Source organism: Nomascus leucogenys, chromosome 20 (genome assembly GCF_006542625.1).
Source record: "Nomascus leucogenys isolate Asia chromosome 20, Asia_NLE_v1, whole genome shotgun sequence".
Lineage (NCBI taxonomy): Eukaryota > Metazoa > Chordata > Mammalia > Primates > Hylobatidae > Nomascus > Nomascus leucogenys.
This window is the reverse complement of record NC_044400.1, coordinates 75,895,595-76,039,773: the sequence shown is the minus strand read 5'-3', so window position 1 is coordinate 76,039,773 and position 144,179 is coordinate 75,895,595. Positions and strand designations below refer to the sequence as shown.

The 144,179-nt window shown below is 45.2% G+C and overlaps 1 protein-coding gene, 1 long non-coding RNA gene and 1 pseudogene across 2 annotated transcripts; 2 read left to right on the top strand and 1 right to left on the bottom strand.

Annotated features, from left to right (window-relative positions):
* Positions 1 to 5,520: 5,520 nt before the first annotated feature.
* On the top strand, positions 5,521 to 10,346 carry CYTL1 (cytokine like 1). Its single transcript, XM_003258478.3, has 4 exons — positions 5,521 to 5,694; positions 7,781 to 7,825; positions 7,996 to 8,124; positions 9,690 to 10,346. The coding sequence occupies exons 1-4, from the start codon at positions 5,542 to 5,544 to the stop codon at positions 9,771 to 9,773; spliced, it is 411 nt and encodes a 136-aa protein (XP_003258526.1). The 5' UTR covers positions 5,521 to 5,541; the 3' UTR covers positions 9,774 to 10,346.
* Positions 10,347 to 36,845: 26,499 nt separating this feature from the next.
* LOC105738286 lies at positions 36,846 to 94,880 on the bottom strand. The gene is made up of 3 exons (XR_001114069.1): positions 94,528 to 94,880; positions 82,394 to 82,519; positions 36,846 to 37,036 (listed from the first exon to the last, which is right to left on the bottom strand). It is a non-coding gene; the product is annotated as an uncharacterized LOC105738286 (long non-coding RNA).
* Positions 94,881 to 123,938: 29,058 nt separating this feature from the next.
* On the top strand, positions 123,939 to 125,000 carry LOC100605167 (annotated as a pseudogene).
* The last annotated feature ends 19,179 nt before the right edge of the window (positions 125,001 to 144,179 follow it).

Genomic DNA, 144,179 nt, shown 5'->3' with positions numbered 1-144,179 from the left:
GGGGCCTGAGCGTTTTATAGCAACTCCCTTCAGAGATTGCATACAAAGCTCTGGCTGTGTCCCAAGCCTGGGGTTGGGGGGCAGCTCCCCTGATCCCCTTGGGGGCCTGTTGTGTAAAGCCGTTTTAAGTGCCCATGGATGACACGTAGGTTTTTAATCAGAAGCCAGACTCTTCCCAACTTTCATGAATCATCGGTTGAGGGCTACTTCTGGGAGGCATTAAGTGTCCCCAATACTCTGGCTTGCTCTAACGTGGGCAGAGCAGGCACCTATGACCGGAGGAAGGCCTGAGGCAGAGGGTGGTGCTGGCAGGAGAAGCCTAGCCCACCTGCCCTTAAATGTCAGGGCTGAGGAGGCTTGGACAGGGCACAGACAGGGTCTGCTTCCAGCACAAAGCTCAGGACTTTCTTCAGTGGTCACAAGGGAGACCCTACTTCTAAGGACAGGGCCTGGCTTTGGGATGGAGCTAATGGTATATGTGTCAGTTAGAGTTCAACCCAAGAAGCACGACCAGTGGCAGAGAGACATTAAGAGATTTAGTACAAGGAATTGGCCTGCATGATTGTGGACATTGGCCAAGTACAAAATTGTAGTAAGGTAGGCTTTCAGGAAGTGCAAACTGGAAGTCACCAGAACAGGCAAAGCTACTCCACAGGCAGAACTCTTTCTTCCTCAGGGAAGCCTTGGCTCTGCTCTTAAGACCTTCCAACTGATTAAACCAGGCCCACCCAGAGTATCTAAAATCATCTCCCTTACATAGAGCTTATTGCATAAGGACTCTAATCACATCTACAAATACCATCACAGTAACATCTGGATTAGTGTTAGAATAACTGAGGATGGTAGCCTAGTCAAGATGACACATGAAAACACTATCACAATATAGAACAGAGAAAGAGATAATTTCTTAGTGACTTCACTGAGTTCCTGGATCAAACCATTCCTGAGCTCCACACTCCCGCTGTATTTTCAAATTGCACTTTCCAGAAAACCCAGACTTTGGTGTCTCATGCTGAATTTTTTGTAACACGCAGCCTACAGTCCTAACTGATGTAGGAAAGGCTCAAAACAAGGAGGTGATAGCCTCATTCTGACCAGATCTCCCAGGAAGGGTTGTGTTCCAGTCTGGGTCCCACATAGTGTAAGACTCCTTGACACACAGCAGGGTTTGTGTCTGGGAACCAGGGAGACTTTGAAACAAGGAGGGGCAAGATTGAATTTCTGTTTTAGAAATGGCCACTGGGAGGAGATAGGGCTTTAGGCAGAGAGGCGTTAATTGTGATGTAGTTGAAGGGTCTTGAGGCCACTTCTCATTAAAAGGGTTCAAGAAGTGGGGATGGTAGCTCCAAAAGAGAGTTGACTCTGTTTTGAGGGGCAGGGAAGAGTGGAGGTAGAGACACTGAAGAATGAGAATGGTCTTAACATCGCCACACCTCTGTTCTGTGTAAGAAGGTACAGGATTTGAAGGCCTGCACCAGGGTGTCATCACATCTCATCTCCACCCTGGGAAGAATTTGGAGCTGCCCAGAGACTGGAGGGAAGTCGTAAGAGGCAAAGAGCTCCCTGTCCAGGGAGGTATGCAAGCAGACTCTGGACAAGCACTTGACAGGGAGACTGTGAAGGAAAGATAAGCAGCAGGCAGGTAGATCTGGATAATTTCTAGGTTCCCACATTAATTTCTGTTATTCTACCAAACCCCAGAGAGACAGTGTGCTTGTTTCCTGTGGCTGCTGTAACAAATCACCACAAACCGAGGGGCTCCAAGCATCACGAATGTATGATCTTACAATTCTGGGCTCAGAAGGGGTCTAACTGGGCCCTTTTTGGAGGCCCTAGGCAGGAATTTTTCTTTGCATTCTCTGCTTCTAGAGGCCTCCTGAATTCCTTGGCTTGTGACCTCTTCTTCCGTCTTCAAAGCCAGCAGCACAATATCTTACAATCTCCCTCACTCTCTGTCTTTCACAGAGACACACACACACGCAAACACACACACATATACACACACACACCTTCATAACCACCCCATTTCCCCACTGCATTCCTCACCTCTCAGCTCTCACCTGATAGGGAGCAGCTGCCAGTGATGGGTTAGGGGCTCCAGAAACACCAGGATTTCTGCCGTCACACCACTTACCCAGAGTGTCAGCTGCCCTCATCAATCTCCTCCAAGACGACAGCAACTCTGTCTCTGTCATTCACTGTCTTTTCACCCATCTCAGTGCCTGGCACACAATAGACTCTCGATAAATAGATAGACATGCATCTGGCAAATGAAGAATCCATCCAAAGGCAATGGCCGATATCTACCTGAGAGGTGTTCACCTGCTCGTTAACTCTGACTCTTCAGCTCTCCTGGCATGATGGAGTCCATGCCCGATCTAAGACATTAAGAAAACCAGAAGAGACCTTTTGGCGGAGACAAGGGCTTACCTGATTTGTGGGAAAATTCCTGCCTGGGTTTTTAACATTCAGAGCAGCCAACTGCTGAAGAAGCCTCAGAAGGGGGCAGAGAAAGAGCTGGTGGGAGGATGCAGGTGATTCATGGTGAAGGAGACATTTGAGAACAGAACACACGTGCGAGGCTCCACCATCCTGTATCCAGCGCAGCGTCTCATAGGGAGCCCATGGTGAGCAGCCACGTCAGGTTGTCCTGCGTAGGTTTCTTAGTGGGCTTGTGCCTTAATCTCTGAGTAACACGAGTAGTCACCAAGTCCATTCAGCCACACCTTACTGGTCATCTGCTCTGCCTGGCTGCGTGCTGGGTGCTGAGAAACAGATGAGAAAGACCATCTTCCTCTCCTGGAGAAAGGCATGGTCATTAAAGGAAACAAGTCAATGTATCATGCTTAGGATGCGGAGGAATCCTGGACAGGGCCAGAAAGCAGATAGAATTCCTGGATGCACACTGGCATGTGTTGGGCTTAGCATGCAAACTTGTGCGTGTCGGGCTCGGCACAGGCTGTTGCTCCTTGTCTCCATCTGCCCTGGGAATCAGCACGAGACACCCTCTCCTCTGGGGTGCTTCCTGTTCACCCCACTCCCGGCTTGGCAGAGAGGTGGCGATTCTCTTGCACCTGGCCCAGTGCACAGCAGCCTCATTCCTTGTCTCCCCACTGATTGTGACTCCTCAGGGGCCCAGCATCCACCATGTCTCAGTTGGTACCAGTGACAGCTTATGGCTACAGCCACTCACTCATTCATTCTCATGCTCAACAGGAAGGCCTATAAGCCTCCTTGCAGCTCTGAGCTCAGCTGATTTACCCAAGAAGGCCCATGAATAACTGCACACGGTATTGCAGGTGGAACAAGGTCAAATCTCCCAGCAGTACATTTATCTCACAAACAACTCCTGTTTTCCAGCACAGCAATGTCTCCTTGATCTAATGGTGCAGGGCTTGTTTGGTCCATGGGCTTGTTTTTCTTCCCTGCTCTGAATTTAAGCCCATTCCATGAGCACATCCAGAAGCCCTGGAGCTTTTTAAAGCAGACCTAGAGTCCCCAGCTGGGGCCAACTAGTATGCCAGGGAGGCCCATGCCCCAGGCACTACCATGGAGGGAGTGTGGAAACTCCTTCACCCAGAAGAAAACACATCTGTGCCTCCACTTGCCACCTCCAAGCACACACAGTTCTGCCTGAAGGCCGCGGTCCCTGTGTCATCTTGCTAAAGGTGTTTAGAGAACACATTCTCACCTACAAAACAGGAAGGCACAGCTTACAGTTCCTGCCCAGGGCTTTTACCACCAGAAATAATAAATAAAACATTGGGGCTGGAAGGAACCTCAGACATCGCCCAGGGTGATGCTATCCTGTTTACAGACAGGGAATGGAGGCCAGGTCGAGAAGGGATTTCTCCTGGCAAATACAGTGGGGACAAGCTGGAGCCGGGCTTCATCCCTGTGGTTGATCCTCAGTCCAGCCCTGTGTCCAGGATGCCATGCTCTGGTTCACCCATCCCTGTGGGCTGCGTCTTTGGTTGTTTTGTTCTGGGAATGTGCAGCTTGCCCAGGATGCTCCCCTTTCCTCCCTTGTTGGAGGAAGCTTTGGAGACAGAAAGGTACAGACATAGGTCCAGGGCTCCACTGCTCTTCCCAGCTCCATATCCCCTGAGGCCCTCAGTTTCCTCACCTGGGAAATGGGAATAACCCCATTCACTTCATTGGCTAGCTGTGAGGCTCATAGCATTCCCGATGGCAGCTGGCCTGGTGGCTGCTGGTATGTAAGTCACGTTCAGTGTTAAGGAAGAATCTTCTTCTCCCTTTTGACAGTTCCTTCTTGTTTGCTGCCTAATCTTGGGCAGCCCAAGGACCCCAACTCATCTCTGCCTGCAACAGTCCTGCTCCTCACCCATCCTGCACTGTAGGGCGGAAGAATAGCAGGAAGACAGGGCGTGAAGTCTCATCCCAACCCATGTGCCTCCAGCTTTGTGACCTCCAGCAAGTTGCTGGAACTCTTGAGCCTCAGTTTTCCCACCTGGAAAATGGGACTCTTTTCTGTGGCACCTACCTCACAGAGACACTTGCTGGATTTAACGGAGACAGTGCTATTAGCTCCGATCACTTGGAAACACACAATAGGCCTGGCATGAGGTTGCTCAGTCATGCTGTATCCCGTTGATTTCGCACTATGGCCTTTTGAGTGAGCCACTCTCACCATCCTCATCTCACAGATAAGGAGATGGAGGAAACACTGAAGAAACTTGCCCAAGGTCAAAGCCAGAAGGCAGTGACCCTGCTTTGCACCCAGGGCTTCTAAGTGGAGAGCCCAGACCTTTACCTGCCACTGTCTTGGGAAGTCAGCCCTGAGGGAGACGCACTTCTTGAAAACTAACCCTTCCTGAGGGTCTGCTCTCCATTGGGGCCTGTGCTGGGAGCTTGAGGTAGAAGAGGGTGGGGGTACTCACACTCCCCACACATGCGGCCACTCAGTGAACCCATCCTCCTGACCGAGAGACACACATGGCTTCTGAGAGGCTGGGGGGCCCTGGCCCAAGGCTCACCTACTTGGTTCGCGATTGATGGACGACGACACCAGTGGCCTGACCTCAGCCCTGCATCCCTGCTCCACTGCGGGCTGCCTAGAGGGAGGGATGCTCAGTCATCCCCTGCTAGTCCCTTTCCCTCCCGGCACTATGTCCATTTTGACAAACGGTACCGTCCAAACCCAGGCCTGGCTGCCCACTCCTCTCCTTCCATCTCTGTCCTCCTCTTATCCCCCACCCCTCTCCATCTGCTGTTCCTGCCATTTCAGGAAAAGTCCCTGTGGAAAAAGAAATTTCTTGCTGAAAGTGTGGGGGAGGCAAAGCCATCCTCTGTCACCCCCTCCTCCAGGCAGCCCCTCGTCTTAACCTGGGGCTTTCGTGTCTGAGAGGATTCCTGTCCCGGTCCTGCCCCGTGGGCGTGCTGGCTTCCTTTCTGCCACCCTGGATGGACGGCAGCCTGCGCTGGCCCCACAGGAAGTGGAGGCGTGGAGCCGCCCGGGACCACCCCCAGCCTGCATAAAGGGGCGGGCAGCGAGGCGAGGCTGCACCAGCGCCTGGCACCATGAGGACCCCTGGGCCTCTGCCCGTGCTGCTGCTGCTCCTGGCGGGAGCCCCCGCCGTGCGGCCCGCTCCCCCGACCTGCTACTCCCGCATGCGGGGCCTGAGCCAGGAGATCACCCGCGACTTCCAGCTCCTGCAGGTCTCGGAGCCCTCGGTGAGTCCCCCGCCCGCCCAGGACAGGGGTGCATGGCAGACCCAGTTCTTAAACCCTTGCCGTTAGACGAAAAAAAAAAAAAAAGAGAGAGAGAGAAAAGGATATTTTTCTTTTCTAGTAAATGTAAATCTCAAGAGTATTTGTGTTTTATTCATCTCCTATTAAATATGATACCAATGGTTTGCTTTCTTCAAAACTCAAGAAAAAGTAAAGGCATCACAATTTTTGTAACTTACTAGCAAATATCAAAGGATCTGTTGTAAATGTAAAAAAAAAAAAAAAGAAAAGAAAAAAAGGAGTGGGAGGAGGGAGAGAAAAACAGCTCCCTATCAGAGGTAAGGAGGACGGAGGAATGAAGCTTGTGTATTCCTTTTGTTAGCCTGGTGAGGAGTGTGCCCTAAGAGCTGGCTCACAGAACTGGCCTCCACCCCTCATCTGCTGAGGGACCCGGGCATATTCCTCAGCCTCTGCCTGTCAGTTTTCTTGTCTGTAAAATGGGATGACAGTAGCACCCCTCCCTTTAGAGTGGCTTTGACGATCAAAGGCAGGCGTGAACACAGGCACGGCTCACAGAAGCAAGCCTACAGGAACAAGTACTCAACAGATGCCAGCTGATGTGAGCACCATCTTCAGAGGCAGACCTGGGGACTCAGAGAGGGGAAGTCCCCGAAGGGCTTTTGGGGACTAGAACCCAGGCCTCTGCCTGCTTCTCCGTTGAAACAAAATGCATTAAACTTCATTAAAAGCTTTTGTAAAGTTTAAAAGTGTCTTTTAATCACTCGCAAATGCTTCAAACAAAGCATAATGTTTCTCAGATGTTAGGGTCAACAATAGCCTAGCTAACACCTTCTTGGTATTTTCTTTTTAAAAGTTAAATAACATGTATTTTTTTCCTAATTATAAAAGTGGTGTACTTTGTAGAACAGTTGGAAAATGTACAAAGAAGAAAATAAATCTTGCTTATGATTCTACCACCTAGAGGTAGCTGCTGCTGTAGCGCTGTGGAGGATCATATTTCAGCTTTCTGTCTACATATGGGTATTCAAATACGTGTGTGTTGTGTGTGTGTGTGTGTGTAAACAAAATTTGGGTCAAACAGCACAAGCAGTTTTGCAACTTACTTTTTACTGACACTATCAAATAAGTTAATTTTTGTTTTAACATTTTATTGTACAGTTTCACCACAATTTACCCACAAGTTTCTTGTTATCGAATATAGACAGGAATCATCTTTTAAAGGAATCTGATTTTAAAAGTTTTAAAAAATTCAAAGGCTCTGAACTGCAAAGCAGGAAGAAAGTGGAAAGATTATGCATTCGAACTCTCTAATTTCACAACTGAGGACTGAAGGAAGGCACTTGCCCACGGTCACACGGGGATTACTGAGAGGGCAGAGCACAAGGGCTTTTGCACAAAAACGGAAGCCCAATATAGAAATATAAAAGTATGCATATATATGCACTTCAATATTACTATATTATACACTATATACAACTATATATTAGCTATAGAATGCCTATAGAACAGTATGTATAATTACATATATCTTACTTATGTAAGTATATATAGTGTTTATAATTACATGCAGTTATACAACTGTTATATAGCTAATATACTTATATAAGTTATTATATAAGTATATTATTATATAAGTTACTATATAACTAATTTATACAACTGTTATATAACTAAATAGTTATAGAACTGTTTTATAGATGTATGTATATACTGTGTATATATACTTGTATTACTGTATTATATATTACTATTTCTATATCACAGTTATAGGACTGCTTTTAGGTATATACGTGTATGTATATTCCTGAATGGGTATGCATATAAAACAGCTCCCTAGTTCATAGCAAATGATATAAAGGTTGTATTCTAAAAGTCTAATTCTGGAAGCGCAGTCGCCCATTTCTGAAGGAGTGTGACGTATGGCGCAAGAAAGTACTGTGCATGTCTTAGCATCAGGGAGGGCCCCAGGGATCTGGGCTGGTCTGGCTGTTGAGAGGGTCACCAGGGAGACTTTTGTGACCAGGTGTGCCCCTGTGGGCATCCCGGAACCCCTTATCCCTTTCCACAGGAGCCGTGTGTGAGATACCTGCCCAGGCTGTACCTGGACATACACGTAAGAGGGCTCTCCCTGGGGGAGGGAGGTCTGGGGCTGAGGGACTCAGGTCTGAACCTTTGCTGCTGGCTGTGTGGCACAGAGTCAGGGAGAGATCTTATGCAGCTCAGCCCCTGTCCCTCTCGCTACTGACTTCTCCCACAAGCCCCCTCCCCATTGCCCACTCCCAGAATTACTGTGTGCTGGACAAGCTGCAGGACTTTGTGGCCTCGCCCCAGTGTTGGAAAGTGGCCCAAGTGGATTCCTTGAAGGACAAAGCACGGAAGCTGTACACCATCATGAACTCGTTCTGCAGGAGAGTAAGTGGATGCCATTGAAAATCCATTTTCTACTTGCTATCAGCCAAGACTTTCTGAGCTTTTCAAAGAGGAGGGTTGGGAGGAGATGGCAACAAGGAAGAGGAGCAGAGATATTTCGCAGATGCTTTCAGTTCACAAAGCCCTTCCTCAACCATGGTTGCCTTGTTCAGTGATGGGGTTCAGGACAAGGCCCTTTGTCTCCATGAGCTGCACACTGATGCAGGGGCTACACCCCAAGACCACACCTCAGCCACATGGATAGACTCTGCCAGAAGCCAAGTGAGGCAGGTTAGAGGAGACTCTGCAGGAGGAGGTTCAGGTGTGCTCTGATAAGAGGATTCTGGTAGGAGAGGGGAAAAGGACAGAAAATCAGCAATAGTTAAAATGTGGAAATTAGAGGCATGTGATTGCAGGGCACAGACTTCAGCATCAGGGAGCCCTGAGCTTGGGTCTGCATCTCCCTGCTTCCCAAGTGGGAGTGCCTGTCTTAGTCTGTTTCTGCTGCTATAACATAACACCACAGACTGGGTAAGTTATTTTTAAAAAAAAGAAGTTTGTTTAGCTTATGGAGGAGACTTGGGGGGAGTCTAAGAGCATAGTACTGGCATCTGGTGAGGGCCTTCTTGCTGCATCATACCACGGCAGAGGTCATCACACAGCAAGAGGGTAAGAGCCAGAGAGAGTTCACTTTTTTAACAAAGTCACCCCTGCAATAAGCAACCCTCTCCCAAGGTAGTGACATTAATCCATTCATAAGAGCAGAGCCCTCATTAATCCATTCATTAAGTCAAAGCCTACAATAAATCATGTACAAAGGCAGAGGGATTAAGTTTCCAACACATAAACTTTTGGGACCACATTCAAATCACAGCAGTGTCCCTTCACTTCTCTGAGGCACAGTTTCTTCAGTCCTGAACTGAGGACATAGTAGTACCCATCTCATGAGGTGGATAATAATAATTACACCTTTACCTTGTGTGGGCACTGCAGTAACTCCTTTGAGCCTAAGAAGCCTATAGGGTGACTAAATATGGAAGTCCTAGCACCATGCCTAGCCCAGAGTTAGCTCCTCTGGTAACTGTAGTAATTAGTTATTAAGTTATAATTTCTTGATCCTGTATGAAAGATGTGTTATGAATTTCCCCCCACACCCAGTTTCCTCCTCCTCCCTGCTCCCTTTGGTTTGTGGGGGAAGATAGGAAGCTGATACAATTATGATAACGGTGTGATGAGCGGTGGTATTGACTGAAGTGAGGTCATTCCAATGCCTGACCCAGGGTGCTGCTCAGCAACTAAGGTTCATTCATTTATTCCCTCCCTCACCCATTCATCTATCCATCTAGTCAACCAATGTATGTGTGAATTCCATAGGTGATAATAATTTAAAAAAAAAAAACATGAAATTCTATTGGAATGTGAAGCAAGAAGTGACTAGCCCTTTTTGGGAGAGTAAGGGATGGGAAGTTTTCACACAAAGGGGAACAACTGAATGGCCTTTGAGGATAACCAAAAGCCCTACAGTTGCACTTTCAGTAACTTTCCTGCTCATTGCACATCTTTTTCAGGATTTGGTATTCCTGTTGGATGACTGCAATGCCTTGGAATACCCAATCCCAGTGACTACGGTCCTGCCAGATCATCAGCGCTAAGGCAATTCAGACCAGAGAAAGAACCCAAGAGAACTGAAGTTATGTCAGCTACCCAGACTTAATGGGCCAGAGCCATGACCCTCACAGATCTTGTGTTAGTTGTATCTGAAACTGTTATGTATCTCTCTACCTTCTGGAAAACAGGGCTGGTATTCCTACCCAGGAACCTCCTTTGAGCATAGAGTTAGCAACCATGCTTCTCATTCCCTTGACTCATGTCTTGCCAGGATGGTTAGATACACAGCATGTTGATTTGGCCACTAAAAAGAAGAAAAGGACTAACAAGCTTTCTTTTATGAGCAACTATCTTGAGAACATGCACAATAGTATGTTTTTATTACTGGTTTAATGGAGTAATGGTACTTTTATTCTTTCTTGATAGAAACCTGCCTACATTTAACCAAGCTTCTATTATGCCTTTTTCTAACACAAACATTCTTCACTTTCTTTCATTTAAAAAGAAATTAATGCTCTTAAGATATATTTGCAAGTATTTTACGTAGTGCTGACAGGACCCACTATTTCACTGAAAGGTGATGAAAATCAAATAAATAATCTCTTCACAATGAGAAACACGTGTCCTGTTGTAGCTGTCCAAGGTGGATGTCAGGGTTGTGTTTTTTTTTCACACTTCTCTTGAAAACTCCTGCTCTAAGCATGATGCAACTTTCTCCTTCTTTCAGACAAGCTCAAGTGTCTCTGGTTCTGCTTCATCCACCTGCATGAATGTCTGCTCTTTAAGTGTTGGGGATGCTCTGATTTCTGTTGAGGACAGATGTTTCCTTTGGGGATATACATTGGGAGCAGATTGCATCATACCCACAGGCAGTGTTTTGCTGCACTTATCACAAATATCACCTATTGACTCCACACAGCAAACCCGGAGATGGGCACGGAAGGAGGCTGAGGCTCATGTAGGTCAAGTAACTTGCCTGAGGCCGCTGGCTGCCAAGTAGGGAAGCCTGGATTGAACCCAAGCCTGTGTAACTCCAAAGCCCATGCCTTTCCCAGCGTGGCCACCCCGGCTCTGTGCAGGTGAAACATGCTTGTTAAATTAATTTATGAACCCAACAATAAAATCTCAATTAAGAAATGGGATTGTTAACATTGAATCTATAAATTACCTTGGGCAGTATGGCCATTTTCATGATATTGATTCTTCCAACCCATGAGCATGGAATGTTCTTCCATTTGTTTGTATCCTCTTTTATTTCATTGAGCAGTGGTTTGTAGTTCTCCTTTAAGAGGTCCTTCACATACCTTGTAAGTTGGATTTCTAGGTATTTTATTCTCTTTGAAGCAATTGTGAATGGGAGTTCACTCATGATTTGGCTCTCTGTTTGTCTGTGATTGGTGTACAGGAATGCTTGTGATTTTTGTACATTGATTTTGTATCCTGAGACTTTGCTGAAGTTGCTAATCAGCTTAAGGAGATTTTGGGCTGAGACAATGGGGTTTTCTAGATATACAATCATGTCATCTGCAAACAGGGACAATTTGACTTCCACTTTTCCTAATTGAATACCCTTTATTTCCTTTTCTTGCCTGATTGCCCTGGCCAGAACTTCCAGCACTATGTTGAATAGGAGTGGTGAGAGAGGGCATCCCTGTCTTGTGCCAGTTTTCAAAGAGAATGCTTCCAGTTTTTGCCCATTCAGTATGATATTGGCTGTGGGTTTGTCATAGATAGCTCTTATTATTTCGAGATACATCCCATTTATAGATTCAATGCCATCCCCATCAAGCTACCAATGACTTTCTTCACAGAATTGGAAAAAACTACTTTAAAGTTCATATGGAACCAAAAAAGAGCCCGCATCACCAAGTCAATCCTAAGCCGAAAGAACAAAGCTGGAGGCATCACGCTACCTGACTTCAAACTATACTACAAGGCTACAGTAACCAAAACAGCATGGTACTGGTACCACAACAGAGACATAGATCAATGGAACAGAACAGAGCCCTCAGAAATAATGCCACATATCTACAACTATCTCATCTTTGACAAACCTGACAAAAACAAGCAATGGGGAAAGGATTCCCTATTTAATAAATGGTGCTGGGAAAACTGGCTAGCCATACGTAGAAAGCTGAAACTGGATCCCTTCCTTACACCTTATACAAAAATTAATTCAAGATGGATTAAAGACTTACATGTTAGACCTAAAACCATAAAAACCCTAGAAGAAAGCCTACGCAATACCATTCAGGACATAGGCGTGGGCAAGGACTTCATGTCTAAAACACCAAAAGCAATGGCAACAAAAGCCAAAATTGACAAATGGGATCTAATTAAACTAAAGAGCTTCTGCACAGCAAAAGAAACTACCATCAGAGTGAACAGGCAACCTACAGAATGGGAGAAAATTTTTGCAACCTACTCATCTGACAAAGGGCTAATATCCAGAATCTACAATGAACTCAAACAAATTTACAAGAAAAAAACAAACAACCCCATCAAAAACTGGGCGAAGGACATGAACAGACACTTCTCAAAAGAAGACATTTATGCAGCCAAAAAACACATGAAAAAATGCTCATCATCACTGGCCATCAGAGAAATGCAAATCAAAACCACAATGAGATACCATCTCACACCAGTTAGAATGGCCATCATTAAAAAGTCAGGAAACAACAGGTGTTGGAGAGGATGTGGAGAAATAGGAACACTTTTACACTGTTGGTGGGACGGTAAACTAGTTCAACCATTGTGGAAGTCAGTGTGGCGATTCCTCAGGGATCTAGAACTAGAAATACCATTTGACCCAGCCATCCCATTACTGGGTATATACCCAAAGAACTATAAATCATGCTGCTATAAAGACACATGCACACGTATGTTTGTTGCAGCACTATTCACAATAGCAAAGACTTGGAACCAACCCAAATGTCCAACAACGATAGACTGGATTAAGAAAATGTGGCACATATACACCATGGAATACTATGCAGCCATAAAAAATGATGAGTTCATGTCCTTTGTAGGGACATGGATGAAACTGGAAAACATCATTCTCAGTAAACTATCACAAGGACAAAAAGCCAAACACCACATGTTCTCACTCATAGGTGGGAATTGAACAATGAGAACTCATGGACACAGGAAGGGGAACATCACACTCCGGGTACTGTTGTGGGTTGGGGGGAGGGGGGAGGGACAGCATTAGGAGATATACCTAATGCTAAATGATGAGTTAATGGGTGCAGCACACCAACACAGCACATGGATACATATGTAACAAACCTGCACATTGTGCACATGTACCCTAAAACCTAAAGTACAAAAAAAAAAAAAAAAAAAAAGAAATGGGATGGTTGAAAAAATATCTCAAATGTTGATTTTGCTAAATCCCACATGTTATATTGGAGTCTTTTGGCTTCTTTTCCTCTTTTCTCGACATATAGACCAGGATTTTCTGCCTTAATCCTAGGTGCCTCTAACTTCTCAGATGATTTATGGGAAAGATTTATAAGTTTGTATTTTCTATTTAGAAGCAGAAGTCCACAGAATTATTAGTTTCTGGGGCTGCCGTAACACGGGACCACAAACTATATGGCTTGAAAGAAGAGAAATGTATTGTCTCATAGTTATGGAGGCTAGAAGTTCTGAAATCAAGGCATCATCGGGGACACACTCCATCTGATGATTTTAGGACAGGATTCTTCCTCATCTCTTCCTGGCTTCTGGTCACTGGTGGCAATCTTCACCATGTCTCAGCTTTTAGATGCATCCCTTCAGTTTCTGCCCCCATCAACATCTGGTGTTCTCCCTGTGTCTGTGTCTCTGTGCTCAAAATTGTTTCTTCTTATAAAAAGACTAATTATTAAATTAGGAGCCACTCTAATCCAACATAATCCTATCCTAATCTGATAACATCTACAAGGACCCTATTTCCAAATGAGGTCACGTTAACAGGTATAGAGGGCTAAGACTCAACATATCTTTTTGGGAGACACAATTCTACCCACAACAATCACTCTTTCAATAAATAACTTTTTGCAAAGGAAAATAATGCAACAGACTGACTCTTTTTTTAATCACCACCACCACCACCACCATCTACCATTTCCTGGCTGATACCGAATATGGTGGCATGGAACCCAGCACACAGCATTCCTTAGCCCACTGATTCTTCACAAAGATGCTGCAGGATGGGGGCTATAAGCCCTGATTTACAGTGGAGGAAACACAATGGGGTTCAAAGGTTACATGATTTCTCCAGACAGCTAATATGTGGTGGTGAAGGGATTCCAGGCAAACAGGCAAGTGCCACAGTCATTTCATAGCCCTGCTAACCCTTTGCTAGTTCCAGGCACTAAAAGCAAACCAGTGAAGACAAGAACTAATTTAAGCATTTCAGACATTTCTTTGTGGTTTTTAAAATTTTTTTTAAAAACTTTCAAGTTCAGGGATACCTGTGCATGTTTGTTATGTAGGCAAACTCTTATCATGGGGATTCATTGTGCAGATTGTTTTGCCACCCGGGTATTAAGCCTAGTGTCTATCATTTATTTTTCTGGATCCTCTCCCTCCTCCCACCCTCCACCCTCCGGTAGGCCCCTGTGTCTGTTGCTCCCCCTAAGTGTTTATATGTTCTTATTATTTAGCTCCCACTTACAAATGAGAACACACAATATTTGATTTTCTCTTCCTGAATTAGCTTGCTAAGGATAACGGCCTCCAGCTCCATCTGCATTCCTTCAAAGGACATTTATTTGTTTGTTCACTTCTTCAATATTTACCAAGTGCTTACTATGAACTCAACAAACACTGAGATGAAAAGTAAAGAATTTCCCTTTTTAGGTTACCAAGGGAGACAAATGCAAAATCTGAAAGAGAGCAGAGGAAGGCGCAAATAAGGGACAGAAAGATTTCTTAGAGGATCTGCAATTTGGGCAACGACTCGCAATGTGACGGGGAGCTTGTTGAGCTGAAAAGGGGTAGAGGCAGAAGCTATAGCATCGCCACAGGCATGGAGGCTTCCAGGGGAGGTGAAAGGCATGGTTTGGATGCCATTGTGTGGTTAGGGAGGTCGAGAAGTGGAGCTGAAAATGTAGAGGGATCCAAATGTAAATGGCTTTGCTTGCGGTAAAGCCTGCCAGGCATCATATCCCTACCTCATCACTAGTTGCATGACCAGGGTCACGTAAAGAAGAATCCCTTTCTAGGCAGAAAGATTGGACATGGTTGGAGGCTGTCACTTCCTGAAGGGACCTCCTTGATTTGGGTTACAACAGTAAGAAAACAAGGACACTGCTCCTCCCTCTGTGTCCCAGCCCATTGCCACCACCCTGGACTCCTTCTTCAGCTTTCTCCACAGCCAGCTGGTTATCCCTGTTTCCTCTCTATCTCTTGACTTCTCCATTGGCCTTTTTCTGACTCAACCTTAGTTCAGAAGCTTCTCAGAACAAACACCGAGTTGTGTCTGTGCTCAGGACTCAATCGTTTGGTGGGTCTTACCCCACCATTAGTTCTTGTCCCAAGCGAGGGTCTGCCAATCACTGGTCCTTCTCCCCTGAGCCTTCCCCATCAGAAGCGGGACTTGCTTCTCATAGGCTTGTTAGTCATTAGGGCCTATGTTCTACTTCCTCAGCTGATTTGCCTCACCTCGTGAAACAAAGCACACCCACGGAAGTGGTGAGTGCAGAGGTTTCGTCCAGCTCTGCCGCTTCTTAGCTATGTGTGGGTGTGCAATTTACTTAGCGCCTTTGTGCCTTGGTTTTCTCCTCTGAGAAATAAGGATGACAATAATACAAATGTCATAGGCTTATTTGGGAGATAACATTAATTGACACATTTCAAGCACTTATAGGATCTGATGGAAATAAGGGTTCTAATCAGCTCTAATTACCATCAAAAGCCAACACAGTAGTTGCTGAAGAGTCCAAGGTTACTTTTGGATGAGAGTACCTACAGTACAAAAGTCCATGCACTCTCTTTTCCAAGGTAAGAGCACAGTTGAACATAAACCCTTGTTCCAGCCTCCCACCTGGACAACGGCAACAGCTCCCTCCTGTATGTCCTCATGTTTTCCTTCCTCCCTCCAAATCCACCCTCCACCCACAAGCCAGAGCAATCTTCCTGTGGTGCAAATCTGCTTCCAATATTCCTCTGCTTCATGCCCACCAGCTGCTCCCCTAAAGACTCACCTCATCTGGCCTTGGCCTTCCCTGATCTCACCCACTGCTATTTCCCCCTTACACCCACACGCATGCCCACTCCCCCCTACACCCACGCATGCCAGGCTGCCTTCCCACCTCCCACATCCTTGGAAACCCCTATGGTCTTTCAACTGCTCAAGTGTAACTTGTACCCTGAAACTTTTGCAGAATCCCTGATAAAAGGAACAACTCTCTTTTCTGGACTACCTTTCTCTCTTGTACTTATTTCATCCTTGTACGCTCACATTTATACATTTATTTAACTATTTAGTTAAAATTTTATAATAAAAATGAATGGTATTCCCATAAAATATCAAAAACTAATTGGAAAATTCAATTTTAAAACTAATCTTATTTATAATAGCAGAAAAAAATATAAGGTACCTAGCAATAAATATAAGAAAATATGTATACAAACTTTATGGAGAAAATTATGAAACTTTGTTAAAGGACATTAAAAATGTCCTCTATAACTAAAGTGATAGTCATGTTTATGAATCTCAAATTAACATAAATTCTGTGTATCCAGTGGACATCCCAACAGGATGGATCTTGATGTACTCTAAAATTTGTAGAAAAATGTAAAAGATCAATAAGTTTTGAAAAGACGAATGGGAGGGAGAGGAACTTCCCTATAAGGTATCACGATTCCTTATAAAGTTATAGAAATTAATCAAATGGGGTATTGATGCAAAGATAATAAATAACCAGTGAAACAGAAGAGAGATCCCAGAAACAGACCGATAGAAATTCAGTAAATTGCTGAGAATACAAGACCAGTCAGAGGGAATATAATAGACAATACAATAAACAGCGTTACGACAATAGGCTATCCGCTTAAAAAATAATTATCATATCTCTTCCTCACACAACAAACAAAAATAAATTTGAGAATGATGACAGAGTTAACAAGTAAAACAATATTATCATATAACACACAAGACAATACCTTTGTGTATTTGTGTATTCCTTATGAAAACATCCTTAAACAAGACATAAACAGTGCACCCACGAAAGAAAAACACTGACAAGACAGTATAAAAAGACAGTATAAAAACATTTGAAGGACACAATAAGCAAAGCTAAGAAAGAAAAAACAGAAATTAGAAAGATCACGTGTTAATTCACAACTATATCCAGATTGCCTACAAATCAATAAGTAAGAGAGAGAAAAATGGGCAGGATACAGACTGCCCTATCTAGAAGAAGAAATTGTATGGCTGTTTAAATACATGAAAAGATGTTGAACCTTTCTAGGAACCAGAGAGAGACATATTAAAACCATGTGATAAAATTTTACACTCATCAAATAGGGAGAAAAAAAATACAGTCTGATAATACCAACTGTTAGTGCAGATAAGAACAACAGAAACTCTCATAAGCTGCTTCTGAAGTAGTAAATTGATACAAATTGTTTTTTAAATTTTATTTATTTTTTTAGATTGGTAAAAATTGTATATATTTATGGTATACTACATGTTTTGGAATATGTGTACACTGTGGAATGACTAAATCAGACTAATTAACGTATCCATTATCTAATACAGTTATTTTTTGTGGTAAAAAACATGCAAAATCCACTCTTTTCACAGTTTTCAAGTATACAATACAATAGATCTCTTGTCTAAATGAAATTTTGTATCTTTGGATCAATGTCTGTGCAGCCTCCCACACCAACCTTTGGTACCACCATTCTACTCTATTTCTCTGAGATCAACATTTCAGCACCCATGTTTGAGTGAGATCACATGGCATTTGTCTTTCTGTGTCTGGCTTATTTCTCTTGGCATCATGTCCCTGAGATTCATCCCTCCTGTCGCAAATGACAGGATATTCCCCCTTTTTGGCTGAATAATATTCCATTGTGTACATACATTACATTTTAAATTTTTTTTTTTTTTTGCAGTTGCAAGATTTAATAGAGTGAAAACAGAGCTCCCATACAAAGGGAGAAGACCCAAAGAGGGTAGCAGTTGCCGGCTCGAATGCCTGGGTTTATATCCCGAGCCTTGTCCCTCCCGCTGTGCTCTCAGGAGATAGGTGATTGGCTATTTCTTTACCTCCTGTTTTTGCCTAATTAGCATTTTAGTGAGCTCTCTTTACTACCAGATTAGTCGGGTGTGAGCTAAGTTGCAAGCCCCTTGTTTAAAGGTGGATGCGGTCACCTTCTCAGCTAGGCTTAGGGATTCTTAGTCTGCCTAGGAAATCCAGCTAGTCCTGTCTCTCAGTCCTCCTCTCAACAGGAAAACCCAAGTGCTGGTGAGGTTGGCTGTCGACCAATATATTACATTTTTTTATCCATTCCTCTGTCGATGGAGAACTTAGGCTGATTCTGTAATTCAGCTGATGTGAATAGTGCCACAGTGAACATCGTAGTGCAGATATCTCTTTGACATACTGATTTTATTTCTTTGAAATCAAATCAAAAACTAATAATCAGAAGTGGGATTGTTGAATTACGTGGTAGTTCCATTTTTTATTTCTCTATCTTGTGATATGGCATGTATCTGTGTTCCTGCCAAAATCTCATGTGGAATTGTAATCCCCACTGTTGGAAGTGGGGCCGGGTGGGATGTGACTGGATCATCGGGGTGGTTTCTCATGAATGGTTTAGCACCCTCCCCCTTGGTATTGTCCTCATGATAGATAGTGAGGGAGTTCTCATCGACCAGGTTGTTTAAAAGTATGTAGCAGCTCCTTCCCTTTCTCTCTTGCTCCTACTCCGGCCACGTGATGTGTGTCTTTCTTCTTCGCCTTTTACTGTGAATTTAAATTTCCTTAAGTCTCCCCAGAAGCCGAGCAGATGCCAGCGTCATGCTTCCTGTACAGCCTGTGGAACCATAAGCCAACTAAACCTCTTTTCTTTATAAATTATCCAGTCTCAGGTATTTCTTTATATGCAATGCAGAAATAGACAAATACAACTTATCTTTCATCTTTTTGATAAAAGCCATTCTTAAGAGTGTGAGGTGATATTTCATTGTGGTTTTAATTTGCATTCTCTGATGATTAGCCATGCTGAGCACTTTATAAACCTGTTGGTCCTTTGTGTATCTTCTTTCAAGAAATATCAATTCATTGCCCATTTTTTAATCAGGTTATCTGTTTTCTTGCTGTTGAGTTGTTTGGGTATCTTATATATTTTGGATACTAACCTTTATCAGCTATATGGTTTGCAAGTATTTTCTCCCATTCTGCAGGTTATCTCTTCACTCCTGATGGTTTCCTGTGGTGTGCAGAAGCTTTTGAAATTGATGCCATCCCATTTATCTATTTTTGCTTTCACTGCCCGTGCTTTTTGGGTAATATTCAAGATATTGCTCAGACCAACATCATGGAGCTTTTCCCTATGTTCTCTTCCAGTTGTTTCACAGTTTCAGGTCCTGATATAATTTTTTCTGATGAACAGTTTCATGATAGTTGGAAAAGCTACTTCATTTCTGCGGATATGTCTTAGACAAACTCTCACAAGCAGAAGGGAACAAGGATATTCATCCTAGTATTGGCGATAATGGGAATAGAAAAGAAACCTCCTAGAAGTCTATCCCCAAAAATGAATAAATTTTGATATATTCACCTGTGAAATATCACACAGCAGTTAAAATGAATCAGATGCCCAAGATTCAATTTGCATTAATCTTAGAAATCTTTGCCTAATAAGAAAACCAGTTGCAAAAGTGTATGTCCATTGGGTGAGTGGACTGGAAGCATATCACACACGTGAGACTAGTTGCTTCTGCAGAGTAGGGAGGAGGGGAGGGTGCTGGGAGGGAAATGTGGAGGATTTCAACCGCGTCAGGAACTTTGATCTTTTTAAATTAGCGTCTAAGACAAAATGTTCACATGTACTGGATCTGAGTGGTGGGTGCATGTGCTTCTTTATGGTTCTCTGACTTTTTTCAATGTTTCAATTATTCCAGAATTTAAAATGTTAAAATAACAATTATATCCATTGGAATCACTGAAATAAACTTTCAATTAATGGCATAATCATTCAATTATTTCCTTTTTGTTTTTTCTCCTTTTTTTTTTTTTAACATAAAGTACCACATCTTCCTACAAAGAGCATAGCTGAACTTTGACGTCATTTAAAACAAAACCAGAGACAGCCTTTGGGGTAGAGTGATACTCAAAGAGGTTCAGTAATTCGCTGAGGGCAGCCCAGCCATAAAAGCGGTAGAATTCTGTCTCCAGACCCTGAGCTCCAGCTCTTTCCACATGTGGAGGGATTCCCCGATGAGATCCTTTGGGGGGCTTTTCAGGACTGACATGTACCTTTAGGAGTTTGAGGGGCAGGCCTGGAGCTTAGACAATTGCTCACGAGGCTCAGAGAGGTAGAGAGACAAGCCTGGAGACACACAGCTGCTCAGCTGTAGAACATCCAAAGCGCGAGTCCCCTCCCCTGACCCACAACCCCCATCCCTCCTCGAGGTGTGTTGGGATAGTCAATGGCCTCCCAGGCTCACCCCTCCCCTGCTGGCCGTCCACTCACCCACTGGGCCAAAGCAGGGGTCTTGGGCAGATCCACCAGAAAGTACCAGAAGAAGCTGTGGGAGTGAGAGACCTTCTCCTCGCCTCCTGAGGGAAGAACATTCCCTGCCATCCTCGCAGCGCCTCTTCAACTACAGCAGACACGAGTCCCAGCCTGGTATCCTACCTGCTCCCTAAGGAGAGGAGAAAAAAATAAAGGTGAAGGGTCCCAGGCCTCGAAATGATTCTCTAGGCATCCCTGCTGGTTTGTCTGTCCCTGCTGACCCCTGGCTCTTTATCCTTTGCTGTTGGGTGTGGATTTTCCCTCTGTGTTCCCTTTGTGTTCACGTCTTCAGCCACTTGTGAGAATTCCCTTCCCCAGCCATGGACTCAATGGGCTGTTCCCACCAGACAAGTCCGCCACCCTCCCCCTCCCTCCATCCTTCCTCTTTCCTCCCCTCTCCATGCACAAGTCTGTAATTCTGGACCAACCCTCTGAGTTCCACGCCTGTGTATCCATGGGGTCTCCAAGGCTCTGCCTCTTACACTTTCCAAACCCTCAGCACCTGACCCCCCATGCTTCCCTCCCAAACGATCTCTCCTCTGCTCAGCTGCACATGGAAAGGTCTGCAATCATTCCTCAAGTTCACACCCTCAAGCAGCGTATTTTACTTTTTTAAGTGTTCTTTTGATCAAAAGTGGGAAAACAATGAAGGAACCGTTTACTGTAAAATTAGTCAAATACAGCAACTCCTCTTCTGAAGGCATAGTATGATGGCTAAGACACTTATCTAGCAAAGAAAATTAATTTGTATGCGCAGTTTTGACGCCAGAGAATTTATCTGAAGCCACAGCACCCCGGTGACGAATTGAAAACCTATTCTGAGGAGGATCAGCGCAGAGGGTTATGGGCCACCAGGGCGAGGATGCCCTCCACTCCTGTTGGCCTGCTGAGCTGAGACCCCGGCCAGCACGGCCTCAGCTCACTCCCCGGCCCTCCATGGCTCCCCACTGCCAGCCCCTGTGGTGTCGTCAGCCTCTTATCAGTGTTGCAGACCACCTGAAATCGCTGATAAGCCTCTCACATCTGGCCTGGCCTCTCTTGCACTGCAGCCTGGCTTAGGAGGGGGAGCCCAGATGTCATAAAGCCACACTTGTTGTCTGAGTGACCTCTGTAAAATGGATTTATAGCTTCTGCCTATCTCTGGCCACAGGTGGTTCTTCCTCGAAAGAGACTGGGCCCGAGGAATAAGTTTCCCCTTCAAAGCGGCTATGCATTAGAGGAAGGAGCCGCTGCCTCTCCCCAGTCCAGCAGACCTGTGGGCCACCTCTATCTTCACTGCACCTCTATTTTTTCTCTAATGCTCTGCAGTTTACAGAACATGGACAGACATGGTGGCTGATGTTACACCTTGTGTTCCAAACGCAAAATGAATGAAAGATGTGTTCAGAATACAGTGGATATCTCCCATCCTAAAGATTACAGTGAAATGGGATTTTTAGACAGTGTTGTGGCTCACCTGAAGGCACAGGTGTCTGGCAGAAGCAGGCTTTGGACCAGTTCCTCTAGTTTGAACACAAGGCTCTTCCCACCAAGCGCCTTGGCCTCTCAGCTATAGAATAACCCTACTCCCTCTGGCCTCCATGTTTTCTTTTCTTTTCTTTTTTTGAGACAGAGTCTCACTCTGTTGCCCAGGCTGGAGTGCAGTGGCACAATCTTGGCTCACTGCAACCTCTGCCTTCTGAGTTCAAGCAATTCTCGTGCCTTTACCTCCTGAATAGCTGGATTACAGGTGTGTGCCACCACACCCGGCTAATTTTTATGTTTTTAGAGAGATAGCGTTTTGCTATGTTGGCCAGGCTGGTCTCAAACTCCTGGCCTCAAGCGATCTGCCTGCCTCGGCCTCCCAAAGTGTTGGGATTACAGATGTGAGCCACTGCGCCTGGCCCTGTCTCCATGTTTCAAAGATTGTTTTACAAAGTTCTCTTGTGTCCTGTGTTTTGGGAGTGAGATGGTTAAATTCTACCACCCCTAGGTGGGTGGGTGGCTAGGGCGGCAGGCAGAGGGGAGCTGGGGATACTTCACGGGGTTCCACAGGAGGCGTCCAGCTGCATGGAGTGAGGATTGTTTTGACCCTGAAGTCTTCCAACCTACTGGCTGCTTCTTGGTCAAAAAACAAAAAAACAAAAACAAAAAATGGGACAAACCCATTGACTGTGCACTGGTATCACATAGGGGACAGTGGTATCAAAAAGTGGGCACATGTCAGGCCTCACAAAGTGGAGAGAAGGCCTGCGGTGGGCCTGGTGAAGGGACGCAGCCATTCTGTAGAGAGCAGTGTGGAAAGCAGTCTTCCTCGGTTGGATGAACCATGAGCACAGAACTCCCCACAGTTACCAACAAGGGGCCTGATGCAGAAAGACTTCCTGGAAGGGAGGACAGAAGAAGACACCTTGAATTGCCAGGCAAGTAAAAGAGGGGCAGGAAGGGCATAGGAGATGGACTGCGTGGCTGTGTAAGCCAGCCTGAGGGCTATCACATGGCTTAGTGCCAGGCACAGGACAGCATCCAGACTAAGAAGATGCACTCCTTGTTAAGGAGACTGGGAGGTTTGGAATGGGTGGAATTCACCCAAGCATGAAAAAGCGGCTGTGGTCAGACTGCTTCTTTAGATTCTTCCTCACTGGGCAGGGCATCTCTGAAAGAAAGGCAGCAGTCCCATTCAGGGGCTTATAGGACAGAACACCTGGGGGGATGGGCAGCTGCGGACACAGCTTCAGCAGACTTAATCTTTCCTGCCTGCTGGCTCTGAAGAGAGCAGCTGATCCTGCCAACAGGGATTCTCCCAGCGCAGCGCCCCAGCTCTGCTAAGGTCAGACTGCCTCCTGCCTCCTCAAGTGGGTCCCTGACCCCCGTGCCTCCTGACTGGGAGACACCTCCCAGCAGGGGTTGAGAGACACCTCATACAGGAGAGCTCCAGCTGGCATCAGGCTGGTGCCCCTCTGGGACGAAGCTTCCAGAGGAAGGAGCAGGCAGCAATCTTTGTGGTTTTGCAGCTGCCATTGGTGATATCCAGGTGAACAGGGTCTGGAGTGGACCTCCAGCAAACTGCAGCAGACCTGCAGAAGAGGGGCCTGAACATTAGAAGAAAAACTAACAAAAGAAAGCACCAACGACAACATTAACAAAAAAGATTCACACATAAAAACCCCATCCAAAGGTCATCAGCCTCCAAGATCAAAGGTATGATGAGGAAAAACCAGTGCAAAAAAGCTGAAAATTCCAAAAGCCAGAATGCCACTTCTCCTCCAAATGATCGCAACTCCTCTCCAGCTAGGGTGCAAAACTGGACAGAGAGTGAGATTGATGAATTGACAGAAGTAGACTTCAGAAGGTGGGTAATAATGAACTCCTCTGAGCTAAAGGAGCATGTTCTAACCCAATGCAAAGGAGCTAAGAACCTTGATAAAAGGTTACAGAACTGCTAACTAGAATAACCAGATGACCTGATGGAGCTGAGAAAACACAGCATGAGAACTTCTTGAAGCATAAACAAGTATCAATAGCTGAATCAATCAAGTGGAAGAAAGGATATCAGAGATTGAAGACCACCTTGCTGAAATAAGGCGTGAAGACAAGATTAGAGAAAAAGAGAATGAACAGGAACAAGCAAACCCTCCAAGAAATATGGGACTATGTGAAAAGACCAAACCTACAATTGACTGGTGTACCTAACAGTGATGGGGAGAATGGAACCAAGTTGGAAGACACACTTCAGGATATTATCCGGGAGAACTCCCCCAACCTAGCAAAGCAGGCCAACATTAAAATTCAAGAAATACAGAGAACACTACTAACATAATCCATGAGAGGATCAACCCCAAGACACATAATCATCAGATTCTCCAAGGTTGAAACAAAGGCAAAAATGTTAAGGGCAGTCAGAGAGAAAGGTCAGGTCACCTACAAAGGGAAGCTCATCAGACTAACAGTGGATCTCTATGAAGAAACCCCACAAGCCAGAAGAGAGTGGGAGCCAATATTCAACATTCTTAAAGAGTTTTCAACCCAGAATTTCATATCCAGCCAAACTAAGCTTCATAAGCAAAGGAAAAATAAAATCCTTTCCAGACAAGCAAATGCTGATGGATTTTGTCACCACCAGCCCTGCCTTGCAAGAGATCCTGAAGGAAGTACTAAATATGGAAAGGAAAGACCAGTACCAGCCACTGCAAAAACACATCAAAATATAAAGACCAACGACACTGTGAAGAAACTGCATCAACTAATGTGCAAAATAACCAGCTAGCATCATGATGACAGGATCAAATTCACACATAGAAATATTAACCTTAAATGTAAATGGGCTAACTGCCCCAGTTAAAAGACACAGACTGGCAAATTGAATAAAGAGTCAAGACTCATGGGTGTGCTGTATTCGGGAGACCTATCACACATGCAAAGACACACATAGGCTCAAAATAAAGGAATGGGGGAATATTTACCAAGCAAATGGGAAGCAAAAAAAGCAGGAGTTGTAATCCTAGTCTCTGATAAAAGAGGCTTTAAACCAACAAAGATCAAACATGACAAAGCAGGGCATTACATAATGGTAAAGGGATCAATGCAACAAGAGAAGAGCTAACTATCCTAAATATATATGCACCAAATACAGGAGCACACAGATTCATAAAACAAGTTCTTTGAAACCTACAAAGAGACTTAGGCTCCTACACAATAATAGTGGGAGACTTTAACACCCCACTGTCAATATTAGACAGATCAATGAGACAGAAAATTAACAAGGATATTCAGGACTCGAACTCAGCTCTGGATCAAGTGGACCTAATAGACATCTCCAGAATTGTCCACCCTAAATCAACAGCATATACAGTCTCAGCACCATGTAGCACTTATTCTAAAATTGACCACATACTTGGAAGTAAAACACTCCTCAACAAATGCAAAAGAATGAAAATCATAACAAACAGTTTCTCAGACCACAGTGCAATGACATTAGAACTCAGGATTAACAAACTCACTCAAAACTGCACAACTACATGGAAATTGAACAACCTGCTCCTGAATTACAGTTGGGTAAATAATGGAATTAAGGCAGAAATAAATAAGTTCTTTGAAACCAATGGGAACAAAGAGACAATGTACCAGAATCTCTGGGACACAGCTAACACAGTGTTAAGAGGGAAATTTATAGAATTAATGCCCACGTCAGAAAACTGGAAAGATCTGAAATTGACACCCTAACATCACAATTAAAATAACTAGAGAAGCAAGAGCAAACAAATTCAAAAGCTAGCAGAAAGACAAGAAATGACTAAGATCAGAGCAGAACTGGGGGAGATAGTGACACAAAAAACCCTTCAAAAAATCAATGAATCCAGGAACTGGTTTTTTTAAATTAACAAAATAGACTGGTAGCTAGACTAATAAATAGAGAGAGAAGAATCATATAGACACAATAAAAATGATAAAGGGGATATCACCACTGATCCCACAGAAATACAAACTACCACCAGAGAATTCTATAAACACCTCTACACAAATAAACTAGAAAATATAGAAAAAAGGGATAAATTTCTGGACACATACACCCTCCCAAGACTAAACCAGGAAGAAGTAGAATCCCTGAACAGACCAATAACAAGTTCTGAAATTGAGGCAGTAATTAATAGCCTACCAACCAAAAACAGCCCAGAACCAGATGGATTCACAGCCAAATTCTACCACAGCTACAAAAAGGAGCTGGTACCATTCCTTCTGAAACTATTCCAAACAATCAAAAAAGAGGGACTCCTCCCTAACTCATTTTATGAGGCCAGCATCATCCTGATACCAAAACTGGGGAGAGACACAACAAAAAAAGAAAACTTCAGGCCAATATCCCTGATGAACATCGATGCAAAAATCCTCAATAAAATACTGGCAAACCAAATCCAGCAGCACATCAAAAAGCTTATCCACTACAATCAAGTCAGCTTCATCCCTGGGATGCAAGGCTGGTTCAACATATGCAAATCAATAAACGTAATCCATCAGATAAACAGAACCAATGACAAAAAGCACATGATTATCTCAACAGATGCAGAAAAGGTCTTCGATAAAATTCAATGTTCCTTCATTTTAAAAACTCTCAATAAACTAGGCATTGATGGAGCATATCTCAAAATAATAAGAGCTATTTATGACAAACGCATAGCCAATATCATACTGAATAGGCCAAAGCTGGAAGCATTCCCTTTGAAAACTGGCATAAGGATGCCTTCTCTCACCACTCCTATTCAACATAGTATTGGAAGTTCTGGCCAGGGCAATCAGGCAAGAGAAAGAAATAAAGGGTATTCAAATAGGAAGAGAGGAAGTCAAATCGTCTGTTTGCAGATGGCGTGATTCTGTGTTTAGAAAACCCCATTGTCGCCGCCCCAAAACTGCTTAAGCTGATAAGCAACTTCAGCAAAGTCTCAGGATACAAAATCAATGTGCAAAAATCACAAGCATTCCTATACACCAATAATAGACAAACAGGGAGCCAAATCATGAGTGAACTCCCATTCACAATTGCTACAAATAGAATAAAATATCTAGGAATACAACTTACAAGGGATGTGAAGGACCTCTTCAAGGAAAACTACAAACCACTGCTCAAGGAAATGAGAGGACACAAACAAATGGAAAAAAAATTCCATGCTTGTGGATAGGAAGAATCAATATCATGAAAATGGCCATACTGCCCAAAGTAACTTATAGATTCAATGCTATTCCCATCAAGCTATCGACTTTCTTCACAGAATTAGAAAAAACTACTTTAAATTTCATATGGAACCCAAAAAGAGCCCATATAGCCAAGACAATCCTAAGCAAAAAGAACAAAGCTGGAAGCATCACACTACCTGACTTCAAACTATACTACAAGGCTACAGTAACCAAAACAGCATGGTATTGGTACCAAAACAGTCATACAGACCAATGAAACAGAATAAGATACCTCAGAAATAACACCTCACATCTACAAGCATCTGATCTTCAACAAACCTGACTAAAACAAGCATTGGGGAAAGGATTCCCTATTTAATAAATGGTGCTGGGAAAACTGGCTAGCCATATGCAGAAAACTGAAACTGGACCCCTTCCTTACACCCTATATAAAAATTAACTTGAGATGGGTTAAGGACTTAAATGTAAAACTAAAAATCATAAAAACCTTGAAGAAAACCTAGGCAATACCATTCAGGACATAGACATGGGCAAAGACTTCATGACTAAAATACCAAAAGCAATTGCAACAAAAGCCAAAATTGACAAATGGGATCTAATTAAACTAAAGAGCTTCTGGACAGCAACAGAAACTAGCATCAGAGTGAAGAGGCAACCTGCAGAATGGGAGAAAAAGTTTGCAATCTGCCCATCTGACAAAGGTCTAATAGCCAGAGTCTACAAGAAACTTAAACAAATTCACGAGAAAAAAAAAATCAAAATGTGGGCAAAGGATATGAGCAGGCACTTCTCAAAAGAAGATATTTATGTGACCAAGAAAAAATATGAAGAAAAGCTCATCATCACTGAGAAATGCAAATCAAAACCACAATGAGATACCATCTCAAGCCAGTCAGAATGGCGATTATTAAAAAGTCAGGAAACAATAGCTGCTGTTGAGGCTGTGGAGAAATAGGAACACTTTTACACTGCTTGTGGGAGTGTAAACTAGTTCAACCATTGTGGAAGACAGTGTGGTGATTCCTCAAGGATCTAGAACCAGAAATACCATTTGGCCCAGCAATCCCATTACTTGATATATACCCAAAGGATTATAAATCATTCTACTATAAAGACACATACACACGTATGTTTATTGCAGTACTATTTTCAATAGCGAAGACTTGGGTCCTCGAACGAGTTGCAAGGCCCTCAGTGGTGACCTGGGACCAGACGAGGCTGACTGCGGACGTTGGCCCAAACTTCATGCAGAGGGAAAAGCACCGCTGCCCTCTAGCGGCCTTTGGCCAGAATGACCTTGGGCCAAGGTCCTAAAGGGCTCATCAAAAATAGAGTGGATGCCCATTAATAATAGAATGGATAAAGAAAATGTGGCACATATACACTATGGAATACTACACAGACATAAAAAAGAATGAGATCATGTCCTTTGCAGGGACGTTGATGAAGCTGGAAGCCATTACCCTCAGCAAACTAACACAGGAACAGAAAACCGAACACCACATGTTCTCACTCATAAGTGGGAGTTGAACAATGAGAACACATGGACACAGGGAGGGGAACATCACACACCGGGGCCTGGGGCCTGTCAGGGGTTGGGGAGCAAGGGGAGGGAGAGCATTAGGACAAATAGCTAATGCATGCAGGGCTTAAAACCTAGGTGACAGGTTGATAGGTGCAGCAACCACCATGGCACATGTATACCTATGTAAAAAACCTGCACATCTTGCACATGTCTCTCGGACCTTAAAGTAAAATAAAATAAAATAAACAAACAAACAAAAAATTCCAGAAGACTGGGTTTAAACTGAACCAGAAGTCTGGGTTTAAATCCTGATGCTGACTCCTCGAAGCATCTCTTGGCTTCAGTTTCCACATCTGTAAAATGGGGTTAATAATAATACCTACTGAATAGAGTTGTGTGAAGAGCCATGTAAGTTATTTCATGGAGAACATTTGGAGAAGAGGCTGGCACACACCAATGGCTCACCACCGATGGTAGCAACTGTCCTCAGGAGGGTGCCCCCAGGAAGCAGGGAGACAAGGCTGGCGGCAGACAGATCAAGGAGCCTGAGCAGGGCCTGGACAGGCATCGCCTCTCAGGAAAAGGGTCAGGGAAAATGTGGTATAGCTCAGGGCAAGAGTGAAAGCTTGGCCTGGATACATTGAGCATGGACAGCAAAAGCCAGAGCCCCCGAAGCCAGCCAGGCTGTGGAGGGGGAGCCTTGCCAAAAGTTATTAATTATAAACAGATTTACACTTGCAAATGAGGTTCTCTGTGAACTATTTAGGCGGGGATTTTTTACACAAAGCATCAGTGTGACCTCTCTATGTGCATTTCTAAAGTGATTAACGATTCTCCAAGGTCAAGTTGCAGTGGTATGTAGATTCTTAAAAATCGATCTATGCTCGTTAATGCCACCAATAACTGAAGCTGAGAAACTTAACATTGTTTGCCTTTCACAATTATTGCCCTCCAGTCTGGGCATAAAATGCAGGCCAGGACCTGCCAGCAGGCTACTTTAGCCGGATTCCTCTCCGACTGTTCGGGGCCCCTGCACCCACCTCTCCACCACCCAGAGGGACCTTCTCAGGACACTGATCTAACCTGGTGCACCCAGCACACCCAACCCCACAGCCTTCCAGGGTCAGCTGTGCTGACGGAAGTCCCTGGGGTCACAGGAAAGGTCGCCTGGGAGAAGGGCTGGTGTGGGTCTAGCAGCGAGTCCCGGGGGTAACCTTGGCAAATCCCTTCCTCCTTCTCTGCCTGCTTTCCCAGGTGTAAGTAGGGGGTCCAGGAGGGGATCATGCTGTGGTTCTCCACGGACCTGTCCAGCCTCCCTCCTGGGTCCTCGAACGAGTTCCTTTCCTCTGGCTTGGGCAAGGGGTTGGGGTTGGTGGTGCTCATCGATCATGTTCCTGCTCCTTAAGTTGCAAGGCCCTCAGTGGTGACCTGGGACCAGACGAGGCTGACTACGAACGTTGTCCCAAACTTCATGCAGAGGGAAAAGCACCGCTGCCCTCTAGCGGCCTTTGGCCAGAATGACCTCGGGCCGAAGTCCTAAAGGGCTCCCTGTGGGGCTCAGTGAAATCCACATTTAACAGCGCTGAGTTCCCACTGCGTGTCAGGACCCACTGTGCCCAGTGAGGGGCACATGCCTGCCCATGGGAAACTCACTCCTGGAGAGGGACAGGTGCATGGGTTGGGTGGGCGCCACACATAGCGTCTTTTAGCAATGTGACCTTAACCTTTCTGCATCCCTACTTCATTCATCGTTATAACTGGGCTAAAAATAAAATGACTTCCCTGCAGCAGCTGATCACCATGACTATGTCCCAGATCCAGCCCCTGCTCGCTGTTCCCACTGCCCCCAGCCTGGACCAAGCCTCCAGCCTCTGTCCCTGTTCTCCCGGCTCCCGCCTTGCCCCGCACCGTTCCGTCTGCACATGGCAGCCAGGGGATGCACGGAATCCCACTGCAATCCGACCACACCATCCTCTGTCCACCACCCTCCAGTGCTTTCCAGCCCACCTGGAGGAAAACCCGAGTCCCAGCTATGGCCTCTGGGATCCTACAGGATTTGGGCCGTCACCTCTCAGATCTCAGGACCTACCTCTCCTCAGCCTACCACAGTGCAGCCACACAGCGCCCAGATGCCCGTCCTGGAACATACCAGCCTTCCCTGGGAGCGCCCTGCCCCCAGGTAGCAGCTCACCTGACGTCCTCAACTTCAGGTTTTCCCTATGTATCCTCCCCGAACTTTCAATTTCAAATTGCAGCTCTCACCTGACAACTCCATCTCCACTTCATTCTTCTCTGCCACACCTGTTGCTATTACAGTCTACAGTTTACTTATTCATTTCACCTAATGGCTGCCTCCCCCAACCAGAATGTCAGCTCCATGGAGACAAGGACTTCTGTCTGTTTCATCCCTGACTGTGCCCTAGCATCTATTATAGTACATAACTCATTGCAGGTGCTCGATAAATATTTGTTAATTAAACAAACAAACACGTGAGTGAACAAATTTGGATTAGTATCAGCGAGTGAATCTTGGAGGGGGGGGGTTGGCAAATGTTATCTCCTAGTATTGTTTCTCTGAGCTAACATCGAATATAAAATGACCAAGAGCAGGTGTCCTCACTGCTGTGGGGCACAGAAATCCCTTTCTCATAGTTTCCTAAACTCAGCAAGGCTCTTGGGGGGTGGGGGCAGGCAGGGGGACATAGAAACTGGGATTCGGAATAAATAGGAGTTTTCCCGGGTGAAGCGATGTCCAAGCCAGGAAGCAGCAAGTGTAGAAGTCACAGAAAGGTGCACAGAAAGGGAGCAGGGTCACCAAGGGTGTGGGGGTCCAGGGACCCAGGAGAGAAAAGGAGGAGGAAGGCAGGTGGCCACTTGGCACACGACTTCGCATTAAAAGCAAGCTCTGCATTAAAAAGCTTGGGTAGGCCGGGCGCGGTGGCTCACACCTGTAATCCCAGCACTTTGGGAGGCCGAGGCAGGCGGATCACGAGGTCAGGAGATGGAGACCATCCTGGCTAACACGATGAAACCCTGTCTCTACTAAAAATACAAAAAATTAGCTGGGCGTGGTGGCATGTGCCTGTAGTCCCAGCTACTCGGGAGGCTGAGGCAGGACAATCGCTTGAACTCAGGAGGCAGAGGTTGCAGTGAGCTGAAATCACACCACTGCACTCCAGCCTAGCAAGAAAGTGAGACTCCGTCTCAAAAAAAAAAAAAAAAAAAAAAAAAAAAAAAAAAAACAACTTGGGGCTTAATGTATAGACCATGTGGCAGTAGGTTGGGGTTGGGCAGGGAGATAAGTGATTTTAGGTCTGTGGGTCGTAAGCAGATGGAGCTTGTTATGATTATGCCTCATAGGGTTTGAAGCCAGGGAGGTGAGTGAGCATTCTTGTGTTCCAGAAAGGTTGCTCTGGCTGCTGTGTGGAGGCTGGAGGATCCAGGGAGCCCCCCAGGAGGCTGCTGCACTAGTCCAGCTGAGAGCCCATGGGCTGTGGGAGGCAGCAGCAGGGGAGCTGAAGAGGAGGTGGCAGGTGGGGGATGGGAAGCCCATGGGCCAGAACAATCAGTAGAAGGGCAGGGGAGTGACAGGCATGATTCCTGGATCTTATATGGCCATGACCTGGATGAGTGGAATGGAATCTACCTCCTGTGTCCCTAAATCACTTTTTTCTTCTGGCATTTCCCCATGGTTTTTTGGATTGTTAGCCACAAATACGATTCAAGACCATAGAAAACCTGTGTTATTCCCACTTAAAAATAATTAACAGGGCCTTGCTAATATTGTTGTAAATGCTCTGGATGGTACTGGATCACATCAATAGGAGTAGAGCGGCCAGAATATGGGAGGTGATGCCCCCTGGATACAGCTCAGGGCACCTGTCCCAGCATGCAGTCCAACCCAGAGTGAACACTGACGTGTGTGCCAAGAGAAGGGACCCCCAAACACACACCCGAATAGCCACTAGGAGCATCAGATGAAGAATCTCGGGGTGCTCACCCTAAAACTAGGAAGACTCGGAGCAGATAAAATACCCAAGAGCTGGCCAGGCACGGTGGCACACGCCTGTAATCCCAGCACTTTGGGAGGCCAAGGCGGGAGGATCACGAGGTTAGGAGATCGAGACCATCCTGGCTAACACGGTGAAACCCTGTCTCTACTAAATATACAAAAGATTAGCCGGGTGTGATGGCGGGCACCTGTAGTCCCAGCTACTCAGGAGGCTGAGGCAGGAGAATTGCGTGAACGCGGGAGGCGAAGCTTGCAGTCAGCCGAGATCGCGCCACTGCACTCCAGCCTGGACGACAGAGTGAGACTCCATCTCAAAAAATAAATAAATACCCAAGAGCTCTGTGGTTGTGTGCCTTGCTTCCATCTGGGGCTGGAGGTGATTATTAGCTTTGTTCCAGTTGGTGCCAAAAAGTAGAATTAAGAGCACACATGGAGGCCAGGCACAGTGGCACACACTCATAACCCTAGCACTTTGGGAGGCTGAGGCAGGAGGATCTCTTGCATCCAGGAGTTCAAGACCAGCTTGGGCAGCATGGCAAAACTCTGTCTCTACTAAAAATACAAAAATTAGTCAGGTGTGGTTACACATGCCTGTAATCCCAGCTGAGGTGGGAGGATCGCTTGAGTCTGCAGGACGAGGATGCAGTGAGCGGTGTTGGCGCCGCTGCACTCCAGGCTGGGCGACAGAGCGAGGCTGGAGTCTGTCTCAAAAAAAAAAAAAAAAAAAAAAAGCACACACAGAAGCCAGAGCTGTCCAGGAGTGTCCAGGAATGAAACTGGCTGGCCTGGGCATAGGAGTAAGCCCCTCATCCCAGGAGCCACCAAGGAGAGACAATGTTACCTCTTGGGAAGAAAGAAGTAGAGGGCATATCTGCATTTGAGGTTGGACAAGGTGACCTTTAGGCATCCTCCCAAAACCGCAGATTCACAAATCTGTGTATGAAATGTCCCGAGAAGGGAGCCGTGAAGGGAGCCGTGAAGGGAGCCGTAAGAAGGCCCTGAGAAGCAGCCGCCCGCCCCTGCCCGGATTCCCACTCCCATCAGGAGAGACGTAAACTGAGAGAGCCAGCAGGCTTGAGGAGCCCGTGTCCACTGCCCCATTCCACAGACGGGAGCACAGAGAGTGGAGGCGGATGGGACTCACACAGCCTCACGTATCTCACTCCCGCTCACTCCTGCCCAGCGGGCCGAATCCAAGACCCCGAACGCCTCCGCTCACTCTGTTTCCTTATATTTCACTTGTGATTTTTTAAAAGGTCAGTTTATTTCCTATGATATGCAAGAAGGCAACCGGTTATGTGAGAGGGTGAGTGTGGGTGGCTGTTTCCAGTTAAACAAGAGGAAGTTTTTCTAACTGTGTCAAAACTGTGGAGGAGAGACTGGCTGGGCTTCATCGGGATCAGCCCGCAGCGCCCAGGCTTAGTCACTGTGGCTTCCTCACTCCTCAACACTTAACCAGTAGCTTTGGTCCCCCAACCCCAACCCTGACAAATCTTTAGGCTCCGCCTGGGGCTTGGTGGCAGGCGTCTGAGGTTTCCAGCCCCTGACAGAGGTCAGTCTGTAGGCCCATCACAGCCAGAGAGTGTGGAGGCTGTGCTCGGGCCCTGCTGACTCATGTGGCTGACAGCCAGCGGTCCAAGGCTCCATGGGCACTGCTTTGCATCACAGGGTGTCAAGCCAGTGGCAGGGACCCACCCAGGCCGGTCAGTCTCCACTCCCAAATCCAACCCAACCCCGCCCTGCTGCAGGGCTCTCAGCCTTGGGCACTGGGGGCGTTTGGGGCCACCTAGTCCTGTGCCGGTGGCAGGGCTGTGCACTGTGGGGTGTTTAGCCACAGCCCCGGCCTCTACACACAGGATGTCAGCAGCATCACCAGATGATGGCCCAGTCATGACAGCCCAAAACGCCCCAGACATGGCCAAATCAGGGCCGAAATCAGCCCTGTGTTGAGAAGCTCTGAGCTACAGCCAACAGCATCTTCCCTCTTTGTCTTGTTTCCGAGATATTCTTGTGAGGTTCTGAAGGAAAAAAGAAAAAAAAAAAAATGTCTAAGTTTTTATGTCGGGATGTGGACATGAATGGGAGGCCACAAGCCCTGGCTTGACCCCATGGAGGTCAAGGGTGTTTTACACAGGGCCATCACACATGGACATCACCTTGCTGGCACCTAGAGGCATTGACTGTGCCATCCCTAACCCAATCCAGCCCTCTCCTATCATGGAGGAAGAAAGTGCAGCCCAGAGAGGTTAAGCGACCAGCCGGAAGTCACACAGCAGGCTTGGTCATCTAACCCCCTATCCAGTGCTCTTTCACCACCCTACGCCAAGCCTGGATCCAGCCAGCACCCATCAGGAGGCTAAAACTTTGCAGAGGCAAAACATCCCCTTCCAACAGGAACTCAAGACAAGGGCAGAACCTCATTTTCATGTTACAATGCTGTGAAAATGTGCAGAGCAAAATGTGGTAAAAACATGGGTTGGGGCCAAAGCGCTGGAATGAGAACATACTGCTCGCCATGTGAGCCAGCTAATAAAAGGAAGAGCTCAGAATTGTTTGTTGCGATTATAAGGGTCATTTTTCCCCCTATATAAAAGAGTAATTTTCATTTACAGGGACCCCGGGCAATTTTCCATCTAATTTGATGTTTTATAATGTCTGCAGAGCCACACAACCTCAGTAGCCTTTGGGGGCCGTAGACGTTTTATTTTCAGATGTTCAAGGTTATTGGTTCATCAAGAGCAAAGGGAAAATGCGACCGGGTTTTCAAGAGTCCTGGTAAGAAAGGGGGCAGGAGATGGTCTGGGAGGGTGGAAATGAATTTGCTGCAAAGCCCCCAACCCTCGGTTGAGTGCCGCCCCCACTCCTGTAGCACCCAGAACACCAGGCTGGTAAGGCTGGGGCAGAGTCATTGCCCCAGGTGAGGAAGCTGAAGACCCCGCCCCGCCTCCAGTCCAGAGCACTGCGCCACCCGGCTGACCTGACTGCATACACATGGCCCACCCGGTTCTCCTGTTAGGAGTTTTATGTACATTTCTCGTTTAATCATCACAGTGGCCCATGGAGGGTGGGGACTGTTATTATCTCTGGTTTACAGATGGGGAAACTGGGCTTAGAGACGTTAGCTACTGGCTTGAGGCCGCCCGAACAGGAGGTAAGAGTTCTAAATCTAACTACTCTTTCTACACCGTGGCATAATCCTTTCACCACCACCGTCATACTAGATCCTTCCTGCTCACCCAGGCCCCACCTCTTGTGGCTTCACAAGATGGGTGCAGGGTAGGGGGTGTGGGATACAGAGGGTGAAGGGGATGCAGTCTTTACCCTTAGTACTTACAGGATCGTTGGAGACTTGAGACAGCCATCCAAAACAAATCCCAATGGACAGTGCATCATGCAGGGCCTCAGTTTCCTTTTCTGTAAAATGGGCGTGACACCATTGATTTGACTGCAAGGTTAGGAGGCTTCGATGAGCTAACACCATTGGAAAAACACTTGGTCTTGACCACAAGGATTGCTCCTGTCCTGCTGAGATAGCAAAACAAAGAAGGGATTATGGGAGTAAGGACTAGAGATGGAAGGTGAGAAAAGACGGAGTGAGGAGGAATAAGGAATGGAAGCAGAGAAGCACAAGGACAGCTGAGAGAAGGGCACAAGGTAGGGTGCCCATGGCTGGGCTTTTACTGAGCACTCAGTGTGTACCAGGCCTCGGGCTGGGTGCTTTATGTGCATAAAGCCATTCAATTTCCAACAGGGAGAGTGGAGGCGATTATTTCTACTTTACAGATGAACCCTCTACTGCGTGACATGGGCGTGGACCACATCCGAAGGTTGTTGTGACAGGGCTCTCAACCCGACCTGGGGACCTGGAGGGATCACTGTGGGGCAAAAGGGCAAACAATCAAATTCCCAGCTCCTGGAACAGGCCCATTCCTTCCTAAGATCTCTTTTCTTCCGGGACCATCTCTGTGCCCAGTAACACAGACTTGGTAGAAAGCAGAGAGGGACCATAGTAAATGCAAATGTTTTTGTTTTACACAATACCTGTTCTTAGAGAAATAGAGGATACCACAGATGAGCTGAGAGAAAAGGAAAACCTCCTGAATCCCAACCCTTAGACACTGATGCGTACATTTCCAATATTTACACCAAATGGGATCTTAATGCGTCTTGTATTCTGCAAGTTCTTTTTGAACTTTATTATAATGGACAGCTTTCCACATCAGTTAATATTCTCGTACAGTGCTGAAACGACAAGCACTGTTCAGCCATTGCAGAAAGTTGTCTAACAATTTCCCAATTCAGGAGGCCTCCCTCACCCACTTTTGCTTCCCTTGTGTCAGTTATCCACGATCAACTGAGCTCTGGAAATAGATGAGTACAGTACAATAAGATATTTTGAAAGAGAGAGAGACCATATTCACATAACTTTTATTATAATAGATTGCTATAATTGTTATAACAGTAAATTGTTATAATAACAGTAGATTGTTATGATTTTCCTATTTTATTATTAATGTTGTCAATCTCTTATCGTGCCTGCCTAATTTATAAATTAAACTTTATCATAGGTATGAGCATATAGGAAAAGACAGCGCATTTAGGGTTTGATTCTATCTGAGGTTTCAGGCATCCACTGCAGGTCTTGGAACATATCCCCTGCAGATAAGGGGATAAGTTGATATTTGTGATAATTTAGAAAGTGGCTTTGGATACCCTCATAACTAAGGTTCACATCGTCATTTGCAGGAAAAAGCCAACATCGCACAGCCCTCAGTACCAGGTAGGAAAGACAGAAGGGGTTTGCGGGAAGAGAAGGGAAGAGCGGCGAGAAGAGGGGCTGGTGGAATTTGCTTCCAGGTGGTAGAAGATGCGGAAATTCGCTGCTTGTTAAAACAAGAGAGGACATGGAGGGCTCTGATCTCAAGGGCACGGGCAGAGATTTCTGCCAGCCCGGGGGATGTCGGCTGCAAGTTCCCTCTATCATGCGGGGCCAGAGAGGCCCCTGGATGCTTCTGCTTCCCCCAGTCCAGCGTCAACTCCACTGAGCCTTGCCAGCTTCTCTGTGTATGCCTGACCCCAGCTGGGCCGCAGGGCCTTGAGGACAAGGACCACATTGGAATCATTTCTCTATTGCCCAAGTGCCTTGCGTAGGGCTGGGCACAGAGTCACTGACAGTGAATGAGCACGTGAGACAATGAATGAGTGAGTGATTCTTGTAGAATTTGGAGAGGGCTCAGTCAGGTGCACAAGCAGAAGTAATGGGAGGCTATTTTCCCACCCTGTCGTTAGAGAGTCAGAGGAATTGATGAGACATTGACTTGATTCCTTCTCAGCTGCTGGTTTATTCTGCATGTCCAACAAATTACTGAACCTCTCTGCCATCCAGTTTCCTTATGGGTAAACTGGGGACGATAGGAGGTGGTGCTGGGGCCGATGAAGATAAGAAGGGTGGCATTTTACTGTATGTGATTATACCCAAAATGGAAAAGGGAGGGTGAAAGCTCTGAGCCAGGCACCTGGCATCAACAGGATATTGATTGTTAGAAAATCCATGCATTCTTAAGGGGACCCAGGATTTGTTTTAATCAAATATGGCAAGACTCAAAGAAGTGACTATCATGAATGAAAAAGTTTTATCTCACGGATCCCTAGAAATGAGAGGCACAGCACTCCGTGCAAGTCACCAGGGTCAGTCAGGAGGCAGAGGGGGCAGAAACACGTGGGCAAGAGCCTTTGCTGTGGTTTCCATGGGAAGGAATGGGCAAGGCAGCATAGCTACCCTGGGTTGTCTAGGGGCATAGAGGGGAACCGTGGCCCTGACTGACAGCTCAACAGAGGAGGTGGTTGGGGTGTGGGATCTGGACTGGTTGGTTTACATCTGAAAGTCACACTCCTAGGAGTGGTTTCCAATCTATAGAAATTGGCTAGCCCTGGGAAGGGGCAGTCTCTGTAAGGTCTTCAAGGTCCCAGATGTGAAAGCATCAGAATACAGAAAATAAAAGACGTGGTTTATATACTATGAGGCCCAATGCAATAACAGGGCTCTGAGATCAGCTGAATTCAAATCCCTGTTTCATTGCTTTTGCGTTGGTGGCTTTTCATTTTTTAATTTTCATTTTTTGAAATAAGGTCTCACTCTGTCACCCAGGATGGGGTGCAGTGGTGTGATCACAACTCACTGCAGCCTCAATTTCCCAAGCTCAAGCAATCCTTCCACCTCAGCCTCTCATGTAGCTGGTGCGTGCCATCATGCTTGGCTAATTTTTTCAATTTTTGTAGAGATGGGAGTCTCACTTTGTTGCCCAGGCTGATCTTGAACTCCTGGGCTCAAGCAATCCTCCCATCTCAGTCTCCCAAAGTGCTGGGATTACAGGCATGAACCACCATGCCCAGCCTTGTTATGTGGCTTTTAGCAAGTCACTTAGCCATTCTGAGTCCCTGTGCCATCAGCTGTAAAATAAGGACTACAGCAGCTACCTCTAGTGGTGTGTCAAGGGTGGTCAGCCAGGCCTCTGCCTGGGACATGGCTCATAAGGGCAGGAAAACATCACTGGCATAAATCAGAAATCCAGCTCCAGTTAGCGCAGGTCTCCACTCACGATAGCTTACAGAGTTGGCCAAATGGGATCTTGAACCCCAGTCCTGCCAGTGTGGACACTGCCTGGAGTGGAAATTAAACCACGCCATTCTCTGGATGACCCGCCTCAGCCATAGATTTCTGCGCCAGGCTCCGCAAGCTGTATCCACTTGGCTCCAGCCATCAAGAGGGAATGTGAAGTTGCAAATCACAGCCAGCTGAGATTCAGAAACAGAATGAGGTATTATGTAGGGCTGTTGACCCCAGATGAGGGCTTTATTTTATTATCTACATTTTAGACTCTTTAATATATGCCTCCCAAGATGCTGTCTGGCTTGGAAAATCAACTATAATAAATGCACATAATAAATCTCTTATTTTGAGCACAGAGAGGCATGCAAATTTTATGAATAAAAATAAGTTCCTCTCTGCATCCCACCAAATAAGCATTCCACAAGTATTTAAAGACAATCTGTTGAAAGGATGCCAGCTAGCCCACCTCCCAGAGCAACTAGCCTGTCTCAGTTGGGCCTCCCCTGCTCACAGGGTGAAATGAAAGGGTGTTCTGGAAGGTGTCGTCATCTGCTTCCTTCCCTGTCATCTCATGGGTCCCAGCCATTCCCAACCCTGGGCAAATCCATCCACTGACACTGTGCCTGGAGAAATCACACAAGGGCATAGGACCTCCTTCTCCCTTGTCCTGAACTAGACCCCTGAACTAGGCCGTCCCTGGGGTTCCTGGCCTCCTGTCTCACTCTCTCCTTCATCAGACACTCTGCAAATCTCCACCATAGGAGAAGGAGAGGAAAAGACCCTGTGTGTCCATCAAGGGGAAACTAGAGGGGGATGCAATGCCCTGGCCTGTAAGTGACAGATTTCACCACTTCACAGCAACATGATGGATCTTAAGACCTCACACAAGGCTGAGAAGGAAGAAAGAAGGAAGGAAGGAGAAGGAAGAAAGAACAGGAGGAAAGAAAGAAGAAAGGGAGAAATCGAGATATGGGACCCAATACATCCTACAAAAAATATATATATCCATACAAATAGCAGCACATATTTTATAATTGAAATACATGTCAAATGTATTTCATATGCATGTCAAAACTGTAGAATGGTTGACTATGGGAGGAACGGAGCTGGGGTATGGGGCTAAGAGGGAAGAAATCAGTGAAAATAAAGGCTTTCTCCCACTAGATGGGGATGAGGTCAGGAAATAAGGCTATGATCACCACAACCCTCTGCATATGAGGCTCATAAGAAAGAAAACAAGGAAAAACTAAACACACACGCACACACACACACAGAGGCAAATCCTACTCTAAAATGACCGTTTTTTTTTGTTATTCCAATGAGCCATGCTTGCTCCATGCCTGGCTTTGGACATGCAATTCCCTCTGCATGAAATGCTATTCCCCACCCTTTCAGCCACTCAACTTTGCCCATCCTTCAGCTGTCTCCATTTCCTGTCCTTCCCCCACCTGCCCCACCAGGTCCAGGTGGCTGTACCTGTTGTATTAGTCAGCTCAGGCTGCTCTAACAGAACACTACAGACCAGGTAGCTTAAAGAACAGGACTTTCTTTTCTCACAGTTCGGCAGGCTGGAAGTCCAGGATAAAGGTGCAACAGGGTTGGTTCCTGGTAAGGCCTCTCTACCTGGCTTATAGACGGCCACCTTCTTGCTGTGTCCTCACACAGTCTTTCCTGTGTGGATGCTCGAGGGGAGAGGGCTCTGGTGTCTCTTCCTCTCCTCTCGAGGACACCAACTGTACCAGACTGGGGCCCCACTCTGATAGTCTCATTTCACCTTAATCGCCTCCCTAAAGGCCGTATCTCCAATGACAATCACACTCTGAAGTATGGGGTTTAGGGCTTCCACATGTGAATGTGGGTGAGGGGACACAATTTAGCCCCCAACACCCCTCCTGCCCGTGTTTGCTTTCCTTCAACAGTTTCTCACGCACCTGCATGTATCCGAGGCTATCCTCTGAGCACACCCATGTCAGGACTCACTCACCTTCCATGGTCATCCTCGCCTGCTCAAACACACCTTTGCTCCCTCCTCCTGGCTGCAAAAACCACAGGCCTGCATGATATTTCAGTTGGCAAATTCAAAGGTCCCTCTCAGCCCACGCCCCTGGGACTTCCCCATGAGAGCCTGCCTTGCCTGGCTCTCGGGCTTTGCCCTCTCCTCTCCTCTCTCTGCCTTTCGCCCCAGCAGTGGCTTCTTGCTGCTACCACATGCCAGCCTGGCTCCCCCGGACCCACTCCCATTCCTCTCTGCATGGTTCCTGGGGGGTCTCTCCACACCATGACCCCCTCTTCCCTGGTTCACTGGCCATGTGGATGCCACAGGCCCCTCCAGCTCTGTACACCATGAATGAATTCATCTCTTTCCCCCACAAGCCTATTCTCTGTCTGGCCCCACCACTGGTGACACTAGAGACCTGGGCATCCTCTGTGACTCCTCCGTCAATCCCTCCATTGGACCAACCACCAAATGCTGTCCTCCCATCCTGCTGCTTGTCTCAGCTCCCTGCAGGATGGGGATTGCTTTGCTGTGCAGGGACACCGAGATGTGGGAAGCAGAGGCTGGACTCAAGAGTCCTGCGGGAGGCAGATTTCGAGACAAGCAAGTGAAGGCGGTTGGATAGATGGAGAGGAGGTTGTTCAACTGGTCTTCTCATGGCTCCATCCCCACCAAGAAACAGAGACTCTCAAACTGTGTAATTGAGATGACTTTAATACAAAGACTACTCACCAAGTTGTGAACGAGGTTTGGGTAACCAGCAAGAGACAGTGCAGAACCCAGGGGCTAAGGGCAGGGGGTGGTGTCACTGCTCCTAGGCCTGCTGGGGAATGAGCGGGTGGTCACTGGAACGGAGACAGAAGCACAAGATGGCAGCAACGGGCCAGAGCAGTGGGGCTGTAGCAGACAGAAGCAGCCAGTCCTAAGCAACCTCATGTGTTCATGTATGTATGTATGTAGGCATGTATGTATTATTATTATTAGACGGAGTTTTGCTCTTGTTGCCCAGGCTGGAGGGCAATGACGTGATCTCAGCTCACCGCAACCTCCACCTCCCGAGTTCAAGTGACTCTCCTGCCTCAGCCTCCCAAGTAGTTGGGATTATAGGCATGTGCCACCATGCCCAGCTAATTTTGTATTTTTAATAGAGATGGGGTTTCTCCATGTTGGTCAGGCTGGTCTCAAACTCCCGACCTCAGGTGATCCACCCACCTCGGCCTCCCAAAGTGTTGGGATTACCGGCCTGAGCCACTGCGCCTGGCCATATTATTATTATTTAGGTATGATAAGGCCAGCAGATTGCGAGAGGACTGACACTGAAAAGATCATTTGTCCCTTAGAGTTCCCAATAAGAAAGGGCCCACCATGCTATGAAGAGCCACAGGGGAAACACCTGGGTGGGTCTGGAGACAGGGAGGGGAGACACGGTAGGCAAGAGCCTCCATTGAGGTTTTGATGGGAAGGAACGAAAGAGGCAGGGCAGGCAGGCTTGGGATTGCTGGTTTGAATAATTTTAGCTGATCTGGGACACAGAGTTGCTGCCCTGTGTTGTCTGGTTTCCAGCCCTGAGATGATTAGGGCAGGTGGAGTGTGACAGCCCCATAGGGGAGGAGGTGGAGGGTGTGGGCTCTGGATCAGTTGGTTGTCGTTTGAAAAGCACACTCGAGTGAATTGTTGACCATTTCTAGATTGTCCAGCCCTGGGAGGGGCAGTCCCTCCAGGATTAGCAAGGCCTCAGAGGTCAAGGAATCTGAATACAGAACACAAAAGACATGGTGCATACACCACACAGAGAGGGAGTTAGGGGTACCAATACCCATTCCCACTCTTCTCCCGCCCTCAGATCTCCTGCTGATGTCGCCCCTTGGCCAAACCCAACAGGAATCTGGAGGGTGAGGAAGATGGCTGGGACAGTCAGGGAGGGGAGTGGCTCTGAAGAGGGACTGGACTCAGCAGCCGCTAAACTAAACTCCTGTGCAGACAAGATTCTTTATTCCTTTTGAAATCTTCCCAATACATGCTAGTTGAATGGAGATGCAATCAGCCTGGGGAGATACAACAGGGCTTGCAGAAGGAAACACATCCTGAGCTGGGTTTTGAGGGATGAATAGGCATTTTCCAGGGAATGCTAGACACATAAATGGAAGAGCATAAGCAAAGGGATGGAGATTAACACAATATGTTTGGCAAGCTGCAAGCTTTGCAACAGTTCTGGATTGTGAAATTTCTGGGGAGGAGGCTGGCACAGAGCAGATTCCCTGGGAGTGTCTCTGCCCTCGGTCATTTCATTCTCTTCTCTGGGCCTCTCTGCAAAGCAATGTGTTCATCGGTGTAAAGTGCTTCCAAGGGGGCTGGTACAGAGGGAAATGCTTGGTAAATGGTGGTGATTATCACAATGATTATTAGCATGCCTAATAATATCACCTCCCCTACTTTCCCAGCCTCTGGGGTGCCTCAAATAGGACAACATATTAGAAGTTCTTTGCAAAACAAAGGACCAACAGAACTGAAGGCAGAAACAAGGCCACAGGGCTCAGGGAACCATCTCCTGTAGGCAATAGTCTGGTTTCAGGGCAGGGGAGCCAGCCTAGAAGTCAGGCCCAATGGCTCCGGCACTCTGAGACAGGGACGATGGCTGGCCTGTTTGGGATTCCCTAGCCTCATCGATCAACTGATCCAGGGGATGAGGGAGAATTCCAGGGTCCATTTTCCATCTGTGATCAGCCTTGACTCCAAGCCCACACTCCACACCCAGTTTTCTGGAAGAGGGAGAAATAGCCCTCGGGGGCCGAAGAATATAATACCCTTGGATGCCCCAGCTGTGTGAGACCGTCTGAGAGGCCTTTATCACTGCACACAGCGGCTGCCAAAGTCAGACCTAACTCCTTCCCAGGAAATTCTTGGCTCTGCTTGTGAGCAGCCCGTCTGGTGGAATTAATTTCAGCCTATATGATGCTAACGCCATGCAAACAGAGACATATAAAACAGTCCTCCCAAGGCTTTGCATGGCAATAAAGACTGAACCGTGCTTAATTTATGCACATTGCAAGGCTACCCTCTGCAGGAAGCATAAAGCCATCCCTTGTGAGGGCTGGAACAGTAAGGGGCTCCTCTTGCCCCTGGGCCTCATGGAGGGAGCTCGTTCCCTCTTCCCAGGCTCCTTCCGTCTTTCTGCGTGGATTGTGGATTTCCAGACTTGGGCTCTGGCCTTTATCAGTGAGACAGCCATGGTGTAGGGGACCTACAAGGGCTGTAGAACTGGAGGTGGAACTATGTCCTTGGTTCCATGCAAACCACTGAGGAAGGGACACTCGGAAGGTGATCAGCATCCTGGAGTTACAGGTCTATCACCTGCTAATGCTAGAAAGAGATTTGAGATCATCCAATACAGACCCAGGCGAGTTCAGAGATTTAAAATGGAGCAACCAAAGTTACACAACACACTCATGGAAGGATCTGGACTTTGACATCAGAGTAGAGGTGGGGCAAGTTCAAAAGTTTGGAGTTGGAGAGTCCTGGGTTAGAACCCAGGCTCTGCCGGGTCCTTGCTTTCTGACTTCAAGCAAGTTATTTCTACTCTCTGTGATTTCCTTTCCTTGTTCATAAAGTAAGTGCACCATGGGAATTCTGGGAGAATTAAAGGAGATAGTGTTTGGTCAGCATAACCACATGCCCAGCATATGGTAAACAACCAGTAATAGTAACTATTGTTATTATGGCTTCTGAGTAAATGCATATTTTAGTGTGGGTTTCTTTCAAGCCGAGACAGGGATTTAGGTATAAACAGTGATATGTTTTCGATCTGTGTCCCCACCAAAATTTCATGTCAAATTCTAATCCCTAAAGTTGGAAGTGGGGCCCAGTGGGAGGTGATTGGATCATGCGGGTGGTCCTTCATGAATGGTTTAGCACCATCCCCTTGGTGCTATTCTTATGATAGTGAGTATCACAGTATCTGGTTGTTTAAAAGTGGGTAGCACCTCCCCCCTCTCTCTCTTGCTCCTGCTCCTGCCATGTGAGGTGCCTTGCTCCCCTTTTGCCTTCCAGCATGATTGTAAGCTTTCTGAGACCTCCCCAGAATCTGAGCAGATGCAGAGTCATGCTTCCTGTACAGCCCATGGAACTGTGAGCCAATTAAACATTTTTCCTTGTAAATGACTGTCTCAGGTATTTCTTTATAGCAGTGTGAGAATGGACTTAAACACGTGGCTTATTAAGGAAGATGATCCCAGGAAGCAGGAGTAAGGGAACAAGGCGAGTGAGACAGGAAAGCAGGAAAAGAAACCAGTGTGAGGGTTTGCTATTGTCTTAGTACATTCATGCTGCTATAACAAAATACTATAAACTGGGTGGCTTATAAACAACAGATATTTATCTCTTACAGTTCTGGACACTGGCAAGTCCAAGACCAAAGCACTGCAGATTTGGTGTCTCGAGAAGCCTGCTTTATAGTTTCCAGATGAGGCCTTCTTGTGGTTTCTAGATGAGGCCTTCTTATGGTTTCTAGATGGGGCCTTCTTGCTGCATCTTCACATTGTGGAATGGGCAGGGGAGATCTGTGGGCCTCATTTGTCCCAGTCATGAGGTCTCCACCCCCATGACCTAATCATCTCCCAGAGACCCTACCCTCCAATACTATAATATTGGTGATTAGCTTTCAACACATGAATTTGGAAAGATACAAACATTCAGATCATAACAGTTACCACGAATGCTGCTGTGGACAATGGGAGCTCAATTCTGCTGGTGGACTTTATAGAGAAATTTATAAAACTATCAAGGATATGAAAAATACCTAAATAAATGAAGTGATGGAGCATGGAAGAACCAGAGTGGTATTATATTGGTTTTTTTGTTTTTGTTTTTGTTTTTGAGATGGAGTCTTGCTCTTGTCACCCAGGCTGGAGTGCAATGTTGGGATCTTGGCTCACTGCAACCCCTGCCTCCTGAATTTAAGCAATTCTCCTGCTTCAGCCTCCCAGGTAGCTGGAATTACAAGCGGATGACACCATGCCCGGCTAATTTTTGTATTTTTACTAGAGACGGGGTTTCGCCATGTTGGCCAGGCTGGTCTTGAACTCCTGACCTCAAGTGATCCGCCCACCTCAGCCTCTCAAAGTGCTGGGATTACAGGCATGAGCCACTGTGCCCAGCTGGTGTTATATTGTTAAAAGCAAAACCGTGGACAAGTTAAATTTAAAAGAGTTTAATTGAACGAAGAATGATTTGCAAATCAGGCAAACTTCCGAACCACAGTAGGCTCAGAGACTCCGGTGCAGCCACGTGATGGAAGAACATTTATGGTCAGAAAAAGGAAATTGATCTACAGAAAATAGAATTGAGGCACAGAAACAGCTAGATTGGTTATAGCTCAGCATTTGCCTTATTTGAACAGTTTGAACAGTTGGCTGTCTTTAATTCGCCCAAACACAGTGATTGGCACAAGAGTAGGTTAGTCTGTTTATACATCCAATTCAGTTGCAGTTTATTATGTACAGATAAACCTTTAGACTGAACTGAAAATATATAAGGAGGCAGCTTTAGGCTAAACTTGTTATAACAATATTAGTTAAGGTCTGGCCAGGGAAAGAGAAACCATTCTGGGAACTCTAAGGATGAAGAGATATGATACAGAATTGGAGGTTTTCATAGTCTTTGGAAAGCTGAGGGAGCAAAACCCAGGAAGGGCACGGTCAGGAATTCTGAGGGTTCTGGGATCACAGGGCAGATGCTGGAGCCCAGTATGAGTGCTTCTCAAAAGGATGCTCAAAGTTGTGGTCAAAATTCCATGTCTGTGCTTTGCCATACACACAGAGTCCCAGAGAGAAGAAACAGGCCTTCACTTCCTCCTTCCAACCTCATGCCAGTGCCTCACATGATGGACTCTCACTGGGCCCATGAACAACAGAGTCTGGGAAACGTAGTTTTCAGGCTCCATGATCCAGAGGCACAGGGAAGAGCTCAGGATGGTGAGGCTGGTACTGAGAATGAAGACACAATATTTGGCACAGACATAGATATTGATCCCTTTCCACCCCCAGATTTATTGGCAAATGCAATGAGATGTCAACTGAATCCTCAAGAATTGTAAGTCATAAAAATGAATAAAAATATGAGGATAACCAAGATATTGTTGAATAAAAAGAAGAAGAAAGAGGCACCAGAGAAGGAGAAAGGGTGTGTTCAGGGTCCCAAGACCACCGCAGGTTTAATGATTCACCAGGAGACTCCCAGGACTTGACATGTGGTTACCCTCATGGCTATAACTTATGACAGTTAAGGATGCAAAGCAAAATTATCAAAGGGAAAAGGCACAGGGGCAAAATCCAGAGAAAACCGGGTGCAAACTTCTAAGGGTCCTCTCCCAGTGGAGTCGCATGGGACTCACTTGATTCTTCCAGCAATGTGCTATGACAGCACATCTATCAGGGAAGGCCACTTAGACTCATTGTCCAGGGATTTAATGAAGGCTGGATACATGGGCCCCCTCCGCCTGACATGCACCAAACTTCCAGGCTCCTGGAAGTAAAGCAGGTGGTCAACATGAACCTACTGATTGTACAAGTGCTTTAGACACAGTGAGCCACTCTTATCAGTTCTGGAAATGGTGGCAACCATCCCCAAATCCAAGTTCCCAACCATCATTTTGGGGCCAACTTTGTAAGCAGGACTTTCTAAAGAGAGCAGTATCACGCCTGCTATATGAGCTCTTTTCTCCACAAAGGGGAACAGGCCCTACCAGAGAGCAAAACTAATTATATATTGTATTAATGACAAAGTAATGTTGACCCAGGGGCAAGATACAGATGAGTAAAAATGAATAAAGAGCATGAGAGAGGTAGACTTCCCCACTCCCATATATAGGTACAAAGCTAGCGTTACAAATCACTGGAGAAAAAGTGTTATTCAAGAAATGGTTTGTAACAATCAGGAAGCCTTATGAAACTAAATACATTGGATCCCTTTCTCATTTCATTCATAAAAATATTTTTTCTCAACAAAAGATTAAATATAAAAAATAAAATACATTTTAGAATAAAATATAAATTTATTGAAGGTAAAGATATCTTAAAATGCAAAAAAGGAGGAGGAGAGTTCATGACATTGAATTTGGCAATGATTTCTTGGATATGAACTCAAAAGCACAATCTAAAAAAGAAAAAATAGATAAGCAGGATTTCATCAAAATTAAAAGCTTTTGTGTATCAAAGAGCACTATCAACAGAGTAAAAAGGTAGCTCATAAAATGGGAGAAAAAATTTGCAAATTACATATCTGATAAGGGATTTAAATCCAGAATAAAGAACTCCTAGAATTAAACAATAACAAAGAAGAAACAGCACGATTCAAAAATGGGCAAAGGACTTGATAGACATTTCTCCCAAGAAGATATACAAATGGCCAATAAACACATGAAAAGATGCTCAACATCAGTAATCATTAGGGAAATGCAAATCAAAACCAGGATACCACTGCACACCCATTAGGATGACTATTATTTAAAAAAAAATAAAAACAGAAAAATCAAGTGTTGGTGAGAAGGTGGAGAAATTGGAACCCTTGTATATTATTGATAAGAATGTAAAATGGCACAGCCACTATGGAAAATATAATAGAAATTACTCAAAAAAAATTAAAAATACGATCCAGCAATTCCACTTCTGGGTTTATACCCAAAAGAGGTGAAAGCAGGGACTCAAACACATATTTATATACCTATGCTCAGAGCAGCATTATTCCCAATAGTCAAAAGGTTGGAAGTAACTCAACTGTTATATTAGTCCATTCTCATACTGCTATAAAGAACTACCTGAGACTGGGTGATTTGTGAAGAAAAGAGGTTTAATTGACTCATAGTTCTGCAGGAAGAATGGCTGGGAGGCCTCAGGAAACTTAGAGTCATGGCGAAAGACAAAGGAGAAGAAAGCACCTTATTCATATGGCAGCAGGAGATAGAGAGAGATGGGGAAAGTGCTACAGACTTTCAAACCTCCTTTTTTGAGAAGAAACAATCAGATCTCATGAGAATTCACTCATTAGAATAGCAAGGGAGAAGTCGGCCCCCGTGAATCAATACCTCCCACCAGGCCCTCCTCCAACACATGGGGATTACAGTTCAACATGAGATTTTGGTGGGGACAGAGAGCTAAACCATATCATTCCACCCCTGGCCCCTCCCAATCTTCTGGGGTGGAATCTTCTCCCAATGTCCTTCTCAAATTTCAAAACCAATCCTTCCTTCCCAACAGTCCCCCAAAATCTTAACTCATTCTGGCATTAATTTAAAAATCCAAGTTAAAGTCTCATCTGAGACAAGGCAAGCCCTTTTGCCTATGAGCCCATAAAATCTAAAACAAGTCAGTTACTTCCAAGATACAATCAGGTATAGACATTGCATAAATACAGAGTACAGGCATTGGGTGAATATTTCCTCTCCAAATGGGAGAAATTGACCAAAACAAAGGGACTATAGGCCCCATGCAAGTCCAAAACCCAGCAGGGTAGTCATTAAATTATAAAGCTCCAAAATCTTCTTTGACTCCAAGTCTCACATCCAGGGCATGTTAATGCTAGGAGTGAGCTCCCAAGGCCTTGGGCAGCTCCACTCCTGTGGCTCTGCAAGGTACAGCCCCCATGGCTGTTTTCACAGGCTGGTGCTGAGAGCCTGCAGATTTTCCAGGAGCATGGTGCAAGCTGTCAGTGGATCTGCCATTCTGGGATCTGGAGGATGAGGGCCCTCTTCTCACAGCTCTGGAGGATGAGGGCCCTCTTCTCACAGTGGGCACTCTCTGTGGGGCTCCAACCCCACATTTCCCCCACCGTGCACTGTCATACCAGAGATTATCCATGAGGGCTCCACCCCTGCAGCAGACTTCTGCCTGGACATCTAGGCATTCCCATACATCTTCCAAAATCCAGGCAGAGGTTCCCAACCTCAACTCTTGCCTTCTGTGCACCCACAGGCCCAACACCACATGGAAGCTGCCAAGGCTTTGGGCTTAAACCTTTTGAAACAATAGCCTGAGCTGTACCTTGGCCCCTTATAGCCACAGCTGGAGCTGGAGCACTGGGTTGCAGAATGCCATGCCCTGAGGGTGCACAGAGATGCAAGGCCCTGACCCAGCCCACAAAACCATTTTTCCCTCTTAGGCCTTCAGGTCTGTGATGAGAGGGGCTGCCCTGAAGGTCTCTGAAATGCCCTGGAGACATTTCCCCCATCGTCTTGGTGATTAACATTCAGCTTCTCTTTACTTATGCAAATTTCTGCAGCCAGCAACTTGAATTTCTCCCTCAAAAATGGATTTTTCTTTTCTAGCATGTGGTCAGGCCTCAAGTTTTCCAAACTTTTACTCTATGCTTCCCTTTTAAACGTAAGTTCCAATTTTAGACTATCTGTGTGAACACATATGAGTGTATACTTTTAGAAAAAGCCAGGTCACCTCTTGCATGCTTTGCTGCTTAGAAATTTCTTCTGCCAGATATACTAAATCATCTATCTCAAGTTCAAAGTATCACAGATCTCTAGGACAGGGGGAAAATGCTGGCAGTCTCTTTGCTAAAGCATAGCAAGAGTGCCCTTTACTCCAGTTCCCAATAAGTTCCTCATCTCCATCTGAGACCACCTCAGCCTGGACTTCATTGTCCATATCACTATCAGCATTTTGGTCACAACCATTCAACAAATCTCTAGAAAGTTCCAAACCTTCCCACATCTTCCCATCTTCTTCTGGCCCCTCCATACTGTTCCAACCTCTGCCCACTACCCAGTTCCAAAGTCACTTCCACATTTTCAGGTATCTTTATAGCAATGCCCCACTTTCCTGGTACCAATTTTCTGTATTAGTCCATTCTCACAGCTATAAAGAACTACCTGAGACTGGGTAATTTATCAAGAAAAGAGGTTTAATTGGTTCACAGTTCCACAGGCTTAACAAGAAGTATGGCTAGGATGCCTCAGGAAACTTACAATCAAGGTGAAGGCAAGGGGAAAGCAAGCACCTTATTCACATGGCAGCAGGGGAAAGAGAGAGATGGGGGAAGTGCTACAAACTTTTAAACAACCAGATCTCATGAGAACTCACTCACTGGAAAAGTAAGGGGGATGTCTGCCCCCATGGATCAATCACCTCCTACCAGGCCCTCCTTCAACATGTGGGGATTACAGTTCGACATGAGATTTGGATGGGGACACCAAAACTATACCAACTGTCTATTAATGGATAAGGGATAAGCAAAATGTGGTACACATGCACACACACACACACACACACACACTGAAAGATTACTCAGCCTTAAAAAGAAGAAAAATTTTGATATATGCTACAACATAAATGAAATGTGAAGACTTTATGCTCAGTTAAATAAGCCAATTAAAAAGGATAAATATTTTATAGTTCCACTTTTAAATGAGGTACCTAAAATAGTCAGTTCATAGAGACAAAAAGTAGAATGGTGGGTACCAGGGGATAGGGGAAGGGGAATGGGGAGTTAGTATTTAATGGGAAAAGAGTTTCAACTGGGGAGGATGAAAAAGTTCTGGAGATGGATGGTGGTGATGGTTACACAGCAACATGAATATACTTAATGGCACAGAACTATAGACTTTAAAATGTTTAAAACTGTAAGTTTTATGTGATGTGTATTTTGTAACAATAAAAAACACAAATCACAAACATGTGAATAACTGTGACTACATGGAAATTTAATGCATGTAAGACAAAAAGCACCACAAAAATGTAAAAGACAGCTTGAGAGAACATATTAGCAACCTTTAGAATAGGAACAAATTAAAATGCCTTTAAACCCTTGAGAAAAAGACAAACAGCATAACAGAAAATAAATGGACAAAATACATGAGAGACAATTCACAGAACAGAAAGTCCAAATGGTGTATAAACATATAAAAAGATGCTCGTTCTTGCTAGGAATCATAAAACCACAAGATCAAGCAAAGACAACACCATACTACTGTCACCAGACAGGCAAACAATGTTAAGCCTGATAACAGTGGTGTGGATGAGATGTTTGCAGGTGGGAACTTCTGCACAATTCCAGAAAGGTATGCCTATGCAGTGACTTGAGAGCGACTGGCAATATTCAGTAAAATGAAAAATGCACACAGTTTGGAGAAGTTGAAATATTTAGTTGAAATATCACTGACAAAGGCTTTGTACCAAAAATATATAGCCGTACCCACAGAGCCATCTAACAGCTATATTATAGCCACCCTCAGATGCCTTGTGATGCCTAAAAGCACCAAAAAGAAAACCACAAAGTCCCTCTGTCTCTGGCTGGCTAGATGTTTCAGGTGGGAAGAGACAGAAACGTATTAGATATAGGTTAGGTTTTGTTTTAGTGATGGATGTCAAATTTCTTATTATGTTATTAAAAATAATTAAAAGATAGATGATAGTGTCTTAGTTTGTTTCTTCTGCTATAACAAAATACCTGAGACTGGGTAATTTATAAACAATAGAAACGTATTCTCACAGTTCTGGAGGCTGGGAAATCCAAGATCAAGGTGGTGGTAGATTCAGCATCTGCTCAGAGTCTATTCCCTGCTTCCAAGATGGTGCCTTGTTGCTGTGTCCACACAGGGTGGAAGGGTAAAAGGGATAGATGCCGTCCTCACATGGCAGAAGAGATGTAAGGAAATGAGCCCATGCTCTCAAGCCCTTTTATAAGGCCCCTTGTGATGTTGTAAAATATGTATTTGGTCTTGGTCTTCATCCCAGTGTCCTGGCATCCAACTCAGAAAATCCTTAGAATCTTCAAAGTGATGTGCCTCTTTATATACTAATGACTTGACTGATGGTGGCAGCCCCTAGGTAGCTTCAGGATGGGGGTTGGAAAGACCAAGGCAGGATTGGAAGATTGGATATTTCAGCCCCCCAACCCCAACCTCCAGAAAGGAGAGAGGGGCTAAAAGTTATCTTGATCACCAGTGGCTAATGATTTAATCAATCATGCCTGTATAATGAGGCTTCCATTAAAAAACCAAAAGGACTGAGTTTGGATAGCTTCAGGATAGTTGAACACATAGAGGTTCCTGGAGGGTGATGCACCTGGAGAGGGCATGGAAGCTCTGGGCCCCTTTCCCCGTATCTCAGCCTATGCATCTCTTCACCTGTATCCTTTGTAATATCCTTTATAACAAACCAGTAAATGTAAGTAGGTATCTCCCTGAGATCTTTGAGCCACTCTAGCAAATTAATCCAACCCAAAGACAGGGTCTTGGGAATCCCAGTGTACAGCCAGTGGGTCAGAAGCACAGATAAGACAATCTGGAGCTTGTGATTGGCATCTGAAGTGGGAGGGGGGGTGGGCAGCTTTGTGGGACTGAGCCCTCAACCTGTGGGATCTGACACTGTTTCCAGGTGGACAATATCAGAATTGAACTGAATTACAGGACACCTTGCTGGTGTCCACTACGGAACTGACTGCTTTTTTGATGTGTGGAAGGAAAATCCCCACATATCTGGTGACAGAAACGTGTTGTGAGAATTTATTAAGAGAAACTGAGTTTGTTTATTCCCATAGTCACAGAGCCTTAACTCCACCCATAAAACTTTCACCCACGTGACTTAACCACCTCTTAACTGTCTCACCTCTTACTACTATCACACTGAGATTAAGTTTCAACATATAAATTTTGGGGGATACATTTGGACCTAGATGGATAGATACATACATGGAAAGATAGAGAGATGAGAGAGAGAGAGAGAGAGAGATAAAACAAACAAACAAGTGAGCCATGCATAGACCACTAAGAGTTTGTTGAATCCAGAATGATAAATAGTTTAGTTCTGTGCACTAATAAAAGAAGAAACAACAGGAGAGGGAGAGATGGAGAAAGAAAAATGCATATTCTCTATGACTCAACAGGTACAGTCCTTGGTCTATATGCTAGAAGAAATTTTGCACAAGAAAACACAAATAAGGATGTTCTTTTCAGTGCTGTTTATAATGTCAAAGAATTGACAGCAACATATACACCAATCAAAATGGAAATGGAAAGATCAGTGATAGTATAGTTATATGACTGAATGCCATATAATAGTTAAAATACACTAGCCAGATCTGTTTGGATCAGCAAGGTTAGAGAGTGAGAAGAAGATCAAGTAGGAAAAAGATAAGCTGTGCAAAAATACGTCCAGTAAGAAACATCTGTAAAATTTGAAGCCCAGGAAACAGTCTTATATGCAGTATTTTTTATGAATATATGCATACATGTAAAAACATGAAAACCTGGATAGGAAAGTCACCCTCATATTCAGAAAATAGTTGTCTCTGAGATACTACAGAGAGACTGGGCCCAGAGGAGGGCAGAGATGGGACTCCAGCTGTGTCTGCAGTGCTTAATTTCTTTTGAAAATAAAAATTTGAGCAAATAGGAGAAAATATTAACATTAGGAAATCCTGGTTGTGGAGCACGGGTCTTTCTTATGTTGCCCTCAGTAATTGTTTTCGTGTTTGAACATTTTAAATCAAGCACAAAATAAAAGAAAGGCTTATCCTCAGTAGGATCCAGGATTTCTCTCTGGAACATTTCGCAGCCACCCTCAGTCCCAGCAGGAAGCCTAAACCCGCAGGGAAGGAAACCAGGAAGTGCCTCAAGGTCCAATCAGAGGGATTCATGAAAGTTCACCTTGACACTTGAGTCTGTTTGCTTCCCCTCTCTAAGCCTCGGTTTCCTCATCTGTAATATGAGGGCAATGGAGCATCTGCCTCACAAGACTGGTGAGAATTGAATGGGCTGAGAGCTCTGGTTCATTGTAATCCCAGCAAATGCTGCTGCCTTCTGACTATGAGCATTATTATACTAATTATCTCTTATCCCCAATATTTACCAAATATGAAGAAGAAAATCAAGTGCCCTAAGGACTTTCTTCATTCATGACCTTTCTCTCTTAAGCTGGAGGTCAAACCCAGGACGTCTTAAATATAAAAAGATGACCAATGGAGAACAAGCAGCAGTGAATATATCTCTGGCCACAGACTTAAAACTCGAGCTTCAGAGTGACTCGCCAAAAGTCTCCCAGCCTGAGATTTAGAGTCATTGGAATAATTCTTCAGGATGGGTCCCTGCCCTACCTCCAGTACAGATTCTGTTAGCCTGGCTGTGCTCGTTCAGATGTCAGGGACTTGCCGAATCTTCTCGCCATGTGGACTTGTCTTCTAAACAATCTCTCTTAGAAACCCCACCCTAGGTCAGCTGTCCAAATATGAGCCAAAGGCCGTGGGCTAAGATCTGTGTTCCTGACTCACGCAGACAAGGCGCCCAGGGCGGGGTCTGGCCTGAGTTCCCAAGAGTCACTAAAGCATGGGCCAAGGTTGACACTTGGAAGGCGACATTCTACAGTTTCCCATCAGGAGGTGCCTGTAATGACAGCTCAGGTTCACACTGAATCTTGGGCACATGGGTGCCTCTGTGCCATGTATACCTTTGTACATGTTTAAACAGGCCAGATTTTCTATGAAATGTGAAAGGAACGAAAAGGTGGCCGTGTATGTGCATTGCACATTCAGAGTTTCACTGTTTTCACAGTGACATTGTCAAACGTGTATCATGAATCCCTATCCTTCAGAGGCAGGAACTGAGAAGAACTCAGAGGGAAGGTCAGTTGGCCATGTTCCCACAGCTAGGGAGGAGCAGAGCTGGGCCTGGGACTCAGGAGTTCAGATTCTGAGCTGCTATTCTGCCCACTCCTCCCTCTGTGTCAGTCCAGATACTCGAAGAAGCAGATACCGAGGTGGGATGAAATGTGCAAAGGGGAAACACCTTCCTCTTTTGTTAGGAGAAACACCTGCAAGAAGACACAGGGAAGGCTGGGGAACTACATGGCCAGGTGCCCCCGTGAAGGAGAGAGGGAAGGGAGGTTGGTGGAAGTGCCCTAGAAGTGCAGCCTAGAGAGGGCTGAGCAAAGCCACTGTCGTGTCTTCAAACCAAAGTCACTGTCAGGGAACTTCAGTTTCTCCCAGACCCTCAGAGAGCAGCTGCTGGGGCCCTTGGTCCATAGCTCCCTGTCTTGGAGGTCTTCACAGCACACTCATGATTGCCACACTATCTGGCTCCCTTGGGATGTGGCTCAACATTTTGAAAAGCTATTCACCAATACATCTCAGGAAACTTAAAATGAGCACGGCCTTTCCCCTATATTCTCCCCGTTCTGATGAGTTATCCTAAGGGAACAGGATAACTCCAGGTCCAGAGATGTCTTTACACACAGCATTGCTGAGGGTAGTGTCAGTTAGCAAAATAAATAAATGTGCATGCATACAGATATACACAGAAATGATTTATCTGACAGATGAGATGGCACTTGTAGGGTCATCTGCAGAGGCACATGGGTTCCCAGCCAAGACAGTCAAAGGTTAAGGCTGATGATGTCACATGCATGCCCCAAGGGTATCAAAAGGTTTATTACTGACATCATGAATGTCTCTGGGGAGAGCTGGATAGGCCTCTCCAACAGGTCCAAAAATGGCTTGAGAGATTGGAAAAAGGAGACTAGCTTGGGGATTTTATCGTGGCTAGGGGGCTGGGCTGGGTGAAAGTTCCTGCACACTGTGGGCAAGGGCTTACCTCGTTGAATCTCCCACCAGTGCCAATGGAGACAGAACCCAGTTTTTTTTTTATCAGTTTGCTCAGATGAGGAAAGGGTGGGTGAGACTTAAAAGCCATCATCAGTCAAACATGAAAAAATAAAAAATAACAACAGAGGCAGACTTTTTATGCAGTGAGAGGCTGCCATGCATTCATCTACTTTTCTCAAGTGGGTATGTTAATATGTTAAAAACTACTTTCCTGTGTCTTCCATCTCTCTTTCACTTCTGAAGTCTCCAAGGTATGTGAGGTGGTGATTCGCCTTGCAGTTGGCCAGGTGAATGTCCTGCTGTAGGTAAAATCTCCCCATAGAGGGCCCTATAGCAGGCCTCAGCAGGCCTGGGTATGGTGGCAGAGTCAAGCTGAATTCTCCCCTCCAGCAATGAAGCTAATATCTGTCTGACTCCTAAATCTATTTCCAACTTGTTTCCAGACTTTAAACTCCTTAAATCACAACATAAGAATAACCTTTTGGGCCAGGCATGGTGGGTCATGCCTGTAATCCCAGCACTTTGGGAGGCTGAGGCGGGTGGATCATTTGAGGTCAGGAGTTCAAGACAAGCCTAGCCAACATGGCGAAACCCCGTCTTTACTAAAAATACAAAAATTAGCTGGGCGGTAGTGGCGTGCACCTATAATCCCAACTACTCAGGAGGCTGAGGCAGGAGAATCTCTTGAGCCTAGGAGTCAGAGGTTGCTATGAGTGGAGATTGTGCCACTGCACTCCAGTCTGGGCAACAGAGTGAGACACTGTCTCAAGAAAAGAAATAAAAAAGAAAAAAAAGAATAACCTTTTGTATATAATATGATATCACTATGTAAAACAAAAAATAGCTTGAAATACTGAGTACTAGAATTTTGTCAGTGGTTGACTTTCTATGACACTTTTCTGACTTTTCTATGTTTTCCAAATGTTTTGAGTGCATATTACCTTTAAAAATTGAAAGAGATTTTATTTTAACATTCTCCTTAACATTATTATTGATCTGTGAACTCCCTTACAGCAGGGTTTAGTCCTGTCATGGGAGAAAATCAGAAGCGAGACTAGAGAAGAAGGAAAAAGTGACGTTCCCCAACAGCTCTGTTAGGTATGAGCCCCCAAGTGAAAAATCACCACCAATGTGAAGCTTTGCAAAAAGTAATTCTTGTACCAAGAAAAGTCTGGGCAGAAGTTTGCTTTGCTTTTTACAAAGTTACAAACTCTAACACCTAATCTTTTTTTTCGGCAGATAGGGTCATGCTATATTGCCCAGACTGGAGTGCAGTGGCTATTCACAGGTGCACTCATAGTACACTACAGCCTTGAACTCCTGGGTTCAAGGGATCCTTCTGTCTCAGTCTATAGGCATGTGCTACAGTACCTGGCTCACCAACACCTAATTGTCTCTTAGGCTTTGGTATTCTGTTAATGTATTCATCAGAGAAGGCTAAGTAACAAATAGTCTTAAACATGGAGTAGCCCAACACAATAAAAGTGTATTTCTTGCTTATGTAACAGCCACAGTGGTGCCAGAATAGCACAAGTGAAAAATGAATGTGGGAATGCCCCTTATTTGATTAAGCCACTCAGGGACCCAAGCTGACCAAGGCTTTACCCCCTCCAACTAGTTGCTTGCAAAGTTGCCTTCATCGTCTCCATTCCAGCCAATAGGAGGGAGGAAGGCCTGTGAGAGGTTTTCATGAGCCAAGAAGGAAAATCACTTCTGCTCAGTTCCATTTGGCTAGAACTTAGTTACTTGGCTACTTTCACTGCCACGAGGTGGGGAAACATAGTGTCCACCAACGAGCAAAAGACACGGATTTTGGTGAGCCACTATCACTTTCTATCGGTGTTTTAAAAGGTGGTTCTATGCCCAGCAAATAACCACTTATAAGGGATCCAAAAATAATGCTGGATCCCACTAACCAAATCAAATAATTAAACATCTTCAAAACTTTGAATTACATTTATAAATTGCTTACACTCAATTTGATTTTAAATATCTCAATGATCTGACAACTCTTCCCAATACTGAAGTAATTCTTATACATCAGATAAACTTACATAAATAGTGAAGTATATATATATGAGATATAAGATATATAAGATAGGAGATCTATATCTTATATCATAGATATGACATCTACAGGATATGAGATGTACGTCTTACAGATATAAGATCTATATTTTATATTATATATATAAGCTTAGTAAGATTTCCACTTAAAATCACAAACATACATCAATTATTGAACTGTATATTTAATCGGAGTCAAAAGACTACCACTCTAAAATATCAAATTATCTTAATACCAAATTTATACTGATTCCTTAATGTGAAAAAACAATGTGATGTGTTTTGAGTCTCTTACATACATTGAAAGCATCCTGGACTTTGTCTTGTTATGTGTGATTCTTTCTCCCTGGTCACACTTTGCCCCAGCCCACTGGATAATGCCAGAATTTGAGGGTTGTTATTGGCTTAGGTGCAATGAAGTGTTTTTGCAGGAGGTCTTGAGGAGGGTTGGCAGTCCCCCCATCAGCAACAACCTCAGTGAACCTCACTAGAGTTGCAAGCAACAGGAGGCGAACCTCCTCAGACAGGGGAGGAGTGCTGCTTCTGCTGGCAAAGTAGGCTTGGCAAAGTCTAGAAGTTCAAAGATTTCATTGTCATTGGAATCTGCCCATGTGTCCATTTCCAATTCTCAAGGCCCTGCTGTTTCCCAATTAACATCATAACTTAAAGATGAAATAATAAAAATGAAAACATATGCTCACGAATGTTTATAGCAGCTTTATTCATGATAGCCAAAATTGGAAACAGTCCATTCACAGGAAAGCAGGTAAACAAGCTGTGGTATTTAAACAATGATATACTGCTCTAGAAAAAAATGAACTGCCAATACACCCACAAACACAGATAATCTCCAAAATATGATCTGAGTGAAAGAAGCCTTACAGAAGAGTACATATTAGATGATTCCATTTATATAAAGATCTAAAACAAGCTAATCTAATCTGTAGTTGAAGAAACAGAGGTTATCTTTACAGATGTGGGGGCAGGGATCAATTGGGAAGGGGTAGGAGGGAATATGTTGGGGGTAATGCCCAGATTTTCAACTCTTTGATTGGAATTTTGTCAGCTAAATGTCCACTTTCATAGTCTACAAGTTCTGCTTTCCAAATAATGGTTGGTCACAATTCCACTAAGTCTTCTGCTGCTCTGTAACTAGGACTCACTTTACTCCAGTTCCCAATAACACGCTTCTCACTTCCTTTTGAGTCTTCACCAGCAGCACCCATATTTCTACCAACAGCCTATTTATGATGATTTAGGTATTCTCTAAGACAATATAGGTTTTCCCTGCTGTGCCCTTTACTTGATCCTGAGTCTTTACCAGCAGAGTTCTTAAGATCCCTATTTCTACTGAGAGTAGGTTCAAGGAAATTTAGCCCTCATCTATAATGCTCCTGAAAATTCTTCCAAACTCCACCAATTGCCCAATTCCAAAGTGACTTCCACATTTTTAGGTGTTTCCTGTAGCATCACCCCATTTATGGTACCAAACATGTATTATTGTTTCCTATTGCTGATGTCTCATATCACAACAATATTAATGGCATAAATAACAAAATTGATTATCTTACAGTTTAGGAGGTCAGAAATGCAAGTAGGTCTCACTGGGCTAAAACGAAGGTGTTGGCAGAACTCCATTCCCTTCTAGAAGCTGTAGAGGAGATTTCTTGCCTTTTCCAGTTTCTAGAGACTGCCCACATCTCTTGGCTTGTGGTCCTATACCTCTATCTTCAGTCAGTAATGTTGGACCAAGTTCTTCCATATTGTCATATCTTTGATTATACTGCTTCTGCCTCCCTCTTCTGCTTTGAAGAATCCTTGTGATTATTCAAAGGCTCACCAAAATAAACTAGGATAAGCTTCTCTTTTTATGGTTAACTGATTAGAACTTTAGTTCCATCTGCAACCTTAATTCCCCTTTGCCATCTCTATTAGTCCGTTCTCACACTGCTGTAAAGAACTACCTGAGACTGGGTAATTTATGATGAAAAGAGGTTTAATTGACTCACAGTTCTGTAGGCCTAACAAGAAGCATGACTAAGAGTCCTCAGGAAAGTTACAATCATGGCAGCAGGCAAAGGGGAAGCAAGCACCTTCTTTACGTGGTGGCAGGAGAGAGAGAGAGCATGAAGGGGGAGGTGCCACGCACTTTTAAACCTTCAAATCTCCTAAGAACTCACTTGCTATCATGAGAACAGCAAGGAGGAAATCTGCTCCAATGATCCAATCACCTCCTACCAGGCCCCTTCTCCAATGTGACGTGAGATTTGAGTGGGGACACAAATCCAAACCACATCACTGCATGGAAATCTTTAGGCAGCCATTTTCCTGCCGACCACACCCAGCCTGGAGAGAATTCCCATGAAGTGACAGGGAAAGCAGTAGCCCAGATGGAGCCCAGGGATCACCTTGAGTGGAAGTGATTGAGCTGAGGGTCCAGGGAAGCTAAAGTAGGTAGAATCCACAAAGGAGATTACGAAAGAGGAATAAGGAAAAGTATGGAATAAAAGAAAAATACCTGAGACTAGGGAAAGAACCACTAGAAAGGATTAGAGGGAACAATCTCTGGAGCTTACTTAAGTACAAGAACAGTTCCTCTTCCCTCCAGCCAGAGTGGAAAACCTTACTACTTGTGGAACATCCAGTAGAAAAACCAGAAACCTATTACTTCAGTAGTGGAGAGAAATTTGTCCTAGACTAAATGATGGTCTGGTCTCACCTCACAAGCTTAAAAGAAATAACCAAAATAATTAAACTGTTTTCAAGTAACTTGCCTGTATCCCAAAAGAAAGCACAAAAATATAACAAAACACAAAAATATCTAGCACCCAACAAGGTAAAATTTACAATGCCTGTCATTGACCAAACAGTTACCAGCCATGCAAAGAAGTAGGAAAATATAACATATCATGAAGAGAAAGAGCAATCAATAGAAACAGACCCAGAAATGACATAGGTTGTAGAATTAGTAGACAAGGGCATCAAAACAATTATTCTCACTCTATGTTTTATGTATTCAAAAATGTAGATGAAAGATTGAGCATATTAAGAAGCAACGCAAAAGATATTTAAAATACCCAAATTGAACTTCTAGGGGTTAAAAATACTTCTAAGATAAAAAATACACTGGATGGGATTAAGGACAGATTTGATACTGCGGAAGAAATAATTTGTTAAATTTAAGATTTAACAGAAGCTATTTAAATTGACACAAGGAGAGCAAAAAGAACCCTCCTCCAGATTGAGAACTTCTTCAATCTGATAATGAGCATATATAACAAAATTATAGTTGATATTATAATTAATGGTGAATGATCCACTGTTTTCCTTCTAAGATCAAGAACAAGAAAAGGATTTCTGGTTTCACCTCTTCTCCTCAACATTGTACTGGAGGTTGTAACCACTGTAATAAGGCAAGAAAAAAGATAGATACCCAAGTGGGGAAAAAAGAAGTAAAATTATTTTGATTCACAAATGTCATGATCCTTTATGTAGCAAATCTGATGCAGTATACCAAAAAAAAAAAGCTACTGGGGTAAAGTGAGTTTATTTTGAGTTTGCAGGATGTAAGATCAATATAGAAAATTCAATTGTATCTCTAAATACTAGGAATTAACAATCAGAAATTGAAATAAAAGTCTGTTTACAATATTATGAAAAGCAACCCAATTATTTAAGTGGGCAAAATATTTGAACAGGCAGTTTACCCAAGATGATATTTGGATGGTATAAACACAAGAAAAGATGCTCAGCATGATTAGTTATTATGAAATGCAAATTATATCACAATGAAATACTATTACATGCCTATCACAGTGTCTATACTTTTAAAAATTGATTAATACCAAGTTTTGACAAGAATATGCAGCAACTGGAGCCCTCATACAGTACTGGTGAAGATGTAAAATGGCACAATTATGTTGGAAAACAGCAATTTTTTAAAAAGTTAGACATACATCTGCCCTATGATTCAGGCATTCCACTCCTAGGTATTTAACCATGATAAATTAAATATGCATCTGTGCAAAGATTTATGCACAAATGTTCACAGAGCTTTATTTTTAATAATTTAAAAAATAAGCTGGTTGTGGTGGCTCATGCCTATAATCCCAGCACTTTGTGAGGCTGAGGTGGGAGGATTGCTTGAGCCCAGGAGTTTGAAACCAGCTTCCTCAACATAGTAAAACCCTGTCTCTACAAAAATTAGCTGGGTGTGGTGGTGCTTGCCTGCAGTCCCAGCTACTCAGGAGGCCGAGATAGGAGGATGGCTTGAACCCAGGGGGCAGAGGTTGCAATGAGCTGTGATTGTGCTACTGCACCCCAGCCTGGTGACAGAGTGAGATGCTGTTTCAAAATAATAATAATAATAATAATACAATCCAAATGTCGATCAACAGGTAAGTGGAGAAACAAACAGTGGTATACCCATAAATGGAACATACTTAGCAATAAAAACAGATGGATTAATGATGAATGCATCAACAGAGATGAACATCGAAATAATGCTAAAAAAAAGAAGCCAGACATAAATGAATACGCACCAGATGAGTCCACTTACATAAAATTCTAGAAGATGCCAAGCAATCTGCAGTGAGGGAGAGATCAGTTGTTGTCTGAGGATGAGAGAGAATAAGGAGGAGATAGGAGGAGCAAAAGGAGGGATTTACAAGGGGGCATAGGAAACTTGGGGCAATGGATCTGTTCACTATCTCCATGGTGATGATGGCTTCACAAGTGTCTACATTTCTCAGGACTTAGCAAATTGTGTGCTTTATGTATAGTTTATTATATTCCGTTATGCTTAATAAAGCTACTCTTTTTTTTTTTTTTTTTTTTGAGACAGAGTCTTGCTCTGTCGCCCAGGCTGGAGTGCAGTGGCGCAATCTCGGCTCACTGCAAGCTCCGCCTCCCGAGTTCACGCCATTCTCCTGCCTCAGCCTCTCCGAGTAGCTGGGACTACAGGCGCCCGCCACCACGCCCAGCTAATTTTTTGTATTTTTTTTTAGTAGAGACAGGGTTTCACCGTGGTCTCGATCTCCTGACCTCATGATCCGCCCGCCTCGGCCTCCCAAAGTGCTGGGATTACAAGCGTGAGCCACCGCGCCCGGCCTTAATAAAGCTACTCTTAAAAAATCTTGTCTCCTGGAGCTTTCATGCTAGTGGCATGCAAAATAGAAAGTACAAGAGAGGCTGTCCAAATCCAAACTCACTGGCTCTTATCGCCACTTGACACATTCTATAATTACTCATTTGTGTCGTTTTTTTCTTTTCCTCCCACTAAAATGTAAGCTTTCAAAAGAAAGGGACTTAGTCCACTCTCACTGATGACATGTAACAAGATGAAGAAAAGTTCATGCTCTTGGAACCAAGTTCCTCTGAGAAACACAGTCAACCTTGCTGGAAAAATGGCCTGATCAGCTCTGAACACTTCAGAGACCTGGGGGAGCTGCATGTGGCAGGGTTGGGTGCAGGGGCTGGGTAGCCAGAGGGTGGGAAATGCCACCCAACTCAACTCCTCCACCCTTTCCAACCCTGCCAGTTTTCTGTCTGCGCTACAAGATTGCAGAATGCTTGGAACCTGTGGATTCCTCTTTTCTTGCTGACTTGGTGAAGGAATTGCTCTGTGTGCATCAGGGTGATGGGGGAGAATGAAAGAGAATGAGGACGTGGGAGTTGAGCCATGAGAAAGTAAAGCCAGGGTTAACAGACTCCCTGGGGAGATTTGGGGGTCCTTGGACCATGAATTGCAGTTGGAGGCATTCCTACCTAGGTCTCAGTGCTGGGGAGGCACCAATGGATACTCCTGAAACAGGTATGAAAGTGAATCTCTGCAAGGCTGAAAAGCTTGAAAATTCACAAGGTTACAACGTGAATGTGAATGAGCTGAGGATCTTGCTCTTCCTACCTCTCCGCTTTGTCTCCAAAGCAGGGGAAAAATCATTATATTCTCTTATTTGTGGTGAAGCATAAACATTGGAAAGAAAAAGAACAGAAAAATAGCAAGCTCCTCCCAAATCCCAATTAGCTGCAGAGAGAAACTGGCTTTTCTTGGGACTAGGAAGAACCCCTGGCCCAAGTGGCCTCCTAGAATCCTGGGGTGAATGGCTCCAGATTTGGGGGATGGTCCCCTGGGGGAGAACTGGCCAAATAATCAGGGCATTCACATGAAGGGCTTTGTTTGCTGTTTCAGTGCAAATTAGCAATTAGTAAGGGCTGGCTGGCGCTGGGCCACCTCCCATTGCAAGGCCAACTGGCAACATGCATCATTTTGTTCTTGGCTGGGGACCTGCAGGCTGGGTGTCAGGGAACAGGCAGTGTCTAGGTCTGGACAAGAAGCACCATGGGCCTCCACCTAGCTGACTGCTCCTCCTCCCAGACACAGTGCTGAGGGATCCGCTGCATGTCGCCCTCATCTGCAAGGAAATAGGAGCCCTGGTTCCACCACTGCACTCAACAGAAGGAAACAGAGTAGGACAGTGTGTGCTTTTCATAAGCTGAATCAGCTTGGGAGGAATAGAACTGGTATCCAAACTCTCCTGCTCCCTAATGCAAGGTGTTTCTGCTAAACCAGAGGTTCTCAAACTTGAATGAGCCTCAGCATGCCCTTCAGGGCTTGTGGAAACACAGATTGCTGGGCCCTACCCCAGAGTTTCCAATGAATTTGCAGTTCCAAAAAGTTCCCAGGTGATGTTGATGCCAGTGGTCCTAGGCCCACACTTTGAGAATCACTACCCTAAAACATTTCTTACAAGATAATGAGAGAATATTTCCTTCCTTATTCATACTCAAAATAATTGTGGGGTATAAGCAAGGACCAGCAGAAAAACTGGGGAGCTATGCAAATCATTTTGATTGCCATCAGAAAACAAAAGAAATGGGGATTCAGATGAATGATCTATTTCACCAAAAAAGAAAGTTAGACAAACATGAGAGTTTGGCAAATAATCTACTTGGCCTGCATAGAAAGCTGGAGAAACTGGGATCTAAGCAAAATTAATTATTTGCATGGATGCCCTGACTTCGTACGTTTAAGGCCTAAAAGGCTTTCTGACCCCCTGCATGCCCCTCCAACCGTCTAATGCCCAAGGAACAGTGCAGGTGAGCCACAAACACTTTGGTTTTATTGCAGATGGTTGTCCAGACCTAAAACTGCCAGATTTAGCAAATAAAAATAGAAGGTGCCCAGTTAAATTGGAATTTCATATAATTATTTGGTCTATGTATGTCCCAAATATTGCATGGAGCACACTTAGACTAAAAACTTGTATCCAGCAACCCTATGCAGCTGCTGCTGCTGCCTGTCCCAGCTCCAGTCCCACTTCTGCTGACCTGCATCTAACTCACATACCAGCCTAACCCATCTCTGCAGAGACTATTAAATTATTTCATCCATCAAAGTGCTTAGAACCATGTTTGGCACAAGGGTAGTGCTCAGTGAATGGTAGCTCTCCTGTCTCCTGTGTGGACAAATGTCCTCCCACTTAATTCTCACCATCACCTTGCAAGGTTACCATAATGCCATTTTACAGATGGGGAAACCAAGGCTCCCAGCCAGTAAGGGATGGAGGTGGGTTTAAACCATACTTAATCTCACTCCAAAGCCACTCTCCCTCTACTGCAGCCAATGCTACATCCGTGCACAGCTGACCAGTGTCATTAAGCATGTGTGACTGCCCCAAGAGGATCTGAGGTTCCTGAAAACTTGTCATTGTCCCCATGGCCCGGCACAGGAGTGTGGGGGTTTGGCTCATCCAGGTGCTCCCTAGATTCCCTTGAGTGGAGGTAATCTTGGCCTTGGTCGGTTGGATGCATGAGATCTTGGTTTTTCACGTGAAGGAAATAACTCAGGGAAACTGTAGATATCACGTTGAAAAGCCCCCAGACTTTGGCATCAGCCAGACCAGGCCTTCAATCCTGGCTTGGTCACCAACTGGGTATGTGACCTTGGGCAAGTGGCTAAACCTCTCTGAATATCAGTTTGCTAATCTAAAAAATGGGACCAGCCATGCCCATTATTTCTGCTTTCCTGGGCTGCTGGGAGACTGATGTAGAATAATGGGTGACGCATCACTTCGCAGATTGCAAGGGGCTGTGATGAAGATTTCAGGGCTTCTGGTGAGTCCTGAGGTCTCAGGGGATAGGTCAGAGCTAAATGTCCTGAGAAGGCTGGCTCTGAGGTGCTGAGCCTGAGAGCAACTGAGGTTTTCCAGGGCTCACGGTGGAACTATCAACCAAGGACTGCAAAATGCCTCTTCCTGAGACATTTCAGGATGATGCATTTTAGCCATTGTTTAAAAGGTGTTGCAAATCTATCTCCTTATTTGAATGAACTCATGTTATCTAAGACACTCATTATTATTAGGGTCACCAACTGTGCTGGTTTGCCCAGGGACACAGGACTTTTGGTTTTATAACCAGGGAAATTCCAGGAAGACTGAGACAAGTTGGCCTCCCTAGTTATTGCTGGTTTATCATTATTATCCAACTCGGTTTTATCATTATTATCCAGCTCCTTACATTTAGACGGATGGCTCTTTACATCTTCCTCTATTATCTCTCTGAGCCCATGACATCACCTCCAATTCCTAGCAATTGCCATTATTGACAAGTACTGCCTGGTTTCCATAATGGTTTTACAGCCAGTATTTATTTAACTACTCACACTGTTCCCACGAGAAAGACATTGCAATTCCTCAGAGCTCTGAGGCCGGGGAATTCATACATCTCTCTTCTCCCTCCTCCTGCAGGTATCCTCGAGGGATCTGCAATTTGTTTCTCTCTCTCAGCTCCTGGAGATGGTCAGATCCCCAAGCTTTTCCCAGAAAATGGAATGTTTAGTACCAGGAACGAATGACAGCCAGAGAAAGAGGAAAACTCTTGGGAAAAAACAGAAACATCTGAACCCCATCACCCGCTTCCACAATGACTGTTGGATATAGGCAAAATCGTGATTCCTTTCTGCAAACCAAGTGCCAAGAACAGCTTTCCAAGGTGGAATTCAAATTCCCCTGGTGCACCCAACTGGAGACAGAGGAGCAGGACCAGGGCATTCAGTCTGAGTGCAGAACCTACCACGACTTGGCTGAGTTATTGAAAGCATGAAGATGCCTAACTCAACATTCCAACCCATGGCAGGGCATGAATTAAACTCATTGCTTTGTTGCTTTGTTTTGCTCATTAATTCAATCCAGACATTGGGTTTTTGAGGAATTATAATGTTCTTAGCACTCCGAGAGGGAACATAGAGGTTGGAAAATGGGCTCTGAGGATTAGAAGTCTTTTACTTCGAGAAACTGACCCTATAGAGATAATCCTCCCAAAAGGGCTCTGGAGTAAGATAGAACTGGGTTAGAATCTGAGATCTGCCTCTTCCCAAGGTCCTGCATCAGGCAAGCCTCCTGGTTTTTCTGTCTTGGGAAATGGACTTCAGTAATACGTAACACAGAATTATGCAGTTGAGAAGGAAGCTTCAACATGTGCAAGGTGCCAAGTAAAACTCCAGGCACAGGGAGGTGTTTGTAGTAATAATAGGAAGAGTGGCCAGCCTTGCAAAATGTCTGCATTCCTGTATCAACAATGTTTGGAAGCAAAATACAAAATCAAACGTTTTAAGTGTGTTTGTGTGATTGACTCATGATTGATTTTTAAATTATTTTAATATTTCTTGTAGCCCCTTTGACCTGTGGAGACATTCAAGAGCCTCTGATCTCAATGATGACAAGAACGATAGCAATAACCTACCTACTGGAGTACTTAGTGCAGAACAGGCACTATTGTAAGCACCGGGCTTGCACTACCCACCTCAGCCAATCCTCCCAGGGAACACAAAGGAAATGTCTGAGGTAGGTACTAGCTTTGCCCCCATGTTTAAGAGGAGGGAATTAAGACCTAGAGAGATTGAATGCCTTGCCTCAAGTTACAACAGCAAAGGCAGGGTTTGAACCCAGACAGCCCATGTCTTAGCTCACATTCTGAACCTCCTGGTCCAGATGCTGGGCCCCAGGCCTGGAGGCACCACTGATGTCCCCCTCGTTGTCTGTTCATTATTTTATATGTGAAGGGACTTAACGGAGACATATTTGTTTCAATATAGTTGTAAAGCTTTCATTCCTGAGATAAGATGCACAGAAAGGGTCAATGTAAAGGTTGATGGTCTTTACAATAAAAATTTCATCAAGATGAAATAGTAAGCACACGTTTTGTTCATTGAATTTTTTTCTCTGTTTTTGAGATGGGGTTTCACTCTTGTCACCCAGGCTGGAGTGCAAATGGCATGATCTCAACTCACTGAGACCTCCACTTCCCAGGCTGAAGTGATTCTCCTGCCTCAGCCTCCCAAGTAGCTGGGATTACAGGCACATGCCACCATGCCCGGCTAATTTTTGTATTTTTAGTCGAGATGGGGTTTCACTATGTTGGCCAGGCTGGTCTCGAACTCCTGACCTCAGGTGATCCACCTGCCTTGGCCTCCCAAACTGCTGGGATTACAGGTGTGAGCCACCACGCCTGGCCCATTGAATGGTAACTCATTCACCATCCTGCTTCAGAATCTCCATTCTCCTCCTGACCAAATGGAGTTTTACTTGAGTGCCAGTAGTAGGGGCTGGGTAAATACAAGAACGGTTCTTCTGCCAAAAGGAAGATGCGAGAACGCATAAGAAAGATGCACAGAGTGGGGAGATCAACAAATGGGCCTTGGAATAAGCTGACTTGGGTTTAAATCTTGGCTCTGCCACCAGAAGGCCTGTGGCAACAAACAAGTCACTTCAACTCACTGTATGAATCAGCTAGGGCTGTGTAACAAAGTACCACAGCCTTGAAGCCTTCAACATCAGAAGCATATTCTCCCACAGCTCTGGAGGCCAGAAGTCCAAGATCAGGGTGTGGGCAGTGTTGGTTCTTCCCGAGGGCTGTGAGGGAAGGATCAGTTCCAGGCCCCTCTCCTTGGCTTCTAGATGGCTGTCATCTCCCTGTGTCTTCATGCGGTTTTCTCTCTGTATGTGCCTCTGTGTCCAATTTCCCCTTTTTGTGAGGACACCAATCATATTGGATTAGGGGCCACTCTAACACTCCGTTTTACTTAATTACATCTTTAAAGCCTCTGTCTCCAAATACTGTCACGTTCTGAGGTCCTGGAGGTTAGGACTTCAACATATGGATTTGGGGGGGACACTGTTCAGCCCCATAACACTGGCCAAGTCCCAGCCTTCTGATCTGTACAATGAAATTGTTGTATTCATTCCTCTTTCCCTTTTTTTAATTAAAAACTCCTTTTGGATCCTCCTCCCCAAGGCTTCCTATTTTTCATCAGTCAACCAACTTTTATTCATCTCGCGTTATGTCCCACGCCCCTGTGCTAAGCTGGGCAGAACCCAGATGGCCCTGAGGGTTCCTTCAGTCAAGAGCAGAACTCAGGCTACAAGTAGATGCTCAGGTGGAAGAAAGTTCCAAATGCCATGGGAGCGCAGGGAACCATTCTCTTGGGCAGTCAAAGAGGAACCCCCAAACTGATCTGAAATAATGAACAAAAGTTCACTCACTAGGGAGAGCTTGCGGCTATGGGAGGGATGAGTGCATTCAGAGTACAGGCGGCCAATGAAACATGGCTATATTTTGGCTTGCCGGAAAATCTAGACTCCCCTGTAGATCCTCCTGATGCCAGAAAAACTGGCAAGCCAGGACCCAGCAGGACATCCGGCCCCCATCCCATTAGATATGGTTTGGCTGTGTTCCCACCCAAATCTCATCTTGAATTGTAGCTCTCATAATTCCCATGTGTTGTCAGGGGGACCCAGTGGGAGATAATTGACTCATGGGGGTGGTTTCCCCCATACCGTTCTTGTGGTAGTGAATAAGTCGCAAGATCCGATGGTTTTATAAGAGGTTTCCCCTTTCACTTGGTTCTCTCATTCTCTCTTGCCTGCCACCATGTAAGACATGCCTTTTGCCTTCTGCCATGACTGTGAGGCCTCCCCAGCCACATGGAACTGTGAGTCCATTAAACCTGTTTTTCTTTATAAATTACCCAGTCTCGGGTATGTCTTTTTCAGCAGTGTGAAAATGGACTAATACACCATCTCTTTCAACTGTGCTCCAGCCTCCAGCCTGCCCTGCTATGGCACAGCCCCTGCCTCTGTTGCTCATGGGCCTCCTTAGCTCATCCTCCCAGCCCCCAGCCACTTCCATCCTACACTAGGCTCCAGGGAGGTGAGCTTACAGGCCAAGCCTGGCTGCCCTGGAACCCCTTCCCTACCATCCCAATAATGCTGTTTCCATGCAGTTGCACACATGTGTGACGGTGTGTGTGTGGGGGGGGGGGGCTTATGAGAGAGAGAGAGAGACAGAGAGAGAAAGATTTTATCCAGAGGAAATTAAGTCTCCCCATGATCTGCAGTGTCCAGACCTGGTCTGTTCAGTTCAGCTATCTAAGCTGCAAGTTTCTCTATGAGCAAAATGGGGGAAATAAGACCTAAAACCTAATTAATAGAGTTAATACATGCAAAGTGCTTAAAAGTTGACCTCAAATGTTCAAATAATGCTCACTGGCTATTTTTATTGTATGATTAGTGCACAGATTTGTTATTTCAATTAAATGAGATGCTATGTACAAGGGACAAAAACAATGCCAGGCAAACTGGAGCTGTTCAATGAGCGGCTGGTGTTAATTTTAGGGATAAATGCTCAGGTCCAAAAACTTTGGGTTGATGACCCCAGGTGGAGTTGAAGTAGCCAAAACTCCTTCTCATTGGCCTGCATCAGAAGGTACAGGGTCAGAGACAGCAAGAGCATTAACCAACATGTGCTGAGTGCCTCTGTTTGCATTGTTCTGGTTTTGAAATTACTTAATCTCCATAATATTAGAGGATGAACCATTTAATTACGCATTTCACTTACTCTTCACTACTCTTGTCCCCATCTGAAAGAGGAGGAGGCTGAGGCACAGAGAGACTAAGTGATGTGTCAAGATCACACAGCAGGTGAGTGGTGAAAGTCTGCACAGGGCACAGGGCACAGGGCAGAGCTCTTTCTTTCAGGAAGCAGAGCTGGTCTTTATGCAGAATCAGTTCTACCCAGCCATTCATTCCGAGAGGCAAAAAGGGGCAGCTGCTGGACCATTTGAAGGCCCCAACCCATGTGCTAGAAATGCCTCAGCTGCCCACAGCCTGCCAAAACAGACCTTCATGACACGGGCTGGTTCCCTCGCACACGGAGTCAACCAGCCTGAAACCACCATTGCGAATCTGTTTCCTGTTTTGACAGCTCATAATCCACCGTGCCACTGCTCTTTCACAAGTCTCCTCTGCCAGCCGGGCTGCTTCTGAAGCTCAGTCATGCTTTAAATAAAGAGCCGGCGGGGGAAATCTGTCCCGGGGAGCGCTGCACAAATGTACGGGCTGAGGGGCTGCCGTTCAAATGTGTTCAGTGTCCACAGACTCCCCTGGCCTCCAGGGTGCAGAGGCCTTCAGCCTCCACCAGTTTCTCAGCCCCACTCTGAAAGGCAGGGGGTGATGACAAGCATTGCTTGTGGCCTGGTCCCTCACGCGAAGAAGCTGGTAGTACCACACCCCCACCCCACAACCCCTGCCTCAGCCTGGCTGTGTGTGTGTGTGTGTGTGTGTGTGTGTGTGTGTGTGAGAGAGAGAGAGAGAGAGAGAGAGAACTTTCCTGCAAACTCAGGCTCTGCCACTAACTAGCTGTGTGACCCTAAAAAGTCACTCATTTTTGGAGCTTAGTTTTCTCATCTGGAAAATGAGGGGCTTGGACTGCAGTGATGTTTTCAAACCCAGAAGAATCCTAGAAATTTCTGGTTGTGCTTGACCGAATTGAAAATCCTGGGTTTGATAAAAAGACAATTCGGTTCCAGAAGACATCACCATTGTCAGAATCAACATTCATTGAGCCTGGTGGGGTTCAGGATGTTGCCCTGAGAGCTGGGGTACTGAGAGGTATTATATCATTTTGTTCCATGCCAAATTGCTATTGCCTTAATAGTAGCTTCAGTTAACTGATAAAGCAATCAAATAGCAAGTATTTAGTGCCATCGTGGGCCATGGAAAAAGCCAGAACCAACCTAAACTGTTCCCTGGGTTCAAATTCCACAATCTTGCTGCGCTCAGAGCCCCATCTGTAAATTGTGGATTCTGATGCTTCCCTCTGAGTTTGTGAGAACCAAGGAACTGACATTTGAAAATGCTGGACACATCTGTGGTCGTCAATAATATGCCAATTTCTCTTTCCCCCGATTATCAAAGTTTAGGGGCTTGACTGTGCTACAGAGAATAAAGATAAGAACTTTTGGCTTAAAGAACTGTTTTACTTGGCTGAAGAGAAAAGACAAACACTAAGCGTGGCTCTGCAAGCCTGCTAGGGACTTTCGAAGAAAACATGTACAATCTATCTATGGAGATGAGTAATTACTGCTCAAAGCAGGTAAAACTCTGGCTTCCCAGGATGCTTCACCTAGATATTTTTCTAGAGTTCCCCTTTGGAAACCAATTTTAAAATCAGAGAAATGTTTTTCAAATGTATCACTGCTGTTGCCAATTCATTCATTCATTCGTTCATTCATTCATTCATTCACTCAGCAAATACTCATTGGAATAAGTACTACATCTTAGTGTTTGAGATACCACCAGGAACTGCAATTGTAAATACGACAGTAAAGCCAGCCCTCGGTGTCCACGTGGGACCTGTGGGTACTGAGAGCTGATTAGAAGGTATTTGAGCATCCATGGATTTTTATATCCTCGGGGGTCCTGGACCCAATCCCCCATGGATACAGAGGGCCGACTGTATTCCTACTGTTATTTTATCATGGATGCTGTGGTTGTTGCTTTCATTACTTTTGGTAATGATATCCCTGTTCTAAAGCAGCCGATAGCCTGGATTTGATTAATTTTAGCATCAGAAGTTATTTGGAGCTAAGTATAGCAACTCAAGAAACCTATGACGTGGGGTAATAGTAAGAATGTCTTCACAGTGCTTTCTCATAATATGCTTTTCCATAAAATCATTTACTTTATCCTGGTAAGACCTCTATTAAAAATGAGCTATTTTTCCTACTATACAGAGAAAAAAAACAAGGCTCAGAGAGAGAAAAGACCTTGTCGAAGGTCACATAGCTAAAAAGTAGCTGAGCTGCCATTAAAATTTAGGTCCCTGACACAAGTCAGTAGGACTGTCACATAATAACCTGGCTAGTTATCTCACGATTATGGAAGATTTCATTAATAGCCCCAAATCCTCACCCCTCCCTGTATCACACACACTCTTTGCCATATGATTATTTCAGTTTTATCTCTTCAAAAAAAAAAAAAGACTATTTTCCCACTCTTTGACTTGGAGTTCAGCCACGTAGCTTGCTTTGGTCAGTGGAATGCTAACAGGTGTGACATGACCAGTGGCCGGGATGTGTTTGGATGGCTGGGTTTTTGTACCATTGCCATGAGAAGAGCACACCTGGGTTAGAGACTTGGTCTCTGGAGGAGGATGAGAGGTCTGTGGGGCCTGAGCTGGGCTGCCCCAGGGGAGCCTGGCTGAGCATGGGCCAAGATCAGTCACCCTCCAGCTGACCTCTGAGCTAACTAAATGCTGATCGTTGTGTACTGCTGAGATTCTGGGTTTGTTGGTTAGGTAGCATTATTGTGGGTAATATATATCTTCTCATCCTGTTTTTAGGGCTCAGTGGCAGCTACAGTATGGAGCTGTTCACCTCAGTGTGAGGTTGAGTAGCACAAGGACTTACCTAGTGGCTAAGACACAAGATAAATGTGACATGTGCTTTTAAGCATTTTTCCTACTGATAAGTCATTCAAAGCACTATTTCTATGTTAAAAACATACTTGATGTAGCATACAGCAAGATGGAAGGTATGCACGAATGAAGATAAAGTATTAGATTTTTATCACATTTTTCTTATTGGAGGAACCCACTGTAAACTTTTCTCCCAGAGCCCTTAGGACAGCCTCGCTCTTTAACAGGAGTGCTTTCATGGAAAAATGAAACACTGGTCTAGTGGAAACTTGGACCATGAAGTACTGAGAGAAAGTTCTAGTATTTTCCAACTGTATGATGCTAGGCAAGTCACTAGCCTCTGGGAGCCCCTGTTTTCTCATATAAGAGGGGGGCCCAGGCTCCAACCTAGGAGTGTGAGGAAAATCTCACTCTCATGCTATATAGTTATATAGCATGAGAGAATTTATGTTGCAAGTGTAAGGTATGGATGATGCTCATGACCTAATAAGTAAATAAAAATAACAAGTTTCCGTTGGCACAAACACGCCCTTCCACCTTTCTCCAGCAATAACTCTGCGTAGAAACCCCAAGCAGTAAGTTCTGTTTCCTAGAATTCAAGAGGGACTTCTGAAATCATGGTATGCTCGTGCCAAGATCCTAACGAATAGATTTAACACTGGTGCTACTATTATTTACCATCCAAGAGTGTTTACAGAGGCCAGTGGGGTTTGGGGCACTGTCCAGAACCTATAGGCAGACACGGTCTCTTCCTTGCAAATAAACGAAGCCTTGAAATATTATATTTTTTATTTGTGCCATGGGCTTTCTAAAAAATAGCATGCCCTGTGCAATGTTTTCCTTCCCTTGCTTAAATGCTCTCGTCCTAAGCCGAAGAAAACAGTAAATGGCAGAAACTGCAGGCAGTGGGATCCAAAGGGAATTTTCAGAGGTCTCTCAACCCTGTAGTGTCTCCAAGCTCTTGAGTTCAGAAGTTAGAAAACACAGCTGACCAAATGGGAAAGCAAGCCATGGATTGCTCTCAGCTCCCACCTGCCTCTCTGCCTCCTGCAGGCTGCTCACCCCCTCTCTTCGTTGTCCTTCTGAATTCTCCCTCAAATGGACCCCTCTTGCCAGTCCTGAAGCTCCACCCAGGTCCAGCCCCCATGGCCCTAGGCTTTGACTGTTTGCATCAGTCTCATTGCCAGTTCCTCTAATCCAACTTCCCCTGCAATGGAGTCCTCTTTCTGAACCCAAGACCTAATGGCATCTTACTTGTTTCCCATTGCCAGTGAGTAGAGTTCCAACGTCCTTAGCTTAGAAGATAAAAATGGCTCCAATCTGGCTCCAGCTTTCCTATTCAGCCTCATAGGTGCCCCTCCTTCCCTGGCACAAGACCCGTCGGCCATGCCAATTTGACCATAATTTCCCGTCATGCTATACTTTCTCCTGCCTCCAATTAGGCCTATCTTACCCCCTTCCCTGCCTAGAAGACTTCCATTTGACCTATTGATCCTAAGTCAAATACGATCATCTTGGGGAAAGTTTTCATTCATCAGCAAAAGTTTACCAAGACCTTGGGCCCTATGCTTGGTTTAATGTTTTGCTATCACAGTCTTGAAATTCTTTAGGGCGTTGTCTTTGAACTTGTGTTTTGTGAGTGAAATCTGATGGAACATTAGAATCTGCACATGAGCAGAGGAGATACTACAGCATGTGTCCAGTGTACCCACCATTCCCTGCCACCCCATTTCCATGAAGCACTCAGCTGGTCCGGAATTCTGATGGATCCATGATGCATGAGAGTTCAGCGCCACCCAGAGCAACTATACCGCAAGCATGAGGCCTCTCCGTCCCAGTAACAGGGGCTCTGACTGCCTCTGGAGCCCATGCTTTTTGCTACAACCCAAACTTGGGTCAAAATGCAGAAAAAGGGCCATGATGTTCAAAGAAACATGAATGACTGAGGGATCTTGTCCGATCCTTTTGTATTGATGTTGCTTCTCTGAATTAACCAGTCACCAACACTGGAGATGATGGCATTGAAAGAAAGACAGGGCAGGGCACAATTCCCTTTTTGTGCAGTCCTTCCTTACTCAGCAGGAAGGCGCAGATAGAGAGCATTGGTAGAATGTGCATGTGTCAGAGGTGCAACCAAAACTGATGAGTATATTTTGTGCCTCATTTCCAGTGTTCAGGTAAGAATGAAATACATGTGCCCAGAGGATCTATGAGATAGGATAGGAACATGTAATTCCTGAGATTCTATATAAGAGATTGATGTGCTCATATTTGCATGGAAGATTGGCATGACGTAATTTAAAGATAAGTGATAAAATTCATGCTAATGACTTTTAGTTTTATTTTAGCTTAGATTGCAGGGTTTTTTTGTTTGTTTTTGTTTTTATGAGATGGAGTCTCACTCTGTTGCCCAGGCTGGAGTGCAATGGCGTGATCTCAGCTCACTGCAACCACCACTTCCTGGGTTCAAGTGACTCTTCTGCCTCAGCTTTCTGAGTAGCTAGGATCACAGGCGCCCACCACCAAGCCCAGCTAATTTTTAGCAGAGATGGGATTTCACCATGTTGGTCAGGCTGGTCTCGAACTCCTGACCTCGGGTGGTCTGCCCACCTCAGCTTCCCAAAGTGCTGGGATTACAGGCATGAGCCACCGCACCCTGCCATGATTGCAGTTTAGTAGTAAATTTAAAGAATCACAGGGCAAGAAGAAAACCACAAAAGAAAAGATGCTTTATATTTCAGTAACTTTTTTTTCAATATTTTTTGGGATACTGGTGGTTTTGGGCTATGTGGATAAGTTCTCAAGTGGTGATTCTGATATTTTAGTGCACCTGTCACCTGAGCAGTTACACTGTACCTAATATGTAGATTTTTATCCCTCACCCTACTCCCTACTTCGTCAGAGTCCCCGATCACTCTTATGCCTTTGTGTCCTCTTAGCTTAGCTCCTACTTATTGGTGAGAATATATGATATTTGGCTTTCCATTCCTGAGTTACTTCACTTGGAAAGGCCTCGAGCTCTGTCCAAATTGCTGCAAAAGACATTATTTTGTTCAATTTTTTGGCTGAGTAGTATTCCATGGTGCATATATACTACATTTTCTTTATCCACTCGTTGGTCAATGAGCACTTAGGTTGGTTCCATATCTTTGCAATTGTGAATTGTGCTGCTATAAACATGCGTGTGCGAGTGTATTTTTCAATATAATGACTTCTTTTCCTTTGCATAGATACCCAGTAATGGGATTTCTGGATTGAATGGTAGTTCTACTTTTAGTTCTTTTGGGAATCTCCACACTGTTTTCCATGGTGGTTGAACTAATTTACGTTCCTACCAGCGGTGTAAAAGTGTTCCCTCTTCACCACATCTATGTCAACATCTTTTCTCCTTTTTGAAAAAGGGGCCCGCCATTTTCATTTTGCACTCTAGCAGCCTTGCCTGGGGAGACAGACATGATGAAGAGGCATGCTCTGCCCTCCAGGTCCTGAGTGTGGAAAGTGGTGAGATGGACAGTTACAGCCACAGACCGCCAGGCTCACAGCTCTGCGTTTATCCCTCCTTCCAGCACATGGCTTGCTGCATGGCCATTGTTCATTGTTCTTCTGCCCCCTAGACTGTAGGCCCCATGAGGCCCTGGCCCTGGCACTGAGTCCTTGAGGAGTGCCTGTGAATGAACAGACGGCCTCCGACTTGATACCTTCTCTTTGTTCACATAATCACTTGATTCCCATCCAGTGGGGTGCTTAGTTCTAGACATGCCTGTTTTGAATTAAATCCCTCTTGGCCATTCCTTTTAAGTCACACATACTGCGATTGCTTTTGATTAAGGCAGCAAGGACATGAGGAATAACAAGAGATGAGATGTGCTTGGCCTTCCCAGGGATCCGACAGGAGCCACTATGCTTGATGTCTCCAGTGGATTTCCGTTTCTGCACCCCATCCTAGAGATTCAAGAACTTGTCTGGTCCTCCAATCCTGGGAACCTTGGTAGCACAAGGGCCAATCCGCTCCAACACTGCCACTCCCAGGTAATCACATCTTGCTACAATTTCCTATTTACATGTCTGCCTGTGCAATTCATTTTGTTGAATGAATGAATGAATACATTAATCAGTAAATCAAACGATGAAAGAATCAATGAAAGAATAGCAAATCAGAATAATGACTCCTGAGTTTGCTCCCCCAGGAGTAGGTTCTAGAGGGCGTGCTTAGTCAGTACTGAGTGCATGAACCATGAGACCTCTGGCTTCTGTTGTGTCGAGCTAAGCTGTGAATGGCAGCCAGACCAATCACGTCAAGGTTCAGCTCTTCAGAGACTGCAGGGTAAATGGGGCAACAGCACAGGCTTTAGAGCCAGATGGACAAGGGGTAAAATCTCAACAGTCCTGCTACTTTCTGTGATTTTGGACAAATCTCTTGTTGCCTCTAAGACTGAGTTATCATTTCTGCAAAATGGAAAATATATGTATCTTATGGGATTTTTAAAAATCATTGTATATCATTTATATTTTCAAATTGGCAATGCCTGGCATCAATTATGATTCTTATTTCCATCTGTCCCTAGATACACATAGAGATCTCAAGGCAGCTGCTATGGGAGTAGCTTCCAAGGTCATAGAGCTTTCATCTGCGTTATTTGGCCCATGAGATGTTTTCCATGTTCTGAGCTAGCTTGAATGATTAACTGATGGGAAAGAAGTAGAACAACTAGCAGACACTCAATAAACATTTACTGAACTGAACAGCATCCATGGCCCTCTCCATGCCCTGCTTCCATTAAAGGCAAAGCTGTTCCCCACTTCTCAGGACCCTCCTTGTCCTCTCTTCTCCCTACTCCATGCCATCAGCCACCAGGTTCTGCAGGTTTTGTCGCTGTGTATTAGTTCACCATGAGTGCCTACTGTATGACTGGTGCTATGCTGGCCACTGTGGATGTCGTGGGGAGCAAATCAGGAGAGGTCCTTGTCCTTGTAGAACTTAGTTTGGTAGAAGAAAACAGACCCTATACAAATACACACCAAATATTCGTTTTGTTACATACTGCACACAGGGCTCCAGTGGAACAGGATCGGGAGGGAAAGAGTATGAACCTTCAGGAGAAGAAGAAAGTTTCTGTTGTTGTTGTTGTTGTTGGAGACAGAGCCTTGTTCTCTCGCCCAGGCTGGAGTGCAGTGACGCGATCTTGGCTCACTGCAACCTCCGCCTCCTGGGTTCAAGCAATTCTGCCTCAGCCTCCTGAGCAGCTGGGATTACAGGTGAACACCACCATGGCCAGCTAATTTTTGTATTTTTACTAGAGACGGGGTTTCATCATGTTGGCCAGGCTCATCTCAAACTCCTGAACTCATGATCCACCCCGCTCGGCCTCCCAAAGTGCTGGGATTACAGGTGTGAGCTACCACGCCTGGCTGAAGAAAGGCCCTTCGAGAATGAGAAGGAGCTGACCGGGAAAAAAAAAGATAAGAAGTGCTTCAGTGGCAGAGGAAACAGCACATGCAAAGCCCCCGGGGTCTGAAAGCACTCTGCAGGCCCAGCTGGAACACAGTGAGCGAGGTGGAGGTGGCATCACAGTTGCTCACATTTACCGGGCACATAGGAGGTGCCAGGCACTGTTCTATGGCTTCATAGGTCTTGACTCAGTTAATCCTTTCAAAAGCCCTGTGAGAAGTTTTGGTCACCATTTTACAGACAGAGAAGCTGAGGCCCAGGGAGGTGAGGTAGCTAGCCCATGACCATCCAGATTCTCAGCAGCTGAGCCCGGGTTCCATCTCGGGCAGTCTTGCTCCAGGGCCCGTGACTAACCCACCGAGCTGCCTTCCTTAAGAGGGGCCACGGAGGCAGGTAGCAGGCCCGAGAGGCCATGCTAAGGAGGGATGTTTTCCTTTCAAACATCTCTTGCCTTTGCTTCTTAGCATTGACTCCTAATTCTCCTACTTGCTAAGTGGGTGGTCTTAGGCCAGTTACTCCACCGCGCTTTATTTCATTTCACAATTCTTTTTATCATGTTCCTGCTATGTGCCAGGCATGTGCTAGGAGCAGGGGAGACATGCAGTGGTGAGCAAAAGCCGGTGTGCACCCTGCCATCAAGGTCATTGCAGTCCACTTGAGGGAGAGCGTGTCAATCAAACAGTCTAATGGAGATAAAGCCTGTGAGGGCAAGATGCACAGTCCCGGAGAAGCTATATGAAAGGGGCCCCTTCTAGGCTATGAGTCAGGGAAAGCTTCCCTAAGGAAGTTGCACTCAAGCTGAGATTGGAAGGGTAGGCAGGAAATATCCAGGTAAAGTAAGAGGGTTGGGACTGGGCATGGTGGTCCACGTCTGTAATCCCAGCGCTTTGGGAGTCTGAGGTGGGCGGATCACCTGAAGTCAGGAGTTTGAAACCAGCCTGGCCAACATGGTGAAACCCCGTCTCTACTAAAAATACAAAAAGAATAGCTGGGCCTGGTGGTGCACACCTGTAGTCCCAGCTACTTGGGAGGCTGAGACATGAAAGTTACCTGAACCCAGGAGGCAGAGGTTGCAGTGAGCCTAGATCACACCATTGCACTCCAGCCTGGGCAACAGAGCAAGAGTCCCTCAAAAAAAAAAAAAAAAAAAGGAAGAGGGTTGGGATAAAAATGGGGCTGCCCAAGGCTGGGCGTGGTGGCTCATGCCTGTAATCCCAGCACTTTGGGAGGCTGAGGCGGGCGGATCATGAGGTCAGGAGATCGAGACCATCCTGGCCAACATGGTGAAACCCGATCTCTATTAAAAATACAAAAATTAGCTGGGTGTGGTGGCGTGTGCCTGTAATCCCAGCTACTCGGGAGGGTGAGGCAGGAGAATTGCTTGAACCAGGGAGTCAGAGGTTGCAGTGAGCCGAGATTGCACCGCTATATGGCAGTCTGGTGACAGAGCGACTCTGTCTAAAAATAAATAAATAAATAAATAAATAAATAAATAAATAAAAATAAATAATAAAAAGGAAAAGAAATGGGGCTGCCCAGGCACCCAGTTACATTTGAATTTCAAATAGACAACAAATAATGTTTAGCATAACATTATTATATTGCATGGGATGTGTTTATAATAAAACCTTACTCATTGTTTATCTGATATTCACATTTAACTGCACCTCCGGTTTTTGTTTACTCATTGAGTTTTGCTTGTGTATCTGGCAACCTGAGGTAGGAAGGGTATTCAGGACAGAGGGACTAGCATATGCAAAGTGATGATCAAAGGATGAAGGACACTGTTAGAGAGAACCTGCAGGGAAACCAGTGTGACTGGGCACAGTAAGCCTCAGTTTCCTCATGTATAAAGTGGAAGTTGTAATAGTGCAAAACTCACAGGAGTAGATATGTAAAGTGTTTAGCATAGTGTTGGTGCATAGTTACTGCTCAATAAAGGTTAGATGCTATCATGCCTTCTCCTTCCCCTCCACTATCATCATCTCCTTCTCTTTTTCTACCAATTCCAACCAATTCTAGAGCCTTCTGGACCCTTGCAATTGCCATCATTTAAAAAAAGGGTGGTCAGGTTCTCACCAAAATTATGATTTAAAAAGCCCTAGAAGTTGAAGATTTTGTTTGGTGTCAGCTTAAGCTATTAATGGCCCTGCTAATAAATATATTATTATTAGTCCACTTGTGTTGCTGCAAAGGAATATGCAAAGCTGGGTAATTTATAAAGAAAAGAGGCTTATTTGGCTCACAGTTCTGCCGGCTGTACAAGAAGCATGGCACCAGCATCCGCTTCTGGTGAGGGCTGCAGGCTGCTTCCCTTCTTGTCAGAAGGCAAAAGGTAGCTGGTATGCGGAGATCGCATGGTGAAGGGGGAGCTGAGAGAGAGATGGAAAGAGGTATTAGGCTCTTTTCAACAACCAGCTCTTGCAGGAATTAAGAATGAAAACTCGCTTACTCCCACAAGAATGGCACCAAGCCATTCATGAGGGATCTACCCCCACAACCCAAACACCTCCCACAAGACCCCCACTTTCAACACTGGGGATCAAATTCCAACATGAGACTTGGCAGGGCCAAACAAGCCATATCCAAACGATAGCATATACTAACATACCGATTGGAAGACAATGACTCAGGAGTGAAATTAGCTGCTACAGAGAAGCAGTATGCTACTCGGATATGGAGTTAGTTACCATAGCAGAAGCCCAAGGTAGACATTGACTTCTCCCTTACATATGCAGGCTAGCCAGGCAGCCCCCAAGGTATCAGAACCCAGGCTTCTCCCAGGATGTCGTTCTGCCATCTCTATGATGTTGTTTTGTGGTCAGCCTCTGAGAATTCCAATATCTGACATCTTTGTAGGTCTATTTCTATTGTCTTTTATTTCTGCTGGTTATCCACCATGGAGTCTTTTTTCTTTGTTTGCTTTTTTATTCAGGATTATCCCAGTTAAATAAATGAAGAAATTCTCTCAAAGAGTTCACCAACACATTTGTATTCCAACTAGCAGGAAGAGAAAAAATGGTGCTGGAGAGGGTATAAGGCTTCCCATTAAGGGCATAACTCAGAGTTTGTATAAGTCACACTCATACCCTTTGGCCAAAACTTAGTCAAAGAGCCACAGTTGGCTGCAAAGAATGCTGATAAATGTAGTCTTTACTTCAGGGGTGGCTGTGTGCTCAGCCAAAACGTCAGGCTTTTATTACCATAGAAAGAGAGGAGAACGGATATCAGAACACACCAGCAGCGTGCCAACAGCCGAGGTGCAGTCACTCGAAATAGACTCGGCTGGCACATCTTTCTATCTGGGCTCTTTTCTAGCTACAAGGAATGAGGACACAGGGGCCCTGGAACCAGAGAGGTTGGAAAGACAGGGATTCTGGGGAGTAGCACAACATAGAAACAAATCTAGGGATAATTAGGACAAGGAGCTAAATGTGATGTTTAATGCCAGCCACAATGAAGAATAAGTTTTCCACTCTAGTTGCTCATAAATTCAAAACAGCTTCAAGGAAGGAGAAACAGCTTGAAAAACTGTTGTGAGTATATAAATATGGTGACAGAATATGTTATATATTATTTATACAGGTTATATAGAGAGAGAGCGAAAGAAAGAGAGAGACAAAGACAGAGAGACAGAGAGAATTGACACCTCAACTAAAATTGGTCTTTATTTTATATCTGTATTTGTGTCTGCTGATTATTGAGCAGTTGAACATTGGTGTTGCTCTTTATTTGTTTGTTTATTTATTTATTTGTTTATTTTTTGAGACAGAGTCTTGCTCTGTCACCCCAGGCTGGAGTGCAGTGGTGCGATCTCAACTCACTGCAACCTCTGCCTCCCAGGTTCAAGCGATTCTCCTGTCTCAGCCTCCCAAGTAGCTGGGATTACAGGCACGTGCCACCACGCTCGGCCAATTTTTTTATTTTTATTTTTAGTAGAGATAGGGTTTCACTATGTTGGCCAGGCTGGTCTCAAACTCCTGACCTCAGGTGATCTGCCCTCCTTGACCTCCCAAAGCACTGGGATTACAGGCGTGAGCCACCTTCCCCAGCCTGGTGTTGCTCTTTAAATGAAAGCAACCTTGTGTGCAATCTCCTCCCTCCTTCACTCCTCAAAGCTTTAGGACATCCCTGCTCTCCACCAGGCCTGGCTCAAAATCAGGGCCAGGATGCAGATGCTGCAAAGACCCCAGCTTCTCCCCCAGGAATATGTGTGCCCCTGGAAAGGCATAACCACTAGGCCTACATATTGGTTCACAGCAGCACCACAGGGCTAAAGGCATTCTGGAACCTTCTGCCATTGTGTATCAACAGTCAGGTGCTCCTGTCTTGATGGCCTGGTAAGAAAACATCCACTCTGGAGGAAGACAGTCCTGGGTTCAAATTCTTCCTCTGCAGCTTCCTATTCATGCAGCCTTACGGGAAAGAGCTTTGCCTTACATATGAGGCTGGCATGGTGTTGAGAGCAACAGTCTTGGGAACCAGGTGGACCTGGCCGTCATGTTGGCCCTGACTCCTCTAGGGTGACCAACTGTCCTAGTTTGCCCAGAACAGAAGGTTTCCAGAGATGCCGAAATTTCAGTGCTAAAACCATGACAGTCCCAAGCAAATTGGGACAGTTGATTGCCCTGCTACCAGACACATGCTCCAGGGCAAGTTACTCAATGCTCTGAGGCTCAATTTCCTTGCACATAAAAATGGGCCTAATAATGTCTGTCTTCCAGGAGAGCTATAGGGAATAGAAATAGTGCCTCGTGCAGAGTAATCATCAGAATTATTATTAATATGGTTAACTTCTCCCCCTCACTGCCCATGCACCTCTTTTATAATAGCCAATGTCCCAATTTACCAGAAGGGTCCACATAGCTCCATCAGGCCATTATAAAGCAACAAAAGTGAAGGGCTTTCTCCCTGATGCATTGTTTTTCTATGCAGGGGTCAAGGAAGCCTCCCAGCCTCCAGGGTTCCCCACATCTCTGGGCCTGAGTGAACCCTCAGTGTCCTTCCAGCATTGCTGAGGTCTTGAGTCAGTTATAAACCTTCCCTCCAACACCAAGACCACGTAGCTTTGTTCATTAAGGCTGTTGCTTGGCTCTGCAGCTCTGAGACAATGCCGAGTATGACTTTGTCCACCCTCACCTTGATTGCATTCACAAGTAATTCCTAAAATTAATTACAAAGAAAAAAACAACAAAAACAAAAAAAACAAAAAACAAAAATACATGTTGGTGTCTCTTCATTGCAAGAAAAAAAAATTCACTATTCATTCCAAGTAAAATTGCTTCATAACTCAATAATTTCATCCAGCCTCCCAGGCCCCCAGAAGGTGCTGAAATACTTAGCACGTGGCTAAGTGCAGTGCTCAGAGGTGAGAATTTGCAAGAATGTGGAAGCTTCATCCAACTTTCTCGGTTTTGTCACAAATGACTGCTTTCCTGCTTTCTAGGCCCAGTCCTCCAGACTTCAGAACAAGCAACAGGCACATTGACAGCAAACCCGAGACCTTTGTGAAGACAGGGAGGGTACTAAAGGAAAAATGCCAAAGCCTTTTGTTTTCTTTTTTTATTATTATTATACTTTAAGTTCTGGGATACATGTGCAGAACATGCAGGTTACATAGGTATACACTTGCCATAGTGGTTTGCTGCACCAATCATCCCATCATCTACATCAGGCATTTCTCCTAATGCCATCCCTCCCCTAGCCCCTCATACCCCAACAGGCCCCAGTGTCTGATGTTCCCCTCCCTGTGCCTGTGAGTTCTCATTGTTCAACTTCCACTTATGAGAACATGTGGTGTTGGTTTTCTGTTCCTGTGTTAGTTTGCTGAGAATCATGGTTTCCAGCTTCATCCATGTCCTTGCAAAGGATATGAACTCATCCTTTGTTGTGGCTGCATAGTATTCCATGGTGTATATGTGCCACATTTTCTTTATCCAGTTAATCATTGATGGGCATTTGGGTTGGTTCCTAGTCTTTGCTATTGTAAATAGTGCTTCAATAAACATATGTGCGCCTGTGTCTTTATAGTAGAATGATTTATAATCCTTTGAGTATATATCCAGTGATGAGGTTGCTGATTCAAATGATATTTCTGGTTCTAGATCCTTGAGAAATCACCACACTGTCTTCCATAATGGTTGAATTAATTTATACTCACTGTGGTTTTGATTTGCATTTCTCTAATGACCAGTGATGATGAGCTTTTTTTCATGTTTGTTGGCCACATAAATGCCTTCTTTTGAGAAGTGTCTGTTCATATCCTTTACCTACTTTTTGATGGGGTTGTTTTTTCTTTTAAATTTGCTTAAGTTCCTTGTAGATTCTGGATATTAGCCCTTTGTCAGATGGATAGATTGCAAAAATTTTCTCCCATTCTGTAGGTTGCCTGTTCACTCTGATGCTAGTTTCTTTTGCTGTGCAGAAGCTCTTTAGTTTAATTAGATACCATTTGTCAATTTTGGCTTTTGTTGCCATTGCTTTTGGTGTTTTAGTCATGAAGTCTTTGCCCATGCCTATGTTTTGAATGGTATTACCTAGGGTTTCTACCAGAGTTTTTATGGTTTTAGGTCTTACATTTAAATCTGTAATCTGTTTGTCTATTATTGGCATATAGGAATGCTGGTGATTTTTGCACATTGGTTTTGTATCCTGTGACTTTGCTGAAATTGCTTATTAGCTTAGGAAGTTTTTAGGCTGAGACAAGGGGGTTTTCTAAATATATAATCATGTCATCTGTAACCAGAGACAATTTGACTTCCTCTCTTCCTATTTGAATACCATTTATTTCTTTCTCTTGCCTAATTGCCCAGGCCAGAACTTCCAATACTATGTCGAATAGCAGTGTTGAGAGAGGGCATACTTGTCTTGTGCTGGTTTTCAGAGGGAATGCTTCCAGCTTTTGCCTATTCAGAATGATATTGGCTGTGGGTTTGTCAAAATAGCTCTTATTATTTTGAGATACATTCCATCAGTATCTAGTTTATTGAGAGTTTTTAACATGAAGGGATGTTGTATTTTATCAAAGGCCTTTTCTGCATCTATTGAGATAATCATGTGGTTTTTGTCATTGGTTCTGTTTATCTGATGGATTACATTTATTGATTTGTGTATGTTGAACCAGCCTTGTATCCCAGGGATGAAGCTGACTTGATTGTGGTGGATAAGCTTTTTGACATGCTGCTGGATTCAATTTGCCAGTATTCTATTGAGGATTTTTGCATCGATGTTCATCAGGGATATTGGCCTGAAGTTTTCTTTTTTTGTTGTGTCTCTGCCAGGTTTTGGTATCAGGATGATGCTGGCCTCATAAAATGAATTAGGGAGGAGTCCCTCTTCTTTGATTGTTTGGCATAGTTTCAGAAGAAATGGTACCAGCTCCTCTTTGTACGTGTGGGAGAATTTGGCTGTGAATCCACCTGGTCCTGGGCTTTTTTTGGTTGGTAGGCTATTAATTACTGCCTCAATTTCAGAACTTGTTATTGGTCTATTCAGGGATTCTACTTCTTCCTGGTTTAGTACTGGGAGGGTGTATGTGTCCAGGAATTTATCCATTTCTTCTAGATTTTCTAGTTTATTTGCATAAAGGTGTTTACAGTATTCTCTGATGGTAGTTTGTATTTCTGTGGGATCAGTGGTGATATCCCCTTTATCATTTTTTACTGTGTCTATTTGATTCTTCTCTCTTTTCTTCTTTATTAGTCTTGCCAGTGGTCTATTTTGTTAATTTTTTCAAAAAACCAGCTCCTGGATTCATTGATTTTTTGAAGGTTTTTTGTGTCTCTATCTCCTCCAGTTCTGCTCTGATCTTAGTTATTTCTTGTCTTCTAGTAGCTTTTACATTTGTTTGCCCTTGATTCTCTAGTTCTTTTAATTGTGATGCTAGGGTGTCAATTTTAGATCTTTCCCGCTTTCTTCTGTGGGCATTTAGAGCTATAAATTTCCCTCTAAACACTGGTTTAGCTGTGTCCCAGAGATTCTGGTATGTTGTGTCTTTGTTCTCATTGGTTTCTAAGAACTTCCTGATTTCTGTCTTAATTTTGTTATTTACCCAGTAGTCATTCAGGAGCAGGTTGTTCAGCTTCCATATAGTTGTGCAGTTTTGAGTGAGTTTCTTAATTCTGAGTTCTTATTCGATTGCACTGTGGTCTGAGAGACTGTTTGTTATTATTTCCATGCTTCTGCATTTGCTGAGGAGTGTTTTACTTCCAATTATGTGGTCAATTTTAGAATAAGTGCAATGTGGTGCTGAGAAGAATGTATATTCTGTTGATTTGGGGTGGAGAGTTGTGTAGATGTCTACTAGGTCTGCTTGGTCCAGAGCTGAGTTCAAGTCCTGAATATCATTGCTAATTTTCCATCTTATTGATTTATCTAATAATGAAAGTGGGGTGTTAAAGTCTCCCACCATTATTGTGTGGGAGTCTAAGTCTCTTTGTAGGTCTCTAAGAATTTGCTTTATGAATCTGGGTGCTCCTATATTGGGTGCATATATATTTAGGAAAGTTAGCTCTTCTTGTTGCATTGATCCCTTTACCATTATGTAATGCCCTTCTTTGTCTTTTTTGATCTTTGTTGGTATAAAGTCCATTTTATCAGAGACTAGAATTGCAAGCTCTGTTTTTTTTTTCTTTCCATTTGCTTGGTAAATACTCCTCCATCCCTTTATTTTGAGCCTATGTGTGTCTCTGCATGTGAGATGGGTCTCCTGAATACAGCACACTGATGGGTCTTGACTCTTTATCCAATTTGCCAGTTTGTGTCTTTTAATTGGGACATTTAGCCTGTTTACATTTAAAGTTGTCAAGACCAGCTCAGTTGTGGAGACCCTAACCCAGCAGCACTAGAGGAATTAAAGACACACACATAGAAATATAGTGTGTGGAGTGGGAAATCAGGGGACTGACAGCCTTCACAGCTGAGAGCCTTGAACAGAGATTTACCCACATATTTATTGACAGCAAGCCAGTGATAAGCATTGTTTCTATAGATCATAGATTAACTAAAACTATTCCTTATGGGAAATGAAGGGATAGGCCAAAATAAAGGGATGGGCTCTGGCTAGTTATCTGAGCACGAACACATCCTTAAGGCACAGATCGCTCATGCTATTGTTTGCGGCTTAGGAATGCCTTTAAGCAGTTTTCCACCCTGGGTGGGCCAGGTGTTCCTTGCTGTCATTCTGGTAAACCCACAACCTTCAGCGTGGGCATGATGGCCATCATGAACATGTCACAGTGCTGCAGAGATTTTGTTTATGGTCAGTTTTGGGGCCAGTTCATGGCCAGATTTGGGGGCCTATCCCCAGAAAAAGTTAGTATTGTTATGTGTGAATTTGATCCTGTCATTATGATGTTAGTTGGTTATTTTGCCCGTTAGTTGATGGAGTTTCTTCATAGTGTTGATGGTCTTTACAATTTGGTATGTTTTTGCAGTGGCTGGTACCTGTTTTTCCTTTCCATATTTAGGGCTTCCTTCAGGAGCTGTTGTAAGGCAGGCCTGATGGTGACAAAATTCTTTAGCATTTGCTTGTCTGTAAACGATTTTATTTCTGTTTCACTTATGAAGCTTAGTTTGGCTGGATATGAAATTCTGGGCTGAAAATTGTTTTCTTTAAGAATGTTGAATATTCACCGCCACCCTCTTCTGGCTTATAAGGTTTCTGCAGAGAGATCTGCTGTTAGTGTATGGGCTTCCTTTTGTGGATAACTCGACCTTTCTCTCTGGCTGCCCTTAACATTTTTTCCTTCATTTCAACCTTGGTGAATCTGATGATTATGTGTCTTGGGGTTGCTCTTCTCGAGGAGTATCTTGGAGAGCTCCAGCTGGCATCTGGCAGGTGCCCCTCTGGATGAAGCTTCCAGAGGAAGGAACAGGCAGCAATCTTTGCTGTTCTACAGCCTCCACTGGTGACACCCATGCAAACAGGGTCTAGAGTGGACCTCCAGCAAACTTCAGCAGACCCACAGCAGAGAGGCCAGACTGTTAGAGGGAAAACTAACAAACAGAAAGGAATAGCATCAACATCAACAGAAAGGATGTCCACATGAAAACCCCATTCGAAGGTCACCAACATCAAAGACCAAAGGTAGATAAACCCATGAAGATGAAGAAAAACCTGCGCAAAAAGGCTGAAAATTCCAAAAACCAGACACTTCTTCTTCTCCAAAGGATTACAACTCCTTGCAAGCAAGGGAACAAAACTGGATGGAGAATGAGTTTGATGAATCGACAGAAGTAGGCTTCAGAAGGTGGATAATAACAAACTCCTCTGAGCTAAAGGAGCATGTTTTAACCCAATACAAGGAAGCTAAGAACCTTGAAAAAAGGTTAGCAGAATTGCTAACTAGAATAAGCAGTTTAGAGAAGAACATAAATGACCTGATGGAGCTGAAAAACACAGCATGAGAACTTCATGAAGAATTCACAAGTATCAATAGCTGAATTGATTAAGTGGAAGAAAGAATATCAGATATTGACGATCAACTTAATGAAATTAAGTATGAAGACAAGATTAGAGAAAAAAGTATGAAAAGGAATGAACAAAGCCTCCAAGAAATATGGGACTATATGAAAATACCAAACCTACTTTTTATTGGTGTACCCGAAAGTGGCGGGGAGAATGGAACCAAGTTGGAAAACACTCTTCAGTATATTATCCAGGAGAACTACCCTAACCTAGCCTTTTATTCTCTTAAAGAAGGAGACACACGGATATTGACCCTGTGAGAAGGTGAGAAGCTTATCCTGGAGGTAAACCTGTGCTTTGGTTCCTCTCCTGAGGAAAATTTTAGAAAAGGCACTATAGATGGGGGCCATGACTGATTGACACCGACCAAGACCCCAGCCCTGGAGCTGGGCTGGAGTCAGCCTCCCTTGAAGCCCATGACTACGAGGAGAAAGGTTGATGCTGAAACAAACTCTGGATTCACTTGGAATGGAGGAAGTTGGGGCATAGCTAATAATAATAATAATAAGTGAGTTCTCTGGAGCTGGTCACATGCCAGGCACTGTTCTAAGCATCACCCTCATAGCAACCGAGTTGGCACAGCAGGCACCATCAGCACCTGGCCCATGCCCCTCTGCCTACCCTAGAGTTCCCAAACATAGCCTTGGCTGCCTGCATCTCTGTGGCTGAGGGTGTTCTCTGGTCATAGGGGCGTGCTTGGTCCACACACCTGGTAGATGGGGGGTTCTGAGGCACTAACACCCTAAGAGCAACCCATAGATAATGGATAAACACCCAGGTTCCTCACCCCACAGTGGGGCAGCTCTGAGGTGTGCTCCATGTACTCCTGCAGAGGCTCCTGGGGGATCAAGCCTGGTTGCCCTCGGTGAAGACCTGCCCATCTTCCCACTAGAATGAATTTACCCCCCTTCCTGTCTCACTTCTCGTTCCTGACCCCTGACTCCTGGGTCATCACCAAATAAATTACTTCAATCAAATCTGTGTATTGGGGTCTGCTTTGGGGGAATGCAATCTAATTATTGGGCAACACTATTATTGTCCCTCTTTGATGGATGGGGTAGCTAGGTTTGGGGACGTATTAGTTTGTTTTCACACTGCTATAAAGAACTGCCCGAGACTGGATAATTTATAAAGGAAAGAGGTTTAATTGACTCACAGTTCCAAATGGTTGGGGAGGCCACAGGAAACTTACAATCATGGCGGAAGGTGAAGGGGAAGCAGGCACCTTCTTCACAAGGCAGCAGTAGAGAGAAGAGCAAAGGGGGAACTTCCAAACACGTATAAAACCATCAGATCTTGTGAGAACTCACTCACTATCAGGAGAACAGCATGGGAGAAACTGCCCCCATGATCCAATCACCCCCCTCCCTCGACACGTGGGGATTACAATTTGAGATAAGATTTGGGTGGGGACACAGAGCCAAACCATATCAGATTTTAGGATCCACCCCAATTGTGGCAGTGATGGGTGGTGGTGGAGCTGGAAGCCATGTCTTACTCCCACTCCTGTGCTCCTCCCATTCTGCCACATGGGAAAGTCTGTCCCACTGCAACCATTCCTGTCCTCAGCAACATGACTTGATTGGAGGACTTGTCACAGCAGGGTACTGTCATCATCATTGCTAAGTAACCATGACAAGCAAGAATCACCCCAGCTCGTGACTCAATAATGCCTCACAGATCATAAAGCCCCTTCCCACCCACTGTTTCCTCTGAGCCTCACACCACCCTGTGAGATGGGCAGGGGAATTTCTTTACTGCCATTCTGCCTATGGGGACACAGAGATCTTGGAATGTTAAGTGACTTCTCTGAGGCTACATGGCTAGGAAGTGGCGAAACCAGGAAGGAACTGGAGCTAATGTCTGCATTTACATCATGATTGGCCCAAGACTCCAGCACACTCAACCCCCAAGATTTCTACGTGGTATTGGCGTGACAGCTCACAGCTGGATAAACCAATCCTGGAGGAAATTCTCCCATGAACAGGGAGCCTCACCCCCTCAACAATGATGAATGACTTTCATAAACATGAATAGTTTCTGAGAAGGTGTCCTCTTGCCTGGAGTCCTACTTCAGATGGCCAAGTCAGAAGGACATAACCCCGCTGCCGGGAAATCCAGGCCAGGTCAGATTCCATAGCATGCTTCAAAATGTGAGAGCCCCAGTCTGCTAGCGTGGTCTACTCGGAGATGGAGGGAGCCGCAGCCTCTGAGTAGGTCCTGACCCAGCATTCCATGGCAGTATCCTTTGGAACGAAACTTTCACCAGACCTGATGGGAACCTCTCCTCAAGGGCTGCTAAGTCAGGAAATGGGGTATGCAGGGTCTGGAAGGTGAAGCTGGCCACATCTCCCAAATGAGCAGGTCCAAGGCACTTATTCATACATCAGGAAAACCAGGGTCCAGAGATGGTGACTGACTCAAACAAGGTCCATCCCTTCATGAACTAGAGGAAGCCATGGCTCAGACCCACAAGTCCCAGCTCTCTGCCCACTTCCTTTTCCTCTTCACCATTTTACATTTGATACGAAATTTGTTATTTCTCATGTTTGAGCCTGCTTTTTCTCCACAGCCCTCATCCGCCCTATGAGCATGATAGAGAAAAATTATTCTCTGTTTCCTAGGAGAGAAATCCAAGGCTTGGAGCCACTTGGATGGTCACCCAGGGCCATCAGCATCTATTAGCCAGGAGGAGGCTGGGACATTCAGGAGACAATGGAGAGAAGGAAATAGAAGCAAGAGGGCTGGGGCTCCCAGCAGTCTAATTACAGGGTCCCAAGGCTCAGCAGTCTTTCAGGGAGAAAAATCTGTCGGACAAATCAGCTGCACAGTGTTAACCTTCCAGAGACTGAACTCTCTCCCCACTTCCAGGAATCTAATCTTTGATGTATCTTTGAATAACTTTTAAAAAATGAATCCTGAATAATCTTAGATGATTGTAAGGATCTGGGTATATCACCACCTCTCCCCACATCCCCTGCCCGCCTCACTTCCACACCTCCCTGCAGATGTACATGCTTTAGGGGACTCAAAGTGGAAAGCTGTCAAAGGATTTCATTAACTGAAATATGACGGTAACTTCTCAGGTCTTTCTGGGCGTGGTGTCTCACACCTGTAATCCCAGCACTTTGGGAGGCCAAGGTGGGTGGATCACCTGAGGTCAGGAGTTCGAGACCAGCCTGGGCAACGTGATGAAAGCCCATCTCTACTAAAAATACAAAATTAGCTGGGCGTGGTGGTGCATGCCTGTATTCCCAGCTGTCTGGGAGGCTGAGGTAGGAGAATCACCCGAACCCAGAACATGGAGGCTGCAGTGAGCTGAAATCCCACCATTGCACTCTAGCCTGGGCAACAGGAGCGAAACTCCATCTCAAAAAAAAAAAAAAAAAATTTCTCGGGTCTCTTCCCAATTCCATCTCTCTCTCCTATCACGTGACTCCTGAATGCACCCAAGGAGATCATGTTCAATGTTTTTGATAATTCGAGGTTTTCAGCCGGCAACTGAGCAGGTTGGCTTTGGGTCTTCTCAGAGTCCTGGGGTCCTCAAATAGAAAGCAAGGCCTGACAAGGTCTGGGACAAAGATTGGGGGTGTGGGAGAACATGGAAGCTTTGCTCTCCTAATTGCCAAGCCAGCGTTTTTCACACCTCCTGTTAGTCCTTCATTTAGTCTTTCAAAAAGTGTGGGAGGACGCCCCCACAAGCTTGCCCCAGTGGCTGTCTACTGTGCAGGAGCTCCTAAGTGGGAGGAAATTGGAGGTGAGCACAGAGCAATGGGGTGGGCCATTGTGGGGTGCAGATGTCCACCTCTCCATGGGGCACAGAGGAAGACACAGCTGAGTCCACCTGGGTGGGGAGGTGAGGTTACGAAGGCTACACAGAGGAGGTGATTTGAGCTGAAGACTGTCACTTACCTGTGTGGATGGAAGACCACAATCTCATCCTGCCATCTCCTGCCACAGGAAAAAGTGCCAGTTGAAGAAGATGGGGAAAGGTGTTCAAGGCTAGGGGGATGTGAGGGTGATCTGGCTGTGATATCTGTCACCCCATTGATTGCCAAAGTTGATTCGGCTGATCTGGCTTGCTAGGCAGGTGTCCCCTTCCTCCCTCACCACTCCATATGCATCCCTCCCAAAGCTGCACTCATGATCATCCCCGATAGAGGAGGACTGGTCTTCAGCCAAGGGTATATGAGTAGCTGTGCGCCCCTGCTAGGGCCTCCAAACAAGCTCTCAAGGTGTTGAAGGCTGAGGGAACCTAGTGAGCAAAGACATAGAGGCACATGCTTGTTGGGGCCTAGAATGTTCTAGAGTGCTAGAAATTGGAACATTCTAGGGCTCTAGAGCTTAGAATATTAAGAAAACCTTGGTGAGGGAGGAGACAGAGATGATGGGAAGAAGCAGGTGGTCCCTCAAGAGAACTTGGATGCCCACCAACTGTGGCTGGTGTGAATGTGTGAATGGGGTGGCAGATGGGGAAGGGTGGGGGAGAGGAAAGGGACACAGGAGAGACTGAGGCACCCAGGATGGCCAAGGTGTGTGGGGCAGCTGGTATGTACCAGCACTGTTCTGGGTATTCTCTATATACACTCTCACCCAGTCCTCCCAGGGTCCCCCAATGTCCCCTTTAATAGATGGGGACGCTGGGGCATGGAGCAGATCATGAATGCACCCAGGATGCCACGGCTCAGAGCTCACAACTGAGCTAAAGAGGGGCCAGATGCCCTGCAGGCTGTCACCTCAGGCCCACCCTGCCCTTCAGCCCAGCCCAGTTTTGACCCAGCCCAGAATGAACAGCTCCTTACTTGCTTCCCAGACTCCCATCAACATCTGACAACAACAGCAAGAGGAGGGCCCAGAGGATCTGCTGCATGCTGCGGGCGTCGCCAAGTTCTTAATGTTACCCAGCTGTGCAGAGAGATTGGCTGGGGGCCTGGCCTGGGCAACAAGTGGCGCCATGATTCACATGGGCTGAACAGTACCGAGTGAGTCACAGGCGTCCCGCAGCCAAGCCAACCACTGGACTGTGAGCTGCATGTGGGCACGGAGCGTGCTCTCTGGATGCCTGGCCTGCAGTGGGTTCTTGGTGCTACTGTTGCTGGGCTCCCTCAGCCTGTTCCATTGCATCTGCTTGCTTTGACCACTGGGCCTTTCTGCCCTCCAAGAGCTTCCCACTCTGAGTGTGCTTGGTGTGTCCTCTCTGGACAGCTCTGAGTGGCAAGTGGCAGGCACAACTGTGTCCAGGAACTCAAGGTTGCTTCCAAGGAAGTAAAGTCAGGCAAAGCCACCCAGGAAGTTGGATCCTCAAGATAATTTATTTACCCAGAACTCTGGGACACCAGGGCCTAGCTAATGAAGCCATCTTCTTTAGTAAGATGGGCTCCAAGGTAACCAGGCAAAGGGAACCTAGCCACCACCTCCCTACCCCCACATACCCGACAGCCTCTCCTTCACTGCGCTAGCCTGCTGGCCCCTGGGATGTTTTGCACATCACTTAAAGTGGGGCCCCAGTAGCCTTTCCCTGGGTTCCCATCTGCACAGAGAGACGGCGAGAGATGCACCAGGGGAGAAAAGAGGAAAATAATCCCAGTCCAGGCACTAAACCAAGATGGACCCTGCTCAGCCACAAAGAGCCGCTCTGCAGATCCGTGCTCCAGGGCATGGACCTATCAAGGCCCAGCCCTCAGTCCCTGGCTCTGCAGCCTGCTGGGCTCAGAGGCCTAGAGAAGCCTGAGGAGGGCCTGGGGCATTGAGAGCCCAAGAATAGCTGAGAATGGTGAAGCTGGCACTTGCACTGACTGTTAGAGGGTAATAGGAGTTTGCTTTTGTGGGGGTGGGGGCGGGGGTGTGGGGAGGGCATATGCAGAGGCTGGTGGGTAGGCAGCAGTGAGCATTCTGTTGTTCAGGTAAGGACAGAGGGCATCTAGACTCTGGGACAGGGTGGAAGCTCAGTGGCCTTAGGCACAGGGTGATACCACGTACAGTCTCAGCATCAAGGCATGAAGGTCTTCCTTAGCGTGGGCCACCAGGCAGGAAGAAGCCCAACTAGGCGGGCCAAGGAGTGGGAGGTGTGACATGGCTGCAGACCCAGATCCCAGGGAGTGCCTAGAGAGAGCCCTTTGTGCAATCCCAGCCCTCTTCCTCCTTGTCTGGTAGCAGCCCCTGTCTCTCTGCTCACAGAGGTGGGTGTGAGATCTCCTGGCTGCCTGGTGCCTCATCTCTTAGACCACAGTCCTTGGCCCAAGGGGGAGCTCATACCCCAGGTGAGCCAACCTCATCCTTTGAAAGGATTTTCCAGAGGGGAGCAGGAGACAGAAGACCCTTTCCTCTTGAGTCAGACATGGCTCCAGGGGCATGTCTCCCCAGTTAACTGTAGCAGAAGAAAACTAAGCCACAGTGTGCAAAGAGAAGCAGGTAACCTTGTGGAGAAAATGTCACTCTGTGTTTCTGGCTGAGCTGGCTCTTCTGCAACGTTTGCGCTCCTTTTCCATCTTTGAGGACTTGAGCCAATAGACGTTCCTCCTGGACTTAAGCTGGTTACATTTGTCGTCTGACATCTGCAACCGAAGACACACAACAACCCACCGAGATCCTGCCCTTGAAGGATGTGGCATTGTTGTCCTCCCCAGGCCACACCCAATGTCTGGTGCCATGTTTGTTGTTTGTCTTTCTGCCTCCTCTAACCCCTAGATTGTAAACTTAGGAGGCAAAGCCTTACCCATTGGGGGCCCAAGGGAAGTGTTTCTTGCATTATTAACTAATCTAGGCTTTGCGGCCCACGTTAACCCAGTCCAGCAGGGAGCATGGTGTCAGGGGTTACAGAAGGTAGCAGCCCCCAGAATCAATGGGGGTGGCAGCATCATAGTTTAGTCTGGAGTGGCCAGGGGGTGGGGCTGACAGCTCAGAGTGGCAGCAGCACCTGTGGGGACAGGCAAAGACAGGAGAGATGAGGGGCAGACACCCACCCCACAGGAGGCAAACGATGTATTGGCATTTATTTATTCATTTAACAAATACTTTGGAGCACCTACGATATGCCAGACACTATTCCATGCACAAAGGATACAGCATTGAACCTCACAGGTTCAGTCCCCACCCCTGTAAAGTTGACATCATGTAGAGGGGAAGTGATATGGTTTGGCTCTGCGTTCCCACCCAAATCTCACCTTGAATTGTAATAATCCCCACATGTCAAAGGCGGGACCAGGTGGAGATAACTGAACCATGGAAGCAAATTTGCCCATGCTGTTCTCATGACAGCGAGTGAGCTCTCACAAGATCTGATGGTTTTATAAGGGGCTTCCCCCTTTGCTCGGCACTCATTCTCTCTCCTGCTGTGCTGTAAAGAGGTACCTTCCACCATGATTATAAGTTTCCTGAGGCCTCCCGAGCCATGTGGAACTGTGAGTCAATTAAACCTCTTTTCTTTATAAACTACTCAGTTTTGGGCAGTTCTTTATAGCAGCATGAGAATGGACTAATACAGTATATTGGTACCAGGAATGGGATGCTGCTATAAAGATACCTGAAAATGTGGAAGCGACTTTGGAACTGGGTAACAGGCAGAGGTTGAAACAGTTTGGAGAACTCAGAAGACAGGAAGATGAGGGAAAGTTTGAAACCTCCTACAGACTCGTTGAATAGCTTTGACCAAAATGCTGGTAGTGATATGGACAATAAAGTCCAAGCTGAGGTGGTCTCAGATGGAGATGAGGAACTTATTGGGAACTTCTTAGGTGCAAAGGTGACTCTTGTTATGCTTTAGCCTAGGGACTTGGTGCCCTGCCTCCCTGCAGCTCCAGCCATGGCAAAAAGAGGCCAAGGTACAGCTCAGGCCATGGCTTCCGAGGGTGCAAGCCCCAAGCCTTGGCAGCCTCCATGTGATGTTGAGCCTGCAGGTGCGCAGAAGTCAAGAACTGAAGTTTGAAAACCTCCGCCTAGATTTCAGAGCATGTAGGGAAATGCCTCTATGTCCAGACAGAAGTCTGCTGCAGAAGTGGGGCTGTCATGGAGAACCTCTGCTAGGGTAGTGTGGAAGGGAAATGTGGGGTTGGAGCCCCCACACAGAGTCCCTACTAAGGCACTGCCTAGTGGAGCTGTGAGAAGAGGACCACCATCCTCCAGACCCCAGAATGGTAGATTCACTGACAGTTTGCACCATGTGCCTGGGAAAGCCACAGGCACTCAATGCCAGCTTGTGAAAACAGCCAGAAAGGAGGGCTGTACCCTGCAAAGCCACAGGGGCAGAACTGCCCAAGGCCATGGGAACCCACCTTTTGCATCAGCGTGACCTAGATGTAAGACATGGAATCAAAGGAGATAATTTTGGAAATTTAAGGTTTAATGATTGCCCTATTGGATTTCACACTCTCATGGGGCCTGTGGCCCCTTTGTTTTGGCCAATTTCTCCCATTTGGAATGGGTGTATTTACCCAATGCCTGTACCCCCATTGTACCTAGGAAGTAACTAACTTGCTTTTGGTTTTACAGGCTCTTAGGTGGAAGGGACTTGTCTTGTCTCAGATGAGACTTTGGACTTGCACTTTTGGGTTATTGCTGGAATGAGTTAAGACTTTGGGGGACTGTTGGAAGGACATGATTGTGTTTTGAAATGCGAGGACATGAGACCTGGGAGGGGCCGGGGTGGAATGATATGGTTTGTCTCTGTGTCCCCACTCAAATCTCACCTTGAATTAAATAATCCTCATGTGTCAAGGGCAGGACCAGGTGGAGATGACTGAATCATGGGAGTGGTTTTTCCCAGATCTCATGAGAACTCACTCACTATCATGAGAACAGGGAGACACAATGAAAACCAAGCAAGTTAACGTATCATGTTGCAAATGATGACAAAGGCTTTGAAGACAAACGGAGCTCTGCAGGAGGTGGGTTTTAGATAGTGGCTGAGGGAAGATCTGATTCTCCAGGGACTCCACAACCTGTGATATAGAATGAGCACTCTTCTTCTGCCCTCACTCTGTGGGAGTGGGCTTAAAAGATTTTAGCCCCCGTTCCTCCTTGGAAATGAGGAAGACATGAGTTTTTGGAGCTGAGAGGAGTGAGTCCAAGCCTTGGACAAGAAATGCAGGAAGGAGATCCCTGAACAAAGTTGCAGGGGCAGGTGCTGCCAGAACAGGACAGACCCTGCCACTCCAGGAAGCAGAGTCCAGATTGGAGCTGGGATCATTGCTGCCTCAGTTGAGAATGTAGGCCACAGATGGGCAGGGGTGGTGGCATTAGAGGGCACCAAAGTGTGAGTCCAGCTTCTCTAAGAGTCTGGGTGTGGACTCCTGTGCCTCGTCATTCAGTGACCTGACCTGGGACTACCATGCAGCCAATCTAGAGAAATCCAAAGCTAAATTGGTGACCCCTCCTCACAACCAGTCAGACCCAGTTCCAGGGAGACCACTGCAGTGAACTCCTGACAAGACAACCTACATAGGGGGTCAAATCCCAGCTCAGCCCCAGTGCTGCCACCTGCCCCCCGGCCCAGCAGCCCCCTTTGGAGCCCTCCTTCATCTGGCGGGGCCATCCCAGTGCTCACAGGACACTGGCTGTGAGGGTACTGTGAGGTATGAAACACCAGGACAAATGGGAGGGATCACTGCTAAACCTGGAGCCCAGCCACCTGCAGATCTGCCTGCCTGCTGGCGGCTTCTTCCTCCAGCTGCACGTCTGGGAGATGCTGACCCTGAAATGAAACCCAGTTCTCTGACATGAACTCAGAGAAGGGTGGGCTCTGCAGGGGTCTGTGCCCCCATGGCACAGGCTGAAGAGTCCCAGATCCAGTTGGGATTGGGGGGAATCACTGCAGTAGGCAAAGCCCCCACGAGACAGCAACATATGCCTTGAAGGAGCATTCAACTGGGACTGCAGGGGAGAGGACCTGAGTGCCAGTCCTGGTGCTGGTGACCCTGGCGGAGTCACTCCTCCTCCCTGGCTTCTGCTTTTTGACCTTCTCTCCAAGCACATGACAAACTCTGGGGCCCAGGCGGGAGTCATCGATGGACAAAGAAGGTAGGGTTTGAGAGGACAGGGAGTGGGGCTGGCAGACACAGCAGCCCTAAACAGGGCAGTGGTTCAGCTTCAGCCTCCCTCTGCCAAACGGAACACAGTTCCAGCGAGAACAAATCTTCCCTCTTTCTCAAAAGAAGCCAGAAATACAGAATTTTATGTGATGGTGCCAACTTCTAAGTGTTGGCAATGAAGCCTGTTTTTTGTAGAAAATGCCATATGGTTCAAAGCAGGTGTATCCTTGGGAGCTAATCCATAGGCTGCAGCACTCAGGGTCCCCTGCATCCTGCCTTCCAGGTGGGGTCAGCCAGTGAGGACACTGACAGGTGTTGGGGGCGGTGGGAGAGAAGAAGGAGAGAGGGAGGGGATTTGCTTTTCTGATGATCAAGTTGCAAACTTAAACAATTTCAGGGGCCAGACAAGTCCCAGAAGCGGCTGGCAGCAGGGGAGCCCCTGGTCCGTGCCATAGTTCTTACTGACTGCCAATACCACTACTTCCTCCCTCATCTCTTCAGACCCAATGGAGGTGATGACTTCCTGTGTTACCAGTACTGAGAGCCTCTACATCCCTTGCCAGCTTCCTTAACCCTGCCCACAGTTCTGTAAATGGTTCCTTCATTAAATTTTGCCTCTGTGGGCCCTTTTGGGTGGGATCCTGCTTCCTACAAAACCTTGGCTACATACAATGTTATTTTTTGTTGTTGAAAACTCTTGCAGGTGCCCAGAGGAAAGAAGGAATCATCTGGGTACAAATCCTGGCTTTTCTCCCATTGTTGGGTTGCATCATCTCCCTCTGCCTTGGATTCCTCATCTGCAACCTTAGAGAGCCAGCAGACAGGGTCAGCCATGATAATTCCACAAGCAACTAGCCAAGGGCGCTCAGCCAACTGGCTTGCCTGGAGCCTGAACTTAAACAACAGTAGGATTTGTAAAACAATGGCATTTTCTGGAAATGCATGGCCAGTGATCTTCAGACAGTGTGACTGCCCATTCCTGAACAAGGCCTTGGTACTCTGTGCCCCTCCTCCTGCTCAATCTACACCACCCATCCTGGAGACCCCTTCCATTTGATGGACAGGCTGGAGAGGCTGAGAGGCAGGAGTAGGGAGAGAACAGCATTGGTTTTCCTGATCCCCAGAGTCAAATCCCAGCATGGCCACCGTGTAGTGTAACAAGTCCCTTTCCCTCTCTGGGCTATTTCCACATCTACATAAGAGGAGTTTGCTCTGGAGCCTGCATGGTTCCCAGCAGCTTCCCCATGCTAGGGGTCCATGGTGGGTTCTACCTCTGCAGACAAACCAAAGTTCTGCACATTATCTATGACACTTTATCTTAATGAAGCATAAAAATTATGGAATTTCAAGCTAAGCTTTCCTCAATTGTGTGGTAGAAGAAATGTTTAAATCTCTCTTTTTTTGGCTGACTCTTTGCAAGGCAAGTGTTTCCAAATGTTTGGCCCAGTCCCTTTCCCTCCCCCTTCCCTAGGGCCTGTCCTCAGGAGGAAGGCTCCAAAGAAGAGCGGGGAGGGCCCGACCCAGGCCAATCAGGCGGTGGCACTGTTGACCGCAGATGACCCATTGGCTAGGTCTACCCAACACCTGGATGACTGACTGCTATTCTGGACTTCCTTTGGGCCAGATGTGTTTGGCAGCCACCCACAGTCAATCAGGGGGGTTGTGTTTGAGAAACTAGAGAGCAGCAAACAAAGGCAAGGGTGAGAAGGGTGAGACCTGGTTAGAAAATACTGAAATTCCTCCTGGTTGCCATCCAGTCAAAAGAACAGGCTGTTCCATGGGTTCCTGGGGACTACTGGGGAGTGAGGAAGTTGATATCTGAATGGACATGGTTTGGCTGCCATTTTGTAAAATTAGTAAAACCATTCAGTTCTTACTTTCCCTGGGTCTGTCACCTGGAAGAGAAGAATCCAACAGGGATGGTGCAGGGAAAGATCCCAGCTTTGGAATCAGGCTGTTCGGGGTTTTGAACCCAAGTTTGCTACTTACTACTTGGGTAATTTGGGCAAGTTACTCAGTCCTCTTGGACCCACTGAAAATGGAGACAGGCTTAACTCACAGGGTTGGAGAGAGTATTAATGCAGATTGGTGTGGATGGCTGTACAAATGGACAGGTGAACACCTCACTGGCAACAAAAAATAGAACTACAGGGACCACCATGCAGCAGGGTTAGAAGCTCAGCTGAGAAGAAAACAAAGTACTGATGGAGAAGTTAGAGTCTACCCATTCTCCTAACTAGTCTAAATTTTATCCCACTTAATCCCCCTTAAAAAAGAGGTTATGATTTTTCATTCTGGTATAAAAAATTCAGTGCTAAGAACAGCAGAAACAGAATTGTTAGGATATATAGAAAGATATAAGAGGGGGCTTATTACGGGAATTGGCTACGGAACTTATACTACCAGGAAGCTGACGGTGTAACTTCCTTGTAAGTTTTGGAGTCCAAAGGCCAGAGAACAAAGAGGTCCAATGTCCAAGGGCAGGAGAAGATGGATGTAGAAGAGAGTGCAAATTCATTCTTCCTCCACTTTTTTGTTCTACCTGGGCCTCAACTGAGCTACTTTAAGAAACTCCCCACTGTGGTTACTAGGCAGGCGTTGTTGAGGACGTTGCTCAATGCTTCACACAGTGTCATCCTCCCATGTGTCCTCCATGAAGACTTGTGGGAGAAGGTTCAGCTCTAGTTCATTTACCTATTTACTTATTTTGAGACAGGTCTCACTCTGTCACCCAGGCTAGAGAGCAGTGGCACAATCTTAGCTCACTGCAGCCTTGACTTCACTGACTCAAGTGATCCTCTCACCTTAGCCTCCCAAGTAGCTAGGACCACAGGTAAGCACCACCATGCCCAGCTATTTGTGTGTGTGTGTGTGTGTGTGTGTGTGTGTGTGTGTGTAGAGATGGGGCCTCACTATGTTGCCCAGGCTGGTCTCAAATTCCTGGGCTTATGCAATCCTCCTACCTACCTCAGTCTCCCAAAGTGTTGAGATTATAGGCATGAACTACTGTGCCCAGCCAGGTTCAGCTTTAGTACCAGAAACAATCTTGCTACTCTTAGCACCATATGGGCTTCTGAGCAACCCGTTTAGTGCTACCTTGCAGACACAATCAAGTGCCTGATCACATGGCTCTTAGCACTGGCTGCTAGAGAGGTCAGCACAAAATCTATGACCCACCTCTACCAAGTCTCCTGACCTCATTGTCAAAATTTCACACACCAGTTTCACCCTGGCTTGCCTTTGTTTTTCCTCACCCTCATTGCCTCTTTGACCTGTTTTTTTTCTCTCAGCTTTGTTTTTAACCAAATTGGATTTTGAACATGACAAGTCACTTTGGGTCATCTGAGGATGAAGTTGGCCACGGGTTGTTAGATGATAAATAGACAGGGCAACAAAGAAATCAATATGGAATATGCCATGGGAAGATGGTACCTAATGTGTGCTCAAACAAATGTAGATCTCTATCCACTTTAGTCTGTTCAGGCTGCTAAGCAAAGTACCTTAGAGCTGACCTATAAACAGCAGACTATAAACAGCAGAATCGTTTTTCACGATTCTGGGGCCTGGCAGGCCGAGATCCGGGTGTGGGCATGGTTGGGTGCTGACGAAGGCTCTCTTCTGGGTTGCACACACCAACTTCTCTGTGAATCCTCGTATGGTGAAAAGAGAGCTCGCTGGCTCTCTGGCCTCTTCTTATAAAGGCACCAATCCCAATCCTAAAGGCACCAGCCTCAAGACCTAATCACCTCCTAACTCCATTACTTTGTGGGGCTAGGGTTTCAACATATGAATTTGGGGGAGACACACACATTCAATGCTAACACTATCCTCTTCTTCTATGCAATATAAGCCACACCAACACTAGCATATGAGGTCTAGAACTAGCTTTTCTTCCACAGGCCAGGGATCTGGTTTCCCTTTAGGGGTGTTCTGCTCATGTCCACTGCATCACAGTGCCCTGGTTTCACCTGGCATCTTGCTGAGATGATGCAGCGTGGGTGTAGTGTTAGCTCTAACATTGTCCCAGTCCTGCCTCACTTTTCTCTGTTGACATTCTGCCCATCATAAAGCATCCATGAGGCCAGGCACAGTGGCTCACATTCACAATCCCAACACTTTGGGAGGTCAAGATGGGAGAACTGCTAGAGGCCAGGAGTTCAAGAGCAGCCTGGGCAACATAGTGAGACCTTGTCTCTACTAAAAAATATTAAAATGTCTCATCATGGTGGTGTGTGTTTGTAGTCCCAGCTACTCAGGAGGCTGAGGTAGGAGGATTGTTTGAGCCCAGGAGTTGGAGGCTGCAGTGAGCTATGATTACACCAGGACACTCCAGCCTGGGTAACAGAGTGAGACCCTGTCACTAAAAATAAATAAATAAAGCATCCACAAACCTCTATCTGGCGGATGTCTGCTCATTGTCTGGGTTTACTCTCAGTACAGAGTGAGTGTTCCCAGGAGGAGATAACAGCGTGCAGCCCACTAGAGGCAGAGCTTGACAGGGGCTATGAACCCCTCTTCTGTGGAATTCTGGGAGGAATTAGAATCAGCTCTGTAACTCTGGGAGGATCATCTAATCTCCCAGCCTGCCTCCTCATCTCCTGGTGGGGGGGAGCAGGATTCAGGGGGTAAGACATGCAAAGCATGAGGCCTGCCTTCAGTAAGTATGAGGGCAAGATGTGAATATTTCCAAGCTTTTAAAGTTAGCCACCTAAGTTTATTTTTTTCTCTGTAAAGGTGAAAGGGCCACGTGCCAGGGCCCTCAGTGAGCAAGACAGGCCCAGTTCTTGCCCTCATACAGCTTGCCCCTAAGTAAGGGAAGCAGACATGGCATAAATATATAGCCTGGAAAAATGATTACACTGAGGGCAAGGAAGAGAAAGTGGACTGTTGAGACAGTGACCATGGAGACGCTTGAGTTTCAGAGATGCAGGCTTCAAGAACAGACGTGTCTGGGAGGATAATCACAAAGAACCTTTGAGACGTGGTCAGATTATGAAAAGAGAGGTCCCTAGAGTGGAGGAATTCTGCAGCCAGGAAGGGTGGAAGGATTGCTGGCCTGGATATGAAAGTCTGTAGTCATCTATCATTCGGAGGGGGGAAAAAATACAGTCACAAGCTGAGTTTGCGAGTGGAAAATGTCCATGACATACTGTAGTGATTTGCAGCTGCGCATAATGAAGCAGCCGGGAGACAACTTCTTGGACACGCCACCTTGCTCTGCTCCAACCTGAGAACTTTGAGAAACCTGCCTACTGTGTGCAAAGTCCATCACCTCACCTGGTGCTGCCAAGCAGCTGTCAGCTGGTAACGGAACAAATGTTTTCACTGGTCAAAACATCCAGCCCGTTTCTCAAGCGGAGAGAGAAGCAAACCTTGATTTTAAACCCAGAAAGGGGTGGGCGGATAGAAAGGCAGCTAAGCAGACCACGTGGCCCTTTCACCTTTACAGAGAAAAAAATAAACTTAGGTGGCTAACTTTAAAAGCTTGGAAATATTCACATCGTAACCCTAAAACATTAGGTTACGGCTCAAGACCATCCCATCCCATACTAGCTTGTATTTTCCTCTGAGTGAAGAAAGAAGTAGGCGTTTGAGACCGAGTGATAGCACCTAAGTGAACATGTAGAAGTGGATGGACTTGGCTAACTTTGATGGAAGGTGCTAGGCCCCGGCTTCTCTCTCTGGCTTTGCCACCTACCAGCCCCTTGGCCTTGGGATAGTCACTTCACTCCTCTGGGAACAGTGAGATGCTGCACACACACGTTGCCGTGCAAATCATCCGAATCAAAAAGATTTGAGAGTGCTTTGCAAACAGTAAAGTGCTGAGGAATAAAAGCGACTTTTAGTTAACAGCCAGAAGCAAATTTAGAGTGAAAGCATGTCTTTTTTTTTTTTTTTTTTTTTTTTGATCCGGAGTCTTGCTCTGTCGCCCAGGCTGGAGTGCAGTGGCGCGATCTCGGCTCACTGCAAGCTCCGCCTCCCGGGTTCACACCATTTTCCTGCCTCAGCCTCCAGAGTAGCTGGGACTACAGGTGCCCGCCACCACGCCTGGCTAATTTTTTTGTATTTTCAGTAGAGACAGGGTTTCACTGTGTTAGCCAGGATGGTCTTGATCTCCTGACCTCGTGATCCGCCCGCCTCGGCCTCCCAAAGCGCTGGGATTACAGGCGTGAGCCACCGTGCCCGTCGGAGTGAAAGCATTTCTATTAGCCCAGCTCAATTACTCTTTCAGCTTTCCTCCTACTTTCCTGCTCATCATTGGATTTCATTTCACATCATTTTAGGGTTTCTGGGACTCAAATCAAAGGTGCTAATGAAGACACTGGCTTTAAAAGATGAGAAAACCAAATAATATTTGTCCAAAGATAAACAGTAAGAAACGTTGAGGCTGCTCATCCAGGCCCCACTCACCAAGGTGGGCACCCCACCCCGCCCAGACCACTAATGTCTCTCAGCTGTCCTCCTCTCTGAAGAATGGCCCTTGGCCTTTTGGAATATATTTGAGGTGCTACACCCTGTCCCCAAGCTGGCCAGGGTCTGCCTGAGCCAATTTCTGACTAACGTGTATACAAAGTTTTCTCCACCTTGCCTCAAAATGAGACACTCTAGGGCTCCCCATGGGATGCAGGGAAGGCCAGACTTCAGTTGAACCCATGACTTTGCCAAGCTGCTCCCCTACCCTGTCCTGCTTCTCTCACTCTCTTCCCAATTTCTTGGAAAGTATTCCCTCGATATCTCAATTGCACCAGATTCCTTGTCCCAGGCTCCGATCCTGGGGACCCCAACCCAGCACATGTGGTACCCGAGCAGCTCTAGGAAACAGACCCTAAGGGCAGGAATCTGGAGTTGGATCCCTCCCCAGCCCGATGGCCATGAGGAACCCATCACTGGTAACAGGGGCATCCCTGGCATGCTGTAACAGTGCAATTGCCAAGATTCTCACCTGTGTTCACTGGGGCAATATATAGGTGAAAGGGCAATTCACTCCCCTGTGCAATGTTTCTGAAGTTTGAGAGGTGCTATGGGCTGAATGTTTGTATCGGCCCAAATTCATACATTGAAGACTGAATCCCCAGTGGGATAATATTAGGAGGTGGGACCTTTGGAAGATACTTAGGTTTAGATGAGGTCATGAGGGTGGGGTGTCTTGATGGGATTAGTGCCCTTATAAAAAAGAAATATGAGGGAAATGATCCCTCTTTGCCTTGTAAGGATACAGTCAGAGGGCGTCTGTCCCTGGACCAGGAGGAGAGCCCTCACCAGGAACCAAATCAGCTGTCACCTTGATCTTGAACTTTCCAGCCTCTATAACTGTGAGAAATAGATTTCTGGCTTTTTTTTTTCCTTTCTCCTAACTTGTCCAATTTTTTTTTTTTTTTTTTTTTTTGAGACAGAGTCTCGCTCTGTCGCCCAGGCTGGAATGCAGTGGCACAATCTCGGCTCACTGCAAGCTCCGCCTCCCGGGTTCACACCATTCTCCTGCCTCAGCCTCCTGAGTAGCTGGGACTCTAGGTGCCCGCCACCACGCCCAGCTAATTTTTTGTATTTTTAGTAGAGACGGAGTTTCACCATGTTAGCCAGGATGGTCTTGATCTCCTGACCTCATGATCCGCCCGCCTCGGCCTCCCAAAGTGCTGGGATTACAGGAGTGAACCACCGCGCCTGGCCCTAACTAGTCTAAATTTTAACTAGGCTGGAGTGCCTTGGTGCAATCTTGGCTCACTGAAACCTCCACCTCCTGGGCTCAAGCGATTCTCCCGCCTCAGCCTCCCAAGTGCACCACCATGCCCAGCTAATTTTTGTATTTTTAGTAGAGGTGGGGTTTCACCATGTTGGCCAGGCTGGTCTTGAACTCCTGGCCTCAGGTGATCCACCCGCCTCAGCCTCCCCAAGTGCTGGGACTACAGGCATGAGCTACCGCACCCAGCCACATTTCTGTTGTTTAAGAAACCCAGTAGATGGCATTTTTGTTATAACAGCCCAAACTGACTAAAACAAGAGATACAGGAGAAACAGCAATGGTAAGATCTGTGGAACTGAGAGGCTGTTGCTAAACACCATAGATCAGAGGTTCCCAACCTTTTTGTCATCAGGGACCAGTTTCGTAGAAGACAATTTTTCCACGGACTGTGGCGGCAGGGGATGGTTTTGGGACGAAACTGTTCCACTTTAGATCATCCGTCATTAGTTAGATTCTTAAAAGGAACACGCAACCTAGATCCCTCGCACGCACACTTCACAGTAGGGTTCGTGCCCCTATGAGAATCTGATGCCGCTGTGGATCTGACAGGAGGGGGAGCTCAGGCAGTAATGTTCACTCACCCACCACTCACCTACTGTGTAGCCCAGTTCCTAACAGGCCAAGGATCGGTACCAGTCCACAGCCCAAGGACTGGGGACCCCTGCCACAGATGAATGGAAGGGAGAAAACCACAGGCTCAGATTGATAAATCACCAATTAAAAGATGAGTGTTAGAATCAGAAGATCTCTTTGGCAAGGTTTCAGTGACTTTTTTCTCTGCAGCTGGAGTTGGACTTAGCCGGAGACCAGGCACAGGACTTAATTGGAAGATAGGAGAACTTCAAGGAAGATTGAGTGCTCAGCCTAGGTGAGCCTTCTGTGCCATAGAGGTACAGAAGCACAGAGTAGAATCTTGAGGCCTGGATTAGAGATATTTGCATAGATGTAACTGAGAACTTTGAAATTCCCTCGAGCCCTCTGACTCTACAGAGTGGCCCATCCCCCTTGTTGGAAGTTAATGGGGGTCCATAGCTTGAAGACCGTACATGGGTCTAGTGAGGTGGATGCCCTACAAGACAGCACTTTTCCTCCTCAGAATCTTCCTCATTTCGTCTTCTAGCCATCAGACTAATAGGTAGGCTCAAATCTCAGCATGACCCAGGTGGGGAAGTGGTAAGTATTCTAAAGGATGACCAGGATAATAGGTCCCAATAAAGTTTCCAGACTGGCTAATATATACCAGCAGGAAGTTGAGCATCTTCTCAGGAGTAGACCCTGAAGGTGCTGGATTGAAAAGTTGGAATATAAAGCTGGGTACGGGAGATTGTATTGGCATGGAACACCCTCTCATTTTATAGCATTTAATATCTTGGCAAGGGACCCAGGAGAAGTTTCTAACATGCTGTTTTTAGGTGCTCAGGAAAAGTGATGGACCTAATTACATGAACTAGAGATGCCAGAACTGTGATACGATGTTCTAGAAGAAGGGATCAAAAGATTAACAAAAGTGGCCATGCCTTATGGATATGTATATCAAACCAGACAACCTGTTGGCTTAACTCTGTTCTCCAGGAAGGCTTTGAAGGATGCTCCATTTACCAAGACTGCATTAAATGCTCTAGGAAGAGCAGCAGAAGTAACATTAAGCTCCTAGTGACTGTCCTCTGTAATCTGGGCCAATGGTGAGAGATGCTATGATAAATTGGGCTACTTAGTAGCAGTGGGGATGATAAGATCCCAGAAAAGCAGAGTAGAGGGGCAGCACTTAATTGTCAGGATAATTACCCTAAATAGGCAACCAGAGGTCCCTAATCCACAAATACCTATAGACATAGTTAATAGAATATGGCATTCCTAAGGTAAGATAGCTAGAAAACCAAGAAAGGGTATCACAATGTATAATCAAAAGAGAACAAGAATGAATGAGCCTTGGTCTATGTGTCTGTCTTCATGCCAGTACCAGGCTGATTTGGTAAGTATAGCTTTGTAGTATATTTTGAAGTCAGGTAGTGTGATACTTCCAGCTTTGTTTTTTGTTTTGTTTTGTGTTGTTTTGTGTTTGTTTGTTTGTTGAGACAGTGTCTCACTCTGTCACCCAGGCTGGAGTGCAGTAGCATGATCTCAGCTCACTGCAACCTCCACCTCCTGGGTTCAAGTGATTCTCCTGCCTCAGCCTCCTGAGTAGCTGGGATTACAGGTGTGCACCACCACATTTGGCTAATTTCAGCTTTGTTCTTTTACTTCAGGATTGCTCTGACTATTCTGGGTCTTTTGTGTTTCCATATAAATGTTAAGATTATTTTTTCTATTTCTGTGAAAAATGTCATTGGTATTTTGATAGTGATTGCCTTGAATCTGTAAATTCCTTTGAGTAGCATTGTCATTTTAACAATATTAATTCTTCCAATCCACGGGAATAGACTATCTTTCCATATTTTTGGTGTCCTCTTCAATTTCTTTTATCAGGGTTTTGTGGTTTCTGTTGCATAGATCTTTCACTACTTTGGTTAAGTTGACTCCTAGGTATTTTATAACTTTTGTAGCTATGGTAAATGATATTGCTTGCTTGATTTCTTTTTCAGATTTTTGCTGTTGGCATATATAAATGCTAGTTATTTTTGTGTGTTGATTTTGTATTCTGCAATTTTACCGAGTTTGTTTAATAGTTGTAACCTTTTTTGATGGAGTCTTCAGGTTTTTCTAAATTAAGATTATATCATCTGTGAACAAGGCTAATTTGATTTCTTCCTTCCAGTTCCACATGCCCTTTATTTCTTTCCTTTGCCTAATTGCTCTGTCCAGACTTCTAGTATTATATTGAATAAAAGTGGTGAAAATGGGTATCCTGGTCTTGTTTCAGATCTTAGAAGAAGGGCTTTCAATTTTTCCCTATTCAGTAATATGTTAGCTGTGGGTTTGTCATACATGCCGTTATTATTTTGAGGTATATTCCTTCTATGCCAAGTTTGTTGAGGGTTTTTACCATAAAGCGATGTTGAATTTTATCAAATGATTTTTCATCATCTATTGAAATGATCATTTGTTTTTTGTTCTGGATTCTGTTAATGTGATGTATCATGTTTATTGATTTGCATATGTTGAACACTGTTTGCATTCCTGGGATGAATCCCACTTCATGATAAAAATATTTTAATGTGTTATTGAATTCAGTTTGCTAGGATTTTGTTGAGGATTTTTTCATCTGTATTCATCAGAGATACTGGCCTGTAGTTTTCTTGTTTTGTTATGTTCTTATCTGGTTTCGGTATCAGGGTTATACTGGCCTGGTAGAAAGAGTTTGGAGGTATTCCCTCCTCTTCAATTTTTTCGGAAGAGTTTGAATAGAACTGACATTAGTTCTTTTTTAAATATTTGGTAGAATTTGGCAGTGAAACTGTCAGGCCCTGGGGTTTTCTTTGATGAGAAAGTTTTTGACTTCGGCTTTTATCCCGTTACAGTTATCAGTTTGTTGTGGCTTTCTATTTCTTCATGGTTCAGACTTGGTAAGTTGTATGCACCCAGGAAGTTATCCATTTCTTCTAGATTTTCCAGCTGGTTACCACATAGTTGTCTGTAATTGTCTCTAACGATTCTTTGTATTTCTGTAGTCTCAGTTGTTATGCCTCCCTTTTTGTTTCTGATTTTATTTAGTTGGGTCTTCTTTTTATTTTCTCTTAGTATAACTAAAGGTTTATTGATTTTGTTTATTTTTTCAAAAAAACAACTTTTTGTTTATTGATCTTGTGTATTTTTTTTAGTTTCAGTTGCATTTATATCTGCTCTGATCTTTATTCTTTCTTTCCTTCTACCAATTTTGGGTTTGGTTTATTCCTGCATTTCTAGTTCCTTCAGATGTACTATTAGGTTGTTTACTTAAAAACTTTCTACTTTTCTGATATAGGGATTTATTGCCATAAACTTCCTCTTAGTATTTCTTTTACTCTATCCAATAGATTTTGGGATGTTGTATTTCCATTTTCATTTGTTTCAAGAAGTTTTTTAATCTCCTTCTTAATTTCTTTATTGACATCTTGTAGTTCAGGAGCATGTAGCTTAATTTCCATGTGTTGGTGTACTTTCTGAGGTTCCTCTTGTTTAGTTTTATTCCACTGTGGTCAGAGAAAATACTTGATATAATTTCTACTTTTTATAAATTTGTTGACTTCTTTTATGGCCTCACGTATGTACTATTCTGAAGAATGTTCCATGTGCTGATAGAAATAATGTGTATTCTGAAGCAGCTGGGTGAAATGTTCTGCAAATGTCAGTTATATCTATTTGTGGAACAGAATAGAGAAGCCAGATATAAATCCATGTACTTACAGCCAACACATTTTCGACAAAGGTGCCAAGAACATACAATGGGGAAAGGGCAGTTTCTTCAATAAATAGTGCTGAGAAAACTGGATAACCATATGCAGAAGAATAATCAAGTCAAAATGAGTTAAAGGCTTAAATCTAAGACCTGAAACTATGAAACTACTAGAAGAAAACATTGGAAAAATGGTCCAGTACATTGGTCTGGGCAAAGATATTTCTGTGTAAGACCTCAAAAGCACAGGTACCCAAAACAAAAATAGACAAATAGGATTACATCAAGTGAAAAAGCTTCTGCACGGTGAAGGAAACAATCAACAAAGTGAAGGGACAACCTACTGGATGAGAGAAAATATTTGCAAGTCATCTATATGACAAGGGATTAATAACCAGAATATATAAAAAGCACAAGCAATGCAATAGCAAAGAATAATAATGATAATAATAATAAGAACAATAATCTGATTTTAAATGTGCAAAAGATCTGAACAGACATTGCTCCAAAGAAGACATACAAATGGCCAACAGGTATATTAAGAAATACTAAATATCCTTAATCATCAGAGAAATGCAAGTCAAAACCACAATGAGATATCACTCTCCTTAAAATGGCTTTTATCATTTGTCATCAAAGACAGACGCTGGTGAGGATGCAGAGAAGGGGAAACCCTCATATACTACTGTGGCAATGTAAATTAGTACAGCCACTGTGGGAAACTGTATGGAGGCTCTTCAAAAAACTAAAAATAGAACTATCATATGACCCAGCAATTATACTACTGGGTATATATTCAAAAGAAAGAAAATCAATATATTGAAGAGATATCTGCACTCCCATGTTTATTGCAGCCCTATTCACAGTAGCTGAAATATGGAGTCAGCCTAAGTGTTCACAAACAGATGAACAGATAAAGAAAGTGTGGCACATATATACAATGGAATATTATTCAGTCATAAGACAGAATGAAATCTTGTCACTTCCAGCAATGTGAATGAAACTGGAGTTCATTATGTTAAGTGAAATAAGCCAAGCACAGAAAGACAGATATTACAAGTTCTCATTCATATGTGGGAGCTAAAAAAAGTGGATCTTATGAAGATAGAGAGTAGATTGGTGGTTACCAGAGGCTAGGAATGGTAGTGGGGAAAGGAGGATGAAGAGAGGCTGCTCAATGGGTACAAATATACAGTTTGACAGAGGAAATATGACATAGTGTTTGATGGATCAATAGAGTGACCACAATAACAATAATCTATTGCATATTTCAAAACAGCTAGAAGAGAATAATTCAAATGTTTCTAGCATAAAGAAAAGACAAATATTTAAGGTGATGGATATTCCAATTACATTGATTTGATCTTTGTAAATTATACAAATGTATTAAATTATCATATGCACCATGAAATATGCAAATCTACTATGTAGCAACAAAAATAAATAAATAAATAAATGAGCAGAATTCTGATTCCAGCCATCCCCATGGAAAGTCATAATCCTTTGCCCATTTTTAAGAATGGATTCTCTAGAATTTGTTCGTTGAAAAAGAGTCCTGTTTCCATGATGAGAGACCATGTAACACTGAAGAGTATACAGAAATGATTCCCTGAAATCTTCCCAAAAAAGCCTCTGGACATTATTTTGGCTGATCTTACACCAAGGAAAGGAAATGCCCAAGTCTTTTGAGAACTGTTTGATACCTGGTCCAAGTTGACGCTGAAAAATGCCAAAGGGCCATCATGGTTACCCCATGAGGGTAGAAACAGGTGAGAGTCAGGTATAAATGGACTCGGGGCTCAGGTTCCTATCATAGTATGTCCACTGGGTCATTTCTCCGGTTCCCAAAAGTATAATCAGAATAGACAATTTGCCAGAACTCTCATACTGGTTCCTTTACCTGTGGAGTAAAAGTTATCATGGTAGGAAAATCCAGGAGGAAACCATTATAGTAGGGAAAGCCTTTGAAACAACTCTGCCTTTGGTGAAGTTAGTAAACCAAAGTCAATTTCACATGTAGCGAGATTAGTACACCCTCAAAAATGTTAAGAGTAAACAGATGGTCATCATATCCTCATTTAATTCAGCAGCTCGACCTCTGGAAAAATTGGATGGATCATGGCAGACAGCAGTGGATTATGACAAATTTAACCAATTAATGACCCAACTGTAGCCACAGTGCCAGACATTGTATCTTTACTAGAGAAATTTAATGCAGCTTCTAATATGTGGTATGTGGCTATTAATGTGCAGAATGCATTATTTTTTATATCCATTAGGAAAGGTACTAGAAACAGCATGCATTCACAAGGGATGGGTATCAGTACACATTCACAGCTTTTCCCTGTTGCATGAGTAGTCTCATTTTCCTACTTTCTATTGCAACAGAAAGGCTGAAGGACCCTGGACCATCTAGGTACAACCCAGAATATCATATTGGTCCACCATACTGACTCCTCCTTAAGATGTATGGGTTTCAAAGGGTGAGAACTGCCATGAAGGTGAAGTTTTGAGAGGTTCACTGATTTAGGGTATGCTGGGACATCCCCTCAAAGTAAAGGACAAATTGTGGCACATTGTCCTAGTATACATAAAGGTGCCATAAGGGCTCAGGCAGCCATAAATACCCAACTTTTCAAACCCCACTGCATAACAGTTGTGTGGTTTGATGAAGACTCACTCCATTCTACCCAGTTCTGAGGGTGGGCCCTGATTAGACTGAGCTAACTGAAGAATTTCCACAACCTCCAAGCCATGCTTACTGGCTATGGGTGGGTGACCTGGGTTAGTCTATTCCGAATAAAGCTTGGAACTTCTGTTTGGTGGCTAAGGGAAGAGAATCCTGTTCTCTTCTCCAGTGAAGGAGAAAGCATGTAGCTCTGGGAGCCTCCAGCAACCCCTTGGCTTCCCTGGAGAAAGCCAGCTTGAGAGCAAACCTGATGAATGATACCTAGAGACTGGCAGAACCAAGAAGATCATACAGAAACTAAGCTTCCATCTGATGATATGTGGACCAAGCAACCCAGAAGCCTGCTGTACCTGTGAGCTTTCCCAGTGTTTGAGCCAATATGTTCCACACTTACAGGGTAAGTCACCTTGAATGGGCCTTCTGATGTTTGCAGCATATTGTGTCTTAATTCCTGCAGGAACTTCTCAACATGTCATCACCAAGAGAAGCAGAAATCTGGCTCCAATCCACTGGCCAGCAATGTCAGCCTCTTCTAAAGGAGGTTCTGAAAGAACAGTGAAAGGGGAGTTTATTGCACAAATAGAATAAGATAGAATAAGCTCTTTGCTGTCTCTGTCCCCAAAGTCTAATGACAATTGCTATTATCTCCTTCTCTCTCTCTCCCTTCTCTCTCCTCCCCTTCCCAATCCCCCAGCTCCCAATCAGTCCTCTTGTCTTTCCTCCTTTTCTCATCCTCTCTACCCCTCACCATGGTCAGCAAAACAAGAGCCTAAGAGGTGCCAGAGAAATTGAGAATCCTGAGAAGGCACAGGGCAGAGGGGAGGGGTGCCTGTGACTGTAATTTGAGATTTCATCCCTACGCCATGCTCTGGGTACAAAGGATCTTCATTAAGGCAAGAATGTCTTTTCAAACCCACCATTTACCTTATAAAAGAAGTGTGAAGGCTGTTATCAAGAAGACAAAGGACAGCAAGTGTTAGTGAAGGTAGAGAGAAAAGGAAACCCTTGAACGCTGTTGGGATTTTAATTAGTACAGCCATTAAAGGAAACAGCATAGAAGTGCCTCAGAAAACCTAGGCGCAGTGGCTGACGCCTGTAATCCCAGCACTTTGGGAGGCCGAGGTGGGCAGATCATGAGGTCAGGAGGTGGAGACCATCCTGGCTAACATGGTGAAACCCTGTCTCTACTAAAAATACAAAAAATTAGCAGGGTGTGGTGGTAGGTGCCTGTAGTCCCGGCTACTTGGGAGGCTGAGGCAGGAGAATGGCATGAACCCGGAAGGTGGAGCTTGCAGTGAGCTGAGATCTCGCCCCTGCACTCCAGCCTGGGCGACAAAGCGAGACTCCGTCTCAAAAAAAAAAAAAAAAAATTAAATTAAATTAAAAAAGAAGTGCCTTAGAAAACTGAAAAATAGAACTACCATATGATCCAGCAATCCCACTGCTGAGCTGATATGGTTAGGCTTTGTGTCCACACCCAAATCTCATCTTGTGTCCACACCCAAATCTTTGTGTCCACACCCAAATCTCATATTCCCCGTGTGTCAAGGGAGAGACCAGGTGGATGTGACTGAATCATGGAGGCAGTTTCTCCCATGCTATCCTCATGATAGTGAATGAGTTCTTATAAGATCTGATGGTTTTATAAGGGGCTCCTTCCCCTTCGCTCAGCACATCTCCTTCCTGCCACCTTGTGGAGAAGATGCATTGCTTCCCCTTCCTCTTCTGCCATGATTGTAATTTTCCTGAGGCCTCCCTAGCCATGTTGGACTGTCAGTTAATTAAACCTCTTTCCCTTAAAAATTACCCAGTCTCACGCAGTTTTTTATATCAGTATGAAAATGGACTAGTAATGAGTATATACCCAAGGGAATTAAAATCAATATGTCAAAGAGGTATCGGTGCGCCTGCAGTATTATTCACAAAAGTGAAGATATGGAAGTAACTAAAGTGTCCATTAATGAATAAACACATAAAGAAAACGTGGCATATATGTTCAGTGGAATCCTATTCAGAATTAAAAAGAGAAGGAAATCCTGTTGTTTGCATGGAAGTACATGTATGAGACTGGAAGACATTCCGCTCTGTGAAATAAGCCAGGCACAGAAAGACAAATACTGTATGGGCTCATTTACCTGCAGAATCTAAAAAAATGTGACCTCATAGAAACAGAGTGGAATGGTGGTTACCAGAAGCTGGAGAGGGAGTCAGGAATGAGGAAAGGAGAGATCTGGGTCAAAACAAAGTTTCCCTTAGACAGCAGAAGTTGGTTTTTGTGATCTGTCACATAACATGGTGACTACAATTAGTAATAATGTGTTGTATATTTTATAATTACTAAAATAGTAGATTTTAAACTTTCTCACTGTGAGAAAAGAATAAATAAGTGAGGTGATGGATATGTTATTTAGCTTGATTTAAACTTCCTACAGTGTATGCATATATTAAAACATCACATCATACCCCACAAATATATGTGACTATTATTTGTCAATTAAATAAGTAAATAACAATTTTAGTTGCAAAAAAAAAATGTGAACAGGAAACAACTCATGAATTTCCTTCTTGAGCCTCCCCTGTTGTGGACATCAGCAAGAATCCTGGTTTTCAGCCATGACATCTGTGAAATTCACAGCAGAGGTGAATGGCCACATGTAACAGGTAAAGGAGTCACGTGGCTGGCCCAAGGACACAGGGAATCAGGTGCTCAATGGGGTCCCTGGAGACACGGAGGGCAGGAACTTGTGCTCAGCAGGTGAGTGGCTTGGATTCAAGCTCTGTCACTCCTTGGCTGTATGGCCTTGGGCAAGTGATAGAATGGATCGGGTCCACAGTATCCTTGCCTGTAAAGTGGGGACAATAGTGACTGTACATACCAAGTCCCCAACTGACTTTGACTGTAATCATAGAGTCTCTGGTCTGTGGCTGTTGGTGGTGACTTAGCTGCAGGGTGGGGAACTAGGTGGCCCCAACAGCCAGTACTAAAAAGAGATCTGAAATTGGTATGCATTCTACCCTGTCTTAGTTTTGCTGGCCCCCCAAAGCACGGCCTGAGACAGAGCTTGGGTGTGGGTAATTTGTTTGGGAGGTGACCCCAGGAGGCAGGAGGAAGCGGGGGAGGGCATGCTCTCAGGTCTCAGAGAACCTTTTGAAATGTGTACAGAAGGTCTCTGTACCATATTGAATAATGTCCCCCCAGAATTTGTGTCCACCTGGAGCCTCAGAATATGACCGTATTTGGAAATAGTCTTTGTAGATGTAATTACTTAAATTAATGTGAAGCCACACTGGATTCGGGTAGGCCCTGAATCCAATGACTGATGTTGTTATAGGCAGGACGTGTGAAAGCACAGAGAGAAGGCCATGTGAGGATGGAGTGGAGACTGGAAAGATTTGTCTATGAGCCAGAAAGTACCAAGGATCACTGATGACCACTGGAAGGCAGGAGAGAGGGATGGGATGATTTATCCCTCAGGGCCTCCAGCGGGGAACTAACCCTGAAGGCATCTTGATTTCAGACCTCTGGCTTCCAGAACTGTGAGCAAATAAATTGCTATTGTCAGAAGCCACCAGTTTTTGGTCATTTGTTACAGCAGCCGCAGGAAACTAATACAGCCTCCCAGAACCGCCCACCACACCTCCAGCCATGACTCGTCTCCCAGCTTGCCCAAGATTTCCTTCACTCATGCATCCATTCATTCAGTGCACATTCCCTGAGCTCCTGCTTGCTAGGATGATGCCACCTGGTGCCTGGCCTCGGTAAGCTCAGGTGCAGTGAGGGAGACACTAAATCATTGGGACACACGTGTTAAGCTTGGTGGTTGCTGGAAACAAAGCAGGTCAAGGGAGCACTGAGGACAGACCCAGCTTAGCCAGGGCTGGGGGCTGTGGGCAGGGGGCCAGGGCAGTAAGACTTTCCCAGGAAGACTGCTGACACAGAGAAAACAGTATGTGCCAGGCACAGTGAGGAGACAGCATGAAGGATTTGGGAAGAACACTGTTAGGTGCAGTGGGAGAGGCAGGAGATGAGCACTGGACATCTTGAGCACTAAGATGATAGGTTGTGGGCACCTGCTGCCCCCAGCATCCCTGCATGCCCCTCCTTTCAGGAGTGTGACCCAAGCTGGGCCAAGAGAATCCTTGCCTGGGACTTCATTATAGTCACCATGAGAGGAAGTCTCTCCTGTCTGGCTTGGCTGGAGCTGGGAGCGGCCTGTGACTCTGCTTCTCCTCCTGATTGGACAAGGCTCACTGTCAGAGGGAGAAGATAGGGCCAAGGCACAGAGGAAGGAAGTGGAGAGAAACAGAGAAAAAGAGGTTGCCTGATCATGTCTGAGGTCAGGTCCACTCCCATCCTTCCCAGTCTCATGTCAGCCCTTGTCTTATGTAAACTAGTTGGGTTTCAGACCCTTAAAACAGAAAACGGAAAACCTCCAGATGGTTTTTAAATGTGTATATAGTGGGTTGAATGGGGTGGCCTCCAAAGGAAATTTCCACACAGAACCTCAGAATGTGAACTTACTTGGAATCAGGGTATTTGCAGATGTAATTAAGGTAAGAATCTCGAAGTGAGTTCATGCTGGATTAGGGTAAGGCATAAGTCTAATGACAAGTCCTCATAAGAGAGTGAAAAGGAGAATCCACATTGAGAGAGATACAGACAGCGGAGGCCATATGGGTATGGAGGCAGAGATTGGAATGCTGCAGCCTCAGACCATGGAACACCTACAGCCACCAAAAGCTGGAAGAGGCAGTAAGGATCCTCCCCTAGAGCCTTCAGGGATGAGGGAATGCAGCCCTGCTAACACCTTGAGTTAAGGGGAAAGCAAGCATGGCTTTTGGCTCATTGACCCACCACCTCTGATGACTCCCAGGGTCCTCTCCTGTGCACCACCTTAGCTCCTCTTGGCCTCACCTATCTGTGATCATGGCCCCAGCTGTGGTGGCCAGGTCTGCACAGGCTCTGCCCAGCTTCCTGCAACAGTGACCTGACAGCATCTCACCCAACGTTTATTAATACTGGGCTCAGGATGCCGCAGGAACCCTCCTTGGCTGGGCACATGCACTATTCAGAGCTGTGAGGAATAAACATTAAATAGGCTAACCTTTAACCAACAGGAGTTTCAAGTCAGTGGACAATTTCTGCACTCTCTCTACCTTGAATGATTGCTCTGAGATTATTCTCATGGAATCATTGGAGGAGATCAGGAAGTCACAGAAGGTGGAGGCAAGGCACTCCTCCACCCAGCCTCACTTGCTGTCCCATACCTGATCCTGGGACCACACTGCCTAACACTCCTCAAACAAAAGCTTCTGTCTCCGGCCCTGCTTTTTGGGGAATCCAGGCTCAGGCAGGATTCACACATGATTCTAAAGCAGGGGCTATTCCATCTGGCTGCATGTGATTGTTCTTCACAGCTAAAGCCAGTGAACAACTATGTATTAAATAAGATCCAGATGAGGCTGTTTTAACAAGCAACCTAGAGTACAGTGACTTCAAAAGGAAATAGTTTATTTTTCACTAGTGTAGAGTCTGAGTAGATGGCCCAGGGCTGGTGAGGAGCTGGGAAGCAGGGCACTCTAGCTCGTTCTCAGCTGTCACCATGACTGGTGTCAAAGTGTGCTCTTGTCACATTCCTACTTGCAGGAAGAGAGAAGAGGAAGAGTGCTGCCTTTATGGGCTCTGCTCACACCCCCTTGACTGAAATTTGTACACAAAATTTTGTTATCAAAATTTGGTCACACCTCTTGCTGCAAGCGGTGTTAAGAAAAGTGGTTTCAGCTAGATGGCCACGTACCCAACCCAAACTGGTGGATCCCATGATCAAAGGGAAACTGGATTGATGGATACTGGGAGACAAGGGCATCCTCTGCTGCCAATCAAACTGCTTTCAGGAATCTACAACTACAGACACCCTACCATGCAAAACAAACCAATTTGGAGGAAATATAGTGAACGTGAGTGGCATTGATTCAGGGCCTCCAAGGAGCAGAGTCCTTTACATTCCGATCAACTAGTAACCTCAGAGCTGTCCTACGAGGCCTGTGCTCTATCATTCCCATTTTACAGATGAGGAAACTGAGGCTCACAATAAGTAATGTTCTCAAGGTCAAGAAGTGCCATAGTTGGAATTTGATATAACACAGTCTCCTTGGGCAAATATTCTTGACTCCCTTAACACACTGCCTCCCTTTGAGAACCACTAACTTCCTGCTTTCAACTCTTCCAACTCATAACGACCCTCTCTGGGTCACTATGGTCGACAACCTCTGGGGTGGCCCCATAAGCTGATGTTTATTGATACGGTTTGGCTCTGTGTCGCCACCCGAATCTCATGTTGAATTGTAATCCCCACGTCAGGGGAGGGGCCTGGTGGGAGGTAATTGGATCTTGGGTGTGGATTTCCCCCTTCCTGTTCTCGTGATAGTGAGTGGGTTCTCATAAGATCTGATGGTTTAAAAGTCTGTAGCATTTCTCCCCCTCGCACACTCTCTCCTGCCACCATGTGAAGAAAGTCCTTGTTTCTCCTTCACCTTCTGCCATTATTGTAAGTTTCCTGAGACCTCCCCAGCCATGTGGAACTGTGAGTCAATTAAGCCTCTTTTGTTTATAAATTACCCAGTCACAAGTAGTATCTTTATAGCAGTGTGAAAACAACTAATACATTTATACTCTTGTGTGATTCCCTGCCCTTGAGTGTCAGTGGAGCCTGTGATTTGTGACGAGACACACATTATTATGATACAAAAGATTGTAACCTCTCTTTCTGGGTGTGAAGAAGCAAGCTGCCATGTTGTAAGATGTCCTATGGAGAGGACTACATGGCAGTGAACTGAGGGCAGCTCCAGCCTCCATCCAAAAAAGATAGTGAGGCCCTCAGTCCAGCAGTCTACAAGGAACTGCCAAAAACTATGAGCACAGAAGCAGATCATCTCCCCAGTCAAACCTCAGATGAGATCACAGCCCCAGCCAATATCTTGATTGCAGCTTTGTGAAGGCATAGAGCAGAGGACCCAGCCATTCTGTGCCCAGACTCCTGACCCGTAGAACTATGAGATAATAAATGTGAAGTGGTTTAAGCTGCTAAGTTTATAGTAACATTGTTACACCATCATACATAACTAATACAGTCTTAGTTTCCCACTCTGAAAATGGGCAAAATACACCACCTTTCGGATGTACACTCAGCTAGTGGGAAAGAAGCCATTCTCCCATACTCAGCTGTACTAGTTTTCTATAGATGCTGTCACAGAGTACCACAAGCTTAGTGGCTTAAAACAACACAAATGTACTTGCTTACAGTCCTAGAGGTCAGAATTCTGAAATCAGTCTCACTGGGCTAAAGTAGAGGCATTGTCAGGGCTGATTACTCCTGGGGAGACTCTAAGGCAGAATTATTTCCTTATCTTTTGCAGCTTCTAAATTCCATTTTTATTTCCTGGCTCATGGCCTGTCCTTCATCTTCAAAACCAGCAGTGTAGCTTTTTCAAATCCCTCCTTCCATCATCACAGCACTTTTCTGACTCTGAGTCTTCTGTGTCCCTTTATAAAAACATTTATGATTACATTAGGTCAACCCAGATAATCCAGGATAGTTCATAAACGTGTGCCCTTTTAAGCTGCTAAATCTGCGGTAACATTGTTACACAGCAACAGAAAACTAATACTGTGTGTACTAGTCAAAGTTCTCCAGAGAAACAGACCAGTAGGATATACAGAGAGATAGAAAAGGAGGTTTATTATGGGAATTGGCTCCAGGACTTATACCACGGGGACCACCCCCATCCAGGGGAAGTTGATGGTGTAACTTCCAGCAAGTCCTGGAATCCAAAGGCCTGAGAACCAAGAGCTTCAGTGTCCAAAGACAGAAGATGGATGTTCCAGCTCAAGAAGAGAGAGCGAATTCATTCTTCCTCCACTTTTTTTGTTCTACTTGGCCCTCAACAGATTGTTTGGTGCCCACACACATTGGTGAAGGCAGAGTTTCTTTACTCAGTCTATTGATTCAGTGCTAATCCCTTCCAGAAAGACCCTCACAGACATACTCAGAAATGTTTTACCAGCTATCTGAGTGTCACTTGACCCCGTCAGTTGACACATAAAATTAACCATCATGCTATCTCAAAACCTTAATTTAATCACAGGTGCCAATTCCCTTTGCCTATAAGGTAACATATTCACCAGTTCTTGGGATTAGGACATGAACATGTATGGAGGCCATTATTCAGCCTACCACATCATCACACCTTACGAACACAACTAATGCTAGTTACCAAGACACCCATATTCATTAGTTTGTTTTTTCATCTATTCTAGAGTGCCTTCTGTATGCCTGGCATGGTTCTGATGATTGCAAATTAATTTACAATGTCTGCTCTCTAGGGGGTGAGAAAAGAAACATCTGAACAGTTGTAAAGGGAAAATTGAAAGTTTATATTTCTTCAATGCCTACCATATGTGATTAGTTTTCTATTGATCCTGTAACATATTACAAAGAACTTGTGGCTTAAAACAACACAATGGCTGGAGCTACTGCCACCAAATCCAGATCTCCTTGCCACGTGCCCCCGACGGCCACCCGATGTGCATTCCCGATTCCTTTTGGTTCGAAGTCCAATATGGCAATTCTCAAGGATCAGCTGATTCATAATCTTCTAAACGAAGAACAGACCCCCCAGAATATGATTGCAGTTGTTGAGGTTGGTGCTGTTCACACGGCCTGTGCCATCAGTATCTTAATGAAGGACTTGGCAGATGAACTTGCTCTTGTTGACGTCATGGAGGACAAATTGAAGGGAGAGATGATGAATCTCCAACATGGCAGCCTTTTCCTTAGAACACCAAAGACTGTCTCTGGCAAAGACTATAATGTAACTGCAAATTCCAAGCTGGTCATTATCACAGCTGGGGCACATCAGCAAGAAGGAGAAAGCTCTCTTAATTTGGTCCAGTGTAATGTAAACATCTTTAAATTCATCCTTTCTAATGTTGTAAAATACAGCCCGACTGCAAGTTGCTTATTGTTTTAAATCCAGTGGATATCTTGACCTATGTGGCTTGGAAGACAAGTGGCTTTCCCAAAAGCCATGTTATTGGAAGTGGCTGCAATCTGGATTCAGCCCAGTTCCATTACTGGGCTGGACGAAAGGCTGGGAGTTCACCCATTAAGCTGTCATGGGTGGGCCCTTGGGGAACATGGATACTCTACTGTGTCTGTATGGAGTGGAGAGAATGTTGCTGGTGTCTCCCTGAGGACTCTGCATCCAGATTTAGGGATTGATACAGATAAGGAACGGTGGAAAGAGGTTCACAAGCAGGTGGTCAAGCGTGCTTATGAGGTGATCAAACTGAAAGGCTACATATCCTGGGCCTTTGTACTCTCTGTGGCAGATTTGGCAGAGAGTATAATGAAGAATCTTCGGTGGGTACACCCAATTTCCATCATGATTAAGGGTCTCTATGGAATGAAGCATGATGTCTTCCTTAGTGTTCCTTGTATCTTGGGACAGAATGGAATCTCAGACCTTGTGAAGGTGACTCTGACTCCTGAGGAAGAGGCGTGTTTGAAGAAGAGTGCAGATACACTTTGGGGGATCCAAAAAGAGCTGCAATTTTAAAGTTTTCTGATGTCACACCACTTCACTGTCTAGGCTACAACAGGATTTTAGTTGGAGGTTGTGCATGTTGTCCTTTTTATCTGATCTGTGATTAAAGAAGTAATATTAAGATGGACTGGGAAAAGCATCAATTCCTAAAGTTGGAAAGAGGCATGGTTTGTAAAATCCTACTGCTATATCCTGATGCTTCATGGTACAAATCTTGTATAGTCCTATAAGTCTACCACCTTTGAGGCACCACTGCCAATGCTGCACATGCTGCAGTTACCCCTTGAGCCAGATGGATGTTTACTGTGTGTTATATAACTTCCTGGCTCCTTCACTGAACATGCCTAGTCCAACATTTTTTCCCAATCAGTCACATCCTAGGATCCAGTGTATAAATCCAATATTGCATGTCTTGTGCATAATTATTCCAAAGGATCTTATTCTGTGGACGATATATATCAGTAGTACACATTGCCATACAATGCAAAAAGAAACGTCCACGTATAAACAATGCAACCAACCATCCAAGTGCCATACCAACTAAAACCCCCAATAAACCTTGAACAGTGAAAAAAAATAAAAATAAAACAACAGAATGGATATTCTTATAGTTTTTAGGTCAAATATCCAGCACGGGTCTAAATCAAGTTTCCAGCAAGGCTACGTTCCTTTCTGGAGGCTCCAGGGGTCAATCTGTTTCCTTGCCTTTTCCAGCTTCCAGAAGTCACCTCCATTTTTTTGTTCATGACTTCCTCTTCCATATCAAAACCACCAATTGTGGGCCACAATCTTCTCAGGCTGCAATCAGTCTGGTTCTCTCTCTTCTGCCTCCCTTCTCCACCTATAAGGACCCTCTCGATTACTTCAGGCCACTGAGATCATCCCAGATGAGCTCCACATCTCAGGGATGGCTGATGAGCAAGCTCAATTTCACCTGGTGCCCTAATTCCCCTTTGCCATGAACCTAATGTAGTCACAGGTCCGGGAGATCAGGAAGTGGACATCTTTGGGAGCCATTATTCTGCCTACCACAGCATGTCACACCCACTGATAGCATTTTTAAAGTATTATCTCATTTAGTCCTCAGAACAACCAAGTAAAGTAGTACTGTCATCATCCCTATTTTGCAGATGGGGAAATGGGGTACACGGCGCTTATGTAATTTTCCCAAAGTCACATGGCTGATAGTGATTATATTTGAAACCAGAGAGTTTTGGTCTAAAGCCCCCTCTTATAAACACTGCACCAAGTTGCCTCATATGTAATGCCTACTACATGCCAGTCCTGTGCTCTTTTATAAACTATAATAAGCTAGCAGTTTCCTTAATTTAAACAAACCCTTAACTTTCAAGTTTGCAACACAGAATCTCTATCAAGGAAGGGGTTTGGGACCCCACAGTCCCAATCCTCTTTACTTCATGGACGATGATGGTTTCTGCTACCATGATCCACCTCTCTGGCCTAGGGGAGATTGGTTGTCCCCTTAGACAGCCTCACAGAGCCAGATTAAGAAGCAACAAGGCCAGGCATGATAGCTCATGCCTGTCATCCCAGCACTTTGGAAGGCTGAAGTGAGAGCATCAATTGAGCCCAGGAGTTCAAGACCAGCCTGGGAAACAGTGAGACCTCATCTCTACAAAGATAAAAAAACATTAGCCAGGCATGGTGGCATGAACCTGTGGTCTCAGCTAAGCTACGGTTGCCCCACTGCACTCCAGTCTCAGTATTAGAGCAAGACCCTGTCTATAAAAGGAAAGAGAGAAAAAAGAACCAACAGCTGAGCATGTCTCTGAAGCCATCTATGAGAGGGACCAGATCATTCCAGGGAGAGTAAGATGGAGGGAATTATATTTAGCAAAATTATCGCAACGGCAGTATGACAGGAAAGAATTCTTTGGGGGACCTCCTGGATTGAAAAATAAGACCCCCAAAGGCAGGCTTGACTATCAACAGATGGTTGATCTAATCTTAGTAGAGGGGCCTGAGTTAATTATAGTTTTATTTTATTCTGTAAAGCCTGCAAATTTGGGCCAGAGCAGAATTGTTCTGATAGCAAAAGAGATACAGAATCAGAGTTCCTACTTCCCCATACCTGCCACTCCTACCCCCAGATGAATATGAAGGCAACATTTAGGGAACATGAGTTTGGAGGACAAACTCTTAGCTTGCTCAGGGCCCCCACACATTTTCACTGTCTTTACAGAGATTCTTCCCTTTAAAATCCCATAGCACAGTTGAGACATGACTAAAAGGTTCTATTTTATCAAGATTTTTTTCCCTAAAGTCCAAAATAAATATGGAGAGGAACATAAAACAGCATCATCTCAGCAGGCTATGTCATCCTGGCTTCTGACCTGCTCTGCTTACCATCTTAGCACCCACTGCCCGAAAGACCACCCTGCCAGACACACCTGCCCTTGAGGAATGCTAATCTGAAGTGATTCAGGCAAGTCCCCCGCTACCAGCCCAGGGCCCACCCTCCAAAATTCAGCTTCCCAGCTGAAGATCCAGCTCTTCATTTGATTAACACTGGAAGGGCCTTTTAGAGGTAATTAAGCAGTGGGGCTCAGAAACCCCTACAGGAAAACACCATCTCCACCAAGCCCCTCATTCATAAAAGACAAACACACACACACACACACACACACACACACACACACACACACACACACCCTAGGAAGAAGAAGACCACAGAACACACACAGAATCCACACAGTAAGTCCTCCCAATAACTCATCAAAATGAGTACCATTAGCTCTTTTTACAGAGCAGTAAACTGAGGCTCGGGAAACAACGTAATTTCTCCAACCCACGCAGTAACTAACGAAGCCACAGTTTGATTAAGCTTTCTCAGACTACAGAAACCATGCTGCCTCCCCATGATAAAGGAAAAATAAATAAATAAATAAATAAGTGCACACAACTGTTTTGGCATCAGTAGCCCACACCCTTCTCATTTCACTACTTAATATTCAAATGCAGAGAATTTCCACACTGGAGAATCAAAAGCCCAAAGATTTTCCCTAGAAGGCCTCAGAGCTTGATTTTTCACAAATGGCCCCAAGGATGGAAAAAGTCTCCCAAATTGAGACTGGCAGGAGAGCGGGACCCATTTTGTCTGATTTTTCTTCTCTCCTTTCTTGGCATTAGTAGGCTCAGCTCGCGCCAGTGGAAAATTCCCAAGTACCAAGCAGTTCTCAGATAATCTGCACGCAAAACAAAACAAAACCAAAAAAAAAAAAAAAAAAAAAAGCCTTTCAACAGAGGCAGCTCATGATGGGTTAAGGCAAGCCTCCAGCTAAAACATAGATTTTTTTCAGATTCTTGACGTCTTTTTCATGTTGATCAGGAGGTTTGTGCCCAGCCACAGCCTATGATGGCTTCAGTCCGTCACTAAGACCAGTACTGGGTCAGACCAGAGCCTGCCTTTGGACTCAAGAGGGTCCCAGGTCCAGATAGTTTGACCTCTGCCAGGCCTGGGCCTGGAAATTCCCTGTGGGAAAGGACAGGAGCTGCCTGGGAGGGCTGAGGAAGAAGGATCTGTGCTGGCTTGGACTCAGGGACAACAGATAGATGGACAGAAGTGGAATTTGGAGAGGGTGAGAAAGAACGAGAGATACTGACTGTCAAGGAGTCCCTATATATATCCTAGAAGACAAAATCTAGTATAGAATGCTCTATTCATAAGACAAAAGATGTATTAATCCTATCTCGTGCAATCATATTAACAATAACATTTGCACATAGTCATTTAGCCAATATTTATTAAGCACCTAAGCATCAGGGAAGAACGTGACAACGAGCAGAGCAGCCTGGGTGCCTGCTGGCAGAGAGCTTTCATCCTCACCACGGAGACTTGCAGTAAAATTGACAGTGACGTAGCAGACTTCAGTGCTGTTGAAGGGGCCATGGGAGCGCATAAGACAGGGAAATCTGTTGTTTATTTGGATTTGATGTTTTTAAAAAACATGCTCCCCCACTGCATTTCTTAATCTTCTAAAAAAAAAAAAAAAACCTCGCAAGGTAGACATTACTGTGTTATCATTGGAGTCATCCCATGTTGGAGATGAGGAAACTGAGGCTCAGAGAAGTGGAGGAGCACACAGGGCAGCCCAGAAGCTAGGTGTGCCAGCCCCTAGGTCTGAGATGCCCTCCTTCGGGACAGCACCGGGCTCCTCCGCTCACCCGCTGAGGGCAGGTGGGCAGGGCCTGCCACAGCTGGGGCTGGCTTACTCCTTGTTGTGAGGAAGCAACCTGCCTGCCACCCGCTCCCTCAGGGGTCTTCTTGGCGAACTCAGTAGGTCTGAGAAACAGACATGGGAGACTAACTGAGTCAGACCCACCAAGGTGTCCTCTGATCACCCCTGTTCCCCTTGCCTTCCCCAGGCTTAGCGTGATAACAACCCTGCTTCCCAGGTCAGAAGATCCCTAGGTAATTCATAAACACAGCCCAGTTCTGTGACACCTTATGCCAAAGACCTGTAACTCAGCACAGGCTCTGCCTTTGCCCACAGGCATGGGAAGATGCCTTTTCAGAGGGCACATCCTTCTTCCCCTCCACGCCTTCAACCCTAGCCCCTGGGGCTAGGGATGGGCAGAATCTCTGGGGAAGAAGGACCACCTGAGGTAGTACATCTTGGGGAAGGCTGCAATGCCCTGTTTACATTCCCTCTGACCCAGTGAGCTGTAAATCGGAGAGATCTGAGTTCTAACCTGGCTTCACCATTTGTCTTAGCTCTGGCTGCTATAACAAAGTACCACACTGGGTGGCTTATCAACAATGGACGCCTATTTCTCACAATTCTGGAGGCCGCCAGTCCAAGATCAAGGCTCCAGCATGGCCAAGCTCTGGCGAGGGCCCCTTTTTGGGTTGCAGAATCCTGACTTCTCCTTGGATCCTCACATGGTGGAAAGAGGGGACACTGGCTCTCTGGTCCCTTCTCATAAAGCACAAATTCCATCATGAGGGCTCAGCCCTCATCACCTCATCACCTCCCAAAGGCCTCACCTCCAAATGCTGTCACACTGGGGGTTAGATTTCAGCACATGAATTTGAGCTTGTTTGTGGGCGATGTAGGCATCTGTTGACCTGGGAACTAGGATTTTTATAATGTTGTGGATTTCAGCATATCAATATGGACAGGCACTTGGCCCATAACCCCACTTTAAACCTGGGTGACCCTTGCTAGTATGTGTTACCCTTTGGGTCTTGGCTTTCCTACCTGCTCAGTGGCGACACCTGCTGCTAGTTGAGTGGCCCTGAGTCTGTGTCTGGTGCACGTGTCATGGGCTCAGCACAGGCTGCTCTTAGGGAATTTCCTTCCCTCCATCCTTGACAGCAAGGACCACCTCACTCCCTAGTCCCAGCACCCAGTGTTGGCCAGGCATAGAAGAGGCACAAGGAGAATTTCCTTTTGATTAAAGTTAGTTCATTTTATTCTGCCTTACTCTTTATCTTGGGGCTCTGTGGGAGGGAACCTATGTGGGATTTGGCCACATGGCCCCGGACCATGAATAGATCCATTAGGTTACATTTTCCAGTCTCAGAGATACATGCCCAAAGGAAACGAAAACCAGAGGTTGGAGTCAAGAGACCTAACTTCTAGCTTGGTTCAAATTCCAGCTTCATCACTTGCCAGCTTCATGACTTTAGCAAGTCATTTGCTTTTTCTGGGCCTCTGTTTCTCAATCACAAGGTTGGGTCCCGAAGGACTCCTCCTCCCTGACACTCCCAGAGGTCTCCCTAGTTCAAGAACAAGCCAGGAGACTCCCTCTGGGTCTGCTCTCCTCTCTCCTATATGTTGGGGGTCAATGCTGGTTTCAGAGCCGTGACTCTTCACCAGGACTGTGTAACCCAAAGCATACATAGAACCGCTTTTTTTTTTTTTTTTTTTTTTTGAGACAGAGTCTTGCTCTGTCGCCCAGGCTGGAGTGCAGTGGCGCAATCTCGGCTCACTGCAAGCTCCGCCTCCCAGGTTCACGCCATTCTCCTGCCTCAGCCTCTCCGAGTAGCTGGGACTACAGGCGCCCGCCACCACGCCCAGCTAATTTTTTGTGTTTTTAGTAGAGACGGGGTTTCACCGTGGTCTCGATCTCCTGACCTCATGATCCGCCCGCCTCGGCCTCCCAAAGTGCTGGGATTACAAGCGTGAGCCACCGCGCCCGGCCACACAGAACCGCTTTTAAAATGCCCTGAGATGGAGACCAGGTAGCCTCTGGGATGGAAACCAGGTGGTTTCCACATACACCCTGCATTGAAAACTGCAGAGCCTGCAAGAAATTAACCAAGCCTAAGCTGGAAAGAAACATCAGCCTGAGATTGCTGCCCTGGGTCTTTAGAAACCAGGTCATAGTTCAGCAGGTATCCAGTTGGTCACGTGCGGGAGAATCCTGAGATGTTCTAAACTCATACCTTTTTTGTGAAAACTTTTCCCAAAGGCATCATTAGTTCCCTGAGGCTGCTGTAACCAATTAACCACAAGCTGGGTGTCTTTTAACACGGTAAATGTATTCTCTCACAGTTCCATCCCAGCCTTTGAGGGGAGTGACCACAAGTAAGCCACTTATGCCTAGAGCCAGGAATAATAGCCCAGGAATGAAAGGCCCAGGGGCAGGAAATGAATGGGGAGCACACAGGCCTGGTGGGAAGGTCCTCATCACAGGCAGTGAGATGAGTACCACGCGTCCTCATGAGCCACCTCTCTGGTTTCCTGACTGGAGGAATTGCCCCAAACAGGCTTTGGCTTCAGGAACACCAGCACATCTGAAGGTGTCCTGACACCTGGCTAATCCCAGAACGTGTGGAGGTATTCTGCACTCAAAATGGTGAGACCTCTGGGCACCTTTCCCAACTTGGCTCCCAGAAATCTGGCAGCCAGGCTCTGCCCTTGCTGCCCTTCCCTGGGAAGAAACAGAAGGATCCTCCTCTAGGGAAACCCACTGGCATAAGGGGAAAGACCTACACAAACTGCCATTTCGGCAGCCCCAGTGAAATGACGGATCGCTGCTTCATTGCCTGACTTACCCACAAACCCAGATTATGCCCACAGAGCTCTTATTTCATGTTTTTGGGCAAATGTCACCAGTCATTTGGGAAACATCTCTTGATATAAAAGAGGAAGATGAAAGCAGAAAGGGAGAGAGAGAGAAGGAACTCAGAGAAAAGAGAGAAAATGCAGCAAGCAGAAAAAACTCATTTTTTAAAAAATCTGTAATTCCAAGCCTCAGAGAGATAAATATTGCATCTGTGAAATAAGAACAGGATGCTATAATAAAGGTGACATTCAGAGAATATGGAAGAGCTCTTAAATACTATGAATATGAGAGCAGAAATGAAACCATCAAGGAAATGAATGAATGATAAAATGCAGAAAATCTTCTAGAATGGAACATAGGAGAGATTTTAAAAGATTTTTTAAAATTAAAGGATTGATCTAATCAGCAAAACATCCAAATAATAGGAAGTAATAGGAATTCTGAGAAGAGAAATCATCAGCAATTAAGGGTACAGGTTGAGTATCCCTTATCTGAAATGCTTGAAACTAGCAGTGATCTGCATTTAGGATTTGTATTAGTCAATTTTCACACTGCTATAAAGAATACCTGAGACTGGGTAATTCATGAAGGAAAGAAGTTTAATGGACTCACAGTTCCATATATCTGGGGAAGCGTCTGGAAACTTACGATCTTGGCAGAAGGTGAAGGAAAAGCAAGGCACGTCTTATATGGCGACAGAAGAGGAAAGGAACAAGGGAAACTGCCACTTATAAAACAATCAGATCTTGTGAGAACTCACTCGCTGTCATGAGAACAGCATGAAGGAAACCGCCCTCATGACCCCATCACCTCCCACCACATCCCTCCCTCAACATGTAGGGATTACAATTCAAGATGAGATTTGGGTGGGGACACAGAGCTAAACCATATTAGAATTTTTATCAGATTTTGGAATATTTACATATACATAATGAGATATCTTGGGGGTGGGACCCACGTCTAAATAAGAAATTCATTTATGTTTTATATAAACCTTGTACACATAGCTTGCAGGTAATTTTATGCAATAATTTTAATAATCTTGGCCCGAAAACAAAGTTTGTGTACACTAAAACATCAGAAAGCAAAGGTGCAGGGACGGGGCACAGTGGCTCACGCCTGTAGTCCCAGCACTTTGGGAGGCCGAGAAGGGAAGATCACCTGAGGTCAAGAATTCAAGACCAGCCTGGCCAACATGGCGAAACCCGTCTCTACTAAAAATACAAAAATTAGCCTGGCATGGTGCGCACCTATTATTCCAGCTACTTCAGCTGAGGCAGAAGAATTGCTTGAACCCGGGAGGCGGAGGTTGCAGTGAGCCGAGATCGTGCCACTGCACTCCAGCCTGGGCCACAGAGCAAGACTCTATCTCAAGTAAATAAACAAACAAACAAACAAACAAATAAATAAGCAAAGAAAGAAAGCAACGGTGTAATTATCTCAGCCACCAATGTAGACAATCTGTGGTTGGTTGGCATCACCAACATTCCTGGCTCTGAATTTGTATTCTACCAATAAATAACGATTTTCTTACACTTATCCACACGAGCACTTTAACAGTAAAAAAAAATGATATGCCATTAATACAGTGAAAAGTTATGTGTTCAGGGTACCCAAGCAGCGCGGCAGCTGCTGAGAACTCCTGCGTCACCGCTAACCAGCAGCTGCCAGCAGAGGCGGCGTTCGACTTCACCAGCAATGCCTTGTCTGGTTAAAAGGTTACTAATAACTGGTTTTGTTTGTTTGTTTGTTTGTTTGTTTGTTTTGAGACAGAGTCTTGCTCTGTCGCCCAGGCTGGAGTGTAATGGCATGATCTCAGCTCACTGCAACCTCCACCTCCCAGGTTCAAGCGATCCTCCTGCCTCAGCCTCCCTAGTAGCTGGGATTACAGGTGCCTACCACCACACCCAGGAGAGACGGGGTTTCACCATGTTGGCCAGACTGGTCTCGAACTCCTGATTTCAGGTGATCCACCCGTCTTGGCCTCCCAAAGTGCTGGGATTACAGGCGTGAGCCACAGTTCCTGGCCTAGTAATTGTTTTTTGGCTTTGGTTTGTTTTCGGCGAGAAAAAACATGAGAAGCAGTTGAGGAACGAGAAAGTGAATCCTCCAGGCAGTGAGATGGCTTTTTAAATGTTTCCTGCAGAGTCCTCTGCCTCCTTAATAAGGTTTTTTTCTGAGAGTCTCTCTTTGATTTTATCAGGGGACATGATTTTTTTGTTCTGTTGTGAATGTGCAGCGCCCTAGCCCTTCGATAAGCCCATCCTGCATTTTCATCATGTCGTGTGTAGACACTCTTTCTGCAGTGCTACCATGATCTGTATCATCACTATTATCACCATCACCTTAATTCAGAAACATTTCAGCTATTTTGCCATCGGTCAATAAATGAACAATTGGAGCCCCATTCTCAATGTTAAAAACTTCTATATTCACTTTTTCCAGCTTACTGATAAACTCTGAAGGTCTATATTTTGCACATATAAGGTCAGATATGATTTTTTTTTCTCACTTGACTTATGGAATCCTTGAAAGTCACCAGCTTGTTTATTATCATCACTGAATACAGTCACAGGCCAGCGGTTGTGCCAGGCATGCACAGCTGTGTCTTTAGTCACTGTGTTCTCAGCATTGGCAACAGTGTTTACAGCATCCTTTGCGCTCAACTCCTCTTGAAAATCTCCCACACCCACACCACTGTTCACTGCTGCTAGCGCGCTGTTCAAGAGAGGGTTTTTATATTTACTCTTCATTGATCTAAGGATAACCTGGTCACATGACTGAATTAATGAAGTCACATTTGGGGAAAGTACATAGCATAAGCATTTTTTATGAGAATTTTAGCTGAAAGATGAGCAGAACTGTTGTCAAGGAATAACAAAACCTGGCCAGGTTTTGTGGCTCATGCCTGTAATTCCAGCACTTTGGAAGGCCAAGGCGGGAGGAGTGCTTGAGCCCAGGAGTTTGAGACCAGCCTGGGCAACATAACGAGATCTTGTCTTTACAAAAAATTTAAAAATTAGCTGTAGCCCTAGCTACTTGAGAGGCTGAGGTGGAAGGATCACTTGAGTCTAGGAGTTCGAGACTGCAGTGAGCTAGGATAGCACCACTTCAGCACAGGTGACAGAGAGACACCTTGTCTCTAAAAAATTAAAATAAAATTAAAAAGGAATAACAAAATCTTGTGGTCATAATCTAGCTCAGCTTCCCTGAACACAAGTCACCGGTACAAAATGTTTGTGAAATAGGCCGGGCACAGTGGCTCACACCTGTCATCTTAACACTTTGGGAGGTTGAGGCAGGAGGATTGCTTGAACCCAGGAGCTTGAGCAACGTAATGAGACCCTGTCTCTATTTTTTTAAACTAAATTAAATTGAGTTTTTAAAAAACAAAACATTTGTGAAATCAATCAGAATTGGCGTTGCATGCATTTTTGTTAGCATAACAATTAGACTGGTAAGAAATTTACTACATTAAAACAGTGAGGGTGCAAGTGTTTGCCCATCACAGCAAGCTCAAACTTATGTGTGCCTGCTGCATTAGCACATCCCAGCACCATTGTTCTGCCCCTGACATCCTTGATTCCCACAGGGGCTGTCTCATCAGCTGTAGTCAGTGTCTTTCTGGGACAAGCACAGCAAAACAGTGATGTTTCATCAGCATCGTAGAGTCGTTCTGGTGTCAGATTTTTATCAGTGATGACCTTGGCAAACTCGTTAATGAATTTCCTCACTGCTTCTTGATCAGCAAATGTTTTATTACCACAAATCTTTAAGAATTTAATGCTGTCTTTAACTTTCTTTTCTTTTCTTTCCTTTTTTTTTTGTTGCTTTTTGTTTTTGTTTTTTTTTTCCAGAAGGAGTCACGCTCTGTCGCCAGGCTGGAGTGCAGTGGCGTGATCTGGGCTCACTGCAACCTCTGCCTCCTGGGTTCAAGCGATTCTCCTGCCTCAGCCACCCAAGTAGCTGGGACCACAGTTGTGAGCCCCTATGCCCAGCTAATTTTGGTATTTTTTTCTTTTCTTTTTTGAGACAGGGTCTCACTCTCTCACCCAGGCTGGATTGTGGTGGTGCGATCATGGTTGACTGCAGCTTCGACCTGCTGGGCTCAAGCCTTCCTTCCGCCTCAGCCTCCCAAGTAGCTAGGACTATAGGCACATACCATACCTGGCTAATTTAAAAAAAGTTTTGTATAGTAATTGGTTTTTCTGGAGTAAAATCAAAACAGAAATCTCATCCCCAAATATTCAGGATATGTATTTTTTAATTGCAGACACAGTGGGGCATTGACCACAACTGCTTTAACAAAAATATTTAAATTATCTTGTAAGTCTATGTTTTAAGGAGATAAAAAGAATCTGGGATGATGTGAAATAAAAATACAGTGGAAATAAAAAATCTTAAAAAAAAATGTTTTGTATAGATGAGGTCTCACTATGTTGCCCAGGCTGGCTCAAACTCCTGAGCTCAAGCAACACTCTCCTCAGCTTCTCAAAGTGTTAGGATTACAGGCATGAGCCACTGAGCTCGGCTTAATGTTGTCTTTTCTTAAATTTCTGCATCCAGCCTGTTGAATATTCACAGTTTCCTTCAATTTTTTGTTCAACGTGACCGATCCTTGCTTGTTTCATGATCAGGTACCATCACACAACACTGACAGGGTCACTTTCAATACACAGCTGAGATCTTCATTTTTGGCTTTACACGGTGTTTTTCTAGTTTTCATTAACTTCTGTTCATGACTTGCGGCATAGGACTTTGACAGTTCATCCTTCTGTTTCTTCAGGTCATGTGCCGTGGTCATTCCAACACTGAGCTCTTCCATCTGATGTTTTGCATCTACAGCACTGTCCAGCTTCTCCAAGAGCTTGACTTTCCATGTTATAGATAAACACAAATGCTTCCTTTTTTTCTTATCACTTTTTTTTTTTAGCCCATGGGAGTATCAGCAGGCCTTGAAAATTTTAATCAATAACTTTTTTTATTAATTTATTTTTATTTTATTTATTTATTTATTTATTTATTTATTTTTGAGATGGAGTTTCGCTCTTGTTGCCCAGGCTGGAGTGCAGTGGCACGATCTTGCTCACTGCAACCTCTGCCTCATGGGCTCAAGCGATTCTCCTGCCTCAGCCTCCTGAGTAGCTGGGATTACCGGCTCCCGCAACCACACTCGGCTAATTTTTGTATTTTTAATAGAGACGAAGTTTCACCATGTTGGCCAGGCTGGTCTCCACCTCCTGACCTCAGGTGATCTGCCCGCCTCAGCCTCCCAAAGTGCTGGGATTATAGGTGTGAGCCACTGCGCCTGGCCTTAATCAATAACTAGACACCACACAGCAGAGAATAAGAAAAAGAACCAAGTGAGTAAAGCAGGTAGATCTTGGCTTCATGTGGGGCATAGTGGGGAACCTGTCATTGGTGCCTCAGCCTATGCAAGTGCTATTTTATTCCTTGTGTGAGTGCTTGAGGGGCAGAGGGAAGCTGGATGTGCATGGAAAAGATACATCACCGCTGAAGGGGGCTGAGAAGGCCTTTTTTTCCTTTGGGGATATGAAATAAACGATGTGTTGTACACCAGTATTTTGACTGTGACATGTCACATGAGATCAGATGTGGAATTTTCCACTTGTGACATCATGTCCGCTCTCAAGACATTTCAGATCTTGGAGCATTTCCGATTTCAGATTTTAAGATTAGGGATGCTTAACGTATACTTTCTTGCAACTGAAGGCCATAGGTTTCCAGATTGAAAGGATTCACTTGGGCCCAGCATAAAAAACAAAAAAGAACCACACCAAGGCACAGGATGATGAAATTCCCAAGCAACAGAGATAAGGAAAAGAACTCAAAACCCCACAGGGAAAGAAAATAACAATTAGAATGACATCAGACTATCAATAGCTGGAAACAAGATCACAGAGAAATGGTTCCATGGTTGGAGGAGGTACAATGCTGCATTCAAGCAAACTGTCATTGAAATGTAAGAGGAGAATAAAGACAATCTCAGACATGCAAAACTTTGAAAATGTTATCTTCCATGCAGCTTCTCTCAGGAAGCTACTGAAGGAGATGCTCCGAGAAAGGAAATCAATGAAGCAAAAGTAAGGCCTGAAACCCAGGAAATCAGGGCTCCAACTCAGGAAACGGGCAAAGGGGACTTCTCAGATGACACAGCAAGGAAGTCCAGGGTTGACAGCTGTTTGATAGCTTCCAGGACAACCAGTGGTAGGAGGGCAACGTTCTCCAAGAGAAGTGACTCCGAGAGGAGAAAGGGAATGGGGATGTTACCTGGCGTGTGTAAATTTGCTCAGAATAGTTCTCCATTTCTGAGAGAGTGAAGAGGTGAAATTAATGACAAGCACATAGGTAACTAAAGAAAACATAAAGGCAATTATCAACTTCAAGAAAAAAGATTATACAAGACAGGAAATGTAATTAAAGCATATTAGGTGGCATAACTATGGACACTATTTATGTGGTCATAATAGTAACCACAGAATATCGATCTAAGAAAAAATGATACTCTTATGAGAATGGTGAGGGGGTATTTGGGAAAGCAGCGTAAGAGCTAATCTTCATCTTCCTAACAGAAAGTCCATCAATAATATTTAATACTAAAAAATCAAGGATTATCAGTGCAGAGAGGTGATTTAGAAAGAGGTAAGAAAATGCCAGAAGAAGTAACTAAAGGTTGAATATGCTCCATCTGAGGAAAATATTTGGGCTGGGCAGGCACAGGGTGGCGCTGCTCTTTTTCATTATATGCCATTGAAAACCATTTGACCTTTAAAATGATATATGACTTCTTTAATTAAAAAAATCAAAATTAATTTTACAAACAACTTTTAAAAACAACCTCTAGGGAGAAGTGGAAACAGGCTCTATAAACATATGTATCCCTTTACAGGGGAAATATATTTAAAAATGGTTTATATTAAAACAAAAATTAAATTTTAATTAAAAAAAAAAGTGCGGGGGTGGATACTGGATTTGAACCCAGGACTTTGACTCTCTGTCAGAGGACGGTGGAGGGAGGAGCTGGACCTGCAGGACACATAGGACTTGGACCAACAAAGAGGGGGAGGGAATTCCCAGCTGGGAAAAGACACAGAATATTTGGCTCAAAACAAGAAACCCACACAGAGATTTTGGTTTGAAGCTTTGGAAAACATTTGTTTTCATTCCTTGTAAAAAATGGATGACGAACGGAGTTATTTGAAATGAGATTTTAACAAGAAAAAAACTCATCACATTTCATTAGCATTCTCCTACCAGCTCATTATTAACAAGTCCAATGACTGGTTTTAAGAGTTTCTATTTCTTTACGATCTCCAGTGAAAGTCATCAACACCAGGAAAGGGTTCAGAGTTTGTTTGTTGTTTGCTATTTTTTTCAGTTAACATTCTTTGTTCTTCCTCTAAGCATATTGTTTGATTTATATTTTTGCAACCACTTTCCACACTGCCTTTAGAGCTTATTTATGTGTTAAAAAGGCACTTACGCAAGTGTAGGTCCCTCAGCGTGAGTGGATTGAAAGGGCATGTGCTTTAGAGACACACAGAACTTAATTTGCATTCCAGATACTGGTTTATTAACTGTGTGATCCTGAGCAACTGACTCATTCTCACTGGGCTCCAGGATTCCCTGAAAAACTGGAACCAGACATTCATTTCCCCAGCTATTGATGTGTGTATTAAATTAAGGAACAAGGCTGGGTGCAGTGGCTCATGCCTGTAATCCCAGCACTTTGGGAGGCCAAAGCGGAGGGATCGCTTGAGCCCAGGAGTTCAAGATCAGCCTGGGTAACATGATGAAACCTTGTCTCTACATAAAAATACAACAACTAGCCAGGTGTGGTGGCACATGCTTGTAGTCTCAGCTACTCAGGAGGCTGAAGTGGGAGAATCACCTGAGCCTGGGAAGTCCAGGCTGCAGTGAGCCATGATTGTGCTACCGCACTCCAGCCTGGGCAACAGGGCAAGATCGTGTCTCAAAAAAATTAATTAATTGATTCAGGAACAGACTTGAAGAACCTGCTAGGTACTTGGCAAACAGAAATTACTCTTCCCTTCCCCCATCCACATATACAGAAAAGTGCTCAGACGCTAATTACTTAAATGACTTTTACCACAATTGTGTGCAAGTGGAATTTCATCCGTCCACCTACATTTTGAGGATTTCTTGGAACTCCTTGTCCATACATATCTCACGGCTATTACAGACTGATAGTGCCTGCTGAAAGCTCCTAGAAAAGCCTTGGAGTTCAGTGGCTGTGCTCTGACCTAGGATTAGCAATAAAACAGGGTCCAACTCCCTATTGTGTCTTCAGGTTCTAGCTCATCTGAGTCATGATCAGTCCATTGCCATTTAGAAGGCAGATCCAAGGAAAAGCGGTGCAACATGCAAATGTGACCAGAATATAGCACTGGCCCTGGAATCCAAATGTCTGATTCCGATTCTGGCCTATCCCTCACTGTGCAATCTTGGGCAAATCCTTCCATCTTTCTGGGCTGTGGCTTCCTCATATGGCTAACGGGAATCACACCCCTGCCTCGTCAAGCTCACTGGTTTGTGGCGAGGTCTACAAGGTGAGGGAGCAGGTGAAGGTACTATCTGTATGTCTTTTTTCCCAGTGTTTCCTTGCCTCCTCTTTTCTGCTCTCACCCTGGCTGAGGCAGGGTGGGAGGACAGGAAAGAGCCCTCAGGGCTTTCGGCTTCTGAATCCCATGACAGACAGCTTATCGCAGCCTCACTAAGTTGCTGGCACTGTTCTAAGCACAACACGTGCATCAACTCATTTCATCCTCAGAAAAATCCTATGAGGCAGGAGTTATTACAGCCCCTGTCATCCCGATGAAAAAACTGATCATGATCACTTAAAGGGGTTCAGAAATCCACCCAAGGTCACACAGCCAGGGAGTGAGGGGCCGGGATTTGAACTCAAGCTTCCTGGCTCCTGAGCCCCCAGACTCAGCCAATTCCTGTGTTCGTACTTCCTCTCACACCATAAGACGTAAACCTTTAGGAAAATTGAGAGAAGTTTCCCAAACGGAAGGAAAAGAAGGGGAATTGTGGCTCCTCACACACCATCTTAGAGCCAAGGGGAGGTGGTATTAAGATTCCAACTTCTTGGATCACTGTGGGGATTGAACTAGAAAATAAACATTCTGGCTTATGGAAGTCCTCGGAGATTGGCACTTCCCTTCAGCACCAGCCCTGGAAGCCCCATCACCCTGAGCCTGTCCATCTCTTGGAGCCTTGAAGTGTCCTGTGTCTGGTCGGGACAGGTAAGTAGCAAGATACTAGTGGAGCTGGCAGGCCTACGTGGAAATGAGGGCCAACTTTTTCACCTTTATCATTTTCCCCCAAATCCAGGTTCCAGGGACTTGACTGCCATGGCCAGCTGTCAAGGGCGAGGCTGCTGACTTCTCAGCACCCACCTCCATGCCTCCTGGGCCTCCCTGGGTTGCGTGGTGCCTCCTCTGAATATTGGTGGCAGGAAGGACAGGCCCCAGAGCTGGGCTCGGAGCTCAGCAGCATCCCGTTTGCCATCCTGCGGCTCCTCCAAGACTCAGGCTCCTCTTGTGCAGAACAAGGACAGAAATCCTTCAGGCCAGGAGCAGTGGCTCACACCTGTGATCCCAACACTTTGGGAGGCCAAGGCAGGCAGACCTACTTGACGTAGGCCAGGAGTTTGAGACCAGCCTGAATAACATGGTAAAACCTCGTCTCTACTAAAAAATAAAAAAAATTAGCTGGGCTTGGTGTCATGTGCTTGTGATCCCAGCTACTTGGGAAGCTGAAGCAGGAGAATTGCTTGAACCCTATCCTGGAGGCAGAGGTTGCAGTGAGCCGGGATCACGCCACTGCACTCTAGCTTAGGTGACAGAGCAAGATTCTGTCTCGAAAAAAAAACATCCTTCATTCACTTAACAAATATCAAAGTCCTACCGTGTGCTGGGCGCTGTTCCAGGTGCTGGGAAGATCAGGGAATTACACAGATGAAGCCACTGCCCTCACGGAGCCCAGAGCCTAGTGAGGGAGAGACAAAGAATAAATAAACATGTAAGCATGACCTCTGCTGCCATGGAGTAATTTAAATGGAGAAAAACAAAGCAAGGTGAGGAGGAATCATAAAGACTCACAACAGCACAATTTTAGGCAAGGGGTCAGGAAAGGCTTCTCTGAGCCACCGAGCAGGTACTTGAGCCAGGGAAAAAAGGGACAGAAAGAAGCACACAAATAACCAGGACACAGCATTCCATGAAGAGGGAACAGCAAGTTCAAAGGCCCTGTAGCAGGGATGTGTGAGCTGTGCTGGAGAGACAGCCACAGTCACTCAATGGCATCAGTCATTGAAGTCACAGGAGGCAGGGGAGCTACATCCTGTAGGGACTTGCAGGCCAAGGTAAGGGACACTGGAGGAAGGGGAACATTTAGCAAAAGAAAAGACTTAGGAGGACAAAGGAGAGTATAGAGCCAGGCCTCAAAGTCAACCAGACAAGGTTCAGACTATGGCTGTTATATTTAATAGCTGTGTGACCTCAGAAAAGTTCTCTAAGCTTTCTGAGCCTCTGTTTCCCCATCTATAAAATGAGTCATTGGCTGGGCACAATGGCTCATGCCTGTAATTCCAGCACTGTAGGAGGCCGAGGCGGGAGGATCACTTGAGGTCAGGAGTTCAAGACCAGCCTGGCCAATGTGGAGAAATCCTGTCTCTACTAAAAATGCAAAAACAAAAACAAAAACAAAACCCAAAAAATTAGCTGGGCATGGTGGTGGGCACCTGTAATCCCAGCTACTGGGGAGGCTGAGGCAAGAGAATCACTTGAACCCCGGAGGCAGAGGTTGCAGTGAACAGAGATGGTGCCACTGAACTCCAGCCTGGGTGACAGAGTAAGACTCCATCTCAAAAAATAAAATAAAATAAGTCATCAAGAAGCTTCGATGGGAGGGGGCAGCAGGGGAAGGGAGAGCATCAGTACAAATAGCTAATGTATGTGGGGCTTAACACCTAGATGATGGGCTGATAAGTGCAGCAAACCACCATGGCACACATATACCTAGGTAACAAACCTGCACGTTGTGCACATGTATCCCGGAACTTAAAGTAAAATAAAAATTTATAATAAAAAAAGAAGCTTCTGTAGCTCAGCTCCCTCTGTGTGACCTGTCTTCTCTGAACTTCAATTTCCTCCTCTCTGGCCTTGGTGTTCCTTCTTATAGAACAGGGGTAAGAATGTCTTCATGTGCTGTGGTGACCTCAGGTCCAAGGTGATTATTAAATAGTATAATATATGCTGAGTTTTCTCTCAGCACAGTGTCACTTATGAAGATGAACATTTCATGTGTATTTTCATAATCTTTAGTTAAAATCTGTCTCACCTAGACTCCAGCCTCCATAAGGGCAGAGATCTTGCTTTTGTCCCTCTTTGCCAGTGTGTCCCCAGCACTACCCCAGGTCCTGGGTACATAGTTGGTGCTCAATAAGTGGTTGGTGCTCATTATAGGTAAGATACATGCTAAGTGAATAGATGGATAGATAGACAGACAAATTAACTGTTTCCGCAAGGTGGTGAGTGCCCCATACCCGGAAACGTACAAGGAAGCATCAGAGCAGTGGTTGGTTTCATTTATTCCCTCAACAAACATTGCTGGGCTGCCCACCATGTATCAGCCCTAAGGACTCACAGGGTCACAGCAATGAGGGAAACTGGGAAGCCCCTGCACATTCCAGTGGGGCTAAAAGAGACAGGAAACAATAGATGATGTCTGGGGATGATGAGTGCTAGGAGTAAGAGAAGTAACACCGGGAACTACAGAGGGACCCCATGTCATCTTGGAAAAGGTGCAAATAAAGAGGTGCTTGGATTCTTCAAGTTGGGGGATTTGAGAATCCCTTCCAGCTAGAAGATGCTTTCCTCTCTCGATGACTTCAGAAGGAACTGGGGTTGGGGTGCCGTCCCTTCTCCGGGTAGATTTGTGAAGCTGAAGACATGTTTATTGGCTGAGAGGTTGCTCTTGCCTGTACCCAGACCTCTCATGGCTCAGCCCTGCTGACCAGGTCAAGACACCCAGTACATGGGGGCAGCATTCAGCTACATAATCAGTAGGGTCCACTACTGATTCCACTACAATAGGAAAATGCAGGGC

Bases quoted from the DNA above. Each gene is read 5' to 3' on its own strand.
- CYTL1 (XM_003258478.3), top strand. From the start codon at position 5,542: ATGAGGACCCCTGGGCCTCTGCCCGTGCTGCTGCTGCTCCTGGCGGGA. The intron at 5,695-7,780 runs GTGAGTCCCCCG...CCCTTTCCACAG, and splicing joins TGCAGGTCTCGGAGCCCTCG to GAGCCGTGTGTGAGATACCT. The intron at 7,826-7,995 runs GTAAGAGGGCTC...GCCCACTCCCAG, and splicing joins GGCTGTACCTGGACATACAC to AATTACTGTGTGCTGGACAA.